This window comes from Chlamydotis macqueenii, chromosome 16 (genome assembly GCF_036417535.1).
Source record: "Chlamydotis macqueenii isolate bChlMac1 chromosome 16, bChlMac1.mat, whole genome shotgun sequence".
NCBI classification, from domain to species: domain Eukaryota; kingdom Metazoa; phylum Chordata; class Aves; order Otidiformes; family Otididae; genus Chlamydotis; species Chlamydotis macqueenii.
The window spans coordinates 1,552,229-1,677,689 of NC_141571.1; the positions used below are offsets into that span (position 1 = coordinate 1,552,229).

The 125,461-nt window shown below is 46.8% G+C and overlaps 4 protein-coding genes across 7 annotated transcripts; 3 read left to right on the forward strand and 1 right to left on the reverse strand.

The window, feature by feature from the left end:
• Window positions 1-15,292: 15,292 nt before the first annotated feature.
• Window positions 15,293-19,289, forward strand: LOC147598681 (centrosome-associated protein CEP250-like). Its single transcript, XM_086761066.1, has 5 exons — window positions 15,293-16,957; window positions 17,474-17,626; window positions 18,052-18,159; window positions 18,327-18,377; window positions 18,908-19,289. The coding sequence occupies exons 1-5, from the start codon at window positions 15,293-15,295 to the stop codon at window positions 19,088-19,090; spliced, it is 2,160 nt and encodes a 719-aa protein (XP_086617192.1). The 3' UTR covers window positions 19,091-19,289.
• Window positions 19,290-20,816: 1,527 nt separating this feature from the next.
• Window positions 20,817-47,655, reverse strand: LOC147598682 (centrosome-associated protein CEP250-like). Of its 3 annotated transcripts, XM_086761043.1 has the most exons (22): window positions 47,539-47,655; window positions 46,472-46,528; window positions 45,954-46,036; window positions 45,245-45,410; window positions 44,465-44,571; window positions 43,310-43,537; window positions 42,633-42,733; window positions 41,908-42,199; window positions 41,281-41,463; window positions 40,640-40,784; window positions 40,229-40,375; window positions 39,819-40,049; window positions 39,056-39,249; window positions 36,992-37,119; window positions 36,619-36,788; window positions 35,635-35,814; window positions 34,738-34,872; window positions 34,256-34,258; window positions 22,738-22,890; window positions 22,205-22,312; window positions 21,987-22,037; window positions 20,817-21,456 (listed from the first exon to the last, which is right to left on the reverse strand). In XM_086761043.1, the coding sequence occupies exons 1-22, from the start codon at window positions 47,653-47,655 to the stop codon at window positions 21,175-21,177; spliced, it is 3,261 nt and encodes a 1,086-aa protein (XP_086617169.1). In that variant the 3' UTR covers window positions 20,817-21,174. The 3 variants fall into 3 exon arrangements, with proteins under 3 accessions (XP_086617169.1, XP_086617168.1, XP_086617167.1); XM_086761042.1 differs by lacking the exons at window positions 34,256-34,258; window positions 34,738-34,872; window positions 35,635-35,814; ... (13 more) ...; window positions 46,472-46,528; window positions 47,539-47,655 and adding exons at window positions 23,407-25,911; window positions 27,637-27,791; window positions 30,153-30,273; window positions 30,525-30,652; XM_086761041.1 differs by lacking the exons at window positions 34,256-34,258; window positions 34,738-34,872; window positions 35,635-35,814; ... (13 more) ...; window positions 46,472-46,528; window positions 47,539-47,655 and adding exons at window positions 23,407-25,911; window positions 27,637-27,791; window positions 29,903-30,267.
• Window positions 47,656-50,780: 3,125 nt separating this feature from the next.
• GDF5 (growth differentiation factor 5) lies at window positions 50,781-53,925 on the forward strand. The gene is made up of 2 exons (XM_010116760.2): window positions 50,781-51,414; window positions 53,057-53,925. Exons 1-2 carry the CDS (start codon window positions 50,781-50,783, stop codon window positions 53,923-53,925), a joined length of 1,503 nt encoding a protein of 500 aa, XP_010115062.1.
• Window positions 53,926-70,250: 16,325 nt separating this feature from the next.
• Window positions 70,251-118,984, forward strand: UQCC1 (ubiquinol-cytochrome c reductase complex assembly factor 1). 2 transcript variants are annotated; one of them, XM_086760769.1, is made up of 11 exons: window positions 70,251-70,303; window positions 73,864-73,968; window positions 75,933-76,037; window positions 79,495-79,602; window positions 82,527-82,599; window positions 88,836-88,893; window positions 95,495-95,603; window positions 113,425-113,502; window positions 114,947-115,060; window positions 117,777-117,827; window positions 117,948-118,984. In XM_086760769.1, exons 1-11 carry the CDS (start codon window positions 70,280-70,282, stop codon window positions 118,038-118,040), a joined length of 918 nt encoding a protein of 305 aa, XP_086616895.1. In that variant the 5' UTR covers window positions 70,251-70,279; the 3' UTR covers window positions 118,041-118,984. The 2 variants fall into 2 exon arrangements, with proteins under 2 accessions (XP_086616895.1, XP_086616896.1); XM_086760770.1 differs by having other exon boundaries at window positions 117,777-118,984.
• The last annotated feature ends 6,477 nt before the right edge of the window (window positions 118,985-125,461 follow it).

Sequence of the window (125,461 nt, forward strand, 5' to 3'; positions counted from 1 at the left end):
AAGCTGTCCGGGGTTCTGAGGCACTAAAAGTGCGGATGTGTGGCGACTGTCCAAGACGAGAACCGGCTGCTCTGAAAGCCCTTCCTGCTCTTCACGTACGCTTTCTAGCAGCTCTACGGACACACACACGTCAGCCTCTTCACTGTCCTACACAGCTAGCACGCTGGCACTTACCGTCAACTTGGAAGCAGCCGCGGAGAAGGAAGTCAGACAATTACTCCAACACCGGAAGTGCCTGCTCTAAAAGTTCTTGCTGCTCCTCACCGACTCTTCCCACCACATCTACAGGCTCAGAAACATTGAGTCTCTGGGCTTTCCTCCACCACCAGGACTCTGACACTTACCATCTCCTAGAGCTGCTGCACAGTGAGAAATAAATCTTAAAAATCACGAACGTCAGACGATTGCTTTAACACCAAAAGTGCCACCTCTGAAAGTTTACTGGTGTACATGGTGGCAAAAGTCAAAGTCCTGATTGTCTAGGAAAGAACGGAGCCCCAGTGTTGCTGGTCTTGTAGATGCGGTGGCAAGAGCCACTGAGGGGTTTTCAGAGCTGGCACTTCTGGTGGGGGATCTATTGTCCGACGTTCATGATATATAAGAGTGTTTTCACTGGGCGGCCATAAGTGCATGGTGGTAAACGTTGGAGTGCTGGTGTTCTAGGAAATCTCACAGTCCCAATATCTGTGAGCCTGTAGATGCGGTGGCAAGAGCCGGGCAGGAGAAGCAAGAGCATTCAGAAATGTCACTTCTGGTGTGGGAGCAGTCTTCTGACGTTTGTGATTTTTAAGATTTTTTTCAAAAGGGACTGCTGAGTTGAGGTGATGGTAGACGTCGGAGTCCTGGTGTCCCAGGAAATGCCGGATCCCCAATGTTTGTGAGCCTGTAGATGTGGTGCCTAGAGCTGGTGAGAAGCAGCAAGAACTTCCAGAGCTGACACTTCTGGTGTGGGAGCAGCTGTCCGACATTCATCATTTTTAAGCTGTGGTTTAACACTAGGCGGACAGCTCGAGCTGGTGTTAAACATCGGAGTCCTGGTGGTCTAGGAAATCCCGGAGCCCCAATGTTTCCTGGCCTGTAGATTTTTTTTACGCCTGTAGATCTTTACCACCCTGTCCTGGTGGTCTAGGAAAGCCCGGAGCCCCAGAGTTTGGAGCCTGTATGTGTGGTAGCAAGAGCCGGTGAGGAGCAGCAAGGGTATTCAGAGCTGGTCACCATGTAACAAAAGGTTCAGGATTTTTAAGATTTTTTCCCACTGAGCAGTAGGGACTGTTTCTCACTCCTTACAAATGAGTCCGTCGTCAGGAAAAGAAAAAAAAACAGACTTCCTCTTCCATTAATTGTTTCTCTAAGTTATATGGGTACGTGACTATGTTTTATAACTGTATTCTTGTCCTGGTTCTGGCTAGGATAGAGTTAATATTTACCTGAGCTGGGTGGAGTACTGAAGCTGGTAGCCCCTATGGCTGGGATAGTTAACTAATTAGCTAACTGCTGGGGCTCAGTATATAAGTGAGGAGGGTGGTGAAGGAGCCTCCTGCTACGTGGAAGAAACTAGGTGTGGAGATTTGTTGTAAGCCATTATACTATATTTGTATTCCATCACTGTTTTGTTTTCTTCTGTCATTACTGTTAAATTTACTTTTTGTTCAATCTCAACCCACGGGTTTGGTTTTTTTCCTGGTTTTCTTTTGTTTACCAAATCTCCCCCTGTTCTCTTGGAGGGTGGGGGGGCAGTGAGAAAGAGACTGCGTAGTCTGGTCCCGATCGGGGCTGAACTACAACAATTCTTTAAGTGCATACATATATAGTTGTGATTAACTTATTGTCCCCTATATCAATCCCCCCTTTTTATCACACTAAGTAAATTCTTTACTTAAACAGTTTCCCTGAATGATATGAAGCATCATACATGGTTTTGTTTAGTGACGGGGGGGCCTAAGGTGGTAGCTTCTGTAGGAAACTGCTAGAAGTCGCTCCCCTTTGTTCAGTGGACTTGGCTGGGCCTAGGGTGGACCCGCTGCTGGCCAAGGCCGAGCCAATTGGTAGCAGAATGTCCCGTGATAACACCTCTGTGATAACGTATTTAAATAGGGGAAAACAGAAAAAAAAAAAGGGAGAGATGTGAAGCAGCTGAGCGGGGGCAGAGGCACAGAGGGGGAGGCGCAGGCCTTGTGGGCCTTGCAGGCCTCACCCTCTGGGCTCTCGCCAAGCGGCTGACTGGGCCCGAATTGGTCTGGCCCGGCTGCAGGAAGTGGAGAGGAGAGGAGAAGTGAATAAGATGTAAAAAGGATCCTGAGAGACATCTGCCAGCCTGTTGTGAGGAACGGCTGCAGATGCCAAGGTCAGTTCAGAAGGAGTGGGAGGAGTAATGTGGCTCCTGGCCAAGATTCCCCTGCAGCCTGTGGTGACGACCATGGTGGAGCAGGTTGTCCCCCTGCAGCCCATGGAGGTCCACGGAGGAGCAGAGATCCACTTGGAGCCCATGAAGGATCCCGTACTGGGGGAGGTGGATGCCTGAAGGCAGCTGTGGCCCATGGAGGGCCCGCTGGGACAGCTGTTCTGGAGAGACTGCACCCCGTGGAAGAGATGACCCATGCCGGAGCAGTTTCAGGAAGGACTGTGGCATACGGGTGGGACCCCACAACAGAGCAGGGGAGGAATGTGAGGAGTTCTTCCCCCAACCATGAAGCAGCAGCGTAAAACAACGCGTGATGAACTGACCGCAATCCCCATTCCCTCTTCCCCCTCCTGTGCCACTCGGGGGGGGGGAGGTAGTAGAGATAATGTTAAGCTTGGGAAGAGGGAGGGGTGGAGGGAGGTTATCTTGTTCTCTGTCTCATTATCTTGCTGTTTGTAGTAATAAATGAATAGTTTTCCCCAAGAGGAGTCTCTTTTGCCCGTGATGGTAACTTTAAGGATTTCTCCCTGTCCTTATCTCAAACCTCGAGCCGTTTTTCCTTACATTATCTCCCCCTGTTCTCTCGGAGGGTGGGAGGAGTGAGAGAGAGACTGCGTAGTCTGGTCCTGATCGGGGCTGAACTACGACAGTGTTACTTTCTTAAACATTCTCCAAACCCATAGGTACAGCACAATAGTTAATATTAATAAAATTCCTAAGCTAATCAATAAGATCACAACGGGGCGCACCATAGTATTAAGGATCCCTGTTGCCTCTGTCCCAGCCCCACTCATGCCCTGAGTACATTTCCATTTTGTGCATAACCACAGTGGCCAAGTTTAAGCCCGACCGTTTAAAAGGTGGTCCCATGCTTCCTGTAAACCCAAGGGAGGCGTGAGACCACGGCCATTTGGTGTCCTTTTGATTACAAGTGTTCTGGTTTTGTTAGTGAGGGGGGGCCTAAGGTGGTAGCTTCTGTAGGAAACTGCTAGAAGTCGCTCCCCTTTGTTCAGTGGACTCGGCCGGGCCTAGGGCGGACTCGCTGCTGGCCAAGGCCGAGCCAATTGGTAGCAGAATGTCCCGTGATAATGCCTCTGCGATAACGTATTTAAGTAGGGGAAAACAGGAAAAAGAGGAGGAGAAGATGTGACGCAGCTGAGCGGGGGGCAGAGAGGGGGAGGAGCGAGCCTCATGGGCCTTGCAGGCCTCACCCTCTGGCCTCCCGCCGGGCAGCCGACTGGGCCCAACTCGGCCCGGCCCGGCTGCAAGAAGTGGAGAGGAGATGAGAAGTGAATAAGATGTAAAAAGAATCCTGAGAGGCGTCTGCCAGCCTGTTGTGAGGAACGGCTGCAGACGCCAAGGTCAGTGAAGAAGGAGGGGGAGGAGTAATATGGCTCCTGGCCAAGATTCCTCTGCAACTCGTGGTGAAGACCATGGTGGAGCGGGTTGTCCCCCTGCAGCCCATGGAGGTCCACGGAGGGGCAGAGATCCACCTGCAGCTCGTGGAGGACCCCACGCCAGAGCAGGTGGAGGCCTGAAGGAGGCTGTGGCCCGTGGAGGGCCCGCTGGGACAGCTGTTCTAGAGGGACTGCACCCCGTGGAAGAGATGACCCACGCCGGAGCAGTTTCACGAAGGACTGTGGCCCGTGGGAGGGACCCCACGCTGGAGCAGAGGAGGAATGCGAGGAGTTCTTCCCCCGACAATGATACAGCGGCGTAAAAAACAACGCGTGATGAACTGACCGCGACCCCCATTCCCTTTTCCCCCGCCCCGTGCCGCTCGGGAGGGGAAGGTAGTAGAGATAATGTTAAGCCCGGGAAGAGGGAGGGGTGGGGGGAGGTTATCTTGTTCCCTGTCTCATTCTCCTGCTAATTTTAGAAATAAATGAATAGTTTTCCCCAAGTCGAGTCTGTTTTGCCCGTGACGGTAACTTTAAGGATTTCTCCCCGTCCTTATCTCAAACCTTGAGCCGTTTTTCTTATATCATCTCCCCCTATTCTCTCGGAGGGTGGGGGGAGCGAGAGAGAGACTGCGTAGTCTGGTCCCGATGGGGGCTGAACTACGACAACATGTTAGTGGTAAGATGCAGGAAAATATTGTAAGCCCAATCACAATTCCAATTAAACAATTGGTCATTTTAGGATTTAGTTGGTCTAGTGGATTAGTACAGCTACTTCTGTAGATAATGTACTGCCTTCGGTGACCTACTAAAATGGGTTTTATATTTCCTATAATAAAATGACAAATAAGATATAAACTGCACCGATGACAGATTTGGGCGAGATTAGTTACTGGCCGGTCCTGGTTTCTTTGTCCGGTATCGTTTGCTGTGGTGTCCCTCCGGTTCACTACTGCACTGTTCCCACCCTTATCCGTTCAAACGAGTTTAAGTCTCAAGTCTTCATTGTTGTCTGGAGTTACTTTCCACAAGGTTGCAGAGGCTCTCTTGATCCGAGTATGGTGTATCCAGGAGTTCTGTCCCTTTACCTTAATTGCCGTGTAGGTGGTGAGGAGGACTTGAAAAGGTCCAGCCCACTGTGGTTCCAGAGTTTTTTCTGTAAGAGACTTAACATATACATAGTCCCCTGGTTGTATATCGTGAACAGGCCCATCCAGACCCCTACGACGTGTTCCCATTGCATGTTTTTCAATTCTTTTTAATTGCTTGTTTAGTGCCACCATATAGGAGGTCACTATTTCTTCACCAATTTGTGAAGACGTTCCCTTTTGTACCCCATAGGGTCGTCCATATAGAATTTCGAATGGACTAAGCCCTTCTCTTGCTCTTGGTCTGGTTCGTATTCGTATAAGAGCTAATGGTAAAGTTAGATTAGTTTCCTGACCCAACTTGACAATCTGTTGTTTGATTAGGTGATTCATTTTCTCCACCTGGCCACTTGATTGTGGTCGGTAAGAGGTATGTAATTGCCACTCTATCCCTAGATGGTGGCTAATTTCTTGTACTATTCTGGACACAAAATGCGGTCCTCTATCCGAGGACATTACTGCTGGGACTCCAAACCTAGGTACTATTTCCTGGAGCAGTATTTTGGTTACTTCCCAGGCTTTAGCAGTTCCGCACGGGAAAGCTTCTGGCCAGCCTGAAAAGGTATCCGTAAGTACTAATAAGTACTGAGTTCTGAGAAATCAATCAGATTTTTCTAGGGAGTTCTGAGAAATCAATCTGCCAACGTTGTCCCGGACCATTCCCCTTTCCGATTTTTTCAAGTTTCGGCCCTTTTACAACTTTAGGATTAGTCTGGAGACAAAGATCACATTGTTGAGTTACTTGTCTAACGGTAGTGTCTAAGTTTCGCGCTATTATGTTCCTGATGAGATCTTTATATAGGGCTTCTGCCCCCCCCTCCCCCAGTGTCTTTTTCTATGTTCTTCTCGGACTACTGACCATATCATGTAGGAGGGAATTACTACCCTCCCGTGTGAGGGGTAGTAATTGGCCCACCCTTCCTCATTATATGATCCCTTTAGATCATTAATAAGTTTGCCGACTTCCTTTGTGTATTCTGGTTTACCTTCTAGAAATACCTGTCCATCAGGTATTAGCACACCCTCTACCTTGATTGTTTCTCTAGCTGCTTGTTTTGCTTCCCTATCTGCCAGCTCATTTCCTCTTTCCAATTCTGTGCTCACTTTCTGGTGTGCTTTAATATGCATAATTGCCACCTTTTTGGGAAGTTGGACTGCATTCAGGATTTTCAAAATCCCTTCTGCGTGTTTGATGGTTTTTTCCATGAGAATTTAACAGTCCTCTTGCCTTCCATATTGCTCCATGGGCATGTACCACCCCAAAGGCATATTTAGGGTCAGTCCAAATGTTTACAGTCCTTCCCTGGGCTCTCTCCAGGGCTCAGGTAAGGGCTATGATCTCGGCCTTTTGGGCTGAGACCTCGGCTGATAGTGGCCTGGACTCTATCACCTTTTCAAAAGTGGTAACAGCATATCCGGAATGTCGCCTTCCATTTAACATATAGCTGCTTCCATCGGTGAACCAATGTTCGGCTCCATCGACAGGGACATATTTAAGATCCGTTCGACTAGAATACATGGTTTCAATTGCTTCCAAGCAGTCGGCTCCCCGATGTTCCCATCAAGGAATGAGGCCAGATTGATGATGTTTGTGGTCACGATTTCAACATCATCCTGTTCAACCATTATAGCTTGATATTTCAGGAACCTTTGTGGGGAAAGCCAATGACCTCCTTTTGCTTCAAGGACCGCAGATACAGTCTGGGAAACTAGGACAGTCATTTTCTGGCCTAGAGTGAACTTTCAGGCTTCTTGAATGTTTAGAATGACAGCTGCTACTGCTCTCAGACAGCTGGGCCACTGTCGTAGTTCAGCCCCGATCGGGACCAGACTACACAGTCTCTCTCTCACTCCCCCCACCCTCCGAGAGAATAGGAGGAGATGATATAAGAAAAACGGCTCAAGGTTTGAGATAAGGACGGGGAGAAATTTGTAAAGTTACCGTTACAGGCAAAACAGACTCGACTTGGGGAAAAACACTCATTTATTTCTAAAACTAGCAGGAGAATGAGACAGGGAACAAGATAACCTCCCCCCACCCCTCCCTCTTCCCGGGCTTAACATTATCTCTACTACCTTCCCCTCCCGAGCGGCATGGAGGGGGGGGTCGGGGGCGGTGGGGGGGGAATGGAGGTCGCAGTCAGTTCATCACGCGTTGGTTTACGCCTCTGTGTCATCGTCGGGGGAAGAACTCCTCGCATTCCTCCTCTGCTCCAGCGTGGGGTCCCTCCCACGGGCCACAGTCCTCCGTGAAACTGCTCCGGCGTGGGTCATCTCTTCCACGGGGTGCAGTCCCTCTAGAACAGCTGTCCCAGCGGGCCCTCCACGGGCCACAGCCTCCTTCAGGCCTCTACCTGTTCCGGCGTGGGGTCCTCCACAGGCTGCAGGTGGATCTCTGCCCCTCCGTGGACCTCCATGGGCTGCAGAGGGACAACCTGCTCCACCATGGTCGTCACCACAGGCTGCAGGGGAATCTTGGCCAGGAGCCGCATTAGTCCTCCCCCTCCTCCTTCACTGACCTTGGCGTCTGCAGCCGTTCCTCACAACAGGCTGGCAGACGCCTCTCAGGATCCTTTTTACATCTTATTCACTTCAACTGCTCAACTCCTCTCCACTTCTTGCAGCCAGGCCGGGCCGAGTTGGGCCCAGTCGGCTGCCCGGCGGGAGGCCAGAGGGTGAGGCCTGCAAGGCCCACAAGGCTCGCGCTTCCCCCTCTCTGCCCCCCGCTCAGCTGCTTCACATCTCTCCCTTTTTTTTTTCTGTTTCCCCCTTCTTAAATATGTTATCGCAGAGGCATTATCACAGAACATTCTGCTACCAATTGGCTCGGCCTTGGCCAGCAGTGGGTCCGCCCTAGGCCCAGCCAAGTCCACTGAACAAAGGGGAGCAACTTCTAGCAGTTTCCTACAGAAGCTACCACCTTAGCCCCCCCCCCCCCAACAAAACCAGAACAGCCACCCTTTCGCAGCGGCATCCAGCTGTTTGGAGAAGTATGCTACCGCCCGTCTGTATGGTCCCAAATCTTGTGCCAATATTCCTAGTGCCATTCCTTGTTTTTCGTGGGAAAATAGAAAAAGTGGCTTACTCACATCAGGAAGTCCCAATGCTGATGCCGACATCAGGGCTTTCTTCAGCTGATGGAAGGCTCGATCTGACTCAGCATCCCACTGGAGATCCTTTTGGTTAGCTGCTATCAGGGAATAGAGTGGCTTAACAGGCAGATCATAATCACATATCCAAAGTTGGCACCACCCTGTCATTCCTAAGAATGTCCGTAGTTCCTTTATAGTTTGTGGTCGGGGGCTTTGGCATATGGCCTCTTTCCGGGCTTGTCCTAGGATCCGTTGTCCGGCACTCATCTCGTACCCCAGGTACGTGACCTGGGGTTGTAACAACACCTGTGCCTTTTTCTTAGAAACCCGATATCCCTGTAGTCCCAGGAAATTTAACAGACTCACGGTCCAAATGACACAGGATTCTTTGGTTCTGGTTGCAATAAGAAGGTCGTCTACATATTGTAACACCTTCCCTTCTTCTGATGGTGGTTCCCATGATTCCAAGTCCTTTGCTAGCTGATTCCCCAAAATTGTGGGGCTATTTTTAAACCCCTGCGGCAACACCTTCCATGTGAGCTGGGTCTTTCGACCACTTTTGGGATTTTCCCATTCGAAAGCAAAAATTTTCTGGCTGGCTTCATGGAGAGGGAGGCAAAAGAAAGCATCTTTTAAATCTAGGACCGTAAACCAAGCTAAATCAGGTTTTAGCATGGTTAATAGGGTATAGGGGTTAGCTACCACAGGTCCTCTGTTATTTTGTTGATGGCTCTTAAGTCTTGAACTATCCTATAGGACCCATCAGGTTTCCTAACTGGAAGTATAGGTGTATTGAATTCTGACTCACATTCTTTTAGTAGTCTTAGTTCTATGAACTGCTCTATGATAGGACAAATTCCTTCCCTATCTTCCCTTTTCAGTGGGTATTGTTTGATCCTTACTGCACTCTGTCCCTCCTTTAGTTTTACTATTATTGGTGGTGCGTTCTTTGCTCATGCCGGTGTATCGGTTGCCCAGACTCCGGGATATACTTGGTCAACAATTCTTGCACCAATTTCTCCTGTTGCAGGGGTACTGACCAAGGATAGACTCATAATTTGAACGTATTGGTGATCATTTACCTCCAGAGTAACTTCCCCTTGCTTAAACTTGATTGTTGCTTCTAGTTGTTCTAATAAATCCCTACCAAGAAGGGCCTTTGGAGAATTTGGCATATACAGAAATTTATGGATCCCCACTTGCTTCCCCAATTTGTATTTTAAGGGTCTGCAAAAGTAAGCCTCTTCAGTCTGGCCTGTTGCACCTTTCACTGTAATATAATCCTTTACCAGAGGCATCAAAGCTTGATTCAGAACAGAATAAGTCGCTCCCATGTCGACTAAAAATTTGATTTCTTTTTGTTCTTCCCCTAACTTTATTTTTCTAAGAGGGCGGCTAGTCAATTTTCTTCATCCACGTGAGCTACCGTTTTCCCTTGATTGTTGCGCCATCTAGCGTTCCTTTGGCGCTCAGGGCACTTGTTCTTCCAGTCTCCGGTCTTTTTCTATAGCGCACATTGATTCCTACCCCTGAGGTGGATGCCGCTGTAACATAGTTGATCATGGATAGTCGCCTAGTGACCCCTCAATCATAGCATGCACAAAACGTAACAGTAACAGAAACAAACAAAGCATTATCAAAGCAACTGCTAGGATTGTCAAACCTATAGCCACAATATTTCTTAGCCATCTAGGTAAACCGAACAGGTCTGGAAACTACCCCAGTCCTTTAGGGCTTTGACGTTGAATACTGACTGGGCAGCATGCGCATGCATCTTCTCCAAGGCCGAGGAGGTGTTCTTGCTGAAGTCCAAACAGCAGTAACCCTGGAGACCTAGGACTCCCTCTAGGTCGCTGCAACTGATGCCAGGCCTCACAAGGGCATAATCTAATGCCAACTTCATTTGTGTCAGTCCTTCGTCGTGTGCTGCTAAAGCAGTCGCCAGTTCAGATATGGCGAGGGCTGTGCGGTTGGCATTCCCAAGAGCCCAACAGGCCACGCACTATGCAAACCTGAGTAGAGTTGGTGTAATGCGTGAAATGCTCCCAAAAGTTAGTCGTTATCACTTGCATTGGAAGACTCACAATCAGGATCAATCCCACTAGGATGAGCTGAAGAGTGCCATGCCACTCGGTTACCCTGCTGATCCTCCAGCCACAGCTGTACCAACCAGGCTGGGATCCATCGGGTCCCCGCACCTGTGGAGATACAAGCATACCCTCGTCCCCATGTTAGCAAATCAGCGGGACCTTCCCAGCCTGGGTTTTCTGGCAGGCAGAACCAGACCTTTGGGAGTGCCTTGCCCCCAAACAGCGGCTGACGCGAGGAAAAATGGTTTTGGATAGGGGAAACGGATTGGGGGTTAGCGAAGGACATATGATTCAGTACCACAAGCGCTTCACCGACCAAGACCCCTGGAGAACCCCTCTTTCCCCCCTCTCTGAAGCAGATTAGCTGTGCTTTCAGGGTTTTGCGTGCGCGTTCTACAATCACTTGCTTGGTGCTGTTCAGAGGAATGCCAAACGTATGGCAGACTCCCCACGTCTGCAGGAAGTAGTGAGATACCCGTGACGGCCCACGGTCAGTCTTTATTTTCCGAGGTACCCTAGGCAAATAAAAGCCCAGCTCTGGTGCAGGATGGACTTTGTGTTATGGACGTCGTGAATGGACACACGAAGAGAGCTCGGGAGCAAGTGTTGATCGCAACATGAATGTATTTGAAACAGCCAAATAGCGCATAGTCTGTGATATCTAGTTATCGTACCTGGTTCGGAGCATACCTCCGGGGTTAACGCCTGGGTAGTGTAAGGCCTGGTTCGGGTTAGGTGCTTGACATGCTGGACAGGCTGGCACTACAGCCCAACCGTGTGAGATGGGCAGTTGGAACTGACGTCATATGGCGTGTGTGTTCTGATGTATTATTCTCTGTATCACTTTTATAGACAGGTGACCAAGCACGGAATGTTAATGATTATACCTAGTATGATGCCTAGTATCACAATTTTTTAGCTAAGGATAGCAACCACCTAGCTACGCCCTACACAAGCTAATAAGATTACTAATGACACCTTATATATATATATATAAAAACCCTAAATTTCACTATTTTCTACTAATTTTCTATTATGATATTCTCTATTACTACAAACATAATAACTTCAGTAACTTTCTTATCTACAAAGCCAGTGACTAATTTTTGCAGGCCTCTGTTGAAACAAGCCATAAATTCTGCTAACAATGTCTTGTATCTTAAAGTTCCCTTCTCATTCCATGGCTTTCTTCCAGCGAGCACGATTGTATCCCTCTCCCAAGGTCAGTTTGCTTTCACTGACACCATACTGGCTCAAGAAATACCCACACCTCTCTTCTCTTTGTTTATGAGAAGAGGCTTGTTTCAACGCTTTATCTATTAAAGTCTGCACATATTTCAACACACACATGGAATACAGATCAAAATACATATATAAAAAGAATGAATAAGCATCCTGCAGCTATTTGTAATAAGCTTATATCAATCCACCAAAAGATTTCTGAATATATCAAAATCATCACTTTGTTGCTGTTTTTGTACTCCTTTTTGCAAGTTTTGAATATTTTTATGAATAGATTCCGAATAATCAGACAGATTCATGCAGCAAAGCCCATCAAAATCCTGACAACCATGATTTTGTGCTAATAATAAAAAATCTACTACTGATCTATTCTGTTACCAACCCGACCACGCCAAAGACACCGCCGAGCAAGAGGATGTTTATCAGCAGGGTCAGAGCAGAGAAAGGAGGCAGGCACAGCACCTTCAGGGCATCCCCTGTTGTTAATAAAGTGTGCACTGGGTCCTCTCCCCCTCCCCGCCCCGAGTCACCCCCGTTTTATCCTCAGCAGATTCAGTGAAAGAGTAGCCACTAGACGTCGCTGCACGCGTGGCCAACGCATACAACACGGCCTGACCAGACGTTGCTGCATGTGCGGCCAGCACATGCAACAAGGTCTGTCAAATATGTGCTCTGCAGGCTAACAGCGGTTCTGTTTTGTAAAATAGTATAGCGTATAGAACCTATATCAATTAACAGTGTTAATAGTACTGATATAATTGCATGTGTTTACTTAGCAAGCCAAAAGCCCAATTTATTTAGCGTAGCTAATGCCTAGACACTTGCCACATCAAGTGCAAAGACTGAAGCAGCAATAATTTCACCTGGTTTCCAAAACTCTATATTATCTTGGCAATCAGATTTAAAGCTATGTGTACTTCGTTTAGGTCTTTTATGCTGTCTGGATTTTGATATGTGCTCGCGTGATTACACCATGCTGTATCGTTGCAATGTATAGGTCTTAAAGCATTTACAATCATTACCCCTCTAGTAACATTAGCTCCTGAATAGTTAAAGAAAATAGGCAGAAGTCCATCTTTAGGGATCCCAAAAGTTCCATCTTCTGTTATTTAGCACTCAGCACTCGCGGCTGCTGTTGTTTTACACAGAATTGTCATCCTACCGCTATCTGATCTGGCAGATTGACCAAGCATGTTCTGAAAGGCTTATTTGAAGATGATATACACAAACAAATGATGTCCTGTCCTGTGGCATTAACCATAATTACCCACACATTTGTTCTTTCCGTAACTGATGTCCATGGAGCTGCCACACAGGTTGTTAACAATCCGACAAACGCAAGGCAGCTTGCAGCGCTGGTCGTACCCATCGTGCAGGGATCCACTTGTTCACTGCTCCTGTAGAGACACAAGCATATCCTTTCCCCCACGTCATAAGAGGGAATGGTCCTTCCCAATTACCTGTTTCCAGATTCTTATTTTCACTTTTTTTTTTTTTTTTTGGCTCAGCTTCCTGCACCTGCTCATTAACGAGACTTGGAAAGCCAGACAGTGTCCTTGGTCTCATTAAGAACAACCCTTATCATCAGAGCATTTTTATCAACATTCTTCACATACAAAATCCAAAGCTTCTAAGAGGAAAATTAACTTCATCCCTGCTAAAACCAAGACAGTATTCATCCCTTATTTCACACCATTTACTTCATGCTTATACACACACACACACAAACACGCCACCTCTATAACAAGGAAGCTCCAAAGACCGAAGGCTCCTTTTCTGGATCTATGGGACCTGGATCAAAGGGATTTTTCCAGCTCGCTGTTAGTCTTTGTTTCCATGGACGAAGGAGCGGACGGGGTAATGGGTGCTGTTGAATCTCCTTTCTGCGTGTGATTCTTCAAGGCTTCAAACATTACACGCCACACCGGTAATAACTTTTGAACAGCAGGGTCACCCCATGTTACACAGTCCCACAGTCTAATACCTATGGTGTTCCAGGAGCCCACTGTATAGATATTACAGAGGTTTGCGTTTGATACGTGAGCGGACACCCAAGTCAACAAGCTCTTCAGGTCAGTGTCATTAATAGCACAGTTCTGTTCTTCTAACATTTTTGTTAGACTCGTTAAAACTGATTTATGTTCCTTTGAAGCAGTGCTTCTCATCGTTCTGATCTGGAGGACCGTGGCTCTATCACCTGCCGCTTTATCCTTGATCTCGGGGACTGCAGCTCTTTTCCCCACCGGGAAAGCACTAGGACCCCGCTCCGCACCCCGCGACTCCTCGGGCGCCACCTCGAAACTGGCTCCCGCCTCACTATCGCCCCTCCGCGAATTTACAAGCGGTGGAGCCGATGGGGCAGAAAGAGAGACAGAGGGCATTTCTGTGTCCTTGTATTTGGGGGGTTGTTCTTTCGGGTCAGGCTCCTCTGGCAAGGAAGGCGTGATACACGGGGGAGTACACCCAAATTCCATCGCCCCTCTACCACCATCAGAGGCTCCCGGCCAAACGAGGCAGACCACTGGAGCGCCACCCTCTGTCCCCTCCGCGCAGTCTCGACCCCCTTCGTCCCCCTCCCCTTCCGAGGGCCACCCTTCTTTGATTGCAATTAAAGCCGCAACCCACACTTGGCGCGCCTCTCGAGCCTTAGCCAGCAGTCTTTTCACCGAACCTAACGTTTCCAGCCACGTCACCACACCCTTCGTTCCGACCCCCCCTTCTTCCAGTATCTCTTTCCCCGCCGCCTGTAACCGCGCCACGTCCATCACCTCTCCTGGCTTGTTAATCAAGCCCCTTTTCTGCATCCATAGGATGAACTCCGTCAACGGTGCCCTATGCACCGGACAATTCACATCTTTACCCAACGCCTTTAATACCTTCACTGTATCAGAGATGGATGCCATCTTAACAGCAGGCAGCCACGACCGCCACGCGGCCCCTGCTCCAAACCATCCGGACCTGTATCACGTCGGGGTCACCACTTGCTGGCTCTCTTGCCAGCTAACCTACCCCGCACACACCGGAGCCCCGCTCCGGGGAAAGCAGGGCATCACACGGATACCGTCAAGCCAAGCCTTCAATTTAATGCTGCGCAACACAGGGTTAAACACCCGTACACCCGCTACGCACGCGAACGCACCTGCCCCCTGCACCCATGAATCTAACCATGCCCGCCACGCAACTGCCCCCTGCGCCCATGGACATATCCGCGCCTAGCGCGCGAATCACTGCAGAATGCCCCTCCTGCATACAAGCAGCCCTGCTAATGTTACCCCACAGTTTTTGAGGAGCTGGGCTGGGACTGCATCTCAAAGTCTTTTCCTGCCCTCATCAGGCAAGCGAGCGGGAAGGGCACCGTTCCAAGCTGCAGGAGATGCTGCAGCAATGGGCAAAGGAGAAGGCAGAGGCAGAAAGGGAGCACGAGAAGCAGCTGGTTGATATGGAGCAGAAAATTGCTACCCTGCAAGCTCAACAAGAAGAGGAAGTAAGCAGAGTTGAAAATGCCATGCAAGAGGTAAAGAGCGTGGAAGGAGAATTTGTGTGGGTTTTTGCGAGGCTGGAGCTGCGGGAGATGGCTGGATAGCGGGCTGTGTGGAGCCGCCCTTTGTGTTTTCTGCACTGAATTTGGTTAGGTTCAAGGTGAGGTGGAATCTTTGGCTCTAGGAACGAGAGACCTCTCATACGAAGCCAGGCAGAGATGTCACCTTTCATTTTGGACTTTTGTGCTGCTATTGGGTTTTGGTTTAAGAGGTACCTCAGAGTAGCTTCACTGTTCTCTTAACGGTCTTTTGATGTCTGCTGTACCCTCGAGCAGGTCATTATGGACATAACAGAGAAAAACCAGGAGACAGAATCCCAGCAAGAACAGATCCGAGACCTGGAGAAGCAGCAAGAAAAACTAAGGATTGTTGTGAGCAAAATGAGGAAAGAGCTGGAAGAGAGAGACCAGGAGATCAGATCGCAGCAAGAACAGATCCGGGAGCTGGAGAAGCAGCGAGAAGGGCAGAGGAGTGCTGTCAGCAGGATGAGCAAAGAGCTGGAGGAGAGAGTGCAGGAGATGAAGTTCCAGGAGGGGAAAATAATGACTGTCTGCGACCAACTGGAGCGGACCTTAGAAACCATAAAAGAAAAGGACAGGCTCCTAGACAGCCAAGAGCAACAAGCAAGGAGCTATGAGGAAAAGACAGAGGAAGAGCTGGCCGTCTTGCGCAGAGACTTAGAATACTCTTCGGCAGTGCTGAAACGGAAGGATTTAACAATTGAATCTCAGAAGGGACTGATTGAGACCTTGCTAAAAGAACAAGAAGACTCTGAACAGCAGAAGGAAATTGTGCATCATCTTGAAGCGGCACTAAAGGAAAAAGAGCAGGAAATGTTATCCCTTAGGAAGCAATGCGAGGCATGCAAGGCAAAGGAGGAAAAGCATGAAGCTGAGCAAGCAAATCTTCAAGCAGCAAGACGGATTGTGAAAGAAAGAGAAGTCCAGATCGGGGATCTGGAGGAGGCTATCTCTAAGCTTCGACAGCAGAAGGAGGAGGCAGCGATGCAGACTAAAGCCATACTGCAAAAACTAGAATGCGCTGAATCTTCCCTAGAAGCTCGAGATGAAGAGATAGTGTCTTTGCAGGAGCGTGTCCAGGACCTTCGAGAGCAGAAGGAGCTGGAAAGCAAGCAGGCCAAGAGTCTAGAGCAGGATCTAGCCAGAATGAGCCAGACCTTGAAGGAGAAGCATTTGGAGCTCCTCAAGCAGGCAGAGCAAATGAACATGTTGCAGCTTTGTGGCGAAAGCAGGGAAGCAGCCCTAACATCATGCCAGCAGCGAGTGAATGTGCTTGAGGAAGCGGTGAGGAAGAGAGATGAAGACAGGGAAAGCCTTCTGCAAAAACTGCAGCGCCAAGAAGAAGAACTGAAGACCTTGCAGAATCTCCAGCTTAGGCTAAGCGAGAAGAATGAAGAGCTTGGACATCCCAGAGAGCAGGAGAAGCTGCTGGAAGAAGCCTTGCATGAGAGGGGACGAGTGACGGAGGCTGAAGGGGAGCTGAAAGAGTTAGAAGAGGAAATGAGAGGTCTTTGGGAAGAGCTCCAGCATGTCCGGCAGACTGTGACAGAGAAGGATGAAGAGATCAAGCAGCAGAGAGACAGAGTCCGGTATTTGGAGAAGACTCTGAGAGGGAGAGAAGGAGAGCGTAGAAGGCAGAGTGAACTCCTGAAGCAATTGACATCAGGTTTGCGATGGAAAGATGGAGAGGACGCACTACGGAAACAAATCCAGAAGCTCCAAAACTGGCAGGAGGAGGAAGCAGAGAAGAGGAGAGTTCTCCAGGAGAGAGACAGTCTCTTGCAAAGGCAGAAGGAGCTAAGCCAACAACTGGCAGAGGAGCGGAGAGCAAAGGGGGAAGAACTGGAGCGTGTGATTGCTGTTTGGAAGCGGAGTGAAAGCGGAGAAATGGAATGGAAGGAGAAGGCACAAGCACTGACTCTTGCCCTTACCGAGAGCGAAGCGGCCAATGGGACTCTGAGGGAAGAGGTAGCCGTCCTGCAGCGCATGGTTTCGGAGAGGGACAAGGACCGGTTCCATCATCAGGTAGGCAGCGTGACTGCTCATCAGTCAACTCAGATGTCTAGAAAGGATTCTAAGGGCGTTGCCCATAAAGATACGGGAAGATCTATTCCCAGAAACAGCTGACCTGCTCGGCCAGCGAAAGCATGGCTGCCGGCAGCAGGCTTGCCTGTCTGTGCAGCTCCGCCCAGAGACCATTCACCTGCCGGCACGTTTTCTGTCAAGCCCAGAGCTCCTGAACGAACTACGGAGCTTGCTGTTAACATTAACTGCAGTCCACAAAGTTGGGGGTGGGTAATTGGTTCTCCTCTCTCTCGGCAAGCTGAGCCAACGTGTGGTGGTTAGGATTTGGCATGGAAAGGAAGGGGCACAGGTGACCAGACTCAGGTACTAAACTGAGCAGCACTCGATAGCGGTGGCTGAACAGCGGCTACACTGATGGTGCTTAGAGGAGGCTTTCAGAGACTGAGGTTTCTGAGGCAGAGCTTTTCCAGCGTATGTGGCAGCAGCTCCCATAATCTCCTCTCTGAATCCCCGCAGGCCATTGCAGAGGGGGAGCAGCTGTCGTGGCTCTCGGAGAAGAGACTCCTGTCGCAGCGGCTGGAAGGTCTGCAGCGAGCAGTTGCAAGGCTGGAAGTTGAGAAGACGGAGCTGCAGCAACTGAATGCTGAGCTGGGGAGGACTCTTGAGCAGGTAAAACAGGCTTTCCCTGCCTCTGCAAAGCCTCACGCGCCTCTGGAACACAACACGTTGCGACAGATGGCCCTTTGGAGTCTGCTGCTTGTTTCTTCCCTCTCCCACTTTGCCCTCTGGGTGCCCGCTTTTGTGTTTTCTCTCTCTTCTGGCACCCCACTGCCTTCTCAACTGCGCATTCACTCCGCTACCGCCCTTCCTGCCCCAGCGTCCCCATACCCACACGTTTGACGCTCTTGTCTCAGGAACCGTTTCCTCTGGCTCTTTCTCTGCCATAGTCCCCTTCGAGTGCTGTTTGCCCTTGCCGTTCTCTGGTGCAATTCACAGTCTCTGAGCAGAAATCTCCTTGCCACGATGAGCTGAGGTCCTTTTGCTCCTTGTGTGGGGGCAGGTTTCTGTGACCCTTTCTCCTGTCCAACGTGCAGGTGGAACGTGAACGGAGGAGACTGAGGAGACGTTGTAGGGGTCGGTCGCCACCAGATGCGTGCGGATCTTCTCTCTCTGACCAGCACAAGGTGCCTGCTGCTAGACAGGTGAGAACAGAATCTTACTTGGTGGGAGGAGGCTCTGGCCACACAGCGCAACGATGGCAAAACCCAGTGGCAGCAGCCCCCCGGTACAGACCTGATAGCAGCCCAGTCTCGACCGTGGCCCTGGCCAAGCTGGAGACCAAAGAGAAATGCTTGTGTTTTCTTCACAGGAGGAGTCTCCCGTGCGTGGCAGTGGTCAGTTAGCTGAGCTGCAGAACCAGGTGAGGAGGAGGAAAGCTCTTGTCACAAGCTGCTGGGGCTGTACTGAGGGGCCCAGCTCTGCACCATGCTACAGCCCGAGCTTTGTGTGGCTGTGGGGAAGGGAGCACAGCAGGCAGGGGAAATACCCAGCCAGACGCAGCTGTTGGCCACAGCCAAACAACTTCATTCACCTGGGTCCAGTCTCTGACTTGCCTGAAGGTCCAGCAGGGTGGGAGAGGGCTTGGAGGAAACTGAGGAAACTGGAACTTGCTGGGAGAGAGAGAGTCCTCTCAGGATGTTGAGTCTGGCTCATCTTGTTGACTCGTTCTGTTTGCCCTGGGCTCCCATAACGGTGGAGCTTGCACCAGTACGTCCCAGTAGGGGACTGAGTCAAAGATGCTGGGAACCTCTTACTTCCCCCACCAGCAGGACCAAGTCTTTGTCAGGGCTGGAGTTAGAGGGTGCGTCTGCCCCAACAGCCGGTACCGCGGGGCTACGGCTGGTCCTGACAGCGTGGGCTTGTCTGAGCTCAGCCTCTTGCCTCTTCCAGGTGTCCCTTCTGCAGACGCAGCTGGCACAAGAACAGAAACACAAGGAGGATTATATTGAGCGCTGTGCCAAGACCAACCAGGAGCTGTCACACCTTCACCAAGAGCTGTCTTGCTCCTTGGCAGCTGTGGTGAGGGAGCCCAAAGCTGCTGTCCTGGAAGCAGAGCCTCGCAGGCTGTGTTAGCGCCTGACCCTCCTCTTCCTGTAGAGAAAGAGCTGCAGCGTCACGGGGCTCCTGTCTTGTGCCCTTCCCCAAAACGTGTCCTGTTTTGCTGCAGGACATGCGGCTGCATGTGTTCTTTTTGCACGTGGAAGCATCTCCCACTGAGTGATTTTTAAATTTTTTTTTTTTTGTAATAAAAGCAATCTTGCAGGTCTGATTGAACCTCTTGAGTCCTGTGAGGAGGGAGGGAAATGGAGGTGTTCCCAAAGCAAAGGGGGGGCAAGCACCCAGCACGGAGTGAAGGTGGGGCAAGGGCGAGGGGCTTTTCCTTTCCTTCCCTGCTGGAGCCCCAAAGGATTTGCTTTGTGGCTGTGCCAGCCAGGCCCAGGGCCAGCTCAGCTGTCGTGCACAGGGCATTAGGAGCCATGGGCAGCCCTTCCAAGCTGTCCAAGCGGGTGCCCATGGCACCAAGCAGCAGCTTTGATAGAGTGTGAAGGGCGGTGCAGGCACCGTCTGTCGGGTGGCCTTCGCTGGGCGGGAGGCTGAGCAGAGGTCGAGGTGGCGGGCAGGAGGCTCCCGGCGTGGAGGAGCCCAGTGGGCGCAACCCCTCCCTGGCAGCCCCCCACATCGTGTCAGGCTCAGGCCTCTGGGTGAGTACCTGCCATGGGAGGCTGGGGGAGTTTTGCATGTGGAAGTGCAGGGCCCCACTGGGGATGGGACATGGCCAGCTGGCAGGAAGTGATGGCTGACAACCTTTCCCATTTCTGGGAATTCTGTCTCCAGTGCCTTCTCCAACCAGATCAGGTTGCGCAGAGCCCCGTCCAACCTGGCCTTGAATGTTTCTTCAGATTTAACTATGAGGCTTGGAGCACCCTGTTGTGGCACAGAGACATTGAGGGCACATCTGTTTTCCTATCTTCCCTACCTTGAGCAGTCACCAGGTGGCACCAAGTCTGAATGCACATTCAGTGGCCCCTCTGTAGTCAGTGAAAGGACACAGAATGATTTCTCACACCATTTTAGTGTCAACTGGTGGTAACAGAAGGCCTCTTCCCACGTTGATCTGTAGGAGCAGAACCCTCCTTGTGTACCTGCCTCTGCAAGACAGTAGTTGTAGCTTGGCACATGGCTGTACTGCATGAGATTAGGGACAGGAGCTTTCCTCTGGCTCTTCCTCTCTCTCACCTACTTCAGTACCTCCTGAAGGTACAGCCCTGAGAAGGGCCTGGGGGTGCTGGTGGACGAGAAGCTGAACATGAGCCAGCAACACACACTTGCAGCCCAGAAAGCCAACCACATCCTGGGCTGCATCCCCAGCAGCGTGGCCAGCAGGTCGAGGGAGGGGATTCTGCCCCTCTGCTCCGCTCTGGTGAGACCCCTTCTGTAGCACTGCATGCAGCTCCGGAGCCCCCAATATCAGAAGGACTTGGAGCTGTTGGAGAGGATCCAGAGGAGGCCACACAGATGATGAGAGGGCTGGAGCAGCTCTGCTGTGAGGCCAGGCTGAGAGAGCTGGGGCTGTTCAGCCTGGAGAAGAGAAGGCTCTGGGGACACCTTATAGTGGCCTTCTAATACCTATCAAGTAAAGTGGATGAAATGGAGAAAGCAACGATCTCTGACCAGGAGAAGCTGAACTTTTATAAAAGACACAAATGAAGAGCTCTGTCCAGAGAAAGCGCACCTAGAGCAGCTGCTGAAGCGAGTGGAGGAGCAACTGGCCATCATTGCAAGGAGATTTCTGCTCAGAGACTGCAGTGTTTTGAATAAGTAAGTGTATTAAAGAAAATAAAAGCAGAGAAAATCTTTTTATATAGTACAGAAACTGAGAGGAACACTCTAATGTGGAAGGCCGTGTGGAGACTGACAAGGTGTGCTATGATGGAGTGCTTCGGAAAAGCAAGAAGTTTTTACCTGGTCATCAGGTCCATCTGCTTTTCCAGGCCTGTGACAGACCCCATCCACAAAAGCCAGCACCAGTTTTGTCCCACCAGTGCTGAGGAGCTTGCAGGGAGCACTGTGCTCTGAACTTCTGTCTTACTTTGGGACTCATGCCTTGAACCAAGGCTACTACAGCAGGTCGCCACCTTTTGCTGAACACTGCTACCTCAGGTCCTCATTACTACTGGATCTGGCTCTTGAACCAACGGCTGTCTCTCAGGAGACTGATGGTCCAGAGATACTAATGCCAAGGTACGGCTCAGAGACCGATCCAGCTTCCAGGTCTCTGCTTCCAGGACAGCAGCTTTGGGCTCCCTCACTACAGCTGCCAAGGAGCAAGACAGCTCTTGGTGAAGGTGTGACAGCTCCTGGTTGGTCTTGGCACAGCGCTCAATATAATCCCGCTTGTATTTCCGTTCTTGTGCCAGCTGCGTCTGCAGAAGGGACACCTGGAAGAGGCAAGAGGCTGAGCTCAGACAAGCCCACGCTGTCAGGACCAGCCGTAGCCCCGCGGTACCAGCTGTCGGGGCAGACGCACCCTCTAACTCCAGCCCTGACAAAGACTTGGTCCTGCTGGTGGGGGAAGTAAGAGGTTCCCAGCATCTCTGACTCAGTCCCCTACTGGGACGTACTGGTGCAAGCTCCACCGTTACGGGAGCCCAGGGCAAACAGAACGAGTCAACAAGATGAGCCAGACTCAACATCCTGAGAGGACTCCCTCTCTCCCAGCAAGTTCCAGTTTCCTCAGTTTCCTCCAAGCCCTCTCCCACCCTGCTGGACCTTCAGGCAAGTCAGAGAGCAGACCCAGGTGAATGAAGTTGTTTGGCTGTGGCCAACAGCTGCGTCTGGCTGGATATTTCCCCTGCCTGCTGTGCTCCCTTCCCCACAGCCACACAAAGCTCGGGCTGTAGCATGGTGCAGAGCTGGGCCCCTCAGTACAGCCCCAGCAGCTTGTGACAAGAGCTTTCCTCCTCCTCACCTGGTTCTGCAGCTCAGCTAACCGACCACTGCCACGCACGGGAGACTCCTCCTGTGAAGAAAACACAAGCATTTCTCTTTGGTCTCCAGCTTGGCCAGGGCCACGGTCGAGACTGGGCTGCTATCAGGTCTGTACCGGGGGGCTGCTGCCACTGGGTTTTGCCATCGTTGCGCTGTGTGGCCAGAGCCTCCTCCCACCAAGTAAGATTCTGTTCTCACCTGTCTAGCAGCAGGCACCTTGTGCTGGTCAGAGAGAGAAGATCCGCACGCATCTGGTGGCGACCGACCCCTACAACGTCTCCTCAGTCTCCTCCGTTCACGTTCCACCTGCACGTTGGACAGGAGAAAGGGTCACAGAAACCTGCCCCCACACAAGGAGCAAAAGGACCTCAGCTCATCGTGGCAAGGAGATTTCTGCTCAGAGACTGTGAATTGCACCAGAGAACGGCAAGGGCAAACAGCACTCGAAGGGGACTATGGCAGAGAAAGAGCCAGAGGAAACGGTTCCTGAGACAAGAGCGTCAAACGTGTGGGTATGGGGACGCTGGGGCAGGAAGGGCGGTAGCGGAGTGAATGCGCAGTTGAGAAGGCAGTGGGGTGCCAGAAGAGAGAGAAAACACAAAAGCGGGCACCCAGAGGGCAAAGTGGGAGAGGGAGGAAACAAGCAGCGGACTCCAAAGGGCCGTCTGTGGCAACGTGTTGTGTTCCAGAGGCGCGTGAGGCTTTGCAGAGGCAGGGAAAGCCTGTTTTACCTGCTCAAGAGTCCTCCCCAGCTCAGCATTCAGTTGCTGCAGCTCCGTCTTCTCAACTTCCAGCCTTGCAACTGCTCGCTGCAGACCTTCCAGCCGCTGCGACAGGAGTCTCTTCTCCGAGAGCCACGACAGCTGCTCCCCCTCTGCAATGGCCTGCGGGGATTCAGAGAGGAGATTATGGGAGCTGCTGCCACATACGCTGGAAAAGCTCTGCCTCAGAAACCTCAGTCTCTGAAAGCCTCCTCTAAGCACCATCAGTGTAGCCGCTGTTCAGCCACCGCTATCGAGTGCTGCTCAGTTTAGTACCTGAGTCTGGTCACCTGTGCCCCTTCCTTTCCATGCCAAATCCTAACCACCACACGTTGGCTCAGCTTGCCGAGAGAGAGGAGAACCAATTACCCACCCCCAACTTTGTGGACTGCAGTTAATGTTAACAGCAAGCTCCGTAGTTCGTTCAGGAGCTCTGGGCTTGACAGAAAACGTGCCGGCAGGTGAATGGTCTCTGGGCGGAGCTGCACAGACAGGCAAGCCTGCTGCCGGCAGCCATGCTTTCGCTGGCCGAGCAGGTCAGCTGTTTCTGGGAATAGATCTTCCCGTATCTTTATGGGCAACGCCCTTAGAATCCTTTCTAGACATCTGAGTTGACTGATGAGCAGTCACGCTGCCTACCTGATGATGGAACCGGTCCTTGTCCCTCTCCGAAACCATGCGCTGCAGGACGGCTACCTCTTCCCTCAGAGTCCCATTGGCCGCTTCGCTCTCGGTAAGGGCAAGAGTCAGTGCTTGTGCCTTCTCCTTCCATTCCATTTCTCCGCTTTCACTCCGCTTCCAAACAGCAATCACACGCTCCAGTTCTTCCCCCTTTGCTCTCCGCTCCTCTGCCAGTTGTTGGCTTAGCTCCTTCTGCCTTTGCAAGAGACTGTCTCTCTCCTGGAGAACTCTCCTCTTCTCTGCTTCCTCCTCCTGCCAGTTTTGGAGCTTCTGGATTTGTTTCCGTAGTGCGTCCTCTCCATCTTTCCATCGCAAACCTGATGTCAATTGCTTCAGGAGTTCACTCTGCCTTCTACGCTCTCCTTCTCTCCCTCTCAGAGTCTTCTCCAAATACCGGACTCTGTCTCTCTGCTGCTTGATCTCTTCATCCTTCTCTGTCACAGTCTGCCGGACATGCTGGAGCTCTTCCCAAAGACCTCTCATTTCCTCTTCTAACTCTTTCAGCTCCCCTTCAGCCTCCGTCACTCGTCCCCTCTCATGCAAGGCTTCTTCCAGCAGCTTCTCCTGCTCTCTGGGATGTCCAAGCTCTTCATTCTTCTCGCTTAGCCTAAGCTGGAGATTCTGCAAGGTCTTCAGTTCTTCTTCTTGGCGCTGCAGTTTTTGCAGAAGGCTTTCCCTGTCTTCATCTCTCTTCCTCACCGCTTCCTCAAGCACATTCACTCGCTGCTGGCATGATGTTAGGGCTGCTTCCCTGCTTTCGCCACAAAGCTGCAACATGTTCATTTGCTCTGCCTGCTTGAGGAGCTCCAAATGCTTCTCCTTCAAGGTCTGGCTCATTCTGGCTAGATCCTGCTCTAGACTCTTGGCCTGCTTGCTTTCCAGCTCCTTCTGCTCTCGAAGGTCCTGGACACGCTCCTGCAAAGACACTATCTCTTCATCTCGAGCTTCTAGGGAAGATTCAGCGCATTCTAGTTTTTGCAGTATGGCTTTAGTCTGCATCGCTGCCTCCTCCTTCTGCTGTTGAAGCTTAGAGATGGCCTCCTCCAGATCCCCGATCTGGACTTCTCTTTCTTTCACAATCCGTCTTGCTGCTTGAAGATTTGCTTGCTCAGCTTCATGCTTTTCCTCCTTTGCCTTGCATGCCTCGCATTGCTTCCTAAGGGATAACATTTCCTGCTCTTTTTCCTTTAGTGCCGCTTCAAGATGATGCACAATTTCCTTCTGCTGTTCAGAGTCTTCTTGTTCTTTTAGCAAGGTCTCAATCAGTTCCTTCTGAGATTCAATTGTTAAATCCTTCCGTTTCAGCACTGCCGAAGAGTATTCTAAGTCTCTGCGCAAGACGGCCAGCTCTTCCTCTGTCTTTTCCTCATAGCTCCTTGCTTGTTGCTCTTGGCTGTCTAGGAGCCTGTCCTTTTCTTTTACGGTTTCTAAGGTCTGCTCCAGTTGGTCACGGACAGTCCTTAACTGCATTTCCATGACTTCTTCAGCTTCCTGGATTTCGTTTTGTTGTGACTCAAGCTCTTGTTCTTTCTCAGATAAACAAAGTGTCATCTTTTCTGCTTTATCACGAAGGTCTTGCAGATACCCCTCTTGCTGTCCCTTGTATTGCTCCAAGAGTCTTAACTGATCCCTTTGAGAATCACACTCCCTCTCTCTGTCCTTAAGAGCTGCTTGCAGGTGTTCAAGTCTTGCGTCTTCTCTCTCCATTTCCTGTTCTTGGATCTGCTGAGTCAGAGACGTAAGTTCTAAGTTTTTGTCCTTCAAGTTTCCTTTCATGTGATCAAGATCGACCTGCAGATTTCTTACTTCGGATGCACCGTGTTGCTCTAGAATCATTATTTCTTCCTCCTTGAGTTTGATCTCCTGGTCTCTCTCCTCCAGCTCTTTGCTCATCCTGCTGACAGCACTCCTCTGCATTTCTCTCTGCTTCTCCAGCTCCTGGATCTGTTCTTGCTGAGATCTGATCTGCTGGTCTCTCTCTTCCAGCTCTTTCCTCATGTTGCTTACAGCAATCCTTTGCTTTTCTTGCTGCTTCTCCAGCTCCTGGATCTGTTCTTGCTGGGCTGCCATCTCCTGCTTTTTCTCTCTCATGTCCTTAATAACCTGATCGAGGGTAGTTTGATGCATTTCTTTCTGCTCTTCCAGCACTCTCATCTGTTCCTTGCACAACTTCATTTCTGCCTCCCTCTCTGACAGGAGGGCAGTCACCTGAGTGAGAGACTCCTGCAAAGCTTTTCCCCCTACTGCCTCTTTCTGGAGCACTTGGATTTTCTCCCACTGCGTTTCCACTTCCTCATTTTTCATTTTTAAGACAAACAATGTACTTTGGAGTTCTTGTTCAAGGCAGTGATTCATCTCTGTTACCGTATTTGCTCGGGTTTCAGAGGCTGTGACTGATTCCTGAAGAAGTTTGAGCTCCCATACCAGTTTTTGCTTAAGTGCTTGCAGTCTGTCCCGTTCATGCTGCAAAACGTGGAGGAAAAAACATTCAGTAATTCCATCAATATATGTTTGCTTTTCCTACATGATTTGACCTCCTGCTCCAGTGGCAGTCAAGGGCTGAAGTCTGAGCTTTTTGTAGAAAATTCAAGCTATTCATTTGGTTTCCCTTTTCCATGGAAAATTTCTGCTTCACTCAAAAAAGATTTGAGAACTGTACTGTATTTATCACAGTCTGTCCATAACTCAGTTTTGGAGTCATTGTAAAGGAGCAGTGGGAAAATACTGATTGTGTAAAAACTGCTGCACTGGCTCATATGTCTAGGCTTGTATCCTGTAAGTAACGGTGCCTATAAGTGCACACCCAGGGAAGAAAGCCTGAGAGTGGGGTACACTTATGTGGTACCTCCCCGACCACCAGCACTGCTCCAGCTCGTGAGACCTTTCACGGTCTCCTCCTGACCCCATGTAGACCTGCTGTATTTACAACACCCTTTGTCAAGGAGTCCAAGAGGTCTGCTCTGCTCTAAGTGGACCACCTCCTGTCATTTTCTTGCAGCATGGGTCTCTCTTCATCAGACGGCTCTTGTTCATCTCTTGGAAAAGAGAGTGAACAAGCACTGCTCTCTCCTTCCCTGTCTCTCAGGATGTTGTAGACCTGTCCTGTGCCATCCTTTAGGCTGCGGACTTCTCAGCTTACTCTGCCACTCCCATCTTCCTTTTTGCCCTTCTCCTCTTCTATTTGGGGAGGAGCTGCCAGAACTGCAGCCAGGATTTAAAGTCCAGACTAAGCATGATTTAGGCAGTGGCATGATGATGTTCTTTCTATTAGGAGGGGAAAGAGAACAACATTTGAATTCCTTTTTTTTTTTTTTCTGAGGACCACCCCAACATTTCATTTTATCCTCTAGAACCCCACTGTCCCCTCTTAAAGGGGTTACGGTCAGATCACAGTCTGTAATTCTGTTTTTCAAGACAGGACTAGTTTTCTTTTCCCCTTGCAGACATACCTATTTCGTTAGATCAGTACTTTTTTTTTTTTTCCCCTCAAGTTTCTTTATTTCCTCCCCACTGTCTGCCCCTCAGATGGGCAATGTTGAACAGTTTTCTATTATTAGCAAACTTTGCCTTCTCACCCCTTTTTCCAGACCCAGATATTTAGAAATCTAAACATGGATTTGGACACAAATAATTGCCCAAAGTATGCAACGTAAATAGGGACATGTTTGAAAATTACTTTGACTTAAGCTTCAAGGGCAGAAATCTTTATAATTGAGGAAAATAAACACCCTGAATCATAACTGAGCTTTATGTAACTACAGCATCTTTTTCTAATTATTCAGAATAATGCAGTTGGAAAAGTTAAACCAAAAAACTACCACTGGCATAAATAATATTCTTTTGCTCTTGTAGTGGTCTGTGGTCTCTCCACATACTCTGTGATACCGGTCATGTTAACGATCCCTCCTTTCTGGACTGTCACCCAAGGTGATGGCCCTGCTAATTCAGCTACACGGCCTGGCAGGAAAGCAGAAGTCTGGGAAACAAGGAATGATGAGTGGAAGGAAGGAGAAAAATGAGGGCAACTTGGTCAGCATTTGCGTACTCTGTATCTTTTCAGATTTGTACAGGTCCTGTACACCACCACGCAAAATCAGCTCTCCACTGGAAAAAGTTGCTCCTTAGAATTATTAACCGATGGCCAAAAAATACATAAGAATGGCCCTTTAGGGCATCTGCCAGCCTCACCAGGACATCCGTTCTTTGCTTCTCAGTGCTCTGAAGTCTGCTTTCCAAAGATGTCACCTCCTGACGTAGAGTCATAGCCTCCTCCTTTAGAGCAGTGGTCTCTTCCTGCAAGGTGGCTTGTAGAGAGTTCTTCTGGTGTTCTGCCACCTGTGTCTCTGCAACAGTAATGGTGAAGGAGAAGGTGAAAAGCAAAGCAAAACCCAACTGATCTGCATCCTACAGAGAAAACACCATTTTCTCATCTGCCTGTCTCTCTGTTTTCCAGGCTCTGCAGAAAGGAGCAGAGTGGCACAGTGAGCATCGAGGCATACGAGCTTGGAACACTGACCACACGATTAATGCATGAAGAGTGGGTGGCTCTTCCAAGACTCATCTATCAAGGAACAAAGAAAGCTGTGGGTATAAGGATTCTCACGCAAATCTTTCCCCATCATAGGTAATTTGACTCCAGGCCAATCACTTTATTTCACAAATATGACAGCCTAAGTGAGTCGCCTTTAAGCACTCCCTGCTAGGCAGCATGGCAGCAATCTCCCTTTGAGCTGGGACACCTCTCAACGTTGCTCCTCAAGCAGAGAGACCTTTTACCAGTGGCACATCTTTGGTACGTGACCGACATCGCGCATAACCCTGTAGTATGAGAACTTTGATTTTGCCATGGCAACTCTGTCTGCATGCTGAATTGATGCTAATGAAACACTATATAAATGTTGCATATATAATCCTTTAGACATAAACCGCTGACTAAGTCTGGATCCAGCTGCACCTAGACTGCTCTCTGAGAAGGAGTTTAGAAAGCAAGGGGGTCCACTCTGAACTTTGTGACTCAACATGGGGAAGTCCTCCTTACCCTCTGCATCTCCGGTCTCTCTATGAATCATTCTAACTTGAGTGTAATGCAATTTTCCTTTGTATGTTTTCCCATGCAGTAATTAATAGAGTGAACCTTGCCACTGAACTTTGTTAAGTCACACTTGTATAACATCATATTAAAACCCCTTTTACTAACACTTTTGACAGCGGTTCTTCAAGCGATCTGAATCACCCACTCGCGGCAGTCACTCACAGAAGCGGGAAAAACTGACATCGGTGAAACAAGGACAGAGTCAGTAGGTAAGAGTCAGATCCAGTGCCCTAAAGGAAAAGGAAGAAGCAGCAAATGTGAAGACTGACTATGACACAGTTAAACTGACCAGGAAGGCTTAACAGACTGCAGAGAAAAGAGCAGACATCAATGTCACGCTTGAAGATGCACTTTGAGGTATTAGTCCAAAAGAATGCTGGGGAATGTGTTGTGCTCTGGCAGAAAAAAGAAGAAAGGAAATGTTCGGTGATACTAGGACAACAGCAAGGCAAGAACAATTGAGCATCACACTGGTACTGAGATTTGAAGCAAGAAGGACTACACATAGACAGGAATTAAAACTAAACCTATAGACTAAACTAATAAACAGGAACTGAAGAGGGAAAGAAGTGACCAGTGGGACAAACAGCATCCATTCAATGGCAGAACTTAAAGTATATAAGCTGTTATCATATGTAATGTATGTAGTAAAAACTACAATGTTCCAGAAAAAGCAATGATCTAAGGCCTGGAAAAAACTCTCCTGTAAAGAGTCTGAAAAGTGATCAACAGTTCCATCTCAGAGAGGGAACATGAAGAAATACTGAGCAGGTAAAGGCACTACAGGAGCAGGGGACAGCCTGAGGGGAGGCAATGAACAATGCCCACACCTCCCTGTTCCTGTAGTCTGAAACAAGGAAAACAAGACAATGAGATGAAAAAGCAATTCTGATGTGGAGAGTGGGAAAACAATGACAGAGAAAGGAGCAGGGATACTTGTCCAGCTATGATATAGAGAGGTCAATAGCCCTGGAGCCTCTGGGATGGCCTGGAGAGGAAGAGATGACTAGTTAGATGTGAAAACCAGTTATAGATAAACTTCATGTCAGTGTGTTGCCAAAGGCGTAAGAAAGAAGCGGCTAGGGAAGTAAGAAATTGTTTGCTATGGCTGTGAGCCTAGAAACCGAATCAATATCAGCAAGAAAACAGGTAAGAAGGATGCAAAAGCAGAAGGTACCAGAGAACTAGGAAAAGCAACAGAAGAAAGGATGCAATAACACAGCAGTTTAAACACGGAACTAATGCTCTGTGAATCTGCCATGTAAGAGAAAAAGGGAGTCGATAAAGAGAAGTCTTTCTCCAGGCTGGTTGATTTAAAGAGCACACAGAGAAGTACGCTGTGAGGCATCAAGCTATATCTACTTAGCAGTGACAAGTGACCCGAGAGGCACCACCTCTGCACACGTATCACCAGTCGCACAGCTAGATGCACTGCCAGCCACTGGATCTTTCTCTACAAAAAGCTTTCACTGGTAGTTCTATAAGTCAGTCTCATCCTTGTTTTTTTTTCCTCCTCCCATCTCCGGGCACTGCACTTTTCCTCTGTGTGGTATCAGAAATCCCCGCTGGTAAGACAGGATGGGGTCAGTGGGTTGGAAAGGAGAAGCTGTACCTTCCTGGCTATGAGCCAACTGTTTCTGCAGCTCTTGATTGTGGGCACTGAAATGGTCCCTCTCAGCTTGCCTCTCGCTCAGTTCCAGCTCCAAGTCCTGTATCTTCTTGCTTGCATCATTCTGGAAGAGGTAAGAAGAGAAGTTATCACCTCACAGAGTCACTGCTGGAGGAGGCACTAAGGCAGAAACAGCCAAGGTGGGAGGGGGCATTTGGACAGTAATGGGAGATGCGATCATGATTCTCCTTTCTCCCCGTGGAAGCAAGGCAACCTAGCCTACAGGAACTTACACCCATTCTGGCTTTGGCACTCTGCTTGTCAGTGCAGCCCTGCAGAGGGACAGGATTTCTGAGCGCACTAGAGGCACATTACCAGATCTTGCTGAGTCTGCTTCAGGTGCTGACGCAGGTCTTCTAGGGCTGCTGCCACTCTGTCCACTGTGAGCTCTGCAGGGAGGTCCCTGGCCTGAGAAACATTTAGGCCCCAGACATGATCCTGTTCTGAAGAGAGAAACCATTCTGTTTCAAGCTTTGATTGAAGGGTCTCCAACAAACAAGACCTCTTTATACACAGGAGAAGGTGGTAGTGCCTTTGACATCGTCCTAGAGCTCACATTACAGCAAGACATGTGTCACAGGTTAAACATTATTTTGTTGACCACTACAGTCAGTGCTGCCCCAAGGAAGAATGTGACTTGACATGACTTGAGCCCTATTTCATTTTGATACTGGTCCTTCCTCCACATACAAACACGGACTTGTCTCTCTGCTGGGATGTCAGGCTTTCAAGACTTCCCAAGGCTTGAGTCAGCCTAAACTGAAGGGATGAGTCTATCATATTGGGATTACAAAGAACCACCCCTCCTGCCATCTGCTCTCCTGTACGTGCTCTATAGATTTGTCAACCCAGCTTCCCACACTTGCCTGATCTCCAGGTGACTGAGTCTTTGCTGTCACAGATCATGCGGTGGAGAACCAAGTGCAGTTTGTCCAGCTGGGACTGGGCTTCACAGCGGGCACTGTTAGCCTGCTGACACTCCGTGGCCAATGCCTTTGCTCTGTTCTCTGTGCTGCAAAGCCTCAAACGCAGTTCGGACGTCTCGGCCTCCAGCACATGCAAAGAGTCCCTCAAGCACCGTTTGCCCGCTCGGGAGTCCTCCAGATCCTGTAGCAGCTGTTTCTCTCGAGTTGCCAGGCCAGCCTCCTTCTCCTGCAGTGACTGTACCTGTAACACAGATGCACAGAGCCTCAGGGACAGTGCTGCTACCAAGGCAGCAGAGCACGAAGCAGAGGAAGGAATGAAGGAGAAATTCCTTCAAGCAAAAAAAAGACTGGAAACAGAAGGCACAAAGTCAAGGATTCAAACTGAGCAAAAGAAGCTAGAAACAGGTATCTGGAGGCTGAGGGGCCAAAAGGAAGTTTCCCTGTCCCCAAAGGAATGGTCCAACTGTCAGGCTTTCATGCTTTCCAACCTCAGAAATGAAGCTCTGTGTGTGTGTGAGCATGTGTGAGAGAAAGGGTGAGAGGGGTGGCTGCAGATCAAGCATCCCTGCTTGAGAGAGTGGGGCTGCCAGGGACGCTTGGGAGTACAAGAGGAGACAATCAGCATCCTTTATGGTGCATCTCCAAAACGCCAGACGAATTGGCTGAGATGGAAGTACCTTGCACAGACTGCAGTAACCACTTCTGTTTCACCATATTGCTCAGTGCCCAAACTGAGGCAGAAACACCATCTGGGGACAACACTTGTAACAGAGATACTGAGAAGCTCCAAAGGAATCTTCTGTTTCTCCTCAGAGATTCAATGCCATGAATCATGATAAAACAGGGAAAAACATAGGCAGAACAGAGCAGATCCAGCCTTGACCTAAATGTGCAAAGTCTCTGGGCAGAATACAGGAGTGTATGTTGTCGGGAGGGGAAACAAGTTGGGGCCTACAAGCTGAAGGTGGTATTTATGTCCCTGGAGAAGAGGATGCTAGTGCATAGGTCACCTGGTTGTTGAGCTCTTGTATTTCTCTTCTGTGGTCTGAATGGAGCTGCTGGGCCTCATGAAAAGCAGAAAGAAGCTGAGACATCTCACTGTGCTGGGCAAGGTTCTTTTCTTCCAGGGTTCTGAGGCTCAGTTCCTTCTCTTCCAGAGACAGAGTCAGCCTGAAAGAGAGAGCGTGCAACTCATTACTACATGATATAACATTTAATAAACCCTTAGGACTTCCACCGCCAAGTGGAAAGTCGCTTTGTCTGCTGTTTGTCTAAACAACTAGGCTGCTTGTTCAGTCCTAAGCCAGGTAGGCAGTTACACCCAAGCACGTGCCCACTGTGCTTACTTCCTCAGAAGAAAGGTGAATTACTGGCTAAATACCACACCTTTTTCAAGAGGGGAATGTATATAGCAACATAACAAAGTCTTGAAATTAGGACATTAGGGAACAGGAAAGTTCTTTTGACTAACGAGACTCCAAGGGAAAAGTTTTGTCAGGAATGAAGAGACATTTTCTTCCTGTAGCTTGTACATCCTGGTAGGAACAGCAGCAACTGACAGCAAGGTGATCTTTGGGGGAGTTTTGTCCAGCACCCATATTGCTTTCAGCTAGAGAAAGGAAGGCCAATAGAAGTGGTAATGGAGGCTTGGAGGAAATACTCAGATCCTTATATAAAATGCAGGATTTCTCAGAGGGGAAGCAAGAGTGCACTGTCTTTTCTTTCTGTTCTTCAATGAAGATCTCTGTTGAAGACTGGCAGAACTTTACCAGGTGAAGTAGCCTACCTACCCTTTCTCTTCTTTCTTGAACTCCTTGGACAGTCAGTAACATCCGTAACTGTTGAGGCTAAGAGGGACCCTGCTCGAGCCTCTCCAGACACCTGTTGGGATGTTTTCGAGGAACGAAGAAACAGATAGCAATAAGAAACATTCTCTTTTCTTGGGTGCCTCAGAGGGGAATCTTACTTCAAAGACAAGATTTTAAGATGGCTTCTGCCAATCAAAGCTCCCAAATGTTTGAAGTTTACTGGCAGAGCTGACAGATTGATTTCACTCATTACACTGCAGCTCATACTGCCTCCTTTGGTGTGTTTCAGGTTTGCAACCCCTGAAAGTTTCAGTATTAACATGCTGACCTAACAGAACCCCTCCTTTTAAGGAAAGGACTACTCCAAAAGCCACTGTCTTCAGAAAAACTGTAATTGAAGGATTAGAAGAAAAGAAAATTAAACACAACATCAAGAGAATGAAACATATCTGCGTGAATAGTTCAGAACTCCACTTTTCAGGAAATGCTGCCAGAACCACTTGTATGTGCAAAGATCTGAAAGAGGGAATGCATTAAACAGTATGGAGGGTCTCACAGGCTTTCATTTACCTGGCTTTTTCACTCTCAAGGACCTTCAACGAAGCCTGAAGGTCTGTGTTACGACGCTCCACTTCTTCCCAACGACTCCTTTCCCCCTCCAAGGACTGCAGACACACTTGCAGCTCCTTGTTCTGATGTTCTACCTCCTCCCATTGACTCCTCTTCTCCTCCAGGATCTTCTGGAGGTGCACAACCTCCAGCACCTTCTGCCTTGACAGTTCCTGTGCCTCACTCAGATCTTGCTCAGCTTTGCGGCCAATAATTCGCTGGGAATCTTCAGAGGCTGCCAGCTGAGCTGTCAACTCTTCCACCTCAAGTAAAACGCAACAAAGCAGTCAAAGATGCAGTTTGTCCCTGTCAACCATATCATCTACTGTGACAAAAGGGAAAGAACAACTTGAAATGTCACCCTCTCACGAGAGCACCAGAGTCACAATAGATACAGCTGACTTGCTGAAAAATCTAGAGTGGATCACCGTGCTCATCTGAAAAACCACCTTAAACCACAAGACCAGCAGAAATCCATTCTGACGACTGCTGGCAAACAAGGAAAAGGACCAGCCCGTCTGTCCAGGGCAGCAGCTGAGATTCAGCTGACCAGTAAGTCTCCTTCAGAGCAGCTGAGATGGAGACCACAGTGCCATGGCCACCAGCGGGACTACCCCATCAGCCTGCTGCTCTGCAACGCAAAGGCAAGAAGGGCAGAGAGCCCCTGTCTGATGGATGGAGCTGCTCTTGCTGTTTCAGTCACCTGCTTTTGTAGAGCACCCCTCTGCTGAAGAAGGATATTCACTTCCTCTTTGACGGTTTTGATCTCTTCCTTGTGCCTGTTCTCCTCTGCCTTGATCGTTCTCCGAGTTTCCCGCAGCTCTGCCTGCAGCTTTTCTGTGATGTTCTGTAAACACAAACGGAGAGCAAGTTACTGGGACCTGCCATCAGCTCCAGCTTTTTCCTTTCTGTCTCAAAATCACATTCATTCAGCCACTTCTTTCTGCTTTTCTACCCAGCTCTGCTTCCATTGGAAGCCTTCCTTCCTGCTGCTGGTCTCTGGAGCTTACCAGGCTCTGTGCTTTCCACGCCTACAGCAGTCCTTGCATCCTCAGTCACAGCGCTTGGTTTTTTTTCTTGTTGCTGCCCTTCACTCTGTAACCTGGCTTCTCTCAGTCTCCCTCTCAGCTTATGCCCAGGTGCCAACTGCCTCTTCTTTCAATCTGCCCTACTAGTGGGACTTACCTGCCCCTGCTCTCGCTGCTCTTCCACCTCTTGCCTGAGCTGCTCTCGCTGCTGGCAGGCTTCTCTGAGCTCTCCCTCAGTCTGGAGTAGCGTCTCTAACAAAGCATCCTTCTCACGCTGCTTTTCTAGCAGCAGCTGCACAGAAATAAAGACAAAACAGGGTTAAATTTCCCCTACAAGATTGGTGCGGAAAGTTTCAAAGACTGACAGGCTTGCTGTCCTGTCATTTCAAGACCCGTAGACACAGGTAGGGGTCCTGCCGTCCCTAGCCCGTCTGCATAAAGAGGACTGCGGGTAGGACACAAGGAGGACTCTCGGTGTATGACAGGGTTGCTTTGGCACAGGAAATCTGGGCACAAAATACCTGACCAGCAACAGCCCAGAAGACACTTCTGTTTCACTACTTAGAAATATTTCGGAGGAGTGTTTAAAAAATGTTTTCTTTTCTCAACAATACTGACACCCCAACCCATACCATGAAATACAAAAAACTCATCCTTGTGGAGATTCAGACCTAAAACCTTTGGACTTAAATTCAGTTCAGGCTATATACACCTATCAGTAAACATATCTGTTACATCCTTAATAACCTGACTGAGGGTACAAAAAGCATCTGAAGAGGACCGTTAAGAAAACAGTGAACCTACTCTGAGGTCAATCTTAAAAATACCAACCCACAACAGCAGCACAAAAGTCCAAAATGAAAGGTGACATCTCTGCTTGGCTTCGTATGAGAGGTCTCTTGTTCCTAGAACCAAAGATTCCACCTCACCTTGAACCTAACCAAATTCAGTGCAGAAAACACAAAGGGCAGCTCCACACAGCCTGCTATCCAGCCATCTCCCGCAGCTCCAGCCTCGCAAAAACCCACACAAATTCTCCTTCCACGCTCTTTACCTCTTGCATGGCATTTTCAACTCTGCTTACTTCCTCTTCTTGTTGAGCTTGCAGGGTAGCAATTTTCTGCTCCATATCAACCAGCTGCTTCTCGTGCTCCCTTTCTGCCTCTGCCTTCTCCTTTGCCCATTGCTGCAGCATCTCCTGCAGCTTGGAACGGTGCCCTTCCCGCTCGCTTGCCTGATGAGGGCAGGAAAAGACTTTGAGATGCAGTCCCAGCCCAGCTCCTCAAAAACCATCTGAAGCTTCATCCCTCCCACACAGCCCCACCTCAACAGTGCACACTCCTGCCTTTGTGCCCTCCAGAACTCACGGCCTGTCAAGGAACTGCAAAGGAGGCTCAGCAGGTGGAAGAAAAGGAGCTGTTCCCTTCCCCTCTCTGATGCCTGCCTCTTTCCCTAGCACCTCTCGCCTCAGGAATTCTCTCTGCTCTCCCAGGCTCTGTTTTCAAAGCTCACCTCCCTTTTCATCGATGACAAGGCGCAGGTGGCCTGCAGGGTGAGAAAGCGCCCAGTACCCCCATGCCCTGCTCACAAGACAGGCCACCAGCTGAAGTCCCAGGAAGAACAAGGGACCTGTTCCGTATGCGTCAAGCCCAAAGAGAATCCCTCTGTCACCCGGGAAAGGACAGAAAGCAGGGAACAAAGCTCCTGTGACGGCAGTTGGCAGGCCTGCCCCTTCATGGCAGAGGGGAGTCTGCCAAGATCCTGCCCCTGTGCTGCCCTGCTTTGGCTGGGGACCACCCAGCCTTCTCCTGAACTCGTCTTAACGCCCAACACCGAATCTGTGGCTGCGTTTCCTGTCCCCGCACAGTCCTGGGGGTCTTCACGTGCCTTCAGGTAGGAGCCACTGGCTCTGCTGCCTGGCCTGGCGACGTGTGGCCTGTGGCAGATGACTGCTGCCATTTCCCATGCCCAGGCTGCTGTTCTCCTCCAGCCAGCCCACAAAGCTGCCTGGAAGAATGCAAAGCATCTTGTTCCCTACCAGGTCTTGCAGCAGCTTCTTTACTTCCACGTCATGGTCCGTTTGCCAAAGTTTGAGCGTACTGTTGTACTGCTGCTCTGCCTCCAAGAGCTGTTGGGCCATGGTGTCCCGTTCCTGCTTCATGCGAGACCTCTCTGCTTCCAGCTCACACTGAAGGCACTTCACTTCCCCTGCAAACACCACAAAAGGCAAGACTCAGTCTACATAAACACTGTTCGGACTTTACTGACGTTTAAGCCATTTCTATTTCAGTGTAGGAGGGATGTTTCTCCAGCTCCTTCACTCCTCAGAAGCACTGCGGACAGAGAGCTCTTCTCACAGCACCTTCCCTGGGCAGGGGGATCACCAGAAACAAAGCGCATGAAGCTGTCACCTTGGGTCACCTCCTTGGCCTGCGTGACTGCGTGAACTTGGGTTTCCAGCTGACTCCTGGCGATCTCCAGCTCAAATATGTGCTGCTGAGCCTCAAACAGGCTGCACTCCAGGGTCTCCTTCACTGAGCTGCAAGTTGTGAATACGCAGAGGAATGACTTTCTTGCTCCTGACGCCCACAGGCACTCATTCCAAGTCATTCAAGATCATAGATCCTTACATCTGAGTACAGAAACTGAGTTGCATGGAAACTTGTATACAGAAAGCATGTTTTTACGATTTAAAATAGCAATGCAGGCCCCTCCGAGGGAACGTCCAGGCTTTCTTTATGACCCAGCCTGGCACACAAAGCCCAGCCCCATTTGGTCTCAGCAGGCAAATCTTAAATTGCTGTTGTGTGATCTATGGCACGCGGGTAGCTGTGCCCACAAAGTCTGTGCCAGCAAGCAGAAGCCCAGGCTCTGCTCACAGCCCTTATCTCATCAGCACTTCCCAGTTGCTCTGCAGCGGGGCAGAAGAAGAGTATTTCCCTGCCTGACTCGTGACTTTTCAATGATGTTCGTAGTGTACGGACAGGTAGGTCGTTTTCCAGACTCCCTGTGTCCAAGAGGGACTAAAGAAATCCATCAGATGATACAGAAAAACGGCATGCTCGTAGCAGCATTTGTAAGAAACTGTAACTAGATTTTACCTGAACCACACCTATCCATTTCTAACGTGGTAGGCCGTAGCCCTAACGACTTCTCACTCTTGCAAAGGGAAGCTGTGGGACTGCAGATGCAACCTGGTACATCCACAGACCTCAACCATTTCAACATTTAATGTACTGCCAATCTCTGTTCTCATGACAGCTTCTAGATGGAATAGATATGATCAAATATTAAGAGTCCTCCACTTCCCCTGTGCTCTGATAAGACCTGGCCAGTCCCGTCAGTTTCAGAGGCGTTGGGAGGGAGTGAAGAGCTGTTTCCAGATAGCTCAAAATTCAAAATGCGTCGTCTTCCACCTTGCACCTTTGGCTGCACTCTCCCCTGGAAGCCGGAGCAGCAATAAAAGTTGTGGACAAGAACTACAACCCAACAATTGACAAAACAACTCAGCTGGATCAAATAAGAGAAGCAGCAGCAGCTCTCAAGAAACACAGAGTCACAATGGTGTTTATCAGCCTTGCTACCAACACGCTCTGGGGTGGTAAAGCGTACAAGTCAAGAAGCTTGACAAACAATCTCTACAACATCATTTGCAGAGCTCTGCAAGTGCAGGAGTCTTCCAAAACGAGGAGGACAAACATCTCAATACTTTTTTTCCCTTGTTTTAAAAGCAGATCTTGCCACATTTGACCTTAGAAACCCAACACAGGAGAAGCAAAGAATCCTTTTCCTTCCCTGTGTAACTATTCCATGACCTCTGCCTCACAAGAGCACAGGGTGAGGAGTACAGGCCCCACACATCAGTGATGGGCAAGAATTCCCAAAGACTGGCGAGAATTCCAAAGAGCTCTCCCTGCTGCTGGTGTAACCAGCTCTAGGTCCTGCCCCATACTTAACAAGAGTCACCTTTGAAACAGAAGGCCCTCAAGATGTTCAGCATGAGCCTCCAACTTCACCCCACACAGCAGTGTCCTGCTCACAACGTCCACACGGAACAGCCCTGAATTCTGAAGATGCCACGTCAAACTCCTCGATAAGGAAAGATCTCTGTTCCAGTGCACAGAACAAGACACCAGAACCAGGGAGAACCCTCAGGTTTCACTCAACGTCTGCACGGTGTAATTATTACTGAGTGCAGAGCCAGGCTGGCTTGCTTTGGACTTCACACAGGAATGTGAAAGAGGGCACAAACATGAGCCCAAGGCTCAGGAGAGCTCTGTTAGCTGTAGCTCTCAGGAAAAATAACTTTCAAATCATGGTATACTTTTTTTTTTCCCCCTCAAGATTTTCTGTCCATGGAAGGTGAAACCACCTGAAAAGCACAGAGGATGCAATAACTCCTCCTGTGATGATGACCACTTTGTAATGACAGACATCAAATAATGCCCTGCCTAGGGTCTCCTCCCTGCCCTTACCTGGCCTCTGCCAGCTGCTCTGAAAGGCCTTGTCTGTCCCGCTCCAGGGCTGCCAGTCGCACCTCTAGGGCAGCCTTCTCATGCACCAGCAACTCCTTCTCTTTGGTCACCGTGGCCAGCGCGTGCCCTTGGCGAGAGGACTCCTGGCGCAACTGCTCCAGATCACTGCTGGCCAACTCTTGCTGGCGGTAAACCTGAAAGCGCGACAAAATACCGTTCCAGTCCTTGCCGCAAAGTTGCGTGTATGTCATAAAACAGAAATCCAACAATTTCAAGCTGCCATTCCCATTCTTAGCAGCACAAGACCGCAGACATTGGCTTGCGGCTTCGTCCCGCTCTCGAGGCCCAAACAAGGGCAGTTTTGAAAGTTGCAGACTTCACAACAAAAAGCATAAATAGAAACATGCAGCTCCAGTTTTTGCCTCAGCAAAAGGATTCAGAGCTACACAGTTTGTTTCTTTTGCCACAAGTGAGAGCAGGAGGCCCACTCAGATTCATCAACACCACAGTCGTCTCTTTGCAGCTTATCCAAAGCCAAAAAAGAGGCCAACACAGGCGGATTAAAAGAATCTGTAGCAGTAGAGGCCAGCTCAGAGAACTGCAGAATATCTCCGCCAGCCATCAACGCGTTTCCAAAAAGAAGTAAACAAAGCCTGCTGACCTCCAGCACTACCAAGTGTCTCTGACAAAAACACTGCAGAATCCAACAGCTTCACTGAGCCAAGCAAATGCCCACCCAGAAGCACCAGGTTTTTGGTCTCACCTGGCTGAGTTTCTCCTGAGTTTCTGCCTTCTCCTCTGCCAGCATCCCCAGCTCTAGCTGCAGCCCCTCCTGCTGCTCCTCTGCTTCCTTCAGCAGCTGCTCCAGGTGGGCTTTTTCTGCACAGAGCTCTTCATCTCTTCTTTTACACAAGTTCAGCTGCTCCTGGTCAGAGATCTTTCCTCTCTCCATCTCCTCCACTTTGCCCAAGAGAACTTCATTCTCTTGCTCCAGCTACACTCACAGAAGCACAGAGGAAATAAAATACAGTCAGATTGACTGTGGAGAAGGTTTGGCTTGGACAGAAAAAGGAACATCTCCATATTCAGTCCTATTGTCTGAAGGCAAGAAGTCTGAGAACAAGCAGCAGCTGGAGACGAACACCTGGCAAGATCTTTGGCCACTCTGCTCACCTGCAGCACCAGTTTGTTCAGCTGCACTTTATCCAGTGCAAGAGCTTCGTTGACAGTGCTCATGTTCGCTGTTGCAACACGCAGATCGGCCATTTCAGCTCTCAGCTTATTCTGAGTGCCTGTCAACTCTGCTACTGCCTGCTCTGCCTGAAGAGACAAAAGAACAACACGAAAACAAATGCTCCAGACCCCCTTTTGTGTCTCTGACATGCTCCCAGTTCAGCGTTCCCCATAGGCTCGTGGAGTCTGACTCCTCCAAAGAGCCTGCGTGGTCTGATCACCATTTCCCAAGAACCACCGCAGCATTTTCCTCGTCTTCTGAGCCACAAACAGCATCTGCAGCATCTGTGGTGGTCTTGCTGTCACAACTCCCTCTCCCAGCAGTGCTGCCTAGGCAGGAGGTGACCATACCTTCTCCAGTGCCACGGTAAGCTCGTGCTTCTCTTGCTTCAGCAGATCCCTCTGAAGGTGCGATTCCTCCAGTGTCTCTCTCGCGACTACCAGCTCACTCTGTAATAAGGAATGCTTTCCCTCGAGTGCCACTAAGTCCTTCAGTCTATGAGAAGGGGAAAGACAAACAAGTTCTTAATGTAAAAACATTCTCATTTCCAAAACCAAGAGTACACACAATGTCCCAGAGACAGCAGTCTGAATGATTTCCAACAGCTTTCTATTTACACCCAAAGAATGCTGGAATTTCCTGACTAGAGCTGCATCACTCTTTGTCAGTGATGCAGGCGAAACACTCATCACCAAGAACGTAAACCTTCCCGAAATCGCAGGATGTTTCCGAACAGTTCCGGTACTCTCAACTTAACAGCTTCCTGCCTGTTAGTTCTCTCTGGTCGGGTTGGGAAGGATTTTTTTCAAGGCCCATAAAGAAAGCATAAGGAGGCAGCTATGCTGTACGTCTGCTGGCAGCCAGACCCGCCCACGCCCTCCCTTCACCCTTCTATGCTACAAATAACGAGCAGCCAAACTCATTTGTTTATGGTGGGCCTCCTAAAGCCCAGCAACGCCCACCCCAGCCCAGAGAAAGCTCTAACGCTCACAGGAGCTCCTGGTCGCGACGTGCCCTCTCCATCGCCTCTTGCTGCTCCACCTTTTCCCCCTGGGCTGAATCTTCCTTCAGCCGCAGTTCAGCGTTACTTTGACGCAGACGCGAGGCTTCTTGCTCCGCTACTTCAAGCTGTTGCTGGAGCTCTTCCCTGGTTTTCTCGAGGTTTGCACAGTCACTGCAGAGACAAGGCTCAGTTAGAAGAATGAAGAGGCCTGAGGAGTCACAGAGCCCATTTTCATCATTCCAGGAGGGAGTTGTGGGGAGCACGGTAAGGAAGAACTTGCTCTTCCCCTCACAAGGTAACTGAAGAGGGAAAGAGAAAGGAAGGCAGGCTTTTGCCTTCATTCAGTGAGAAGCAGTGGCTGGGAAAGGGCCCCAAAGAACAGAATGCAGAGAAGCAGCATGTGGTGAGGGAGGCATCTCTGGAAAATCGCTCTAAATCTCCAAGACAGCCTTAGGATTCACAGGAGAGCACGAAAAGCAGTGGCCGAAGGATGCTGAGGGGCCAAACAGAGGCACACGTGGTAGGGCAGGTGAATTCTTTGCTCCTAACACCTCTGAACTCCCCGAACTGGAAGCAGATTGCCTCTAGAACGCAGGAGGAGGGGGAAACACTCACCTGCTGAGCGCCTCTACCAGAGACTGCAGGTGCTGCTGGTGGCTGCTGGCCATCTTGCATTCCTCCTCCAGTTGCTCAAGCCTTTGCTGCAGCTTCCTGCACTTCTCCTCCTCCTCTCTGCGCTGCTGCTGCAGGAAATTGATGGAGTCCTGCCTGGCAGAAAGCTCTTCTTTTAGCGCCTGCAAGGAATGGGCAGGGAAAGAGCACAAACAAGCAATAAGGGGCAGGGAAGATCGCTCCACATCGCTGCGAGGAGAAGCAAGCAGAGAGACAGCTCCCCTGAAGGCAAAACCTGTGATGTGGAGGTGGAGATCAAGGAGAGAAAAGCAGTAGAGCCTCAGCCCTGCTGATTCCAGTACAGCCCTTCCCAGATCTACGCAATTGCTCTTTGCTAACACTGGGACCAGAAAGACCCACAGCTGGTTTTTGCACACTGCCAAGAAGCTGTCAGTTCCAAGGAACTTTGGTCCCTAGAGACTCACAGCCACAGGCACAGCATTGGTGCAGCCCCCTGAGGAAGACACCTGAGCTGTCTGCAGCTCCCCTGCCACTGCCTGCCCCTGGGCTGACTCCACAGGTGCCAAAGACACAGGGAATGGTTTGGCAATGTGCCTGGTGCTCCCAGACAGTTCGCATCATTACCATTCCTTCCTTGAGGAAGCCACACCTCTCTGTGCCAAGGCTGGAGAGCAAACACCAGGCTATCTCCCAGACAGAGGCAAAACATACTAGAATCTCCAGGGCGTCCGTCAGTGCTTTCATGGTCTTCTCCTTCTCCTCGTTCTGCTTCTGAGACTGTGCAAGCAAGGCTGAGAGCTCCATCACCCTGTGAAGAGAAGGTCCACGTGCTATTCCAAAAGCATTGCACACCATCACCTGTTAAAGAGCTAAGCATCTCCCAGAAGCACAGCAGAGAAAATACAGCAAATGCAGCGTTCATCTCTACAGGTTATTATGCTTCATGCTGCAGAACGGCACTTCTTGCCCCAAAGGCCTTCTGTGCTCTGTCTTGTGAGGAACTGTCAGTACAGCGGTGCTCCACTGCTCATGATGGTCCTGGGCACATTCCTCCCAACTCCCGTTAGCACAGTCCCAGGTATCAAAAGGGCTGTGTAAGAGACAGAGCTCTCTTGATGCTGGTCTCAGCTTCTCACCAAGAATCAGTTAACAGCAAAAGCACTGCAATACACAATCTCTTTTCCAGCCTTGTCTTACTTGGAAGAGCTTCTGGCAGTCAGAGGGGTTTTTCCAGCCCTTCTGTCGAAGGCAAGAGTTTGGCCGGGGACAGAAACAAGGCTGTGCCGAACGGGTGCGCTTTCAACGTGAACGCAGCCCATCTGTGAATCCAAGAAGCAGCCACAAAAGACCACGTTGGCAATAGCAAAGTGGAAAACACCTTTACCTGTCCTGAAGCTCCTTCTTCTCCAGGTCCTCCTCGACTTGCAAGCACGTCACCTCCCAAGTCTGCTGGCTTCTTTCCTGTCCCACTTGCTGCTGCGCCTGATCCTTCCGGACAGGTCTACCCAGAGTGACGGCCTCGCAGAGCTGTACGCCGGAGCTTATGCGGGAGCAGTTGACAAGTATAGACCCAGAAAGCCTCATTTGCTCTGCCTTCAGCTCTGACAAATCTCTGAAGAAGAAGAAAGCAAGAGCTGATGTGCACACCACCGTCTTTATCAGGTGACTCACTTCTGAAGCACAGAATTGCGCAACAGTAAAAGCTGTCAGGAAAGATGACATCTTGGTTGGGGAGGAATCGTTCATCTGACCCTTGGGGATCAGGACACATCTTGGCAGGTGAGCCATGGGTCTGTTTGATGGTTGAGGAATGACTCTATTTTCTCCTCAGAGAGAGGAACAAATGTATGGCACAGCCAGAAGGCTTCAAGGACTCTTATTAATCATTGCTCTTGCTGTATCTTATTCACGTACTCTAATTCTCACCAAGAGGTGTAAGGAACTTTACCAAGGTGCCCCGCTTTTATACGTAGGGCATCAGCCTTCCGCGACCTCTTGTTATCAGCACGTGGACTGCTAAGAGGCTCGTGACAATACCTACACAATGAACAGCTCAGGCCTAGAATGTTGTAACAAAAAAGCCCAGATCACACAAGAGTGAACGGGGAGGTGGGACATACATATCTCTAGATATATTCACGAACGACCTTTCCAACAGGAGCAGTGGGAAAAGAAAGCCAGTAAGGCAGATTTTAATGACTTTAGAAGAGGGACCACTACATACTGCACGCACAGCTTTGGTGAGTCTCTCCCGATGGGTGCACACATGCCTGTGCCTGTGTCACTGTGCCCAACCATCACCATGGTCAAGTTCACCTGGTCAGGGCCCCTGCACCACTCCCAGCCCGAGCCCCTCAGTTTTGTCTGAAAACCAGCATCTGAAAATAGCCTGACGCACGCTTAACGGCATTGCTCCAGACTGCCAAAGAGCCATCCCATCTTTAGCTGCAACTAAAGGAACATCAAGGCTGCTCCAAAATCAGGTGTGAAGGGAAGCTGCGTGCTTTCCACAAGAGATCCACCCATAACTTCTACTCACCGGTCAGTGGCAGTCTTCATTGCCAGGAAGTGACGGCGGAAGGTCACCACCTGGCCCCACAGGCTGAGTAGACGGTTCTGTTCACCTCTTAAGTAGCTGTCATAAAGCTAAACGTGCAAAGACAAAAAGAAACGCCAATTCAGCGTGGGCTGTCAGTGTCCAAGTCTTTCAGCTAGGAGGGAGTACGACCATCGTCACCAGGTCTCCTTTCATAACAATTCCCACAGGGGCATCAAGGACTGGAGAGGCACCACAGCAGCATCCTCGGTAAAGCTGCCACCTTGCTGCCTGGAAGGCAACATCCACGCTTCTCCTGCAGGACTGGCTAGCAGCAAAGCACACTGATGAGATTTCATCTCATCTTGCAGAGCTGTCTAACAGTCTTGGTGGAGGAAGACGAAGACAAGCCCGTCCAAGCCCAGTGTCAGATTTGCTTCTAGCAGGGCGCTGGTAAGTGAGGCCTGTCTTGTTCTTCTGCTGGCTACTGTGAATCTGAAAACACACAGATCTCTCTGGTCTCCAGTGCTGTAGATGGAGATTCAGGAAATATTAAAAAGACAAGCATTCCTGTGTGACTGCCCTACAGCATGCAACAACAGCAAGCATTTGTCTTTAAGACCGGGCAGTACGGTCACAGCTGGTAGGCTGTGACTCCACTGGCTGACACTCTTCCCTCCCACACTCCTGTATTCTGCTCCTCAACACCAAGACATCCTCAACAGGGCCATGACTTTCACAGAGCAAGATCTCTGTGCCAGAAACCAAATGCATTCTCCTTACCTCACGTTCATTGCGCCATTCCCTCGCCTTCATTTCCAGCTCCTCCCGGGCCCTCATCCAATCCGCCGTCAGTTTTCCAACATCTTCTTTGAGGGCTGAATTAACCTCACTGGCTTTATCGAGGTCCTCCCGCAGCAGAGCGTTCACTTCTGCCAGCTTCTCACACCTTGGAAAGGGAGAACCAGCAAGGAGTCACTGAACAAGTTCTACGCACAAGCAGCAGCCCCGGGATTTTCCAACTCCTTCAACCCTGACTTTGGTGTCAAACTGAGAGGTGGTGAAAGTGCTTTCTAGGATCTCTCTGTGACAGCAAACTCTTTTGCTTCTCCTTGCTTTGAGCCTACAATTTCCATCTACAATTTCAGTTTCCCTTTCCCCTTCAACTTTGATGATGCCCACGGTTAACGTCTTGCATCCTCTACATGCTGATCATTGGATGCATCACCTTTCTCTAGCACTGTCCAGATTTGCTCACCTCCTGAATCATTGAGTAATTTAGGCTGGAAAGGGACCTTTGGAGGGCACCTGGAACAACCTCCTGCTCAAACCAGAGCAGCACACAGCACCAGAACACACTGTGGACCTTTCTCCTTTCAAAGGCGCTTGCCCATCCACCTCCCTTGGGCCGACCAGGTTGCACGGACAGGTTTTCCCTCACTGCCAGGAGCATCCAGGATACCCAGTAGGAGGGAACACTTCTTCCTTGTACCTTTGCTGCTCCTCTTCCAACTGAAGCAGCGCTTTCTCCAGGCCGTGGTCTTCTCTGGCTTCCCACCTGCCTGCAAGGGATCCCTGAAGAAGAAAGGAAAAGTGCAGTCAAATTCCTGCGTTTCCTAGGTTTCCTTTAGCCGCGAAGCAGAAAGAAAAGCACCGAGCCAGCTCTGTATGTTGAACGGCAGCGTTCCTGCCTTCCAAAATGCTGTGTTTCAAGTGATTCATTTTCAGAGACAGCCAGGCAACGTAGCAGGCAGTACAGCCCTCTCCCGACACCTCGGACTGATGTCACTGATGGAGAGGAAACTGCAGATCAAACATTACTCCATTCTGGCTGCTGTCAGAAGGGCTCTGGCTGGGCAAAAGCCTGAGGGGCAAACTTAGAGCAGGGCCTCCTGCAAGCCTCAGGCGGCCAAATCTTGTTTTCCTCGGTCCCTGCTTTGGGGAGCTGCTTTTTGGGGGCCTTAGCCAGCACCAGAGGGACTCTCTGCAGTTTGCAAGCTGCACACTCACCCCTGCTGCTTCCAGCTGCTGCTCCAACTCTTGACACCGAGTCCGGTACTTCAGTACCTAGATAGATACACAGAAAGAAGATGAGTGAAGGTAGCTTGTAAGAGACTGGGCTCTTCCTGCATGAGCCTTTCTCTAAGTGTTTAGGGACCAAGCACAGTACATTTCACAATGCTGCTGATAAAGACAACAAGAAGTCGTTTCTCTACAGGGGTGCTTCCCTTTACCTCCTAGTAAGAAAACTGAGAAAGGGTTTATTTTCCAGGTAGTGCTATCTGTTTATCCTAAGACAGTGATGGCCAGGCAAATGACGAGGCTGTGCCCGGCCTATGGCCACTATGTGCCCCAAAGCAGTACTTTGGATGGGCTAAAAGTGCTGCGGGTCCCTGGAGTCTGAGAAACGAGTTTTCAAAATTTCTTTTCAGTATGGAGCAAGTGAAGGCCCAGAGTCCTGCTGAGCCGCGGCAGAAGGCAGATTTCTGTTCAGCCGCAGCAGACAAGTGCGGGCAGGAGGAGCAGGACGGTCTCCCAGCAGCACCCTGAGCACCCTCGGGCCCTGGACCGGGCAGGGAAGGGCCTGCCCCGAGCCTCCGCCCAGGCCTGGTCCCCCCCCGCGGCTGCCAGCGCTCCTGCGCCCCGGGGCGAAGCAGGCCAGAGCCGGGGGCCTCCGCCAGAAAGCGCCTCTAGACGGGACAGCCCCTGCTGAGGCGGGCAGGGGAAGGCGCTGGCGAGGCGGGCGTGTGGAGCGCAGGGCGGAAGAGCCCCGGCCAGAGGCTCGGGGCGGGTGGGGTGAAAGTGGCAGCGGGAGGCGGACAGCAGGCCTGGGCGGGCCGGGCGGAGCAGGGCGGGTCCCGGGGCCTCCCCCGAGCTGCGGGCTCGGCGCCGTCCTGCCCGCGGCAGAGGCGGAGGCAGCGACGGGGAGGGCTCGGGTGGGGGTCCCCGCGCGTTCGCCTCCCGCGTTCGCCCCCCGCGTTCGCCCCCCGAGCTCTCCGGCGCCGAGTCCCCTCTGAGCGCGGCGCGGAGAAGGGCGGCCCCGGCAGCGCAGCCCCGGCAGCTCCCCCGCTACTCACCTTCGCCTGCAGCTTCCGCAGCAGCACCGCTTGCCGGTGCCGCGCCTCCTGCGAGCTCTGCTGCCGGCGCTGCAGAAAGGCCTGGCTCCACGCCGCCTCCTCGGCCCCCGCCGCCATGACCTGCTCCGCAGCCGGGCCCGCCGCCTGACAGGCTCCGCCCCGCGGCGGGGGGCTGCTCCGCGGGCTGCCCCGGCGGACCGCGCTCGGGCGGGCCAGGGCCGCGGCCTGGCGCCTGCTGGGGCGCCCGGAGCGTCTGCCCCTTGTACATCAAGCGTTAGTGCGGGCCTGTGCCCACGCGTGAAAGAAGAGTAGAGACAGAACCCTGTAGCCTGGAATGCTCCACTGTGGCTCCAGGGTGGCTCTTCATTGTTGCATGGAACAGGCTAATATGTTCCCCTGGCTAGGGCCTTTGATCCTCCGGGAATGGCAACTTTTTCAACACTGTGAAATGTGTCTTGGGCTCCCCAGAGTGATCCCTTCCTGTAGCCCACTCTGTGTGTCCAGAGTGACTCACTGGAATTGTCTGTTTGAGAAGGTGGCACAGCTCACATCGATGTAATCTTAGGATCTGCAGAACAGAAGGCAATGCACTTCCAAGGAGCAGGGACTCAGGTAGTCTTCCCTTTTGAAATCCCTACACACACTGTGACAAGCTGCCGTTACAGAATGGGCCAGGAATGACAACTGCGCTGTATGAACCCTGCCACGTCAGTGGTACATGTAAACTTGGCCAGTGGCAAGAAGTAATAGGCCTTGAACATCTCTTCCACAGTGTCCTATATCTGACCTAAAGCCTGCACTGCAGTGAGGGTTTCCATTTACATATTGAAGATAGTAGTTGAGTTTGAGCTGAGTTTGAGCTTAGCCAGCTGCAATAACTCCCCATTAGCGTAGGGCCACAATACGGGCTTAGAAGAAAGTCGGGGAGAAACTTAGCTGGGCCTGTTGTGGAAGGAGAAGGGGTAATGGTTTAAAACTAGAAGAGGGTAGATTTAGATTAGGCATAAGGAAGAAATTTTTTACGCTGAGGCTGGTGGAACACTGGCCCAGGTTGCCCAGAGAGGTGGTGGGGTCCCACCCCTGGAAACATTCAAGGCCGGGTTGGATGGGGCTCCATCCAAAAAAGCCAAAGGCTTTTTATGAGGAATATCAAACATACAACTGACATCAGAGGAAGGGCCATTATGTCAAAATCAGGAGGGTGGGTTTTTGAATCTACCGTATTTGTGACATTTGTGAAATCCCTGGACTTTTCTACCCTTCAGTTCCTCCATCAAACAAGGTAGGGCATTCAGAGCTCCTCATGTAGGAAGGGCTGGAGCTTGTTACTTACGAAAGTAGTTTGTTCCTGAAACTACTTAGGGTGGGAAACGCTACAGCACACACAAGTCAAAGTTAAAAGTCTTGTATCTTTTCCCTTTCTTCTCATCTCAGGAATAAAAACAACTGAGGGAGGAGGACTGGGCTTAGAATCAGTGCAAGATAAGAGAAGGGTCCCATTAATCCCTGTTCAATCCAGCCTAGTGCCTCATTTCCCAAAGGCTCATTTAGAACCACAGAACAGTTTGGGTGGGAAGGGACCATTAAAGCTCATCCAGCCCAACCCCCCTGCAAGGAGCAAGGACATCTCCAACCAGATCAGGTTGCTCAGAGCCCCGGCCAACCTGGCCTTGACTATTTCCAAGGACATCCACCACCTCCTTGAGCAACCTGGGCCAGTGTTCCACCACCCTCAGGGTGAAAAGTTTCTTCCTTATATCCAGTCTGAATCTGCCTCCCTCTATTTTAAAACCGTTACCCCTCATCCTGTCACACCAGGCCCTGCTGAAGAGTCTCTCCCCATCTTTCCTGCAGCCCCCTTTAGGCACTGGGAGCCGCTCTCAGGTCTCCTCAGAGCCTCCTCTTCTCCAGGCTGAACAGCCCCAGCTCTCTCAGCCTGGCCTCACAGCAGAGCTGCTCCAGCCCTCTGACCATGTGCATGGCCTCCTCTGGACTTGCACCAACAGGTCCACATCCTTCAGAGCCCACAAGAAATAACAACAACAGTTCCTTTTTTGCAGCATATGAAGGACATGCTTGCTCCATGCTCTCTCTCGTTCGGCTGAAAGCAGCAGGATGCCCTTGACACGAAGTGACGCCTGGCTGTGGGGTGGGCGTCTCTCGGAAATTTCACCTCGAGTTTTAAAACACAAGGCTGGCGCTCAGCAGCCCCCGAGCAGAGGCCGGGGTGCGGGGCCGTGCGGGTCGGCTCGGGCCGGCGCCGGCTGCAGGGAGCGCTGCTGCCCCGCACTGCGCCCCGCCGCCCCCCACGCGCGGCCCTTCACCGGGGAGGAGGGGGGCAAACCCTGGCCGCAACCACGCCAAAACACACGGGCACGGCCGTGGGGTGTTCGCGACAAACGAAGCGTTGCCCTTGTTAAACGCCTCCGTCTGCGGGGGAGAAAGCGAAGCCGCTACTTGGGGAAAAGGGGCGCCCCCCCCCCCGCACCTCGCCCATTAATGCGGTGCGGGACCGGTCTCCGCTGGTGATCCGCGGTTCTCTCCCCTTTAAACGTGAAGTTCACCGAAAGCTGAGGTAGAGGTCGCGGTGCCACTGGAAAAGGCATCCTCGGGAGTTTTGAGCCTGCGGAGCTGTTTCGCATGAGGCAGAGTATGACTCATGCTAATGAAAAGGGTAAAGAAGATTTTTTTTTAAAGAAATATATCGCAGTTAAATTAGTTTAGACAGCATGACATCAGAGAGTAATTAAATAGGTTTGTTGGAATTCCGTTTCCAATTCCTGAGCTCAGGTTTGTAAAAGATTTCTGAGCACCTGCAGGTCTCTGTGTGTGAAATATTTTCACTGGAAAGGATTCAAAACTTTAAAAAAACCTTTTAACACAGAGGCAGCATTACGCCATTCTTCCTTCTTGGAAAAAAAAAAACCCTCGGATTTAAACAGGACTCCTTCAAGTTTTCAGTCAGTTCTACAGAAGAAAACGAGGTGGTAAACTTTCTCTTTTCAAGAACACGTTCTTTATAGCTGCTGACTGAAGTCAGGGGAGATCGTATCTGAGTACATGAGCATTTCCACTATGGGACTGGATACAAGCATTGAACAACGAAATTCAAAATGTTTTAATCTCAAACAAAAACCATTTTTGCTGACTTTGGTTTTTAATTTCTTTCATGTTTTCTTCTGCCAAACTGGAGGAACCTTTTCTGATTTTTTCTTTAGTGGCATTCAGAGGAAGACCAGAGGATGAAAATCCTGTATTTTCTCACTTTACTGCTTTGGCACTTGACTTGGCTGTCTCTGGATCTAGTTCCTGGAGCACTGAGTAATTCTGAAGCAGGCCAGAGTAATCCAGGATCTAAACTAGGTTTTGTAAAAGCAGAAGGAAAAGAGAGGAATCCCTCAGCGCAGGCAGGTACACTGAGGACTGCAAGCCATGGATACGGTCCTGGGACCTCAAAGGCTAGGACTAAAAGCAGCACTGTTCAGGCTGGAGCTCTGCTGGCCAAGAACGATGAATCAAAGAAGGTTCTCTCAAGAACAGCAGCCATGGAGGGCAAGGTAGGACACCTTTCCAGCAGACCTTCCCGAGTAAGGACAGTGACTCCAAAGGTTCAACACCTTAGCAGCAAGGTGGCTTTGAAAAAAACTGGCACAAGCGGTACTGACACGGATTCTTTCAAAACCAAAAAGCCTAAAGAGCCTGTAACCCAGAGGGAAACTAAGGAAACATTCAGACATCCTCCTATAACGCCACATGAATACATGCTCTCTCTGTACAGGACTCTCTCCGATGCAGAAAGAAAAGGTGTTAACGGAAGTGTAAAACTGGAGGCTGGACTTGCCAATACAATAACCAGCTTTATAGACAAAGGACAAGGTAAGGGAGGAGCTCGTGTGTGTGTGTGGACAGAGAGGGATGTCTGAGTGTGTTTATACATGTAGAGAGTATTAGAAAATAATCGTACCCTGTTAAAGTCAAATAAATCTTTTTAATGTACATGAAATTGTACAACTTTGCTGCAGATTTTGTTCCCCTGACTTATCTCGGAAAACTCATTTAGAAGCAGAACTAGATGGTTGTGTGGCAGCCAAACAAAACATTTAGAAAATATTTTAGATGCATATTGTTGAAAATCAATCAGTCTTTGCATGTTTAGGTGTTTAAAAACCTTTTAAATTTTTGTGTAATTTTCTTTCCATAACTAGCTCCTGGAAACTGGAAGCATTAGATTTTATTGTAAAGTATGTCTAAAAACACGTGATATGCTAAGAACAGGGCTATTCTGTGAAAAAAACCCCACAGGTTTTGGTATCAGAGGGCCGGCCTGATTTGTTCAAGGTAGAATTGTGTGTATCTACGCTGTAGACCCAGGAGTTGTTACAGTGCAGGGTGGGTGTATCTGTACTAGCTCGAAGCTCGTGCCTTCAGGTGCCACCAACCTTCTCTCCACAGAAGCCCACAGCTAAGCACAGGCTAACGAGAGTAAATAACTTCTGGGACTCCAGAACTTGTGGTTCAACATTCTGGTGCCAAACTGTTTCGGAAGTTTGGACTGCTTTCACACAAGAAATAACCAGGCTCCCAAAGAATGATGTTCACCATAGAACCATAGATGTTCACCATAGAACATCATCCCAAAGAATGACGTTCACCATTCCGCTCTGGTTGGAGAGCCCCATGTTGCTTCCAGTGATGTTAGTAAGAATTTTGCCATGTACCTAAGGAAGCAACACAGGCTAAGCTGATAAGGGAATGGTAATGGAAGACTCAGCCAGGACTGGGTTTTTTTTGCCGTTTTAATTATGAATAGTTCAGCTTTGGGGAAGAAATGATAGGCTGCTCACAAGTGCTGCATTCAGGTTCTCAGCTCGCCACTGGAAGGCATTGTTAACGTCACGTCACTAAAACTTTGGCTCTGCCGTGTTCCTCGTTAGGGCTCCTCATGAGCTTGACCAAGCACATGTAACATCAGGTTAAAGGGAGGTATGTTTTTCTGCCCAGTTTGAAAAAGTTGTGAATCATGTGGAGTGAAGTTAATAAGGCAATTATCCTTGTGTCTGGCAGTTCCTTCGGGATGTTGATTTTAAAGGACTAATTAACTATTGTATCGTCTAAGGGTAAATTTGCTCATGTTTGGAGCCAGCATGAGGCCTGGGCACCACTGAAGCTCTGTTTCGGTAATTTAAGTAGGATACAAGTGCTGAATGGGCCCTGTGAGTGCTCAGCCCTGAAAAAGGACTGTTTTTCAATTGGCTAATTCCTACTTTGAAGCTAGAAAATGCCCAGTGGTGGAAGAAATGAGATTTCTACAAGGCAAACTCAGAAACTCATTTCCTTGTTGAGTCACTGAGATCTTCTGGGTCCTTGCACAGAGCTGATCCCTTAGACAAAAATTGCTCTTTCTGTTTGGTGGGCTAATTAAGGAAACTTCTAGGCTTATGAGCAAACTTCAGGAAAACCATTAAGAATCGAATAACTGATATTGATAGACATTTTAAAATGTGTATGTTTTTTTCAGATGAGCGAGCACCAACTATAAGAAAACAGAAATATATTTTTGACATCGGTGCATTAGAAAAAGATGGTTTGCTGGGAGCAGAGCTTCGAATATTGAGGAAGAAGCCTTCTGATACGTGGAAGTCTCATTCTTCTGGAAAAACTTCCCAAGTGAAATTATTTAGTTGCTCTACAAACAGACAAGCAGCCACGCTCCTGGATTCTCGTACTGTCAGTATCACAGATACACCAAAGTGGGAAGTGTTTGACATCTGGAAACTTTTCAGGAACTTTAAAAACTTGGTTAACTTGTGTTTTGAACTGGAAACTTTTGACAGGGGGAGAGCTGTTGATCTCAGGAGTGTCGGATTTAACAGAACAGGAAGACAGGTCAATGAAAAGGCTCTCTTCTTGGTATTTGGGAGGACAAAAAAAAAAGACTTATTCTTCAATGAAATCAAAGCTAGATCTGGCCAAGATGACAAAACTGTTTATGAGTACTTATTCAATCAGAGGCGGAAGAGAAGAGCTCCTCTAGCAACACGGCAAGGGAAGAGGCCCACTAAGAATCTGAAGGCAAGGTGTAGCAGAAAAGCCCTCCATGTGAATTTTAAGGATATGGGCTGGGATGACTGGATAATAGCCCCTCTAGAATATGAAGCATATCACTGTGAAGGGCTTTGTGAATTTCCCCTTCGATCCCATCTGGAGCCCACCAATCATGCAGTTATCCAGACTTTAATGAACTCAATGGACCCAGAATCAACACCCCCCACTTGCTGTGTCCCAACCAGACTAAGTCCTATTAGCATTCTTTTCATTGACTCTGCAAACAACGTGGTCTACAAGCAGTACGAGGACATGGTGGTGGAGTCGTGTGGTTGTAGGTAGCAGAACGGTTGCTCACGTGAATACGTTCTGAAAGGTAATATGACACATTGAACATAACCTCTCCTCAAACAAGGTAAACTGGAGTTCTTACCTATAGAGTAAGTATGTTTACAAGGATGTAGCAGTAAATCCAGTGCTCCTATATGTCTGCTCACCGTGAGCATATTTCAGTAGCATTTGGATGCTGTCACGCAGCCTAATATAAGGCCTTGTGCCGGCGACACGAGACTGGCTCTAACTGAAGTCCGTGAGAAAGAAGATTATACCTCCACACCTCTGGATCACCTGCTTTTAGCCTCAAGGCAGTGGGTAAAGATGGTACCAGTGAGCTGTGGGTATGACCTGTCTGATCCTTTGAACAATGTTACTGAGACTGAATTTCTGTCCGAGTCCCAGGGGCTTTGTCCATTTAGAAATGTAAGAAAAGAGTCCTGGTGTCTAGAAGAGAAGGTTGTGTTCCACTGTGCTCCCATCTTGGTGTAAATAGTTACACTGTAATATGATTATTTTCTGATTAGCTCTTGAAACTACGCATATATAAAAAAAAAAGAGTCATAAAATATAATATGTTGATTTAGTTTTAAGTTTTTTGTGGAGATAGGTGATGCAGGAGGTATTTGCTTCCATGTATGTTTTCCTCCAAGCTACATATCTTTCTTAAGTATCCACCTTTCCATTATTATGTAGCAAGATATATTACTCTCTATAAGGTCCAAGTTGTTCTCAAATGCTCATAGTAAAAATGTTCAATTATGGCATAAGATGTAATAAATTATTGACACAGTGCTACATTGTGTCTAGCTGTCCAATGCTACGTAATTGTGATGCTATTAAGAAATTGTTTTTCGTGTTTTTGTACAATAAATACAAGTGAAAGGGACTTTCCAGTGCAGCAGAATACCAGTGGTGTGCAAAATGTGTCTGTGTATTTTCCTTGCCTGTAACGCTGCTGCCACAGAGAGACACTGTGGAAACACTGGAAGGAAGTTCTGAAAGTATGGCGTGGTTTGATCTAGAGGGGAATGACACTGTCACTTGATGTATCTGGGGCAAAAATGAGTTATGCAGATGATTGCAAAAGATCTCTGGCCCCTCCAAGGGCTGTGTGTTTGCTTATCCCCTCTATCTATTCCAGACATGGACTATACATTTATTGTGGCATTACTCTGTGTATGTTTCCACCTACAAAGCTAGGTACCAGATGTTCAACTGTAGATGGATCAGAAAGGCCATAAGAACCATCAGAAATTGTTGAAGTAGCTTATCAGTATTACAAAACCTAAATGGTAAGGTTTGATATTGTTTCATCACCATTTAAACCATCAAGTCTCATGATTTCCTGGATCTGAACTCTCCTCTGCGCAGCATCACTGTGGGTAGTGACAGGGAGCTGAACATGGCCCCCGGGGTCCTCCTGGTCAGTACCCCAGACTGGACATGCTCCAGCTCACACCAGTGGCAAACTGTTCTACATTCCTGGTCAACAGCCATAGAGGAGCAGTGACAAAAAGCTCTGTCCTTCCTCCTGCACTCTCTGGGAGGCTGAGCCTTCAACTAGCTTCAAACACCTGGTTAAGCGGCCTTGCTGCCAGCCCCATGGGGTTCCCTGTCACATACCAGAACCTACAGCCCGGCGATACAGAAAAAGCACTGCAGGGAGCTTCCTTATGTGTGATCTCTTTGCAAGAGCTCAGCGCTGTGATTTCTACCTGCAGGCGCTGATACTGCTTGATGCAGGCCATGCGGTAACACAGAGTGAGGTGGGTTAGGAGGCTGTACCTGACAGGAGGGCGAATCTCCAGCTAGCAGGTTAACAGGCATGGAGGATGACAAGCACTTGAGGCTACTCGTAATGTGCGCAAGAGAAATTCTGGCGTCTTATGTATATTTGGTGGGTCAGGGCTGTCCCCAGGGCTCTTCTGTCTGGGTGCTTCCCAGGTTCCTGCTCCTCCTTGTGCTGATGGAGTCTTAGGCCAGGACCAATGGATCCTGTCCCCTGCACTAACTGCTTATCACCGGCCAGTCTCATAAGACTTTCAAAACAACAAGGAGCCCTTAATTCTAAGCTTTACTACAAGCTTATTTAGATATGATTTACCATTGCTACACTAGGAGAGAAAACATTCTCCTGCCAAGTCCACAGCCAAGAGAGCATCTCAGACTTTTTTTTTCCCATTCTGTTCAAGCAGTTCTTTTCTTGCTTCTGGCTGTGTTCTAGGAGACCGGCTTGCAGCTCTGAAGGATCCTTTTACTAGCACTGACCACAGCTACCTTCTGGGAAGCTTGGCTGGATGACCATGAGAAAGGGTTGTCTCCTTTCCTCCTTGCATGACAGGGTGCTGTACCCCAGCCCTACGCCTGTTTGCACTGTCCCAGTGAAACCTCTGTTATCACGTATGACAGACATGGCTGTGCCACGCCGTTTATTAACCACAGAGGCACATTCCTCCATGGCTCAGGGTGATCAGTTTGAAATAGCAAACGCTGCCTATTTAACTTCACTTGAAGCAAATCTAAGTTGTCGTAACAGACAAGTTAACTCCCGGGATTATAACCGCCTGCAAAGGCAGTCTGCTTCAGTTCCAGCAGGATTGGTGAGATGCTGCAAAAGCTTTGGAGGAAGGTAGCACTGGTGTTACCCGCAACGCGTGATAGTTTGGAAATCTGAGGAGGAAAATTGCTCTGCACGGCACACTGCAGAGCTGTTGATCAGCCCGAGGATCCTGGTGAGGCTGGCCACAAGAAAAAGTTTTTAAACGTTCTTGTTTCCTATCTTTGCATGAATTTCTCAATACATGAATAAAGCAAGATAAAGATGCATGTAAATGGTAATTAAATTGATTGTGTATCAGCATCTAAATGGAAAAAAAAAAAGTTAAGATTTTGCAATTATCCCAAATCAGTGTGAACTGAGGAAAAATTAAAAGAAATACCGACATACGAAAGTCTTAAGAAACACCCTTTGGTAATGGTTCAAAAACCAAAATTTTGCTAGGTAGTAGTTATACCTTGAAGGGAGAAGAAAAAAAAACAACAACAAACCAAACCACTAATAGGCCTTTAATGTCAGTTTATACAAATTTTTGAAACTACAGACACTAAAATGCTGGAATAATGATGGATTGTTACCACATCAAAATAGCCAGATATCTGGTTTGGCCTAAACAGAAGGAATTTAAGCCCAAGTGTCCAGGTCAGGAGGTAACATGACGTTCACTTTGCTTAACTGATAGCTCAAATATGGTGACATCCAGAAGGGATGGTCCTGGCACTACTCAGGTTTGGTCCAGCTCGAAGTGAGGAGTTTGTAATGGTGGACATAGTAGATGGCAGGATTAGGGTAGTTTTTTTCACTTTTAACTCTCAAATTAATAGAATTACAGAATAGTTTGGGTGGGTGGGGACCTTAAAGATCATGTAGTTCCAAACCCCCTGCCCTGGGGAGGGACACCTTCCACCAGACCAGGTTGTTCAAAGCCCCATCCAACCTGGCCTTGAATGTTTCCAGGGATGGGGCACCCACAGCTTCTCTGGGCAACCTGGGCCAGTGCCTCACCACCCTCAGCGTAAAGAATGTCTCATCTAAACCTAACCTCTTTCAGTTTAAAGCCATTAACCCTTGTCCTATCACTTGATGCCCCTGTTAAAAGTCCCTCTCCAGTTTTCTACCCCCTTTAGGCACTGGGAGGCTGCTCTAAGATCTCCCCGGAGCCTCCTCTTCTCCAGGCTGAACAGCCCCAGCTCTCTCAGCCTGGCCTCACAGCAGAGGTGCTCCAGCCCTCTCATCATCTGCGTGGCCTCCTCTGGACCCTCTCCAACAGCTCCACATCCTTCTGGCGTTGGGGGCTCCAGAGCTGGACGCAGTGCTGCATTGTCCTGAGTACCCTTTTGGATTTACATTACTGACATTGTTTGATAGCTCTGGGGATTGCAGTTCAACGCTATTTTATTCTGGAGTGTTCCACTGTCTTTCTTCATGGTGTGAATGTATACTAGCCTATAGGTGCTTTATTGATGCATTGTTTGAGCCATTGGGATCATCTGGCACTGACTTCTGCCTCTGTAATTAATTGTAAGATCCTTACTGAATGGTTATGGTCCGTTAAATCTACAGTGTTGAAGGCAGTGACCTCTGTCCCTGCTCTCAAAGCAGTTTCCGTTATTCTTAATTCGCCTAAAATTTCAATAGCAACAAAAAGATGCTGCTACAGTGAGCTGTCATTTTTTTCTGAATTCCATGTATCCTTTCAACTTCTGCTCACAAACCATTGTGAATCTTGTCAGGACTTTACACGGAAATCTGCTGTTTCTGTTATCCGGCGTGAGAACAGAAACGTGTTGAAGCTTCCCAAGATACGTGAATGGTGGCCGTGGCAAACGTTCATTATCACTGAGAAGCACAAAAGTGCAACACAAGTGAACTTCACTCACCCCTCTTTCCTCTCTGAAAACAGTCTGGGGCTGCCCCACAGCAAAGAAACTGGGAAGAAGCAGAGGACTTAGAAATGGCAGGAGTTTGGCACTACTTTCTTTAGCCTGGTCATTATAGAATGTGCCAAGACAGACACCCTGAATTATTGTTACATCTTTCTTCCCAGGGGTGAACTGGTGTTAGCAACTGGATGGTAGAAAGGCACAGAAACCTGAGCCGTAACGCAACACGGGTTAAAAGTTCAGCTTTCTACCTTTATGGTGGCAGGTTTCACTCTCTCACCCAGAATGCCTCATTTGTGTTTACTTTTTGGGGTCATTATCTGTCCCACGAGAGTCTTCGTGAAGGTCCAAATTTCAAATAAACAGCACACTGTAAGACAGGTATGTGTGGATAATTTTTGTTGTGTTTGGCTAAAATAGGGGTACTCAGCTCGATGGGTAAACACTGAAGTACGCCATGGAAAACAATGCGTCCCCATTAGCGTCCGAGTGTGCGCCGGAGCACCGGGCGCGCTCTTACCCGCTTATGTCATTTCCTGTGTAAAATGCGCTTGTTTATACAGCAGCGTATGAGAGACGCAGGAACCCGCTATGTGGGCTATTTGAAGCTTTCTTTAAGAAACATAAAAACCCCCTGACCCCTGTATAATAAAAGGTGTTAAAAGACACTGCTTTTATAACATCTTAGCCAAGACTAATAAGAATGTACAAAGCAAACAGGTTTTTTTTCACTCCATAGTGCTGTTCAATCACATGTTATTTTATGAATTTACTGTTGCTGTTGGGTAGTAAAATGATATTTAAAAATAAAATTGCATGAGATTTCATTGCTTCTCAACAAATTTAATAAACAAGGAAATCTTACCGTTTTTTGAAAAATAGTAAATACGGTGCAGTAAAGACGCTTCGCAGAGCGCTCGGAAGAGCCCAATTATTCCGTCATTCTGAGTTCACCAATGTCCCTATTTTGCTGGAGTTTTTTTTTCAGAATTGGTTTCAGCTTTTGGTGATGATTTACCTAGCTGAAGTAACGCAAATGGATTCCGCTTTCCCTGATGTCATTTTGAAGGGCACAGCTGTCAAGGAAAAATGATTCTTAATAATAACAGTGATTAATTGGCTGACCCTCTGCTAGGGGACAGAAAATGCTCTTCGTACTGGTTTATCACTTAGAGCCTCTTTGCTACAATATCTTGCGCCAGGCTTTGCCGTCCAGGAATCCAGGCTGAGCAGACTCTGCCCATTGTCCTGCGAGGAAACTGCCCTTAAAACGAGGGCATTGCCTCTGCACCTTCCGTAACTGCCTGCCTGGTTTTCACAAGATGCCATTTATCATGGCATAATGTCAGAAATAAGCCTTTTTTAATTGATAAATCTAGACACATTTCATTTTGCTCCTGCAAATGCCTTTGAAACATTACTCTTTCTCTAGAAATGTTGAAGGAGAAATACAACTCGGGTCCTCCACAGGCTGTACATCTTCATGGGAGCTCTCTCTGCTGCAAAGGTGCGATAGGACTCATAAACGTTAGACGGCAAAGCAGTCGTTAACTCGTACGGCTCGTGATCAGATTACAGGAACCCAGCTCGAGAGGATGAAAGGCTAATGGTAGCGTGGGGAGAAGCACATGCCACAGGAGGAGGTGCTCTAAAGAAACACTTGGGGGAATGTGGCTCGGGAGAAAGGACGCAGGGAGAAGCGGTGTTCAAGGGGGGGCAGACAGGCATTCCCACAGCAGGGGCTGAGGACTGGGTGAAAGACTGAATAAGATGGGCTGAATGCAGGAGCAACTGTGGAGTGAACCTTTTGTACACCCAAATGGAACAAGAGATGGGTTGGGTCGCAGTGCTGCTGGTGGGAATAGATGTGTCTACATGTCTGAGGTCCTGGTGTGAGTAATTCTTTCTCTCCACTTGCCTATCCTCATGGCTTTCAGGGCTTTACTCAGACCTCTGGCTGGGAAGCTGCTGAAGGCTTAGAGCAAGAGCATGCTGCTCCACTCTGGTGAGACCCCACCTGCAGCACTGCGTCCAGCTCTGGAGCCCCCAACATCAGAAGGACGTGGAGCTGTTGGAGCAAGTCCAGAGGTGATGATCACAAAGGCACAAAGATGATCAGAGGGCTGGAGCAGCTCTGCTGTGAGGCCAGGCTGAGAGAGCTGGGGCTGTTCAGCCTGGAGAAGAGGAGGCTCTGAGTAGAGATTACAGCAGCCTCCCAGTGCCTAAAGGGGGCTGCAGGAAAGATGGGGAGAGACTGTTCAGTAGGGCCTTTTGTGACAGGATGAGGGGTAACAGTTTTAAAATAGAGGGAGGCAAATTCAGACTGGATATAAGGAAGAAACTTTTCACCCTGAGGGTGGTGGAACACTGGCCCAGGTTGCCCAGAGAGGTGGTGGATGCCCCATCCCTGGAAACATTCCAGGCCAGGTTGGCCGGGGCTCTGAGCAACCTGATCTGGTTGGAGATGTCCCTGCTCCTTGCAGGGGGGTTGGGCTGGATGGGCTTGAAATGTCTCTTCCAACCCAAACCATTCTGTGATTCTGTGAAAGGCAAATAGACTCTGACACCAGCACTGACACAGAAGCAGTGGTAGCTCTAGCACAACACTGGCTGTAGTCATGCTTGCTGTTGTGGGAGGTCCAAAGAAACAGAGATGAGAAACCGGAGTCTGAATGATGAGACACTTTCATTTATGAAAATTCCAGATGGATCACAATTTTCACTGCTGGGCAGACAAGCAGTCTGTCTTCAAGCCATGTGCAGCCTGGGGTTAAAACGACTGGTCATGCAGCTCTGGACAGTGCCTTTGAGTGCCCAACTTTGGCATTTTGGTGATTTTCACAACAGCCCTTGGTTCCAGCAGGCTGATGAGAGCACTGAAGTAGGTGGCTTCCCAGGCAGTCAGAGGGAAGAGCCAGGCCCTGGGAGAGCGAACAGAAGCGTCCATGTGCTGAGCAGGGAGCAGATGCGCCACAGCAGGCACAGTGCCCCAAATGGGTCTCCTCTCTGGGGACAGGTCCCTGCAGATTGTGTCCCTCTGTCCTTCTGGGACTCAGCTGCAATTATGAGAGGGTCTTAACTGTCTGGGGGGAAAAAATCCAGTGCAGAGGCTCCTGTTCAACATAATAGACCCTGGTTTTGTGTGGGTTTTTACTTGCCCAGGGTGTGCACATCTTGGGCCCAGTTCCTTCTCCCTGCTGCACTTCTGCCTGGCTGGAGGCTCCAGGAGTCCCCCCTGACTCTTCACGTGCCCCCCGCGCAGCTGCATTTGGACCGCTACGTGGGGAAGTGACCTTCCTCCCTGCACCCTCAAAGGGTCGCTGGACAGCTTGCAGAGGAGGGCTGAGATCGACATCGCCCCCAGCACACCTTGCAGGGAGCAACAGCTAGGAACAGGTGATCGGGCCTAGATTTCTGATATCCCTCACATGGAGGAAGGACTTCTAGTAAATACTTCCACATTAAACTGATTCCTTTCACTGCGTGGTCCTTAAACAGCTGCGTTACAGCCTGGTATTTCAGGTGCATTGTGAGACCAGCTGCTGGCTGAGTCCTACAGGCAAGAAATACCGAGCATGAGGAGGGAGAGAGGAGAGAAAGAAAGGACTCGAGCGCCTGGCAGCAGCACAGACGATCCTCAGGCTCTGGGCTCATGTCCAAACAGCTACTCCAGCACGTGAACGTTTGCGAGAAGGCAGCACTGACACCAGTGATGGTACCTGTCACAGTGTTTTTACAGATCCCTGAGCTCTCGCCTGGTGCCCAGGCTGGGTCAAGGCTGAGATGTTTGAACACCCAGTGCCTACAGTCCACACATCTCCATTTCATAGCATTGATGCTGGAATTCAACCCCACTTGGTGTGGGTCCGTGATGGAAGACAAATCTCAGATGTACGCAGAAATACTACAGAAATGGGACAAGTTTATTGATTACTTCACATTTTTTCCTATGGAATAATGTTGTGTGAATAGTACTTGATCAATAAGTTCCAGAAAAAATAAGCTGGAATGTTTCTGAGGCACAGAAACTTTAAAAACAGACTGATTCTTTGGAGCTCTGAGAAAAATGACCTGCTATTTATCTGTCTCCCAAAACATTATAATGGTGTTGGTAAGAGAAAAAGCCATAAGAAATAATTCACTTCTTGCAAGAGTAATGAAATATTCCCCATGCCAGTAAGACAGGAAAGTGATGAGGAGCATGTGCTGGCATTGCCAGAGTTCCAAAACATTTAACCTGCTCTTATAAGCCTACTGATTTTTAATAAATCTTGGAATTCTGGGGAAATTCCAGAGGTTTGGGAGACTCAGGAGAAAAGGCATTTAATTCGGTGCTATAAACAGTCAGTGTGCTGACCTGGCAATTATAAGCAAATTATGGGACTGTTAATACTGCCTGACTCCTGTAACGTGGTTGAAGGGCAGCAGTTCAATCCACAGGCGATAAGGGAGGAAGAACAATTAAGATCATCTAGCCTGATGAGCCCTGCTTACCCTAGGTAAAAAATTTCCTCTCTGAGTCCCTGCAATGTCAGCTCAGTTTTTGCAGGAATCAAGGCAGCAGCGCAACTTTGGGAATGACTGGGAGAGAAATGGAGGACAAATGAGAAAACAATATGCAGGCACTCCAGGGATTTACAGGACTCCTGAGCGCTCTGTGGTACAGCGGAGCTGGAGAAGGGCAGAAAGAGTGACTGGAAGTATGAAACAGCTTCTGTGAGAGGAATCATTATGTAGACTGGAGACCTTCGGTGAGAGGTGACTGGGGCAAGAAGGAAAAGTGATGAGGGCTAAAAATGTGAACTGGTAGCAAGTTTTTTCCCAGACAAAAACCACAATGCACCAAATGAAACCGGCTCAGGGCAGGTTTGAAACAAGCAGAAAGATACTGATTCCTACAGTGCAGTCCAGGTGCAAAACTCCTGGACACACACTGGTTTGGATGCTGAAGTCTACATATGTTTGAAAAAAATTGAGTAAGTTAATGGAGGAAAAATCCATGAAAAGCTGTGGAATGTGAATCCACGGGACTGTCTGAGACACTGGTAGCTGGAAGCTGAGAAGCTGTGCCCGGAAAACCTCATTGCACATTTGTCCTGTCCTTATTTTCTTTTTAGTGATCTGCTGTTGCCTACAGGAGACAGGCTAGAGACCCATGGTCTGACTTGGCAAAACCGTTCTTATGTTCTGTACAAAGCCCAGAGCTTGCAGTGAACCGGTACAGAGGGACCTCCTGGCATAATTTGTTGAGTAGGACTTCACAGAGCTTTGGCTACTGTCCTGTTAGAGAAGCATGGCTTTCTGATGTGGTCTCTCTTTTCCCACCATTTTTTTTTTTAAATGAAGCCTATTTTTAAAGTTCCTTGGAATTAAATGACGCTACATAATAGCTGAGTATTATGTATTTGGAGAGATCCAGGATTGATTTAAAGACTGAAAGTTTTTAAAAGCTCACCACATTCAGCTCGGAGCTAATTCTGGGGATATTAGCACTTCATTTTTTAATAAGCAGCTATTTCTACCTACTGTCTAGTTTCCACTTTGAATCAGTGAATTGGCTTCTTTGTCTGCTACATGAAAAAACTTACTCCCATGGGCATTGTTCTACCCATGCAGACTCTGATGAATTTTTTTCTTTTATTTTCTGTGGAAGAGGTGGATCCAGTTGGTTAAGCTTTTGCTGTACACCTTCCTTACCAGATTTTTTTTTCTTCTTGTGTTTTTTTTCCTTAGACTCACTTTTGCAAATACTTTTTGCAGTGTGAACACCAGAACTCATTTGATGTTGCAGTAAGAGTCTCAGCAATCCTACAGACACATTACTAATGTTGTACTTTTACTGGATGTTGGCCTTCATTATGGTCCAGGGCTCAGCTTTCCCCCTCAGCTACAGCATAACATTAGGAGTTCGAACTCAGCCTTCTGTTATGACCAGCACTGCTTTTCCATAATCCATAAATGACGTCCATAATCACCGCTTTCTAATGAAAAACTTTCCATTTTATAAGTTCTTGCCTCATAGTTGAAAATTCTTGTTTACAGCTGAGTTAAAAAGCAGCTTGGTTCCACTAAAAAGTTCCAGCTTGACAAGATTTCAGTAATTCCTGTTACGCATTATGAAGTTAAAGTTACTTTGCTTTTTCGCATGAGGCATTGAGACAAGCAAAGGTGCAACCTCACGAGCCCTGGCAGTGCCAGACTCAGGAACGGAGACCTGGGTCCCAGCCTGGAGAGCTCACTGCCGTCCCGTGCCTCCAAGAGGAGGGAGCTCTTCCAGGAGTAACGGAGGAAGGATGCTGACAGCAATCTGTGCTTCCTGAATGTTGAAGTGCTGGACTTCAAGAGCTGGGCAGAGGACTGACAGACCCTCTGCTGCTCACGCATATTCACTAAAACTCTCTCTCAGGACATTCTCCAGATATCCTGAGGAGGTGAAGATCAAGATGTGCTCTCTTTGGCATGGATTTAAAGGTTGCTTGAAAGCTGCTCTGCAGCAGATGCCTGATTCCTACAGATTTTGTTCTGCTGTCAGCCCTGAGAAGCACGTGCTTTCCGATCGCTGAAGGAGGTTTGCACCTCTTGCCATGAGTCCATAGGGCACCTCTGTGACCTGCTGGTAACTGATTATTCTACGTGGCATGCAAAAGTTCTCACCAGTGCCTTGTTCTCCCTGCACAGCGCCAGCTGTCTTGAGGAGGTTTTAATTCTGGCCTCCTGCTCCCCAGCCTCTGAGAGGGATACGGACAGTACACGGACACTGCATGAGCCAGCCTGTTTCTCGGTCCCTCGAGGATTCTCCAGAGCAGCAGAAGGAAGCGCTGCCACAGGAGAGGGTCACTGTTCCGCCCTGTTCACAGCACGTGGCCAACTCCTGTTGGGAGCTACGTGAAGGGAGGGAAGAGGGAATGAGTGCTGGAAGGTGGTACGTGAGGGATGATGGGGACATTTCACAGTGAAAATTACTCGGTCTTTGCTAGGAGGGACCGACAGCATGCCTCTGATAGATTAGCCTGACAGCCAAACCTTGCCCCGTATTATATGGTTTTGATCACAAACATAAATGTACTTGGTATAAAACAGAAGGTCAGGAAGGTTTAAGGCATGGTATATGAGAACACATTTTCCAGATTTCAGCTTCCTCCAAGGTAACATGCAAGTGTAATTAAAACAGAACCTGGAAATACAGAGTACAGTACCCTATTGAAAGTGTGTTGTATGAGCTGAACTCCCGTCATTGATAGTTTTCCAAAACACACAGCTGCAATAATCTTTATCCAGGAGAAGGGAATAAATTAAGTCTGAACACCTCTGTATATAGTACAGTACAGTGTGCAGCCCTGCACCCCAGCTAACCTCTCAGCGGTAATGGAAAGCTGAAGGAGGCGCAAGTGGAAAACCTCTCTGACCAGCAAACACTTTCTTCTTCAGAAAGCATACAGATGGGAAGAAAAGCCCATGAAGCAGAGGCGGCTTAAGTACTGGGATGTCTTGTTTCTGAAGCGGTCTGCTGGAGTTGTTGAGACTCCGCAGTGGCAGGGTGCCAAAGCACACTCCAAGCTTGACAGGTGGGGAGGGAAACGTCCTGGCCTCGCCCCAGCAAACAGTGAGTACTGATGGCAAGCACAGTGAACAAACAGGAGTTTATCATATTGAACAGTAGCAGCAGCCACGAGGATATAGAAGCTCGGAAAAAGTAACCAGGTCCTATTTCTACTTCCCGTGAATGGTTCACTCACGGAGTTCAGCTTTTGCTTGCTAGGCTTCACCAGACTCTGTGAGGTGCCGCACTGAGGAGCCTGTTCTGCTTCACATCTGCTTTTCCTCCTGCTGCACTGATGCAGGAGAGGGGTAACTCCCCCCAGAGACGAGAGCAGGGTCCGCTTTGCACCCCTAGCCAGATCAGACCCAGATCCAGATCAATTCCAGATTAGGGAACTGATCTCCATACTTGCCAAACCTGTCAAGGTCCATAGTGCATTGTAAGGATTGTACTTTTATTGAAAAATTCTCATTTTAATATTTTTCCTGGGAAACAGCAGTAGCAAACGTATACACACTGACTGAGTAGTCAGTCTTATGGAGAGGACTAAGCATCTTTGTTAAAAGTATAACTAACTTCCATTAAAAGCCCTATTTCAGCTTGTAATGTCACCTAAGGGTGGACTTGGTCTCAAAGTGTCCAGATTTACTTTGTATGCAAAGGAGAAAAATTTTGTGAAAGCAAAGTATGACAGATGTGTTATAAACTACCAGTTCAACCTTAGAAATGCTGTTTTCCTTCAGCACACAGAGCTAGAAATCCAGCAGAACCTGGTTTTCCCTGTGGGGTCAGATGGCCCCTCACAGCATTTCTGGGACTCAAAGTTCTGCTCAGAGCACTGCAGACACATCCAAGTAAGCTCTGGAAGAAGTCAACCCATGTCTTCCAGGCCTCCAAGGGCCTGTTATTGCTGCTCTGCCCTTCAAGTCCTAAAAGGATGCGTTGGGCAGGAGGCAGTGCCAGACCTGCACTGGCTCCGTTGGTTCATACAAGGCCCTTTCAGAACTGGAGCACCAGGAAGGTATGCTGCAAAGACACCTGAATAGTGGCAGGGGCCAGCTGGCAGTCTGGCAGGATTGGCACGGAACCAGAGGCAATAAGACCTGCTGGACCTCGAATGAGTTTTTGCAGTTGGGTTTCCCTTTATCACGATATCCAGAGCCTCCTGGAATACCCATATGGACTATTTTCCCTCTTGTTATCTGGAGTGCCCCAGCCCTGCTTTTCCCAGGTAATGCAGAGAGAGCTTGTTTCCCCAGATGATCATCAGATTTCCTTTGACTTTTCTTCTGTGGAAGCAGGAGCAGGTGGCTAAGAAGGATTTTAAATCTGCACTTAGACAGGTGTTGTGGTTTTGTTTAGTGAGGGGGGGCCTAAGGTGGCAGCTTCTGTAGGAAACTGCTAGAAGCCGCTCCCCTTTGTTCAGTGGACTTGGCCGGGCCTAGGGTGGACCCGCTGCTGGCCAAGGCCGAGCCGATTGGTAGCAGAATGTTTCATGATAATGCCTCTGCAATAAGGTATTTAAGAAGGGGAAAACAGGAAAAAAAAAAAAAAAAGAGAGAAGAGAAGATGTGAAGAAGCTGAGCAGGGGCAGAGGCACAGAGGTGGAGGCGCAAGCCTTGTGGGCCTTGCAGGCCTCACCCTCTGGCCGCCCGCCAGGCGGCCGACTGGGCCCAACTTGGCCCAGCCCGGCTGCAAGGAGTGGAGAGGAGATGAAATGGATGATTTGAAGAGATTCTGAGAGGCATCTTCCAGCCTGTTGTGAAGAACTTTTCTTGTGAGAGGAACGGCTGCAGATGCCACAGGCAGTGCAGAAGGAGGGGGAGCAGTAATGCGGCTCCTGGCCAAGATTCCCCTGCAGCCTGTGGTGATGACCATGGTGGAGCAGGTTGTCCCCCTGCAGCCCATGGAGGTCCACGGAGGAGCAGAGATCCCCCTGCAGCCCATGGAGGCCCACAGAGCAGCAGAGAGCCCCCTGCAGCCCGTGGAGGACCCCACACTGGGGCAGGGGGATGCCTGAAGGAGGCTGTGGCCCGTGGAAGGCCCGCTGGGGCAGCCGTTCTGGAGGGACTGGATGTGAAACTTATTTTATAATTAATTGTCTAAATTAGTCATAATGGGGATGAACTTTTTAGCATGGCCTGTTGTGATAGGACAAGGGGTAATGATTTTAAACTACAAGGAGGCAGATTCAGACTTGATACAAGGCAAAAATTTTTTACACTGAGGGTGGTAGAGCACTGGCCCAGGTTGCCCAGAGAGGCGGTGGATGCCCCATCCCTGGAAACATTCCAGGCCAGGTTGGCCGAGGCTGTGAGCAACCTGATCTGGTTGGAGATCTCCCTGCTCCTTGCAGGGGAGTTGGACTGGGTGGGCTTTAATGGTCCCTTCCCACCCAAACCCTTCTGTGGTTCTATGATTCTATATCCTTCTTGACTCTTCTTTCCTGTTCTGTCACCTGGTTGCCAACACACCCAAGGCCTGTTCGAGCACATGCATGAAAGCAAGTTTCTCTACCATTGTTAATGGTCTTGGATCAAAGAACACCAGCAGTTACACAGGAACTTTGCTGCCCTGTCTCTGGCACTTGTTGCTGATGAAAATGCTCTCCCAGGAGCAGTGCCACACGGAAGATTAATTATGACTGAGATAAGAGTCATGCAGTCGTGGAGCTGCCCACTGAGCAGAGCTGAAGGGTAGGAACTTGAGGACAGAAAGGATCATGTACATAAAGAGCAGTAAATTGCCAGTGCTCTGACTGAGAAAATCTCCTTAGAGCTGAAACTGAAATTGAAATTCAGATGCACCTCCAACCCCATTCGGAGGCAGGGTGATGGGCTGTTCTGTGCATGTGAGGTAGCTATGTTCAGGCAGACTGACATGAGAAGGGCTTAGTGCTACACGGGGAACGACATATCAGCAACAAACAGAGGAATCTTAGGTAAGACAGTCATTTCCTCCAACTGAAATGTGTCAGAATCCTCCTGTGCATCATTAGGTAAGACTAACAGAAACCGAGGTGAGTGTTAGGACTGGCATACTCAGCGTATTTATCAAACACGCAGCTCTGAGTTAGAAAGTGTCTGCTCTGGTGGACAGACTACTGCACACCACTGTGAGACTCGTCTGCTACTGATGAAGTCTTTTCTCTGTACGGCTCTACACTGTAGGGGTTCTTGAGCTGCATCACTTTAATGACTCTAACTCATTAATGGCAAGGAGAAGGCTTCAGAAAAGTGTAAGCATTCTCCTCAATCATCTTCTCATTAAAAATCTGCTGTTAAGAATGGTATTTAATATTGCTTTGAGTCTAACACACGGAGGACAACTAAGCAAATAGAAAGCCGCAGAGCTGGCTTTAACCTTCCTCCCTAGAATTACCCACAGGCATGAGAAGGAAACGAAATATAGCGTATTCCTGACAGAGATCTACAGTTCCCTGTGTTGTTCAACATCCAGCCCTGCGTCAGAACAACTTGTTCACTAAACACGTTGTCGGATGCAGTCAAACCTACTTCAGCAGATAGCTGTGGTGAGTCAGAACGTCTCGGAAAAGACAGACTGCAGGCACGGGGATCTGGGATGCCTGTGGAAAGAAGTCCAAGCAGGTGATTCCATTGGCCCCCTGAGGCCTGACATTTAAGAACATATGAAAGATTTCTAAGGACTACTGTGGAGTTTCAGGGCCGTTAAAGCAGCTGCTACTGCCCCCTCGGGAAGCTGACATCCCAGTAAATACGCTGGGAAAGAGAGGAGTAGAATATTATAGTTCCCCAAGCCCTTTAAGCCAGCACTGCTGCCGAGCAGAGCAGCCTTCCTCTCTTCCCCAGCTGCTCTTGCTCACATCTGCGCCAGGCTCCCGCGTTCCAGGGCTAACGTTTGTGAGGTGATGTGGATGTGATCCAGGCGAAGGCCAACCTGGCAAAACAAGCCAGCTCGTTTCAGCCCGTCAGGCTGCTGCTCAGGTTGGCTACGCGGCCTCATGAAAGCTGGCGCCAGCAGAAGCAAGAAGGGGATACGCTCCAGGGACAGGTGGGATCGCTCCTGGCAGCACGGGGCAGCTCCAGGGCCTGTGGGGACACTGGCGTGGGGGGCTCGGCCGTGTTCTGCCGGTACCGCCGCTGTGCAATCCCGCTGCTGCAGCACGCTCGTACAGGTGCCGTCTGCTGCTCGGGGCAGCCAGAACGTCCGGATCAACCTCCGCCGGAGGAAACCAGCGCTGCTTTCACGCTGCCAAGCAGCGGAGCGACAGCCCCGACACCACCGCAACCCCGGCACGGCGCCCACCCCCCGGCGGCTCCCGCCGCGCAGCCCGCCCACCGCCCGCGCATGCGCAGTCGGCGGGGCGGAAGGGGCCGCCGGAAGCGGCGCCGAGGATCCATGGCGGCGCTGGTGCGGGCCGCGGTGAGTGGCGGCGGCCGGGCTGGCCCGCTCCGCCCCGGGAGCGAGCGGCGCGTGCGGCCGGGCGCGTCCCCGCGGGCTCGTCCCGGTGCCACTCCTGTGGTGCCCGCGCGGCCGCAGTGCGCTCGACGTGGCCTTTCCCACGCAGGAGGCTGTTCGCGCGGGGGCCGCGCGCCCAGCGGCCGCTCCCGCCGCCCCGTTCCCCGTTCCCCGTTCCCCGCGGGTGTCTCCGGGGGCCGAGTGGGTCGTGCCGTTCCTTCAGCGCCTGTGTCGGCCGCAGAGTGACACCAGGCGTTAGTACCGCTGGCTGGGGCTTGGGAGTCACTGGTTTTTCCGTCTGGTCCTTCTCTTGTCGCTTTGGGCGCAGTGGATGCGCTGTGTGGGTGGGGGTTGCCATTCCTAGAGGTGCCCTTCTCACTTTAGAGGTGTTTGATGGCAAAGATAATATAATTATTCCAATTTCTATGTTAAGTGGAAGAGATTGAGCTCCTGTGAATGAGTGAGAGTGGATTGCTGATCACACAACTCCTTTCTTCTTTCTCATACATCTGTGTGCTTTTTTTTACCCTTTTTATGAGCCTTTTAATTAACACTTTGCAACAGCGTACCACTTTTTAGCATCTAGTCTGGAACAGAGGAGTTTGTGCCTGGGTCTGGTGCTCTGTCACACCACGGAGACAGGGGTGATGGCCGGCACTGCCAGGTGCAGACGGGTCCGTTGCTGGGGGGGAAGGCCGTTACTCGGAGGGCAGGGTCCACTTAGGAAACTGATGCGCTGAGTTCTTGGAACTGGTGCCTCAGGGTGTGGATTTGGCCAGCCTGGTGATCCCTGTCCTTTCAGCTGTCAGGCTGAGGGCAACTGCAAGCACACCTGCCGCAGAGCGACCGAAACGCAGTGAGCCTGTGTTCCTGCTTCCTCCTCCCGTTCCTGCTCTTCCTGCCGGCCCGTGTCTTTGCACCGTTGCCTGCAGTTGCCTCCTCCAGCATTTTTCTTGGACCCTATGCTCCAAATGCTGGAGTAGCAGAACCGTGGCGACATAAAAATAGCTTCCTGCAGTTTTATCGCGTTAAAGAGGCAATCACTGGCAAAAAGGGAGAAGGAAGCCAGGCAGGAGGAGGGTAGCCTGGCAGAGAAGCCGTGAGTCACCAGATGGGTTCAGATGTCTCTGCAGCTGTACGCCCAGGGTGGGGTGTGCAACGAAAACCTGCTTGCAGAAGGTGAAGGGCTTGTCTCCTAGGCTTACCTGTACCTGGGCAAATCCTCCTCTCCCAGCTGCTTCTCGCATTCATAAGCAAAGAAAGCTGATTCAACTTTGCAGCCTGGCCAGTAAAAATTTCTGTCTGCAGGGGAGGAGATGTAGTTGTTTGCCATTTTTTTTTTGTGATCTGAAGTGCCTTTGTAGTCGGAGAAGCACCTGAGCTGTAGGAGGTGGTGGGAATACACAGTTAGGAGGCAGAGGACTTCTGACAGCAGCAACGTGCTTCAGCTCAGGCTTTGCTGACCCTGGCATTTCCCAGCATCTGCTTTTGTGTTAGGTTTTAATAATTGTCTAATTGTATGAAAATAAGTCTTCAGACTTTTAGTGTCTCTCCTTCATACTGGAAATAAGAAAGGAGGTTTTTTTTTCCTTCTGTCTTCAAGCCTTCTTAGGAGCTCACAGCGTATCATACAGTCCTGGTTGTTGTCCAAACATTTCACCTCTCCTAGTTAATGCTGCCGTTACGATAAAGCTGTTTCTTACCTAAGAAGAGGTGTTGATTAATAGTTTGTCTGCTAACTGAGGCTTTTCTAATGCTTGTCGGGAGGATTTAGAAGACTGTAGTGATATTCTTTCATCTATATCCTGACAAGGCAGCTAGTCACAGGAGGTGCTTGTGCTGTTTGCAGACTATTCCTGAGTAATCCTGTTCCGTTTATGCTTGGTATATTTTCTTTCAGCCAAATGGAGAAGTAAAAGTAGCACTTGTAATTTGCAAATAAGGTTATGTTCTGCTGGCTTAGGAAAGATTCCTTAGCTCATCGCATTCCCTTTCTGTTGCTCTGCCGCTTTCTGCTGTTGTCTGTTTCTTTATTACTTGATTGACTATCACACCTCACCTTTTAAGTCTGCATGTGCTTGGTTTATGGTTTCATGTGTCTCTGTCTCATTTTGTTGCAGTAGTGCTTTTCAACAGCTGTAAACTCCAGTATGTTCAAGCTCTAAGGCATACTGCAACCTATGCGTGTTTTCCTTCTTATTACAAAGAAAAAGCCTCAGAAAAATTATATTGTATGCCTTGGAATTTTGAGTAATTATTTATAAAAAAATGATGAATTTTCTCTCTCACTTAAGTATTTGTTAAACTGTTTATGTCAGAGTACTGGGTCACCTCAAGAAATACTTTGTAATACTCACCTGAAATGTCTCTTTGGGTAGAAATGTGTCGTTTTCATAATTGTACTTGCGGAGTAGTGATGTTATGGAGACTGAGCAGAGACTGAGTAGTCTCATTACAGTGGAAGTGGGGATGTGTAGTAGAAGTGAACACTGATCACATCTGTTATGATAGTGCAGCTCTCCCCTTGCAGTTTTTAAAAACCGAAATCGATTCCGTAGTGGATCAAAACTGCAGCTCCGTGAGGAGTTGGTGAGGGACAGCCTGAGGCAGTACAGTGTACCTGAGGGACAGCAGTGACACTGCAGGAACGGGGAACAGGAACGCAAGCTGGTTTTGTGTCTGTTCCTCCTAATCTTTGGGCAGATCTGCGAGTCTCTTAGTTTTCCTTTCACTGAGCACCACTAGGAAGAGTTTGACTGCTCACCCTGTCAGATATTTATACAAATTGGTAAGATTTCCCTGGAGTTCTGTTTTCTCAAAAGCCCTCATATGTTGGAGGCTTCAGTCTCTTAATCATCTTTGTGAACAATTGAAAATAAAGCCATTTTTATTAGAAAAAAAAGCATATCTGTTCTAATAATATATACATTATTTCCAGTATTAATGTAGAACGTGTCAGGAGGAGGCAAATATTTACTAACTTAAATATTGCAAAAAATGGTAGGTGCAAAGAAAGTGCAGGAAAGAAAACCCCACCTCTTTTCCATATAACCTGATGTTTTCATTACAGGAAATAATTATTTTCATTGAAATTTATTGGGACAATATATACTTTTGAAACACTAAAATTCTTGGCTGTGCCTAAGTAAAGTAAGACAAAGATGCATAAATGCTGAGAGTAGGATGAGGGCTTTTTAGAGATCACGCAGTCAATTGAAGAATGCTTCTTCAGCATTTGAATTTATTGTATAGATACCAAATCTGTGCTGTAGTTTTATGATGTAGACAGCCCAGCATTTCCTCTGACTGATCTTTCTGCCATCCAACTTGGGTTGCAGGCTTGTACTGGAAGGCGAGATTTATTTTTTTTTTTAAATCAAAACTTACACTTCTGTCAAGCGTAAGTTGGGAGTTTAATCTGTGGGTTGTTGTATAAATGAATAAAATTGGTGAAAGCAGGAGGACAGTTAAACTGTTTCTGAGTATGAGAGTCCTTTTCTTCATTGCTAGTCTCTCTGTTCCAGAGCTGCCAGACTGGAGTAACACAATGGCTAGCAGCACGCAGTGGATTATTACAGACAGCTGCAGTCCAAGGCCAGTGTAGACGGATGCTCTATGGTGTTTTCCAGGTAGGATATCAGAGTATGTTAAAGTGTGTAAAACATGGGGTTTAAATTAGTAAGGAAAAGTCATGGTTTTTAAATAAAGAGGCTTCTGAAAGTGATGTCTTCACTGTCTGTGTATTGCTGAAATATCAAGGTAACTTAAAAGCTTTCGGCTGCTGAAAAGGTGAGGTGCCACTCTTTATTAAACAGTTGTCATAGAATCACAGATGGTTTGGGTGGGAAGGGACCATTAAAGCCCACCCACTCCGACCCCCCTGCAAGGAGCAGGGACATCTCCAACCAGATCAGGTTGCTCACAGCCCCGGCCAACCAGGCCTGGAATGGTTCCAGGGATGGGGCATCCACCACCTCTCTGGGCAACCTGGGACAGTGCTCCACAACTCTCGTTGTAAAACATTTTTTTCCTAATATCTAATGTAAATCTACCTCCCTCTGTTTTTTAAACCATTACCCCTTGTCCTGTCACCACGGGCCCTGCTGAAGAGTTTCTCCTCTTCTTTCTTATCAGCCCCCTGTAAGTGCTGAAAGGCACTGACTTAATTCCAGCTATGTAGTCTTTTAATGGATCCAAATGATCTATCTGGAGTAGATTAAATGCAGAAGCCCAATGTAGGTGTCATTTTTCCAAAGCAACTGTTACAAGCCAGTCATGACTGCATGTAATTTCCAGCACTTTATGTCCAGCGATTTATATCTCTTCTTTACAGTAGCCTTGGACTTTCTAGTACTGATGGTGTGTTTACCTGCCGCTGCACAGCATTAAGCGGTGTTGTTTCAGTGGAATGCACTGCCTTGCAGTTTTGCTTCCAGTTCTGTAACGGCATTCATAGTGTCAGATTGTATCTGTCCGTAGTAAATTAACTAGAACATCATGTAATAGCAGTTGATAGTAAAGAGGTGAAAGTGTGCGGAAAGTGGGAATAGATGCCGGCTCTCTGAACAGAACTGGAGTCGTATCTCTTGCCGTCTCCTTCTTGCATACAACGAAATGAGAGGAGATGAAGCCTCTTCTTTGTCCTCCTCTGTATTACAACTTGTATCATAGAGCCGTGACTTACAGAATTGGAAACTTACCTGTAAGCTCTTTGACTTGGATGTCTTTTCTCAGATAAGACCTTCCAGTCCTGGGAAAATTGCCTGTGCTTTTGTGACACAACCATACTGTTACCCCACCAGTCCATATCGAGTAGCCTACGATATTGGGACTAGAGAGGGAAATGTGCAGTTATGAAGTTGATTTATAAAACTGGGCTTACTCTGAGCCACCGGTAGATTCAGTAGGCTTCTGGGGATGACTGCTCTGAACAAACCAACTATTTACTTGGAATTTATTCATAAACAAGTTACTACTAATCTGGGTGTGCTGGGAGGCTGGGATAGGTGCTCTGTTCAGCATGCAGCTTCTTACCTGGAGATCACGCTCCTACTTAATAGTTTTCTTTATTGCTCAGTAGCTCCGTAACACAAATCATGTGCTGTGAAGTTATAGTGGTTGTAGCTTTTACCCTGTGACTTGTTTTGCTCAAGTCCTAGCCACAAAGACAGTTGAATGGACTATAAAGTTGTGGATAAAAGTAGCATAAACGCTGTTTCTCTGCAAGGTCAGGAAAAAGAATTAGTTTTTGTTGAGAGACAAACCCCATAATTAGAAGTAGAGCGCGAGAAAAGTGAAGCAGATAGCCTGTGGTTTTTGAGAGTGGAGTGTTCTGCCAGTCTATTCCATCAGCACATTTACTGAACATTAGAAGGTATGTGGTGTGGAGCATTAAGCATAAGCAACTATTTTGTTTGTAACAGTTATGACAATAAATTTGTGCTTTTTGTGATATAAAGTTTTTCAGGATTAGATTGAACTGTAATTGACTTGGAAGCAAGCTAAGGGTAGTTGATGTAAAGTTAAGTGTTTGCTAGTCAATGGTTTTGTAATTTATTTCTTACTTTTCTTTTTTTTTAATCATTTTTACTAGAGACGAAAGGCTGGCCAGTTCCGACTGTCTAAATCCTGTGGAGGATTGATTCAAGCCAATGGAGCCATTACGCAGCAAAACAGATCGTTTTACAATACAAATAAGGTTAGAAGAGTTTGGTGTTTCTGTTGTCAGAGGGCACATTGTGCTAGGGGTTACAGAGATACAGTAACAAAACACTTCTCAAAACGTGGGAGATGATTCAACTTTTATATAAATGTTTTAGTACAGTGTGAACAATGGGTCCAATAATTTGAGAAGTGCTCTCTGTTCCTCTCCAGATAATGAAGTGCTGGCACGGGAAGGTGCCGTTACAGTTGGGTTGTCTGGGGTGAAGGTTCCACTGGTAAACCTGAGGGCTTCTTTCCAGTGAGGAAAGAAACTCAGTTAAGGAGAGGCATAATTGGGGTGAGGGGCAGGTGTTCCTTTCTTAGTTTTAAAAGGGAAAGACAGAAGTGGCTTATACATATTAGGAGTTACAAGATGTTTCTTGATTTTTTAGCTTGGGAATAATGTGTAGGGACAGTTTTGCTATCTGCTGAACTCTGAAAAATATAATGCAATCTAATAGCAACTAATTATTGTGTAACAATTTATTTACTGTTCATCTGTACTATTTTGTTAATTTGTGGTCTCTGCATCTCTTACATTTATTGTCTTTTGTCTTGCGATAGAAGTTTTCTGGAGCATGGGTCGGAAAGTGGTTTAAAATTAATGGTGAGCTCTGATTGTTTCATTTTTGTATTTGGTGTCAAAATTAAGAGCACTGCTTCACTTTAAGCACTGAATTTCAGATGTTGAGCAGGAAAGTCAGCCTGAGGTGGGTTTATGTCCCTTTCAGTGTCTTGATGAGTTTGTTTTGAGTGAGTTACAAAACATATTATTGAAGTTTTCTGTATATGTTTTCTAGATCCGATTTTGTGTGCGCTTATAGGACTGTTTAATGGCATTTGGCTGCAGTTTAATTGCGTTTGGCTAGCACTGGCAGGATGAACTGCATACCTCTGTCTGTAGGTTGAACCAAACACTCACTGCTTAAATCCCCTCTGTGTCTCCTGAGATAGTCCAGACAGACTTGCAGAAGAGTGAAGCAAGAATCATGGCATTTCATGGAAAAAGACTGTTTTCCAGTCAGTTGTTTTTTTTGGTGAGGAGCTAACAACAGTTGAATTGAGATAATTTTGGTTTTTAACTTAAACTCCTTTGCATAATGAAAACTCCGTACTGAGGGGACTTTGAAATGCGTTTGTAGGTAAGAGGCATGTAGTAAAATTAATCTGCCTAGATTCACTGGGGGTTTAGTATGATTATTAACTCCTGTGGAGGCAATGACAGCTATTTAGTGAGTTTGGTACGGCAGTGGTTATTGGGACACAAGTTCTGCATTGAGCATATTCTGTCATTGCCTGGCTGGAGGGGAGTTATCTTACGATGTACAGTTAGGTGTCATTTTTAGTGTAGAGGAGAAGAGTGTTTCGTGGGGTAATCTTGAAGAGAAAGTACTAAGAATTGGTTTAAATGTTTGCATATGTGTGTGTAGATTCCCTGGGGCTGTCACGTGCGCAGAGGCTGGGAACGTGCCTTTGCGGACACTTTTGTTCTGGGCGATGATAGGGGCCCTGCTGAACAGGTTTGAGGCCAGCATTCAAAGCAAGGATCTGGCCAGTGTTATGCTGTCCTGTGAGGTGACTGGCGGGTACTAAAACGGCGTTGAGCCTGTGTCTTCCTCGGTACCAGACATGATGAGGTTCGAGGCATTAGTAGCCATCTGTGGATAGCAACAAGGGCAAAGCGTTTTGTCTCAGATGCTAAAGCCTGTGTGCATAGGGATTGGTTATGTCTCAAAGCGACCTTTACAGTTAGTTTTTAATTAAGCACAGTAACTTGTGCAGGATATGTGTCTATATTTTAAGACATATTTATTTATCATTCATGCCATTTCAAAAATGACTACCACCTTAGGCCCCCCCTTACTAAACAAAACCATGACAACTAACACTAGGCAAGCTATAGAGAATACAGCCAGGATGATCAGAAATGTGAAGAGCCTTCAGTGTGAGAAGAGGCTGTTTTAGGACCCTTCTAAACTAAGGAGAGATAACTGATGTGCATTTATGATACTGGCCTATAAAAGTAATTACAGATACTGAAAAAGGGGATAGGAAGCCGTTGTTTGCAGCTTCTTACAGGACAATTGGGAGCATTCAATGAAATTGCAAAGATTAATTTAAAACAGGCACAAAGTAATTTTTTTCACGTAACTAAACCGTGAAACTCTTGTACCACAGCTCTGTGTGTTGTGGAGGTAAGATAGTTTCAAAGCACTGGGATGCAGAGAATGCATCCGATTGTAGCTGCCAAAAATGACTGCGTGGATGTGTTTTTCTCGTGCAGGAATGACTGTCCAAAGCTGGGCAGGTACAGCCAAGGGGGCTGTGGTGCGTGGGCCGTGTTTCTCTGCTTTTCTAACTCCTCCAAGTATCTCTTGCTGGTTGGAGATGGCGTCCCCTTCTAGGTGTTTGCTCTGGCCCTGTATGGCAGTCCTGATGCTGCTAAATTGCTTCCCTACTAAGAAAATTCTCTTCTTGGTATATTCATGTCTTAAGTGTTTAGGGTGAAATTCCAGCAACTTAAAGCAATTTAACATTTTTTTTTCCTCGGGGAACTTTCTTGGATTATAGTGGCTCTTAGCTGTATTCCTCAAGTATACGTAGGAGATCCACATGCATCAGATTTTAGTTAGATAGGTTAAAAGTAGAGTAATTTGTTGATGACAAAAAGTTTATACTGCATACTTAATTCGTTAGAAATTATTTGGTGGAGTACAAGTGGCTGATTGCTACTGCCAGGATGCTCAGAGGCAGAATGCCACCGAGCTTTCTTATCATTCCAGTGGTGCGGAAGGTGTGTCGTTGATCTGGAAAAGAACATTTATCTTCATGTTTGCAGACGCTGCAAATTATTGAGGACTAAATACTTTCCTGATCTAGATTTTCTGCAGGTACCATTTAGATTTACTGTAAGGGGAATAACAATCTGGGGGAGCTTTTCCTTAAGGGCAGTGGGTTCATGTAGCTCCGTTAGTTTTAAGATGGAGCTGATTGGTTTATATAAGATATCGTTCTCTAGAGTGTGGTATGCCTGTCAGAGTAAGAGAGGGAATGTGAAAGGTCAGCTTTATTTACTCTTGTTTCTGTGATTTGCTTTCTCGTTTTATCTGCAAAAGATTTAAGCCCTAGTGAAGAGACATCTAGAAAGAACATGGGAACCTAGAATGGGAGCCGTAATTTGGAAGGCAGGTTTCTGCACAAACTATTTGTGTCTGAAGTTCCAAGAGGATGTTTTTATCAAAATGGTTGTGCAATGTTTGCATTCATAAACAGAAGAATGTCACCTAGGGAGAACAATGTAATATTTTGCAGAGGCATGCATTTGTTTTGTTGGACAAAGAAAGTAAACAAAAAACCTTACAGTTCTCTATTAAACTTGCAGCTTTTCTAACTAAAATGGTTTGTCAGATTTAATTGCTAAAACTGAAATACGTGATATTTCAATTTTGCAGCATCTTTCTGCAAAAGATTCCTTGCAGCCATCTGAAGAGAAAGTGGGTACTTTCACAAGGATAATAGAAGCAATGGGCTTCACGGGACCACTGAAGTACAGCAGATGGGTAAAGCAGTCATTTAATAATTCTTTTGGTTGGTTGATACTGTCAGAGTTCTAAAAATCAAACAACCCCCCCCCCACTTCTTTTGTTATGATAGGAGCAGTGCTTAATAGAAAAATTCCAATTATTACCCATGTAAATTGCCATTCTGTGATGTGAGGAATAATAATCCTTAGCTCGAACCTCCCTCAGCCTATGCATTGCATCACTGTCATAAGTAGGAATATTGTATTTGGTTTGTAGAGTCTTAAGCCTTCTTGAATTTCTTCAGGTATCTTATTTTTAACTTCATTTGTGTATCAAAGGACACAGTAACAATCTAATTATATAAGTTAAACACCCACATAAATCATAATCTTCTCTCTATAATGACCAAATGCAGTTGTTCAGAAATAATTTAATTACAGGAAAAGCATATTATGGTACTTGTCTCCTGTGCTTCTGCAGCCTACAACAGTTGTGTGTTTCAGGACTTCCTGCGTAAAACTAAGCTTTTTTCTCTAGTATCTGTTGATGGATTTTTGTTCTATACATTTGCACTTGGAACTCTTACAAGTTTATAGCGTCCCCAGCATTCAATATCAGGGAGTTCCATAGCTTGAGTACCCACTGGGGAAGAAGTACTGTTGTTTTCAGTTGGTGTCTTTTTATTTTATATTTTTTTAAAAATTGTGATTGTTCTTTCCTTGGGGTCTATGTTCACATTTTCCCTTCCACTGATGATTTTATACTCTCATGTATTCCGTAATGTCCGAGTCTTTCTCTGGACTGAGGAGACTTAGTCTAACTTGGTTCTGTTACTGGGGTTCTTCCATGTTTTGATTTTTGTTGTCCTTCTCTGAACCTCTTCCAGTGTTCTGTACTCCTGTGACGGGAGGGTCTCCCAGATGGACAGCAGTAAGATACCTTACGATTGCTGTTGGAGTCGCTGTTCAGTAGTAGCTGACTAGGGCAGAGTCACAAATAGGTCCTCCTCTTTCCTGTTTTTTAAATGGCCCTTTCACAAAGCAGTTGTTAACATTGGCTGAATGAGAGCAGTTATGTAGGAGACACCTTCAGTTCCTTATGCAGCAGGAAGAAGACAGATTAAATTATTAATTTCTTTGCTCTGAACTAGAACAAAGTATAAAAGAAGGAAAAGGCAGCTTGAAGGAAGAGCTGAGCCTAACTGTGCTGGAATTAAAATCTGTAAGGTGCTTTGAATATCTGCAAGGCAGAGTGGATGTCCTCCAAGACTGATCTGGAACTGTTGCTGATTGCATCTTGCTCCTCAGAAGGAAAATAAAAGAAAAGATAACTGACACTTAAGGGAGTTGGGTATTTTGATTAAAATCAGTTGCTTTTAATCAGGTGACCCTACAGCTCATGAGAGAGTAGTTTCTCTCCCATGTGCTTGTGTACATATTGTTGTAATAAAGATTCTTGTTAGCGCTAAGTGTTGATTCAGAGCTCCCCTTAATTGCTACTCTTTACTGCCTGCTTTTGGCTGGGGAGCTTGGGTTTGGAGAGAGTTATTTTGTGGTTAGGGCCCGAGAGACCTGAGTTCATTTTTGACCTAGCCAGTGCTCTCTATGAGATCTTAGGGAAGTTTCTTAGTATTTCTCTGCTTTTTTCCTTTTTCTTCTGCCTTCCCCTACACCTCTGCTACACCCTGAAACTTCTGTGCTTAAATGTCACCAATTTCTCCTGTCTTACCTGCCTTATTTAAGGGCTGGGCTGCAGGGACTGTTCTTTATGATACTTTTTTAAAGTCTAGTAACGCCTGCTCTGGGGCATTGGCTGTCACCAGGGAGATCTCTACTTCCAGGTGAGGCAGCATTTCCTTTTAAAAAGAAACCCTCAGAACTCCAGTAAGCAGTGTAAATTATTTTACTGCAGCAAGCTGAGATATATGCTTGATTTTTGACGGAAGCCTGAGGTTACTGAATGAGAAAAATAATGGCTCTTGTGTTTCCACAACAGGAGATCAGTTGCAACTTCCTTATTTTTCTTGTGGTTGGAGGGGACCGAAGTAATTACTTTGGTAATTTGGAGTGCCGTTTGACAGGCACAGTGCTCATCTCTGTAGTACAGTGAGCGCTGAGATGATCCACAGTATATGTCACTAAAAAAAACAACCAAAAAAACCCAAAACAATCAAAAAGGAAAAAACCTAAACAAAAGAACCCAAACCCAGTGCTCCTTCCTCACTTAGGCAGGGGAGTGGGCTCTGGAATTTTCAGTTTTTTTTTTTTTTTTTCTTCCCTTGATGTTAGTAAACAGGATGGCTTTTCCCTTTGAGATCTTTGCTGTCAATTAGTTTGTCAATGTGCTGTTTGAAGCTTCAGCACATAAATCTTTGTAATAGGTGCTGCACTGAAGGTGTTCCTGGGGCAATGGCAGGCCAGGAACAAAATTGAAGTGCCAGAGCACCTGAGTGTACCTCATATCATTCATCATTTGAGATTCCTTTCTCACTTGTGAAGCTCAGTTGGTCAATTTTCATTTTTGTAGGGAAAAAAAGGTATTTTTAGGACATGTCTGGTATGTCACTTCTTTAATATTTAAAACCTCAATTATACAAACCTCTTTTGAGTGGTACGCATCAATTAAAGTTATTGGAGGGAACCAGGAATTGTGAATTGTGATCTTTGGAGTTTCTGTAGGGAAAGCCATTTCATTTATTTTTCTGTAATGACAGGATTATATCAAGCTAGATTTGGAATGGTATTCAGGAAGCCATTTAATCTTTTTTTTTTGCCTCAAGGCAAATACTTGTGTCATTCCTGGGAGACAGAATAGTTTAATGTGCTCCTGAAAAACTCAAGTGATGGTGATTCTCAAAAGAATTCTTTTCAGAAAATGGTAATGTATGTATTTAAGAAAACAGAAGTGTTCACTAGCTCTCATGATGAATACTTTAAGTATTGTCTTTTCTTTTTCTTTAGAAAATTAAGGTAGCGGCTTTGCGCATGTACACATGCTGCGTGGAGAAAACTGACTACGAGGAGTTTTTTAACAGTAAGTGATGGACTTGAGGCTATTTGAGCTACTGCCCTGGTGAGATAACTTCTGATGAAAGTTCATTAGATACATTTATACCAGTACATATGACAGCAAAAAGACTTGTTAGACCCTAACAGTGCTTGGTTAAGTAGCAGCTGAATGTACCACAGCATTATGTTTTGCACAGCTTTTTATATGATGCAGGGTCAGTTAGATCACAGCGTCCTACCTGTCTGTCTTCCTCGTGGTCTAGGCAGGTTCGGCTAGAACTTGGAGACTTTCTCCGTTTCGCTGACCGTGACAGCATTAGCCCGGGACACATCTCTTGACCGGGTAGGACGGAGATGCAAGTCCCTCCTTTAAGTATATGGGAGTAATATCAGCTCGAATTGGGATGCCTTTTCCATGTTCCACAGTTTTTTAGCTATTAGCTAAAAAATCTGTTGCTACTTTTATCAGTATCAAATCTGGCTGGAGAATGGGGAAGACGTGTTTTTGAGACTTACATAAACTTCAGTAATATTATTTCCTTACGTGCGTTATTTCCCGTGGCAGTGTGATGTAGGTGGTAGTAAGCCCGGTGCCTGGCTCTGGTCTGTCACCTGGATTCGTGCGATTCCAAATGCTTTCTTAGGCCTTTACAATGCACCAGCACAGGCTGGGGCAGCTGCTGCTGCTGGAGAGATCAGCTGAAGGGACAGTTTTGTGTGTTCATCTAGTGCAGAGCTTATTCAGGGTGGTTTGGTACACAGTGTTGCTGCTGCAAGATTTTCCAGTGGTTTTCAGAAGGTTTTCCAAAACTGTGATGTGGTTTCAGCGGTTGCAGGAGTGAGAGAACTCTGTGAGCAGTAGGATTCATCATTAATGGTTCTAAAAAATTAGAACCTCATTTTTCCTGTGCGCACACCTCTCCCCGGCTGCATGCCCTCTCAGGCTTTCTCTGATAAGTTCTCTTCTGTTTGTCATGTTTGCCTCTCAGCTAGAGGCTGTGCTATTTTTACCTGGTGTTTCACTATCTCTGCTTAACAGGTTAATTATACAAAGAAGTATAGACGTTGCCCTAGATGAAAATTTTGAGGAATTTCAAAACACATCTGTGAAAAAACATGCTGGCACAGATTTTAAGGCTCAATACTGATTAAAATGACTTCAGTTGTGTTCTTGATATTGTCTCACTGTTTTAAAGAGCAAATTCCCAGAGCTGCCCCTCGCTTTAAAGGGGCAAGCAGCAGGCAGCCTTTCTTTCAAGTTTCACCATTTTCTCTTTGTAGTGCAAGTTGTAGCCGGTCCATATCTGAATTTACACTCAGAAACACCTATGTTTGCATTGACATGAGAACATTGTTACGTAAGGACAGAGTGTGTGATGCACCCACTGGTGTTACAGGAGTGCCTGTGGTGTTGGGGTCTATGGCTGTGGTCCCAAAAAAATCATTGCTTTCATGTAAGAACAGATGTGAGAAGCTTTTGGCTTCTGTCTACTTACAGCTGCAGCTGTTTGGGGGATTAGCTCTAAAATTTAACAAGCATGTGATCCGTGTTTAAAAATTAGTTCCCCTGAAACATACATCGTTTGGGGTGGGCAGGAACCTTTTAAATTGGATTTGCCAAGGAAGAAACTTTAGGCTGTGATTCCATGGGTGGCTCAGTTGAAGCAGTGGTCAAAGGGAAGAGGCTCACTTCTCCATCTTCCACTGCCTGTGTTCTGGACTGGACAATTCTCATGTCCTCTGGTGACCTGTTTAGGTCCCTGAAAAAAAACAGCCCAGTTTTTTACTGACTTACTGTTCTGCTGTGCTGGTGAATTGAAGTGGCACATGGAAGGGTCTGATGGGCAGCAGCTGTGGCATAAAGTAGGTGGTGAGAAGGGAACATGGCATGAAGCGAGATATGCAAATTGCGGTTCAATTCACCATGTCTTCGTCAAACTAGATTAGTCAGGAGCTGTTTTTTTCTGTCCTGAATTGCTCGTTTTTCAAATAAAGATGGGCATCGCTTAAGCCAGGGCTGCAGCTCACTCCCAGAAGAGCAGGCTGCAGGACTGGTAGGAACAGGAAGCAGCTAACTCTTGGCTCTTTCCCTTGGTGGTGCAGCAAGCGCAGGTGTCTCTGAGACCATGCTGATGTGGGTGCTGCACACCCACGTGATGGATTGGATTTAGAGAGTGCACCCTCAGCAAATTCACTGATGACACCAAGTTGTGTGGTGCCGTCGACACGCTGGAAGGGAGGGATGCCATCCAGAGGGACCTGGACAGGCTGGAGAGGTGGGCCCGTGCCAACCTCATGAAGTTCAACCAGGCCAAGTGCAAGGTCCTGCACCTGGGTCATGGCAATCCCAGGCATAAATCCAGGCTGGGCAGAGAATGGATCGAGAGCAGCCCTGAGGAGAAGGACTTGGGAGTGCTGGTGGACGAGAAGCTTAACAGGAGCCGGCAATGTGCGCTTGCAGCCCAGAAGGCCAACCGCATCCTGGGCTGCATCAAGAGGAGCGTAGCCAGCAGGTCGAGGGAGGTGATTCTCCCCCTCTACTCTGCCCTGGTGAGACCCCACCTGGAGTACTGTGTCCAGTTCTGGAGCCCCCAACACAAGAAGGACATGGACCAGTTGGAGAAGGTCCAGAGGAGGCCACAAAGATGATAAAAGGGCTGGAGCACCTCTCTTATGAGGCCAGGCTGAGAGAGCTGGGGCTGTTCAGCCTGGAGAACAGGAGGCTCTGGGGAGACCTTAGAGCGGTCTCCCAGTGCCTAAAGGGGGCTGCAGGAAAGATGGGGAGAGACCGTTCAGCAGGGCCTGGTGTGACAGGATGAGGGGTAATGGTTTTAAAATAGAGGGAGGCAGATTCAGACTGGATATTAGGAAAAAATTTTTTACCGTGAGAGTTGTAGAACACTGGCCCAGGTTGCTCAGAGAGGTGGTGGATGCCCCATTCCTGGACATGTTCAAGGCCAGGTTGGCCAGGGCTCTGAGCAACTTGATCTGGTTGAAGATGTCCCTGCTCCTGGCAGGGGAGTTGGACTGGATGGGCTTTAAAGGTCCTGTCCAACCCAAACTGTTCTGTGATTCTATGATTGCACAGCCTAGGAGCTCTAAGAGTCACGTTGGTGCTGCACGAGACCCAGCTCAGGTCTGTCTGCGCCAGAGCTGGCTGTGTAGACCTTTATGCTTTGATGCCCCCAGCACTTCTGGCTCTAGATGGATGGTGTTGGGATATCCAGGTGGAGTGCACAGAGTCAGCTCTGGTCTCTGGATAGCTTAGGAGCTTTGTGGCTGCCATTTATGAGTGTTGTTAACCTACTGAGCTGGCCTTGGAAACTGTACATCTGTGCACGTGTAAAACCATTTTTGGGCTCCTTAACCCCGGGTGATCAGGACCAGTTCTTCGTAGAGCCTTCTTCAGTGTTTCTGGACATGCTTTTGTGGTGTGGTTATCTTGTGACATGAATAACGACTGCAGTGTGACCTTACGGAACTTGGAATGCTGTGTGGATTTTGTCGGGTAGTTCCCTGACAGAGGTGACATAGAGTGTAAAGACAGGATAGTGCGGCATTGAGGACTAGGCCAGCGGTAGCATTTCATGTCTTACAGGCTGTCTTGCTATCTCAGTGTGTTTCTGCTGATACCGAGTGAAATTTCTGAGGCTTTCTGGAGCGTAGTAACCCTGTGAACTGCCGCCTTATGCCTTAGAACAGTAGTTCCCAAAATATGGCCTATGGATTTGCAAGTTATGAGATGGCTGTAGGATACAAAGGAGGTGTTTTAATTGAGACTGCAGTTAATTTTTTAATTAACTGCAGTTAATTTTCTTACGCCTGCCATTCTGTTGTCTCTTTGTTTTGTGATCATCCGTGGACAAAACTTTAGGAGCTCTGCTTTATACATCCCAAATGTCTGTACTGTGCTGCTTATGTGGAAGGTGGAGGGGTTTTAGAACTTCAGCTGTTTCTTGTTTAAAGAGAACAGAGAAGTAGTAGAGGCAATACCAAGATTACTGGTGCCAGGCTTTCTGTGCACAGAGCTTGCAGAGCTGGGGTAGTTCTGACAAAATGAAGGAGGTGGCCATCTGTGAGGAGAGCGTTTCATGCCTAACCTTACACTTGAGAGATCAGAAGAGTTTTTAGGAGCTTTTAGGATCAGGTAGGCAGTACTGAGAGCAGAGCTGAAGTTTGTCTGATGAACGTGGAGTGCAGGGTTACCTTGAATTCATCCTTAACTGTTAGTACTGTGAATTGCTCCCTGCAGCTGCAGCAGCGAAGAGCTGGCCCTGTCAGCACGGCCTTTCCGGTGGCTCCTGGTGGGCCTACCAAGGAGCTCGAAAGGGCGGGAGTTTATGTGCAGGACTCTGGATTCTTCTGGCTCCCTTAGCCCATCAGGTGCCTTATAGGCACGTGCTGCTGTCGTGCTCAGGGGAATGCTGATGTAGTGCATCTGGTTTTTTTGCAGGATGTGGGGATATTGTCCCATTGCGTCCTTCCTAAAATTGTGGTAGTGGCAAAGATGATCCCTTACCTGATGAATTTTAAGGAAGAGGTACGTCCTCATGATCCCGAGCATTCCTGTCTCTTACCGTACACAGACATGCAAACACAATGTGCTCTGTGGGCAGAATAGATTTTTTTTTTTTTTTTTCCCCTCCAGCTGATAATAATCACAGTAACTTCACAGGTAGCTTTACCATCAGACATTTTTTCTGTATCTAACTGTATTCTGAAAGGAATAATTTTCTGTTTAATTGTAGGATGGACCTCTCTCCTGTTAGTTTCCCAGAATAAGGTGTTCCAACACCCCAGATTTTAGAATTGCGCTCTTTTTAAAAAGCTGATACCTGAGGGTAAGCTTGTTGCTTTAAAGGAGCCATTCCTCCTTTAAATTTACGATTTAGACAGTCCTAATATAGAGGTTAAAAATGAATTATAAAAATAGAAGTGCAATACTTGGAAAGTTAGAGAAAAAATTCTTCCCTCCTGGGGAAGATCTGAATAGGTCTTTAAATACTTTCCGTATTTCCAGTGGTAGAGGTGTGAGCTTTGCTTTCCACTGAAGAATGATTTCTGTGGTGGGAGACTGGTAACTTCTACTTCAGAAACCTCTGTCTGTTGAAATAAGTGTTTTACTCTGAATCTTGCCTGTGAAACTTTCCTTTAATGAGATGGTTTGGTTAATGCCAGCATTGTGTACTCTTGCCCTGGTTAGAGGTGCCTTGGCGTGCCTTTAGGTCAGAGTGTTCATTTCTAGGCACATGAACTATTTCTAATAGGCATGAGAGAGCCAAAAGGGGAGAAGGGTGAGGGAAACTTGTATTTAATCTCCAAACATAGACTGTTAGTGTCTTTATGCTGTCTTAGAGGTGATGCATGGGCGCTGGTGCTGGAGCTTGGCACCGCCTAGGCGGATGGAGTCATGTCTCTGAGAAGGGAGGAACAGTGATATTTTGCTTGGTTCTTCTGGTGGTTGCCTGACCACGGTTGGCGTATAAGAGACTGTGAAAAGTTCTTCATGATCGAGGTGGATCTCCTTGGTAATACTTGAGAGCCAAGCAGTGTAGGAGTCAGGAAGGAATATACTCAACATAAAAAAGAGAGTTGACTTCCTTGGGGCACATCTGACTAGAGACTCCGTTTCCAAATACTTTCTGGCCTTCTTATAGCTCGATTTGAACAGTCCAGAAGACAAGAGCCGGTGCTGGGTAGGCCAAGGTGACTGTGTCAGACCCTTCTCATTAGATACTCCTCTTAAAAACTTCTCCAGGAGACAGATAGAGAGGTGACTTCCTAGGAGGAAGCTTTAAGATTGACAGGTCCTGAAGGACTTAATGTGCGCATAACCCATAGGTCCATGTTTTTCAAGCATGAGGAAGAGAAGTACGGTTTCTGTGCTGCATAGCCTAAATCTCCAGCCTCATGTCCTAACGTACAGATCCATAGTGTGAACATGCGTATGGACAAAGCATCTCTGGGAAACCCAGCGGCTATCGGAGTAGAGCTAAATCTGGGAACAGAAATTGCTTCTGTGGTTGGTTGGTGGTTTTAATCTACAGCGTCCTGTGGCTGCGTGTTCTGGAGTTTAAGCACAAGTGTGATGGTAAATGATGTTGGCTTCTGATATGTATGTATTATTTAGGGCCAGAAATTAAACTACTAAAATGTATTTAGATTTTGGTGTAGTGAATTTCTGTTAGGTGCACAACATTGTGGAATTCATATTAATATTTAGTTTTGGTTTTGTGTTTTTTTTCCCCCCCTCCCATCCAGGGTGCCAAATGCCTGATACTTTGAATTCCTGGTTTCTAGTAGCCCAGCTTCACGTCTGGTAAGTGAAAAGTAAAACAGTAATGTAACTATTTTCAAGAAATAGGTGATATGTACCTTAGTGTGAGAAAAAGTATGCTCCGTGGTTATTGATAATAGTAGTTATATTCACTTTACTAATTACTGAATTTTAGCAGTTTTCTACTAGAGAACAAAATGTCCCATAGAGAAGCTAACGTCTTTTACATTTCTAAATTCCTCAGTAGTGGAATGGTCTTTGCCGTGAGTTTTCTAAAAGCCTTGCTCAGCCTATGTGGAAAAATCTTACTTGGGTGTTTTAGGAAAAGTTTAAATTTATGTGAAAGTGGTTTAAATTGGGAGAATTTGTGGTGATTGAAGTTGCTACTTGTCAGAAGCATTTAACAAATTACAGCATTAGCATTTATTCTTGCACCTCTGAAACGTACATGCAGGTTGGTGAATGCCAGCTTGGCTACATGTTAAAGTATTTAACATCTTAAACATTGAGCCTTTTCCTTTTTTCATTTGTGATTTTCACATAGTAGCCAAAAAAAAATCAGATTTTCATCTAGCATTACGTACTTGTGAAGGTCAGAGGGGTGCACAAGGGAGTACAGGAATTTTTAGGTGCCACATCTTTCAGGAAACTGAGGTCCATGGACGGACATTCAGCTATCCAACGGCTGGAAGGAAGTTTGTGCTGAAATAGCTCCGCTTCGGCACAGACCCCTTATTTCCTTGCCTCCTTTTTTCTCCTTCCCTCCTTTTAATTTCCTGCCTCCTCAATATATTGAAAGACAGGGCAGCTGATTTCACTAAAGAATGAATAAATTAGCACAACCATTGAAATTATAACCAGTTAATGAAATCAGTGGAATCAAGTAAGGAATACTCTTCAGATTTGCAATTTATTTATTTCTTAAAGCTCCCTGTGGAAGAAAGGCTATTAAAAATTAATTTATAAGGTAATCATTCATATCAATATTTGGAAAATGGCTACAATAAATATTCAAAACCAAACTGTAAGTGTCTGGGGAAAAGCAGAGAGGTAACACGAATCTGCAGAGAACACACCTTTTTTCTTCACATCATCCTGATTTCGCTTTGACAGGAAAATGTACCCTGTGATGCACAGCGTCAAATTCAAGATGTGTAATATTCTTTCATGACAGGCATAAAAATAAACAAAAGGACTATGACAGATATGAAACTAGTATGTGATAGACACAAAAGTTCTAAGATCAAAGCTACATTGGAGAAGGCCAAGAGCTGCCACACTACGAGCCAGTGAGACATTTAATGAGGCAGATTGCAGTATGGCAGAGAGGTTGGTGGTGTCCTACAAAAGCAGGAAGGAACCAAATTCCTCTACTTCACATGACAGTGATGAAAATTCAAGGGTGGAGGTTAGCACCACGTGTGAATTTTTCCAGGGTTTATGTGCCAGGCTCCTCCGTGTTCCTGGCAGCTTGACCGAAGGAGCGCTGTCATTCTGGACCACAAACGAGAGATCCAGTTTGATATTCCCGGATACAGAGAGGCCCGTGATAGGCCTGCTTACTGCCTGGGTCATTGGGAAATGCTGCAGACTTGGCTTGTGATTAGCTCAGTGACCAGGATCCTGCCGTGCCGTCATTTTGCTTTCACTGTCAGGTATATTGCTGTGTTCTCTGTGATTCTCTTTCTTCAATCAGTTTGACCTCAGGACGTGATTGATTCTCCTAGCTCCCGCAAGATCAAGGACATCCTACCCCTGTCTGAAGGCTCCAATACTCCAGTCTTTCCTGCTGGACCTTTTGCTTCAGAGGCTAGAAACCTTCCTGATCTGGTGGCCAATGACTTGACCATGTAGATTCTGGTCACCATCTGTTGAAGGGTTCCTGTTCCCCCTTGCAGTGCAGTCTAGATCACTTTCTGGTGTACTTCTTCCCTCTTCTTCAGAGTTCTAGTTTCAGCTGATTTAGAATATCTCCTGGTGGTGGAGAAGGTGAGAGTTTTTCCTGGTTTGGTAAATCCCAGCTCCTTTTTTGCTGTTGTCATTGCCGATCATGTTCTAGTCAACTGTGCTTCTGTGCTTTTTGCATCCCACCTTTTATAGACTTAAGGTGCTTCTCAGAGCATACATTCTTGTGTTATGGGTTCTGGTGGGTCCTCTGTTTGAATCTCTGGCTCTTATTTCTGCTTGTCTGTGAACAGAGTTTTCCTGCTTACCTCCAGTCTGAAAGGGGGGAAATTCAGGCTCTTGTGTTTAGCCTCCGCTTTTGCTAACTTCTTTTAAGATGATGTTCCTTTAGATCTGCTCCAGTGCCTTCCAGTGCAGTGCTCAAATGATACTTAGAAAATCAGTCTATCGATATTCTTTCTTGAATGTCATGTTTTTGTAGGCTGTTTCTGTTACTTCACACCTTTCATGTCAGGAGGACTGGTTCTCTCGCGTTTCTCTCGCGTTTCTCTCGCGTTTCTCTCGCGTTTCTCTCGCGTTTCTCTCGCGTTTCTCTCGCGTTTCTCTCGCGTTTCTCTCGCGTTTCTCTCGCGTTTCTCTCGCGTTTCTCTCGCGTTTCTCTTGCGTTTCTTTCTTTCAGAAGTCCAGACCTTTTAGAAAATCTCAAGTGATTAATCTCCACTGCTGGGTTTGCCTTTTCCCACTGCTGGGTTTGCCTTTTCCCATACAGTGGCAGTCTCAATGGAGTATTGGCTGTGTCCAGAGCTGGTATGAAGCTGCCCAAGAGGTGACTTTGGTGACTGTACTAAAACATGTCTCGATGCAGGATGTATCATGCAGGTACCTAGAGCTCCCTTCGTATTTTCACCACACCAAGTATGGTAACATCTCTGAAGTATTTAGAATCAAAATAGAGCAGTGCTACAATTCCTATTCTGAAAGGCTCAAAGATCTATTGCAAGAATTCATCTGAGCATTGTTTTTCATAAGGAAATCTGCGCTTGAGAAAGTGTTGATCAGTCTGAGAGAGTCCAGAGGAGAACAAGAGCCACCAAGTATGTAGAAAACATTTCCTTCAGGAAAAGATTTCTTAGATTTACAAAGAAAAGACTGAGGATACCATAGCATTTTAAAATGTGCTGCTTCAGAAGAAAGGGAATCAACACTCTGTATTTTGTGGTAGAGAGGGCAGGGAGAAAGGAGTTTAAATTAAATCAGAGGAGTCTTGCTTGAGAGAGGTTTTAAGAACAAGTTTATCTGAAATGTCTTAGGCATTTAGTTGATCCTGCCTTAACATCAGGGAGTGGGCTGCATGGCCTGAGCAAAGGCAGCAGGGGAGCGGGAGGCTGCACAGCCAGGCTTGGTTCTGTTAGCGCGTGTCCCAGCAAAGACCTGCACATGGGGAACTCACTAGGCTGGGGCACAGGATATCATGCAAACCTGTCTAGGAAGAGTTCAGAATTCTGCTCGTAACCATTATTCATAGAAGTGTACGTCACAACATATAGCTGATGACAAAGTCCATTCAGGAACTTCCTTCTCCTGTCCTCCAAGTTGCCAGCCATTTGTGAATGGGTTGAACAGAACAAAGCCTTCCAAAATCGCTGTTGATACTTGTGTTGTTAAGCCAGAGTAATTTCTCTGAACAAGTATACCAAAGCCCCAGAAATAGCTGCTCTGGAGCAACTGAGGAAGCAGGAATGAGTGGCCAAGTGCAGAGGACAGGAGGAAGCTCTGAGCAGGCTTTGCCGTTAGAAGTATAACGCATCATCACACCGTGATTGCATGGCACCGAGCCACCTCACAGCGGTCGTCAGAGTGGTGTCGACTCGTGCTTCTGGTGTTGAAGCCCGCCTGTTGGCACCATGGCAATGCTGACAGAAGCAGTGGCGGCTGTGACTGTTGTGGGAAACTGCTACATCGCATCTTAGATGGATCGAGTTACAGGTGCTCCTGTTCCTTTTCAGGCATCCTTTCATATCATTTCCTTCACGCATCATCTCTCTGCGTAACTTAAATACAGCATAAATTATCCAACCCAGCCAATATCAGGTAGGCAGCTTTCTAAAGATAGTTTGGAATAATTTTGCTTTCATGGTTTGATGAAGATGTGTCAGTATTTGACTAAACTGCAGAACAGATTCTGTGGTGAAATGATAAAATGTTTCACGCTGTGTTGATCTAGTTAGAAGGCTTATAGAATCATAGAATCATAGAATCATAGAATGGTTAGGGTTGGAAGGGACCTTCAAAGGTCATCTAGTCCAACCCCCCTGCCTGTGTCTTTTAAACCTCAGACGGCAGGTGTAGTAACAAACTACCAAATTTTCAAATAAACTGCAAAATTCCATGATCTCACTCGTGGTGCTGCAGAACAGCTCTGTGACAGCACTATGCATCCAAACACAGAGCTGCCTTTTAGGCTTTGTGGGCAGCAGGTTTTACTCTGAACGCCACTCCAGTCCTGCTCATCAGTGACTAATTGTTAGCTGTTGGTTCGTGCTCTGCTCTCTCCTCCTGCTTCACCACTACTGAATGCAGACTGGATAGGAACCAGTATTTATGCTCAGGAGGAGCTTTTCTTGCCAAGCCACTCTTTTTTTTTTTTTTCCTTCTTTTTTTTCCCCCCTTCAGCTTGTATGTTCAGCAAGAGAAATATAAAAATGCTTTTCTTAGCCCAAATCTAGTCTTTTAAACTGAGTCTTTTTCTCTTTGACTTGTTAAGAGGGGGTAAAAATTTGAGATGCAGTAACTCTTACTCATTAAATTTTTCATACAGTACAATTATATAAATGCACAAGAGGAACAAAGGTTTTGAAACTGGTGGAAGTAAGACACAACTTTAAGCTCTTTGTGCATTTGTCTTGAGGCAGGACTGGTAACTGGATGGCTGTTCTCTGAGTTCTGGACCACATTTTCGCAGACGTCTGTAAGCAAGACAAGGATTCATTTCTTGGTACGGTTTTAATTGCGTTTGCTGGGACAGTGGTGCTGTTGACAGATACCAAGTTGTCACTGTCACAGTATAAACCTTGGGAATTCTTACACAGCTCTGTTTCCTGGGACAGAAGTTGCCCCAGTCTGTCCAGTGTTCCCATTGCTGACGGCTGCTCTTCCCCTTCTCTACCCGCCCTCTAGCCAGATTCTCTCAGTCACTCCACCCTTTGATCCTTGGTCTAGTTGTCGTGCCTCAGTCCCTCTCTCCAGTCTTCTGACCTCATTCCACCTGGCTTGTGTTGGAGCCTGATCCATCTCTTGTATGGCCAGTGTCATCTTTGGAAGCTCTCCATCTAGAAATCAAATTCTGGTCCATGGGCTTTTCTTCTTTCAATTTTGGTGTCTCAGTTAAATGGCCCTTGGATGGGACAATGTATGGTTGTAATCAGAAAAAAAGAATATAGGACTAACGCAGTTTTTGTTACCTTTGGTTTGTTTTGTCTCTTTGACTCATCACTGCCAGTAAGTTTGGTTCCTTTGCAGGTTAAAAAATATCTTTCCTTTACTAATCAGTAGACAAGATAGAATTCATCATGAAGACTGGTATCTGTCTCTCACAGGTCAGCTCAACAGGCAAGCTTCAAGGGTTTGTGATTCTCCCTGTTGAGCTGGCGTTCACAGATCAACAGATACTTTCCATGCCTGTATGTCCACTGAAGAGGTGAAGAGATGAAAAAATAATTGTTTTTACCCCTTAACTCTTGTGGCACATTCAGTATTGTTGGTACGCGACTGCTTCAAAGCAGCTTCCAGCAGCTCTGCCCTGTTCCTTTTACGTAAGCTGTGAGAAGAATTTCCTGTGAGCAGTTTCCCACCTGGAGCATGTCTCTGTGCAAAGCAGTGACTTCTTTCAGCTCTGGTGTTTGAGCATCAAGATAGAGTAACGCAGTCAATCCTGGACAGGTATTTCTGACTCGTAGCGCAGGAGCAGAGCTGATTAGAGGGGTAGAGAAGGTGGGACTGGGGATAGGACTGGTCTCATAGCTTAGTGAGGGATTAGCCAGTTCATGCTGTTTACAGATTTTGTAAAAGAGGCAAAGTAAAATTTTTGTTCTGATGATTTATTTTTTTAGACAGACCAGCAGCAGTGAAGTTGAAGTAGCTTTAAAGCTTAAAAAAAAGTAAAACAAATCAACCTGGTATTCTCATTAGGATCCCACAAAGCACTTACAAACTTGTGAGTTCTTCGAGCATGTGCGGCGTGTAGGGGTTTTGCCAAGCGGGTGGGTGTGTATCCAAAGGCCCTTGTAGCTGAAATAATTTAGGACATTGCTAATGTGAATTTGGGAGAAGTCTGTAGCTTGCTTAAGCTTTCACAGCTTGGCTAGTTCGGACTCTTAGAGCGCTTTAGTATACCAGGCTGAACGACAGCTGGCTTGTAGCCGAGCATGAGCCAAGGCATTTGTTCCTGCTCCAAAGGCTGGGGAATTCAGGTTGCAGTACTGTTTGACTAGATTACAGTACTGTCAGCCAGAACAGAGTCCACTGTCACTCTTCCGGAGCCGGATTGGCCAAAATCCAGCAGAACAGAAAAGTTTGTGATAGTTCATTAAAAAAAAAAAAATCTTTCTATGTGTGTTTTTCCTGATCACAAAAACACATACTGTAAGAAGAATCTTAAATGAGCTGAAATGTATTTAATTTACTCTTTACATTTGAAGAAACACTGGAAGCTGTGAACATGGTGTTTATGTTCTTGCAGGATGTGTCTGGTACGCATGAAGCAGGAAGGTCGCACAGGCAAGTACATGTGCCGCTATATCGTTCACTGCATGTGGGAGGATGTTGAGCAGCGTGGTAAGGTGATGGGGGTAAGTTGTCGTTGGTGTTGATTCCCATCTTTCAATGCTTTTGTTACTCTGTGTGTCTTAGAAGAATGCCTAAGATCATCCTGTAGCTGCTTGTTTATTTCTTCAGCAGCTGAAGCTGGTGCATGTAGCCTGTACTGACTATTCGTTCCCACAGCCGTACTGCCTGCTGTATTGAGCCACTGGCCTTGTTTCTGAAACTGCCATGGCCTAGATGAAGATATTGATTTATCTGAAAGTAATTAATTTTCCACGTGGTTTGCCATGTGATTGCAGAAACAGATGCTGCTGTAACAGACCAGGCATTTGTGGATGGGAATAAGCAGCTGAGGTAGGGAGAAACCTGCCTGGTGCCAAATGTAAAACTGCAACTTAAGTAATTCCAGCAGAGCTCTGAGTTTCCCCTGTGTCTAGGATGGTGAGTGAAAGGAAAGTTAAGGGACAAGGTTTTTATGTTAAGTTCCTGTACGTGACTATAACCAGTCATTAGTTAATTTTTCAGTTTGGATTCTTAATATACCTAGTCTTGATCACAAAAGAAGTGTTGTAAGGAGAGAGTAACTCCAAGGACGGTTCGTTTGCAAGTTTGAAGGAAGAACACGGTTGGATCTTTTTGTCCTGTCCTGAGGACACTAACCTGTGCGGGTTAGTTGTAATTATCATTTGTGGCCTTGAAGTCTGTAAGAGAATTTCTCCAGCCTTGTGTGGGTCATAATCTTCAGTGAAGGCAGTGCAGAAGCAGTGGCAGTAGGAGGCTGTTTTCATAACCCCAGTATCACACAGGCGACAGGAGGGATGTCTATGTTCAGGGCACTCGTAGTGGGAGAATAAGGTTGGGAAAGATCTCCTGTGTTGTGGAAAAGGACAAGAATTGTTCAGTGATTAAATAGAGGTTTGCCTGTGATTAAATTAAACTGTTGGAGAAGTGACATTTTTCATCTAGCAATAATGGCACGTTGTCAAGTCTTAGTTGTCAGCCAGATAACCAAGGGAGAGGCTGCTCGGGTATTCCTGTTGGTGACAAACGGCAAATTAGAATTTAGTATGTGATCACATTAGTAATTTAAGAAGTTTCTCTCTGATCTTTTATTTTGTATGTCGTTTTAGAAAGTGTTGATTCTGGTGTAACTTCAGTTATTCCATCAATAAAGGCTTTTTTCCCTAGTTATTGGGAATTTTTGTAGCTTTACTATGTTACAGCTTGCCTTTAAAGACAAATCATCTTCTTAATCTTAGAATTATAGAATCACAGAATGGTTTGGGTTGGAAGGGACCTTTAACGGCCACTCAGTCCAAGTGCCCTGCAAGGAGCAGGGACATCTCCAACCAGATCAGGTTGCTCAGAGCCCCGGCCAACCTGGCCTGGAATGTTTCCAGGGATGGGGCATCCACCACCTCTCTGGGCAACCTGGGCCAGTGTCCCACCACGCTCAGCGTAAAAAATTTTTTCCTAATATCTGATCTAAATCTACCTCTCTTGATTTTGAAAGCAAACCTTCTTTTGGATTAAATCTAAATTCATGCATCTTAGAAATTTTTGGTACATTAATGAGCTTACACGAATTCTAATCTGGGAATCCCTGCTTTCCTGGTCAGAGGCCGTAAGGCAGTGTGAGTGAGCCTAGACAAACACCCCACCACCCTTTTGACCCTAATTTTGCCTTATATTAGCTAACCTCAAATGCCATCTTATAGTTTTCCTTGCAGGATTTGAAGCAGCAGCAGACACCAAAGAGAAGCAAAGCTAGCTTTGCTGCCCTTACAAGCATGCAGAACTCAAAAGTGAAGCATGGTGTAAGTTAGACTTGAATTCAGATTTTTTTTCCAGTAAACTTTAAGGGAAAAACAGATAGTGCTTACAGTCAGCCCTTTGTAAAGGGAAGCACAGGGTTTCCATTTCTGCAAACTAAACTTTTCCATTGCTCCCCAAAATCCCCCAAAGTGTAAAAGAAACGACCAGTATCCTTATATTTTCGTCCAGTCTGGAGCCTCCAATGTTAATACATGCGTATTATAACGGTATGGTTGCTGTATGATGCAGCTGTAGGAGATCTTAAGTTATTTGAATGCCATTCATTCTCTACCTTGGCTGGGTAGGCATCTTTTCAGTTTATCCTTGAATTTAAGTTTCACAGTCTTTGTTTGTAATAATGGTCATGCAGTGTAATAATGAGCATGCTTAGTTTGCAATGATATGATGCCTGTAACACACTTTTGACTGTAACCGAGTGTTAACATAGCTTTTATGTGGCGATAGCTGATGCTTAAGCGAGGTATGTACACGTTTAAAGGCTTGATCTCAAAAACAGTTACATCTGTGTGTATATTTAATATCGTTTAGCTGCACAGAGGCCCACTGATTTTAATGGCTCCTTGTGAGAGAACGTGAATTCCTGAGGTAATGGCTAACTAGACCAGGGTGTGTAAGAGAGTGTGGTGAACTCTCCTCGATTGTAAACTTGGAAATTAGCACTGCTCTCTTCCCCGTAGTGTTTGCAAAGGTGTAGGGCTTTCATAATCTTTTAGTGATTTTTTTTTCCTTTCTTCTTTTAATTATTCGTAATCTTTCAGTCATTATTTTGTCAAGGTGAATGAACTTTTTAGTCTCTTCTGGCAGTATTTACTGTATGTTAGATGGTAATAATTTATGCATTGATGATTGAAGAGGTTAGCTGTTCCCTTGCTTCTTAACTAAGATGACAGTTAAATATATCAAGATAAGAACAGTAAATAAAAAGAAGACATTAATGTTCCTCTGATGCTTTCAGATTTCAAAATCTGAGCCTTTCTCAAAAGTAAGTTAAATGAAAAGAAACTTTACTGAATACTTCTAGGGCACTAAGTTATCATCTGCATAGCTCCTGGGAGGTTAGGAAATTCCATTCCCTGCTTTTTCTCTCGTGGGGTATCAAAGGTCAGCATTTAACTCCGATTTGTACGTTCCTGTATCGTGGTATAAGTGACGGAGCACCTGTATGAAATTTCTGGTTGGATGCAATTAGTTCAACTTGTTGACAAAGCTTCAGTTCTTCAACTCGTTTCCATATCTAGCAACAAGTCCGACACTTGATGCAGAGAATGGATACGATATTCCTGAATTGATATTGACAGTGGATTAAAATATGCTGTCTGCTCTTAAATATACACGTTCATTGGAGCCAAAAGTGGTAGAAGGTAAGGCACTTTAACTGCTAATTTACATCAACTCCAGCTTCAAATGGAGTTTGTATTATTTCAAAACCTGGTTGTTAAAATTGCTGAAATCTAAATCTCAGCTACAAAGTTTGGGGACCTGTTAGCCTGAGCTCCTTCAGCACTCCTGAATGTCGGCAAGAGTCAGAAAGCAAAACTTGACACAGCTGTAAAAACACACGGAGAGCCTGTGGCCTCAGCAAATTCTACTGGTGCAGGCATATTTCAGATATAAATTTTACTCTGCTGTCCCTCGTACTAATGAAGTCAGTTTCTTTTGGTGGGTTTGCAGCCAGGTGTGTCCAGTTTTGTGGCTAACCAGTGCTCTTTACTTAATTTTTCCACTAGTGACATTTCTATCAAACTTTAAAAACAAACAGAAAAATTGGCTTGATGCAATGGCTCCAAGTGTTAATAGTAACATTAGGCTGAGTAAGAGACTTCCTTACGAGCCTGCTTTGCCAGAGATCCCCACCTCGTGGTTCGCAGGGAATAAATTTACACCGTGCAAACTGGCAGCGGCCTGGTCGGTTTGTAAGGAGAATTCAGTCAGTCCCAGAAATTGTTGGTGTTTGTCTTCCTGCAGAGTTCTTCAGCAGCCTGAACATGAACCTTCCTGACCCGAGGTTGTGTTTTACTGACTGTGTGTACGTAAAAGCAGTTGTTGTAAGTTGAAGTGTGTTTTAATACCCTTAGATGAAGCTGCAGGGTTGATCAGAAGGACTTGTAGATGCTGGAGTTCCCTGGAAGGGGATTTCAGCTGATAATCAGACAATAGATATGAGGTTGAAAAAAAAAAAAAGAGCCACTGCCCCCCAAAAAACCCCAAACCCAAAAAAACAATCATAAAAACTATCTGACACCCCTTCCCTGCCCCCTTCCCCTCCTCCAAGAACCCCACACTAATCCTTCTGGGTGCAAATTGCACGTTTTCTTAGAAAGATCCGTCAGCCTTTATTCAAATACCTGTAAATTGCTGTAGGCTCATTTTACCAGCGTTACTCTTGTGTCTTGTGGTGACATTCTGCTTCTGAAATTAATACATTTCTGAATTACTACATTATACCTATTTTTCAGTGCAAAATAACGATTCATTTTATAACCATACCTGTTCTGAAAGCTGCCAAAGACATAAGAAAAGGAGGGGCTGTCAAGCTCAGCACACCAAACTTGTTTTAATTTATCTTAATCTCGCTTTCCTGGTTTTCCACCAGAGCACTCAGACCCCTGCCCCCTTGTTTCCAGGAACACATCGAGGTGTCTCTTGCATCTGTTTACTGGCTCTGCTGTGCGCAGCACAATACAGGCTTTGTTAGCTTTTCGCTGGAGCTGTTTGTATCCAGTGACCCGTAGTTTGCTCTCAGTTGCATTGCTGTACATCTGAAGTAGCTCCGTCAGTCAGTAACGTGGTTCACACCGCAATAACTGAGAGCAGGATTTAGCTCTGTGCCCTTGAGCGCCATTTTCTGCCTTGATGCTCTTTCCGCAATGAGAAGACTTCAGGTGATTCAAAATGCCGTTTTACCTAGCTACAGAACTCCCTAAACTTGATACAACTCAGTTATTCTTACTGTGGAGAGTGAAAAGTGACACTTCTAACTAAAGACTCGGGAATGATGGTCGGAGTGAGACAGGTAAGGTTCTAGAACAGCTTTAGAGGCTGAGAGGACGAGGTGTTAAATTGGTAGAATTTTAACATGGAGCTTGATCTTCGTGTGAATTGAACTGCTGCAGTTCAACTCCAGCGGGAAGCTCTGGTGCTTGAGTGCTCAGGAGGCCTTTTCAGGCCTGCCTCTGAAATCTGATGGGAGTCATGGAGTCGGTCTGGGATGCACGGAACAGAAGCTGCGTTGTCATGGCAGAACGGGGGCAGAGCTGGGGCTGGCGTACAGTGCTGGCGGGAGCCGAGGTGGAGGAAGCGCACTGAATCGAAGCGTTACAGAGAGGGCTGTGACCTGTGTGAGGAAGTGGATTGGGATACAAGATAGAGGACAGTGTTCAGTTGAAAAAGGTTTTTATAGACCTGTAAAACTAAAGAGGAAAAATCTTAGTTTCAAATGGTCTGTATTTTCAAATGCATAACTTTACTAGGACATTTTAAGGAGAAAAATTTTATGAGTTTTTAAATTATTATTTCGAAAACATAATATATAAAATCTTACCAGTTTTTAGTGTTCCCTTTTTTTTTAAAAAAAAAAAACTTACCATAGTAGTGAGATACAAAATTGCTATGTGGGGTTTTTGTACATATTTGTTTAATAGGATGCCAGGCATTGTATATGTTTTAACTGGACTCCTGTTTTAAGAACATCACAAAAGAAAAAGTTCATCAACCCTTAACCCTTTCTCAAAGAGCTCAAAAGTTCACAGCAAGTTTCTGGTATGGTGTTATTTTGTAAATGAGTAAGTGTCAGGAACTGTTTCAGAGTAAATTCTGTAAATTTGATTCTGGAAATCTTAATAACTTAAACGTGCAGGAAAATGTGTCTCTGTGGAATGTGACCTTGAAAATATCTCAACCATGATGAGGTGTGGACCAAACAGTGTCTATGGTGATGCAAATTCAGCTTTACCAGGTCATGAAGGTTTAAAATAGAGGCGTCTCTCTCATGCTGTTTTTAATGTAGTTGTTCCAGAACCAGTGCCCATGGAAGTAACACACTTGGCTGTCTGAAATGCAGGCATGCTTGGGGCATGCCAAGGATACCTGGTGTTGAAATCAAGGTATAATATATGCTTGGGTTCTGTTCAGCTGGCCTGCCCCAGTTTTCTGTAGAGTCTGGCATAAAAAAAAATCAATTTAAATTTCCCAGATGTGTTGGATGCTGTTTCTGTGAGGTGGTATCCTTGGTCTACTTTGTGCCTCCCTCTGGTGCCTGCAAGAAGCACACTGGAAGCTGCCTTGTAGCACCATTTCTAGAAATTCCTGTCTCATTATTCCTCACATTCCGCACCAGTGGGACTCGCATGCCAAAATGGATTTTGCCATGCAGTGCTTGGAGGTGTTAAGTGCTGCCCCGTATTCCTCAGGCTCTCCAGAACATAGTGTAGTTGCCAAAATTCAAATATTGAGCAGTGAACTCACCGCTCACCACAACTGCATGATTTTTATTTTGACAGCGTAGAGATGATGGTGGAAACAGGAAAGTGATCCTTGCAGAACCAGACGCGGTCTCCAGGCTCAGCAGAACGGATGGCAGCTTTGCTGCCGCTGTTGCCTGGCCCCTGCCAGCGCTTTGTGTATCACTTGCAGTCCAGTTTGGGACTTGCCTGCGGTCGGTGCAGGATTAAGTACCATGTTGTTATGCTGCATATTTTGGACGTTTACATTATCAGCTTCCTATGCTTTTGGAGTTTGCCCCAGAATTCCTCAGCTGCGATCAGCTGGTTGCTTGGCTGAGCCTTTGAGACTGTTGGGAGCGAGGTATCTCATGTTGTGGTTGTAATTCTTTTTTAACAACTCGAAGCTGCTGCAGTGAAAACACAAATGCACAAATTTCATCTTCTTTGTAAATACAGAAAACTACCAAGACCGATGTCTCTGCTCAGTCAGAGTAATCAAACAAACCATTGAGAGGTTCTGTGGTGTTCCCAATCAATTTTAATGGTATCGTTGCTTGTGCTTTTCGCTGCTTGTAGAATATTGCTAATATCTTCTGCTTCCTCTTCAGGAATGAATAACTTAATTTTTCCTTATGTTATTGGTGCCTGCCTGCCTTGAAAGACAATAACATGAGCATCAGTTAAGGTTCTGATACGGCGCAGGGAAGCTGCAGGGATCTGAGAAGCTGCTCATTCCCTTCCCCCCGCGCAGCTTCTCTCCATGTCTCAGCAGTACCCGTGTGTGGCAGCTTGGATTACAGCAGTGTGGAGCTGCTGTTGGCTCTCCAGCTCACCGGTTGCCGCTGCTGCCTTCTGTGTGACCTCTGGCCGTTCCCTTCCTCCTCCATCAGGAGGCTCCAGTCCCAGGTACCAGCTGGTGTTGGGTAGCTGCTGCCCACGAGGAGAGGTTGCTTGGTTTTCTGTACACATCCAGCTTCTGCTGAATGTTTCTGCATGCTGGTTCTGGGTAAACTAAGGAGTGGTTGCAGTGCTGTATTTTGCCCATATTCTGGACTTGTCTTCCCAGGGCACAGACGGCACAAGTGAGGTCTGTTTGGTACTTGGGGTCTCTTCTCTAACCTTTGTTTTGGGGAAGGATTAGTAACTTTGTTTTATTGCTTTGTTTCCAAGAGGAAAACATGAGTGCAGCTTTAAAGACTACAGTGATTGTTTCCAGGAGAGAAAGAGGCACGGCATGCAAGAGAAATTCTTTTCTCTGTTTCCTCTGTGACAGCCAGTGCATTCAGGCTAATGGGATCTTCGTTAAGCAACTGCAGTAATTAGTCATGTTTTCTCTCAGTCCTGCTATCCTGTTAGAAGAGCATGGTCCTGTTCTCTGGGTTGCCTTCCTTGCTTGACACTTTTGTTTTGTCAGGTGCAGTGAAAGTTTGCCTCCCATGGGTTGCTTTGCTCTGTGGTACACTGCGTTATGGTTTTCAGGTATGCCTGATTTTGGCATTTACTTGCAGTGCATAAGCAATTACTGAAGGTCTCAATTCATCGCACCCATTCTGAATGTTTTTTTCCCCCTCCTTGTCCTTGGTCATTTCTGTGTTACCCTAATGCCTGAATTCACTGGAGTACCTGATGCCCTGATCAGGGTATGGACTTGGTTTCCCATTTCCCATCTGTCAGTATGCCACATACTTGTCCCTTCCTACTTCTTATCTTGTAGAGACGCTAGCTTGTCTCTCTAACTTTTCTTCTCTCTCATGTAAATTCTCTTTGTTTCCTTGCAGAACCCCTTTCTGTGTCAGACTGGCACCAATCTTTCCCTTCCCCTGTTCCTTAATGCTCAGCTAATCCTTTCACAACCACTGGTGCCAGTTGTGCCTGCTCTCCATCCCTGGCAGGTCACTTCACTGATTCCATGGTCACGTGCTGCCTTTATTCACATCCATCATCCAGCAACCTCCTGGTGCAAGGGTCCTCAGTGGAAGCTCAGGATCTGTCCTCTTGTCTGCTTGCTTCAAACCCACCCTTGCATGTTGAAGCATCTTCTTGACTTTGTTTCTTTCAGCTCCAGATCTTTTCTTCTTCAGTTCCTTTATTTCTTTATCTGAACACTTGCTTTCCCATCCTAAGTCCTAATTGCGTATTTGCTGTCATCAGAGCTTCCTCCACTGGTATCCTTGTGCCTCATCTTTTTCTCTCTCTGACGTAACTCGTGTGTCTTCAGAAAACTGCTGCAGGGATCACCACTCTGGCTTGTTGCTCACTGTGGCATTACATCTCCTGACTATATCCAGTAGTGGTTTGTTTTGGTTTTTTTTTTGCTTCAATGCAAAAGGTTAAAAGCTTTGACCGAAATACCAGCGTATCTGATCTTGGAGATCTCTCTTTGCTGCTAGCAGAGCATACATCGTGGCCACAAGAATGACCGCACGTAAAAAGGAGATGCAGCTGGTGGTATGGCTGTTATGGGTGGACAATGGGGTCGATACAGTCCTGATATGTGTGAAATGAGCAACACTGATCTGAACTCGTTTTCAGATGGCGTGGGCGTGATTCCATAACTCCAGCTGAATTTGGTAGGGAACAGAAGGTTGGCAGGCTGTGAATGACCAGTGGTTTTACGGGGTGTCACCTGAGCTGTACAGTCATTTGTCTCGTTTGTGCTAGAAGTGCTAGCCATTCCTTCTGTTTGTAGATGCTGTTTGGAGACTTCATTTATTAAAAGTGAGGAAATGGCAGAGACCCTGTCTCAGTGGAAGTCCACAGCTGAGGTCCATGAGTTCGTGACTCCCAGAGGACAGAGCTATGTACTGAGGTGCTTGCAAAGAACGTGTCTCGTTGTGGCATCCCAATTTTGCCCTATTGTATTTCCCAGTTCACGTCCTTGCAAGAAGGAAGATGGCCTATATGTAGATTTAATCTGTGTTAGTCAGGAAACTATGTAAGGAAATTTTTCACTTCTTAAAATCCTTGCCCATGCTTTTAGAATCTTCTGGAAGTTTATTTCTTCAGAGCAGCATCAAGTCTGAAAGAAATACAGAAGTAAGATGGAAAACGCACAGTATCTTACCATGCAGCTTTTTCAGGGTTCGCTTTCCTCCTTTGCCTTTTACTTGAGGGCAGAACTAGGGTAGAGAAATAATTTCTGTTCGCTTCTGAAAGGTTACAGTAATAAAGAAACTCTTGTTAACATCAGAGTATATGGCAGGCAGGAGTTTTCACAGTCTGGCATTGTTTATTTTACCAGCAATTTGGAACCTTCTGCACTCTTAAAATATTGGCAAGAAAATATTGAACTGTTAACTGTTCTGTGGCATGCGTGTGTTTGAAGCCCTGGGGAGGACGAGTGCTTGGGGAAATCGGGTTTTTCTCAGCTTATGATTGAAACCAGAAGGTGCAGAATATTGGTAGAAGGTGAAGGCAATGTGACTTCAAATTAGGATTTTACCCGAATGGGGAACTGATGGGAGAATGTCAAGCAGGTCATGGGTGAGCAGGGCTGTGCTGGGAAATAGTGGGAAGTCTGGTGGAGCAAACACAACCAGGACAGTCTGCTAGGCATGACAAAAATGGGTTTGAGAGAGAGATAGGAAGAGAGAGTGTTTGCACTTGTCCTGGCCTCAGTCACTGGATAAAGGCAGCAGCAGTACTAGGTGTTAGCATCAAGGATTAGCTTGTTAATTGTTTACTGATTATATGGTCTCTAGCAATTGTCACTCCATTTTGAAACGAAATAAACTTTATTTTTTTTTGTGGAGAGTTTTTTAGGAGAGGAGATGTGGCTTGCTTTTTTGGAGAGGAGATGGGTGCCTTGCTGTTCCTATCCAAAAGAAACTTGTTCTAGTCCCAAATTCGTGGAGAAAGAAGTGGTTTTTTATTTTTTTTTCCCTTAGGGGAGGATAATTGTTTGGTATGAGCAGGATCATTCTTGTTCTTATTTCTACATAAAACACAGTCTTTTCTCTTGAGGTTACTCAAAGCTATGGTAGAGGTAGACCCTTTTTTTTTTTTTTTTTTTTTAAATTGCGTTAGGATATTTCGGGTGAAATTCCTATCAAGTCAGCAAAATGACCTGATGTTTGGAATCCAGGGTCATCTACTGAGCTGTGGCTGTCTTATGGCAAGTGAGGGCAGGAGGCGACACCCAGACGGAAGAGACACCAGTCAGTATCTGCAAAGGTCGGCAAAAACCGGTCAAAACTGAAGCCATTCTTCTAGTGTCAGATGAAGATCCAGTGTACTGTTTCTAGCGATAACCAGAGATATTTGGGAAGAAGTTTAAGAAGGAGAACTGTGTATAAGTATTTCTTCTGGTATATTCTCTCAGCGTTCACTAAAGAGTAATGGGACATCATCTTTAACATCTGCCAACAGAAATCCTCTGTGAATGTACAGTCCCTTTTTTACCCTTTGCATAGTTTTTGCTCTTTAATGTCCTGTGACAACGACTTCTGCCACTTAATTGTGTTGCATGAGAAAGTACTTTTATTTTTAAGATATTATTTGGTCATTTCATCAGCTTCTTTTCTACATGTTTTTTTTGAGAAACAGTGAACAGTAATTCCTTGTTTACCTGCTTGATACCACTCATGATTTTACCTCTCCATCACCTTCTTTCTCATTTCTTCCTGAGTATAACTAGAGTTTCCTCATATGTCTAATCACCTTGGTCTTTTCTGTGTGTTTTCTATTTCTTTTAGATCTGTTCTGAGATGAAAAGGTAATAAACGCGTGCAGCACACTATGGGTTTAGGGCAGAATAGAGTTCCTCTTTTGTTCTATATTCCTTTCATAATAATTCCGGAAAGTTATTTGTGTGTCTTCACTATTGAATTGTTGAGATGAAATGTTTTGGAGGCTTCTTTACAGAATCTCTTTAAGATCCATTTCTGGAACTGGAGCTGCTAAAGATGTGGACATTGTTATATAAATTTTTATGATTGGGGTTTTTTCACACCTACTACTATTACCTTTAGCAGCAGTGAATATTACTCATAATTATCTGTGATTGTTATTTTCGTTTATTATTTTGTTTTCTATTAATTTGTACTTACCTGGTTCTGCTGAAATACTTTTCAAAACGCATGCACCTTGCAGGGCTCTGCAGCCCTGTTAAATGTTATCTAATACACTTTGTTTAGTCCAGTGCTTCATGATCCCAGGGATTTTGCTGCTCTTGACTTTTAGTAAGTTATCTTAAGTCTTTTTCTATGGGCAGATCATATAACATGGAATATGATGGACTCTCGGAATCCTGAGTGCTGTGAGAAGGTAATGGAGCGATGTGTGGTCACTGTCTCATCCAGTGAAACCAGCAAGAGGTGGTTTCAGAAGGAACAAAGAGGAAGCGATGGTTCTCAGCATGGGTAGTAAGCCAGGGAACTTGTTCCTGAGGCAGGTTGTGGATGCAGAAAGTTTACTGAACAAGTTGTTTGATGTATAACCTTTTGAAGGTTACTATATAAACAGTTCTCAAGTGTTGAGAATTGTCCTGAACTGAAATTGGTTACTTGGAGGAAGCATGTAGCAGCTTGTAGTCTGACTTTTCTCAGCATATCTGGCAGTGGAAGGCAAGACACCATGTTAGGTGGGCCCCTGGCCTGACCCAGTGCAGCGTTTCTTGTGTGTGGCTCTGACGGTTGCTGAGGTTTGTCTCTAAAGAGATCGAGTTTTACAGGATCTCTGTAAATGCTTATGGTGAATATCTGCTTTAGTTTATTTACCTTTGCTACTGTCTTCTCCAAATGCCACTCTCAGCCTTGGTTATGTAACTTCCTTTCAGTTTGTCAGACTGAATTCTTGATTCCGGTGTGCTCAGAAACGTGTTCGTGATCAGTTTTAGGTTTCTAGCAAGTCTTTTTTTTTTTTTTAAAGTGCCATTACAGGAAAAACCCTCACAACTGCTCGCCCGTACAGGGAATCAGCACAACTGGACGGAGGGCACAGCAATTTCTCCTCTTTTCCCTCATCTTTCTCTTGAGAGGTTGCCAGTGAGCTCTGCCAGCCGGTACTGCAGAGAACAAGGAGTTTCGGATAAGCCCCTGCGTATTTCATACAGCTAGGATCGCACTGTGGCCTGCTCTGCATCTTTAACTGTTACCGTGGCAGTTTCCAAATTAATAGACTGCAAGTCAGAAACATTCCTCATTTTCTTGATGCTAGGCAGCTAGGAGTGACCAGCTGCTTTTGCTAAAATATGTAGATAATGTTGTATAATTTGCTTTTCTATGTCGACTTGAAATAAACACACTCCGAGGAGTCTTCTCGATGGTTATGCAACTGCTACGAAGGTAGCAGAGCGCGCAGAAGTCTGTTTCCATCACCGTTTTTATGGGTTGAGGATTTTGGCAGGAACTGGTTCTGATACAGTCTGACATTTAGCTTTTTGTCTGGGTTAGTACGGTACTGAAGTATGTTGTCGTTGTACGTTGAAGAAGGCTTCAAAGACTGTTCTCTGAAGTTAATTGTCTACTGAGATGCATTACAAAATTATTTAATTTTAATTAGAAAATAGAGAGTTTATCAGAAAAGTTAACAATTTAAAGTGTATGGGGACTCACAGCTGTAGCTAATTACAAGCCTGTAAGCATGGTTGCAGACAAAATAACAGAGTGGTTAATAAAAGACCCAAAAATGAATATTGGAAAAATAATTTCTTCAATATCTTTGTCATTTCACAACTATGTGAGATTGCCTGAAGGAACTGGCCTTTTTGGCCCCTTGCTATAGAGAGATTTTAGATCTGTTTCATTAATTTAATCTTTTTGATCCTAGCTGCAGTCTCAGTCATTTTCAGAATTACTGTCCTACAAGTAAAAGTTATGTTATTGGTGGAAATGGAAGGCCTGTGTGCAGGTTTTCCTGTTTAATATCATCTGTGTTTATTAAAAAAGCAGCAAAAACTTAAAAAGCCCATCTATACCTGTATGCGGTTATATAGTATTTATAACTAATGTAAACTGTGTATTATAAGTAGCTCTTTCCAAATGAACTTGAGAGAAGGTGCATAAAAAAGCCTAAATGTTTAAGGAGTGACATTTTTTTTATCATAGAATCACAGAATGGTTTGGGCTGAAGGGACCTTTAAAGCCCACCCAGTCCAACCCCCTGCCAGGAGCAGAGACATCTCCAACCAGATCAGGTTGCTCAGAGCCCCGGCCAACCTGGCCTGGAATGTTTCCAGGGATGGGGCACCCACCGCCTCTCTGGGCAACCTGGGCCAGTGCTTCACCACCCTCAGCGTAAAAAATTTCTCCCCTAGGTCCAGTCTGAATCTGCCTCCCTCTATTTTAAAGCCATCACCCTTTGTCCTGTCACACCAGGCCCTGCTGAAGAGTCTCTCCCCATCTTTCCTGCAGCCCCCTTTAGGCACTGGGAGGCCGCTCTAAGGTCTCCCCGGAGCCTCCTCTTCTCCAGGCTCAACAGCCCCAGCTCTCTCAGCCTGTCATGAAAGGTTTGTCCTGTATCTCCTTCAGGAACTTCTGCTGATAGTGAATGTTCCAGTGGTGGGAAGCATCAGGAGGAGTCAGTGGATGTTCATGGCAGCGTGGCTAGCAGAAGCCCCCAGAGCAGACTCACTCAGAACAGAAGTGTATGCACACCTGGGTAACCTGTTTTGCACAAAAGATGGATTAATTTTTACTGTATCTGCATCAAACACTACTTTGCTGTTACAACTCTGACCACTCCAGGGGTCAGCTGAGGATGTAGTGCATCAGTGCACCTAGGCTAAAATGGCCTTAGAGAGTCTGATTTTAGTTTGACAAGATGACTGTGCTGACACATCTGCGGTGTACAGGTACAGGAGCAAATAGATTGTACAGACGAGGCTTTTTAGTCTAGCGGGAATGGTATAATGAGAACGAGGGGGTGGAAACTTAAGCCAGAAAATCCAAATATGAAATGAGATACACATGTTCAGCAGTGAGGGTGATATGCTTTAGCCAAACACAACTTCGTGAGCTTAGTACAGAGGGAACTCAGTGAAATGTAATGGTCTGTGATATGCAGAGGGTCAGGTTCTATGATCTAATCATTTCTTCTGGCTGAAATCTCTCCATAAAAAAATCTAGTTCAACCATAACTTATGACCTAAAGAGAGGAACTGCTGCATGAAACTCAATGACCAGCGCGTGTATGAGGTGCAGTTAGAAGTGTGTCCCTTCTGACGTTATAGCCTGTGCTTGGATTCATGTGTTAAAGTAGATTAAGGGTGCAACACATGCTAGCAAAAGCCATAACAGAAAGAAGCTCCTGGTAAAGGGCTTTCCAGTAGTGTAGCCTTGGACATTACGGCCATGGCTACGTGAGCGTTTCGTGTGGCCTGACAGGAACGCGTTTGCTGAGTGAAGCAGCTGGTGACCCAAGGTCCCTGCTCCGCAGAGATGGTCTTTGCATTGCGCTGGTTCTGGGCTGATCCCGTGGGCTGAGTGCCACGCTAGAGCACCGTTTCCCATTTGCGTACGCTGAGGCTTCTCTGCAGAGCAAACCAAAGCATGGTAAGCAGGAGTTGGAGGGAGGTTCATTACGCAAGAATGCTCTTGATCCAACAAAAGACATTAAGAGGGACTAATCTTATAGCAGCTTTCACTTCAAAACCTGTGCCTGTACATAAGCTATTTTGGTACCTGTCCGGCATATCGTAAAGCACTGCGCTCTTCCTTCCCTAGAAATTTTGTTAGAATACAAAACCTTAACTGAGACTTGATATGGTCTTAACTTAACTGAGACAAGTGGTCTGATGCAGCAGCAGGCCTCACCAGCTGGCTGTTGGATGGTGCCTGGTGAACTCCCGAGGCTGAAGATGAGGTTTCTTACTGCACTATAGTAATGAAGACACAGTTCTTGTGTGCTGCAGCCATCTTGCAGGCAGGATGGGGGATCATGGAGTCTTTCAGTGAGAAGTTGTGACGTAGTAGGAAGCTACGTTAGCTGCTCATTGCGGTTTTTTTAAAGGTCTTGTAAACATGAGAGATGTACTAAAAATGTAGTCCTTGTTTTGAACTAAGGTAGCTCGGTCTGTCAATTCAGGCAGTGGTTTATAAGTTTATTCCGGTGACAGCTCTGCAATGGGTTGTTCTGAAGATGACAAAGAGGCTAAGTCCCTAGAAGAGTTCCAGATGTTACTGATTTTTTTTTTCTTGTTATTAGCAATTGCTCATTTGGAATTATCTAGCAGGTTTTCTTCTTAATAGCAAACCGTGGAAGAGTCAGCAGAATCATGACCAACTAGATCATGAAACTTGCCAGTGGTAGGAACATGTACAAGCTTAAGAAGAGGAAGCATTTCCAACAAATTCCTATTTGGATTTACTAATTTCTCTTTTATTATAAAGGAGGATTTTATCCTACAATGCGTGTACTTAACCAGTTGCATTCTTTGGAAACGCAATATTCCTTTAAATGTCATTTTATTGCCTAAGATACTGCTCCATCCTCAACGTCCTATTTTATATTTTAAACTTTTTGTCTTTTAAGATATATTTATTGCCATGTTTTTTAAACTTGGCTATCTCCTTCATCAGTCTATTTCTTGCTAAGTTAAAGCTGCTGCTCTTTGTTTTTAGTGTAGAAAGCTGCTTCCCTAGGGATGTATAGTCCAGGACTTGTCTCTGTAATGGGACTGTTTGTTTTCTTTGCCCCTTGCAGTTGCCTGCTGTAACATTTGTAGTATGTGTTAAGTAATCCTTGAGGTAACATTTTTATTATGTCATAAAAAGTGCGTGGCAAATATATAATAACTCATGGAATTTGTTTGTTTAAAATGGAAGGATAATTTATTGAGTGTGTTACATGAGACCTGCTCCCCCTTATTAGAGCTGTAGAAGTGCAGCTTATTTAGAAGTACGTTCTATTGAGAAAAACCACGATCTCTGACATGCACAGAAAGCCTGAGCATGGTTGGGTAGAAATGACATCATAGTTTATGTACTCAATAAAAATTTAATTAAGTCATTACAGAAGTTGCAGTCATCTTTTAACCCTCTGATTTCTTATGTTTGGTTCTTTTTTTAAACATTCGGTAATAACCAGTCTCCAAATCTTGATAGCCTATAAAATATCTCCATGAATTTTAATAGTTTATATTAATGGAAAAATATTAGTAACTGACATGAAAGGAATTTTCCTTGTGTTTGCACTATACGCATTTCTATAAAAATCAGCAGATGAAAAAAGACAGTGGTTTAGTGGAAGAATATTTGAACTGGAAATTTGCTAGCGTGGCAAAAAGTAATTCATATTTTGATAGAAAAGCTGCTGCATAGTTACCACGGTGAGTGCTCTTCAGGATAGTAAGAGAGGATTTAGGACTTGTGGTTCGCACTGTTGTAAGTATTAATATTTTAGATATGTGAGTTTTCACAGCTTTTCTATAGCGTTGTGGTCAGCTGCACATCAAAGACAGCAGTGCTTATTCCACAGTAGATTTGATGGCTTATCCTCCATTCCTGTTCGCAGTTTCTGTTCTGTAAAACCTGTCTCCAGGATGCAGCCTGACGCAGAAGCGTTCTGCTAGGATGCGGGTATAAAGATAATTATCCGTGTCGTTTGTATGGACCTTGTGTGCGAGATCTGTAGGAAAGAAAGGCTGAGTGTCTCTTAGATCTCTCCTGAGAGTCAACGCAAAGAAGCAACTTTACCAATTGAAGTGTAGCTTAACCCTCCAAAGAGGAACTGTTTATTTAATAATTTTATGATAGAAGTGAAAGGTACAGGCGAAAGGAGTAGACAGCTTGTGTGAGCGTGAGGCCTGCGAGGTGTTTCAGCCATCGTGCTGGGCCTAGCAGTTGATCTCTTTTGGTTCTCACGAGGAGTCAGTTCTGCAAGCCAGTGGTGGCTCGGGCCAAACCAGCCACCGTTTGAGGAACTGTTAAATGGGGTTAAACGTCAGTGCGGGACCTGGACTGGGCACACAGCGTGGGGGGAAGCGGCTGGGTGATCACAAGCTCTGAAAGAAATTTGGTCCTAGTCAAAAACTAGTGAGTCTGAGCTTCTAGAGAGGTGCTCTAGAAACAGAATTCATGTGACTCCTGAATGAGAAAGTCAGTATTGCCAGGTAAGGAGGGGGCAGTGGTGGGGATGGTGCCTCTGTCGCTAGCATTGCAGTACTTCTGCTGTAACAGCACATCCAGCTCTGCAGCCCGTGCTTTAGAGAAGAAGTTGAAAAACCTCAGAGTTTCTGAAAGATGTGTGTGAATGAATCAAGGTCTGGAAAACTGGCTGAATTATCTTGGCTTCGTTATCTTGGTCTGTGCTGCCACTGAAAGGACAGCCTTGCCCTCACTCTTTCCCCCGCTGTGGTTTTTTCTCCGCTCGTGTAGCTGTGTGTCAGCGCTGCTGGCTGAGGATTTTTCTGCCATTCATCTATTCTGAGGAATACGAACTTTCCTTTGTGTACAGAATTAATGGCGCTGTGTTGCATGTTGTTCCAAAATGTTTGCTGCTCTGACGTCGTTCCAGCCAAAGCCTGGCCAGCTGTGGGAGAAGGCACTGTTGCTGCTTTGCCCGCTCAGGGCAAAACTGGTATTTTCTCATAGCTCCACCTGTACAGATGGTTTTCTGGTTTGTTTTTCAGATTAATTCTGTTGTTCTAAAAGAAGATTTGAGAACTATGGTGGAAAATTTCTATGCAGCTCTGTTTGGATATGACGAGGTAAGAAGGATGTTTTCACAGAACATACAAATAGGCTGGCTGCTTCCTGAACACAGAACACTGCAGATGGTAAAACATTTGCTGTACGTGTCTTTGGAGGAATGTTACATTATGAAAGCAGATTTCTTAGTTACTGTGATCATCTTGTGCCCTGGTGTAAAGTGCTTTCAAGGAAGAAGAAAGCACACAGCACATTGATTTAAAGCATGGGACATGGGAGGAGGGATGTACGGAAGGAAGGGTGTTCTTTGCTCTGCTTCACTGTCACTGCTTGACCATCAATAAATCATTTCCTCCCTCTGCATGCCATTGTACCCAGTAAACTTTGAAAGCAAAGGGAGTATTTATAGGGACTCTGTATGAGAGCATATTTATAGTAAATATCTAATAATATGGGAAGGCAGAAGCACCACTCTGCACAAGGGTCTGCAGGACTGTCAAGAAGAAAATACAATTACATAATCTCTTTGAGTAATTTTTTTTTGCTCTAGTGGATGTTGCTCTTCAGATGCTGCTCTTATTCACATGGTGGTACTGTTTTTGGCACAGTGATTTGCATTATTAAGATCCTGTAAATGGAAACTTATTAGAGTTATGGACAGTGTTATGCGTGTAGGTCTTGAATCTAGTTTTAAGTATAGCCAGGATGTGTCTGCCTGTATTTTTTTTTCTCTTTTTATTGACGGACTTTTTGGAAACAAAATGTTTAGTTACATTAAAGGCAAATTTTGACCTTTTTTATTTTAACTGAATATTTGAAGGTCCTCTCTTGCCTTTGGCAAATGTGTCAGCAGAAGACATGAGATATGAGACTATGGTGATAACTCCAGAATCTGAAAAGACAATAAAAATGAGAGGGAATTCAGACGAAAAGCCCTCATGAATGTGATTCTTGTATAAGCCAAATTTAATATTAGATTTAACTGGAAAAATCTAGATAGTTCTTGATGGTGGGGAGTTCTTCTCATTTAGAATGAGAAATAGAAAAGCAAAGCAAAATAGCAATCTCCTGGCTATGTTTCTGCAACTTTGTGTTACATATCCTTTAATTTTTCTTTTCCAAGTGTCATGGGCTTCACACAGTTCTGTGAGACTTGTGAGGTGGTGCTGCCTTCTCTGTAAGGCCAACATTTTTATGGTAAAGTTTCAGAACACAGAAATGCAGTTATTGACTGCTACATTAGGAATACCCTGACCCAGTTTTTTGCCATATTAACTTGCCAGAATATTGATTACGGGCTGCTCCATAAATTAATTAACGGCCAGGGTTGTGTTTCCATTCTAGGAAAGAGCGATGTTGGTGCCTTTTCATACGTAGAGTCCATAGCAGGTGTGGACTTTGAGACAGCGAATATTGTCAGTTGCCAGGGAGAGTAAAGTGATTGTCCTGTGCTCAAACCCTCTTCACGTGCAGTTCTTAATCCCCCCTCTCTGCTTCCTTTAGGGAATTTTGTCTGATGATCATGTTCTCGCAGCAGCTCTTTGGAGAAACCTTTTTAACAAGAACTGCGAGGACCCTCGGCATCTGGAGTTACTCGTGGAATACGTGCGCAAGCAGGTATGCTGTGTGACTTCTCTTCATTCCCTCGTTTAGAATATTAAATATTTATTTTTATTGCCTGCAAACTATGTCCTCATTTCTCCTCATAAATATAACTGATTTTTATATTCAGTGATTAAAGAGAAAAAGGTAAAAATATAAAACCTGGCAGATATTTATTGCAGTTTTATGAAGAATGGCTGTAGAGAAATTCATGGAATATTGAAAGCAATCCTGCTTATCTTTTTCTGGACCTGTGCTATGGAGGGACTTGAGAAAATGTGTCAGAAATGGGCTGCAGCTTGTTGTAGAATTATTATTGATGTTGCGGAGTTGGGATCCTCTTCATAATGAAATAGCACACAGAGCTTTAAAGTCTCCTGATGATCTTTGTGGGAAAGAAGTAAAAGATTTTATTTTCCAGAATTATTTCTGTTTCTTTCAGTTATTACCTGGAGGAGACAACATTAAGTGGTGTTTGTCCTCTCAACCCTTAGTAGGTTTGTGATGCAAGTTTCTAGGAAATATTGTTAGGAAGTAGTCCAGGTGGGTGCCTGATGCGAGAGGTTCTAGAGGAAAGGTGTAGGCTGTTGGACAGGGAATTGAAGACCAGAACCTCCACATCAGCATTCTCTGTAATGTCTCCAGTACTGTAGTCAGGAGCAGATAGAGATTTGGAGAGAGAATACTTCAGTGTGTGTCTGGAGAAAATAGTGTGGGAAGTAAAGGGCTGAACTTTGTCAGGATTGAGGGCACTTTGGGAATGCTAGAGGGCTTCTCAGGAGGGACAGACAATTTAATGCTTAAGGATGCTGATGCTTAACATCAGTGAGGCTGTAGGAAAGTTTAAAACTGAAGATTGGCAGGGAACAAACACCTATAAAAAGTTTGTAACTTGTGACGATTTGCTGCTGGGTGGGGAATTCGTTGCACGTCCATATATTGAAGCAAAGGATAGGACAGAATCTGTCAGCAGTTGAATAGGAAAGAGAGATCACACAGATAAATGGGGTACGTTGGGGAAGAATCAGCACAGCTTCTGTGAAGACAGGTCACTGCTACAGACAGCTCTGAAGTGGTGCACTTGAGAAAACCAGTCCCAGCTTTACACACGTACATTGATGAGCTCCAGTCTGTTGCCACTCAGGAACCAGTCCAGGAAATTGTAATTATATCATCAAAATGTCAACTCAGTACTCTGTAGCATTTTAAAAAAGCAAACCAAATGCTGAGAACTACTAAGGAAGGAATAGAGAAGGAGATGGTGTTGTCATGGCACTTTTAAAATCCGTGGTACCTTTGTGATCTTGAACAATGTGTATGGTTTGGGTTCTGGCCATCAAGAACGATAAAAACCAAACTGAAGAAGCTCAGAGGAGAGCGGTAAGAATGACATGGAAGAGCTCCTTGATTAGCAATGTGTAGGATCCTCTAGCTGAAAAACAACTGAGAAAGAATATCAGACAGCTCTGTGAAATTTTGAAGGCATACGAAGTGTGCAAGGAAAGGCTGTTCACTGATACAAGAATGCGTGGATGTAACGTCGCCAGCGGGTGTTGGTGATGCTGCAGTCACACATGTGTTCCGAAGCCACTGGCAAGGTTTATGGAAGACAAGGCTGTCCAGGGCCATTAAATCCACAACAGCCACTTCAGGCTCAAAATCCTTGAACTAACAAATTTTGAGAGGAGGGTGGAAATAAACAAGGAAAATCACATTGTATGCATGCGTTGTACTTAACTCCTCCTGGGGAGTCTGCGGCTGCTGGCTGTCAGAAACAGGATGTTGTGCTTTGGTGGCTCTTCAGTCTGACCCTCTGTGGCCATCGGTGTTTTCTTTCCTCCATTGAGAAACACCTTGGCAAATTATCTTCTGTTTCCAGTAGGCATTGTGCATGAGGTCTTTCCCACAATTTCTTGCTGATCCTGTCTTTAACAGTGACTATTAGTGGATGCCAGAGAGGAATATAGTAACAGGGCAAGCATGTGCAGTATTTCCCTGTAAACTCTCCTAGCAACCTGCGTTCATGGACTTCCTGAGCCAGAGGTGGTGGTTTTGTCTTTTACTGACCCTTGATGGACTTTTTCCTTTCCCGCCCCCGCCACCCTGTCGTCCCCCCCCATGTTCACAGTGTCCTGCAGCCACAAGTTATGTTGTGTGACGAGGTTTTTTATTTTGCTTACATTACACCTTAAAATTTCATTTGATCCCAAGCATTTCCTGTATTGCAACAATGTGTGGTCATTCCATGTTCATCTCCGCCAGCTCACGTGCTTTTACGTTTTAAATCTCGGGTGATTCCTGCTGTCGGGCTTTTTTTTCTATAATGAAAACTGCACACTTATGAAAGTGTGAAAGCACTTTTATGAAAGTACTCCCTGTAGATGATGGTACTAGCAGTGTGTCATCTGGATTAACTGCCGGGAAGATAAAATGACTTGTGTTAGCTTTGCCTGGCTCTTTGTCCTGTTGCCAAACTTTCAGAGGAAGCATTAGCTAAGGTGTTAGTAGAAGTCCTTACACATTTAACTCCGGTGGATCTGCAGATACTTATCTCTGAGTCTTTCCATGACTCTTAAGCCATCCTAAATTATCTTTTAAGGTAAACAGACAAATGGCAAAGCATGCTAAAATCTCCTTGTTCTGCTTTCTCTCTGGAAAGCAGCATTTTTGTACCTCCTGAGGAACTTGAGTGGGTGATGGAACAGCTTGCACTAACGTCCTGTCCTTGCAGGTGCAGCACCTGGACGCGCTGAGCGGGGACGACCTGCTGCTGACGGGCGAGGTGAGCTGGCGGCCGCTCGTGGAGAGCAACGCCCGCAGCATCCTCAAGCCCCTTTCCCCTGTTTACAATGACGAAGGACTCTGAGAGCGCTGATGCCTGACATTTCTATCAATTTGTCAGATCAGCTTGAGAAGCACGCCTGAAATTCAACTTTGGCTGAGGCTGGGAGGTCAGGAAGGAAAATCTGCTGTTGAAAGGAAGATATTTAATTAGATACCCTATCCATGGCGACTCAGTAGCAAATTGGACAGCCATACTCTTCTGAATATTCACCCATAAATAAATGCTAGTTGGTTTGAGAATCTCTGTCCTTCCATGGCACTGAGTGGTCCTTGCTGACAAACGGGAAGACCTGTCTTCTGTCTTTAGGAAACCAGGTATTTTATTGTGACTTACGAGTTCTCTCAAGAGGACATTTCTGTCCTTTGCCTTGTTTGGAGAGCTGCTACACAGAGACAAACAGTGTTCCTCTGCTCACTGAACGGTTGTGAATGCAAATCTGAGCTTTGCGTATTAGACATTAATGTACTGTAAAAGCGTGATACCAAGAACGGTCCATTTTTGCTTTAGTGGAGTTAAGGATTGCTTTAACAGATTCTGAAGGGTTTTCTGTGAAAATCCTTTTTAGGAACTCTCTGCTCTGTTGCACAAGGATAGGAGGATGGAAAGAATAATGCTCAGTCCCCAGTACTCCCCTGTGACTCAGGCCATCTTAATGAGAACAAAGCCCAAAACATGGCGAGGCTGGCACTAAAAGCTGCCTCAGAGTATTGGTATTTCAGTCTGCGTCGCTGATATTTCCATATTCTTTTTAGAGTTGTAGTCTAAGAAGTTTTTTATGAAAAGAACATCTCTGTTTCTGTCTGTGGCTCTTAATGGGCAGGACTATGCTATCCTCCATCCCCCAAAGCAGTGGTCCAGGGCTTTTTAACAAGACCTGTCAACTCCAGTGAAAACTTCAGGTGGCTGTGCAGGGAAATTATGCCAGCATAGGAATTACGGAGCAAGAGCTCCAGTGATTAAATCAGCAGAGGCTGAGATGTGCTGCGTCAGTGCATGGCTCACCAGACTGTTTCCAGGTCAGCGACAAAAACGGTTTTCATTTCTCTCCTGTCTAAAATCCTAGTCGATAATAAATGTCAGTCTGGTAAAACTGATGTGTACGTGTTTTCTGTGCCATGTGCGCTTTTGATTAGAATAAGCCCTATAATATCAGGATTTATTCCTAATAAAACTATTAAACAAAAGTCAAAGGTGATAATCCCTAATTTGTGAATCCTTGATCTGGTGAAAGTGTGACTGTGCCTGGCTGTGACTGTTCTTCCTTCTGAAGTTAAGCAACTCATATGGTGTGTTTTGGGGAATATTTGACATCCCTTCTCTGCATAAAGAGCAGTGGGGTGCAGAATATAGGCTTCCAAACACCGGCTTGCTTTTTTTTTTTAAATCTTCTCTTAGGGAGCCTTCTGTGTATAAAAAAGGCATTTTATTTTTTTTCCAATGCGAACTTCCTCAGTTTAACTTGTTATAAAATGAGTCATGTAGAGAAACCCTCTCTGTGTGAGGTGTATCCCTTCTCTGTGAAAACATTACAGACCAAACAACTTGCTTGCAGTTTATTTAAGATGCTTTTGTTGAAAGCTGAGCTAAGCAGAGAAACCTCTTATGTGTGAAGTATTATACAGTGTGTGTGAGATAATAACACCTTGTAATTCATTACAGCTGGGTTGTATTTACATAAAAGAAGGCTGAGCTGTGTAGGAATTTGCTGATTAATTTATTTTTAATGAGAGTGAAGTATACCAAGTACCAAAATAAACTTTACTTTGTGTATCTTACTGCTCCTGAAATAGGTGGAAAAATTAATGGTAGATATTTTGGCTCAAAGCTACATACATTAATTCATATACAAAACAGTCATTTAAACTTTAACCCCTTTCCTGCTCTGTAATTTAAACCTGGACTAGTGTTATCCATGCCATGGGAACCCAGGACTGGGAGTGCGCCATCCAAGCTGTGCACCATCCAAGCTGGTGCTGTGCGCAGGTCAGAGATTGTGCAGTGTCTGTGGTGCTGAGGCTGTGAAGCCAGCAAGCTTGCGGAATTCATGGGACCACTAACCTGGAGATGACAATGCCTTTTGTACTCGGAATGCGGGACAGCCGTGTGGTCAAAATGGAGCCCTTTCCTGTCTTCATGGGCAGGAGGCTCCAGAAATCACGGTGCCAGACTGTGGTCATTGGCATCTACTTGTGCACCTTTTATTGACATGAGAATGAAGACGAATAATCATGGCGCTCTGCTTGTTCCATAAAATCCTTCAACCACCCCCTGTTACAGAGCTGGGCCAGCGCTCAGGGCGTGTTTTGGACAGAATTGTGTGGAGCCTGTTAAGAGAATAAGGCGGAAGCTGTCTGTGAATTGGAAGGTAATCTGTTAGGGAGGAAAAACACACTGGAGGCTATGTACGACAAGAGAAGACTTTGCTTCCCAGCCATCAGGTACCTGGAGCCAGGATCCGGCTGTGGAGTGTGACCCGTCTTACCCTTGAGAGGTGCATGTCAATAGGCTGGAAACACGCCGTTGCCAATATCTGAAATGTAAGACATCTTTACAACCAGAATTTAGAGTCCTCGAGAGAGAACACATTTCCAGTAGCAAAATCTGCATCTGGCAAGCGTTACAGCGGCAATGATTAGCAGTCAGAAGTGATTCCGATGGACAGAACCGCTTCAAGTGGGGCAGAACACAGGGTTTTGAACCAAGCAGTGTAAAGTCCATCTTTTCCCATTTTTGAGGCTTTGCAGAGGGAATGATTGACGGTACTTTGCTTATGCACAGTTCTTTGTTTATGCTGCTGGGTTTTAAGTGGTCTCAGAGCATCGCCTTGGGGACACGTACTGTATTTTACGTGAATATATGCATGCGCATTCTTTCTGGAAGAAGCCATGTTGAGCACTTTAACATTCAACGTGATCATCTGTGCTGTATCTGGAATTTGGACATCACTTATTATTCCAGGGTACTTGTTCCCCCAACTTCCCCAGGTGTCTTAAAGTCAAGAGACATGAGCCTCTAGGAAGTGCTCATTATTTCAGCTAGATCTTGGCTTTCTTGTTTGTGTGAGCAGAAACGAAGGGCCAGCGCTCGGAGTCTTCCCTTCCTCCTCTGCTGTTTTGCACCAGTGGCAGTGTAGGTGCGTGCTTTGCCCCCAGGATCAGGCGTGGGAAGTCTCTTGCTTCAGGCTGATATTCTGAGAGATTTTGGAGTTGTGGGGGGAGTCATCTGCTACCCTTCGGTGCCTACTCTCTATTTTAGGTGGTTCAGTGTTTTTCTGTGTCATCTCAGTTTCTGTGTTCACACCGCCTTTTTGTATTTGTATCTAACGATTTTCTCCTGCTTCTTTAAACAGCTGAAGTGTGAAGAGCATAGGCGTCCTTGATGATCACCACTTTTCCTGTACTGTCCCAGTGCCTAAGCCCTCTTAAAGTGCAGTTACCCCTTCCCAGATTTCTGACTCCTCACCTTCCATAACGTGAAGTTTTCAGTCACTCTTGTGCCACACCGAGCCCTCAGGTCAGAATCGCTGCTCCTGACGTAGCGGTGGGACTGACCTATCTCACGTACCCTGCCTTTGGCTTGGCAAATAAGGCAAGCAGAAACTGGAGACTGAATAAGAGCCATTTTTTTCCACCAGAGCTTTAAATGAGATGAATGTGGAGTAGATGAAGAACAGCGGAGCCATGGCAGGGTAAGCATCAGCTGGGAGGTGATGGTGACTGATTCTGCCAGCATGGTCGCTGGGAGGTCTGCTGCTGCATGACACCACTCTGAGGAGTAGTGGGAGCTGCACCGTACCCTGTGACCCACTCTCATATTTTTCCACGCTCTCCTATTTCCAAAACCCTACAGAAGAGGTCATCATCCTTCAGAAACTCAAATCTGCAAAGACGTGGTGCAGTCTACTCGTAGCATTTCTGTGGGACCAGTTTAATCCTGAGCACGTAGCAAAGGTCTGCATTGGAGAGATGTGCTGATACTGCTCGAGCATTTGGACGGGTTTGCTGTTCCCTTCTACAGGTATGATGAACAATTCGTGGCCCATCTTGAGCTCCAAAACTCAACTGTGTGCGCTGTCTTCCAGGAAGATGGAAGTACCAGTACTGGGAGTTGTAAATGTTTGTTAATACCTAGAAATAACAGAGTGTCTTTCTAACTCTTCTGCTAATAGAGTTGTGCCACGAATACAGCAGTCATCTGTTGTGACATTTCAGCTTGTTTTCCAGCTTCTCAGACCCCAGTGCAGATGTTTGGTGTGTACCCCTGTTACATGGGGTTTTATTAGGTGATGCTGGTGGCAGCTAATTTCTTAGTAGACACCCCCCTGTTTAAGCTCCCACCCTCCCCACCTGCCTCTTCACGTTTGCCCCACTTTGTAAGATCTCTTTTTTTCTTGTATAATAAACTCTAATCAAGACTTTTTTGTTCTTTTCTCTACAAGAGACTGCGATAAACCTGTGCCTCTTTTTTTTTTTTTAATGCTGAGCAGTACTGCATGACTGGGCCTTTGGTGTCCTAAGGCTAGATGAACACCTCTTCCAGCGGTCTGAGTGATGGCACTTCAGCCACTCTGCAGAAGTGGGACCTCGCTCGTAGGGAGTGATATCTCCATCTTTTGGACATATTGTGTCTGCACAGTCTGGCCCTCAGCGCTGGCTGTCTTTTACTGAAGATCTGAGAAGGCAAGGAGAGGAAAAAAGCTTCCACAGGAACCTGGGAAAGTTGGCAAGGACGTAGGAAGAACCCTGAGGCTCAACATGCGTGAGTGGTAGGCTCTGCTGCTTAGACAACTGTGCTGTGCTTGTGGAGTATCCTCTTCCCGTCTCTGCCTGCAAAGGAAGTACCACTGCTGGTGCTGTGGGCTGCCTGGCCTCCTGCTCTGTGATGGCGCAGCTGCATATGAACAATCTCACCATCCCTCGCAGACTCTGGTGAGCATTTTTTTACCACTGCCCCTTCTTCAGGTGTTCAGGGCTGTCCTTTGCATTCTGCTTGTGTTTTTCCTGAAGCTGCTGAGCATGTTGAGGGAGTACTTGTTTTGCTTACAGTCATTCAACCTGCTTAACAGCTTGCTCTGCTCATTTGTGGGACAGAAGAGATGTTTGCGCCTGATCCTTCTGCTGGGAATGCAGAGCAGGAGCTCACACGAGCGTGATTCCTCCTGCTGTTACATTTCAGTGGTTGCTCCAGATGTGATGTGCTGCCAGGGAGTTTAGGACAAGTGGCAATAAATAGATCTACTTGAGGGACCTAGGGCAGAGCAGTGTAAACGAAAAACCAGAAATACCTACTGTCCTGTTCTTCTTGTCTTGTGCAGGGGTGTCCACGTAGGAGGACCCTGCACCATGTTGCTGAGGCTGGATCCTGGTGGTGCTGGTGTGCTACTGCAGCTCTCCCGGGAGGTAAGGGCTCCTTCATGCTTATTTAGGAATCCAGGAGCCTTGCATATGCAAAGCCTTCATTAACAATTACGTCACTGACTAAAAGAGTGTGCTGGGCTCACTCATTCCTCATCCCACCTGCCAGCCTCCTGGGCTGCTCCACATCCTGTCAAAGCCCGGCATCTTAGGGGGATTTGCTCATTGTCCCACATCCTTCCCTTTGTACCTGCTTCCTGCTGGTTACTAGACCGTGTGGTCTAGCTGATGTTACAATGCCCAGTTCTGTTTCTCTGTATTTCCTTTGGAAGGAGAGGAGGAGGAGGAGGTGTCTGAAAGTGCTTTTACACGGCAGCAGTCTAGGGAATCGTAGAATCATAGAATGGTTAGGGTTGGAAGGGACCTTCAAAGGTCATCTAGTCCAACCCCCCTGCAAGGAGCAGGGACATCCCTGACTAGGTCAGGTTGCTCAGAGCCTCATCCAGCCTGGCCTTGAACGTTTCCAGAGATGGGGCCTCCACCACCTTTCTGGGCAACCTGTTCCAGTGTTCTATAACTCGCATCGTAAAAAATTTTTTCCTAATTTCCAATCTAAATCTACCCCCCTCTGTTTTAAAACCATTACCCCTCGTCCTATTGCAACAGGCCCTACTAAACAGCCTCTCCCCATCTTTCTTGTAGGCCCCCTTGAGGTACTGGAAGACCGCTATCAGGTCTCCCCGGAGCCTCCTCTTCTCCAGGCTGAACAGCCCCAACTCTTTCAGCCTGTCCTCATAAGAAAGGTGCTCCAGCCCTCTCATCATCTTCATGGCCCTCCTCTGGACCTTCTCCAACTGGTCCATGTCCTTCTTGTGTTGGGGGCTCCAGAACTGGACGCAGTACTCCAGGTGGGGTCTCACCAGGGAAGGGTAGAGGGGGAGAATCACCTCCCTCGACCTGCTGGCCACGCTCCTCTTGATGCAGCCCAGGATGCGGTTGGCCTTCTGGGCCGCAAGGGCGCATTGCCTGCTCATGTTAAGCTTCTCATCCACCAGCACTCCCAAGTCCTTCTCCTCAGGGCTTCTCTCAATGCATTCCCCGCCCAGCCTGTATTTGTGCCTGGGATTGCCATGACCCAGGTGCAGGACCTTGCACTTGGCCTGGTTGAACTTCATGAGGTTGGCACGGGCCCACCTCTCCAGCCTGTCAAGGTCCCTCTGGATGGCATCCCTCTCTTCCAGCGTGTCGACAGCACCACACAACTTGGTGTCATCGGCGAACTTGCTGAGGGTGCACTCTATCCCACTGTCCATGTCGCCGACAAAGATGTTGAACAGGGCCGGGCCCAGCACGGACCCCTGAGGGACACCACTCAGGCACACTGTGGTCCTTCTCATGACAGCTGTGAATTGACACCCTGAGCAGCTCAGGGCTGGACCTCAGAGGGCCACCAGAGCAACTCTATGGCCATGTGTTGGCTTCCCTACATGGTGCATGGGTGGTAGGGAACTCAGGGCGGCAACTGGAAGGACCCTATATCCTGAGCACACCACTGAGCAGGGAGCCAGCGGAGGAGGCAGGGTTGTCTGCCTTCCCTGTCATCACCAGTGGTTAGATCATTCGGCCTATAGCTGGCAACTGGTGTCCAGTGCCCTCCTTCGACTGAGTGGGTGCAAAGCTGTCTCTCCCCTGTTTTGGAAAAGTACAAATGGAAAAAAATGAAACAAGGAATTTGTGTGCAGCCACTGTGTTTAGAGGAATGATTCTGTAGTGCCATGGTCAGGAACCTCAGACAAAGACCAGAGACGTTGCTCTGTGTGTCCGTTCAGTGTGCACACAGGTCTTGGTGCAGTGACTAAGATTTGCACTTTTCTCATCTAGCTGCGCTTGCTGTTTACATCTGGCCAGTGACTTCTGCGCAGTGGAACATTGCTATGCAGATGCCTTCCAGGAATGCGTATAGGTGAGTGTGTTTGAGCACCGTGATGTTTTGTGATGGAAGATGTGGATTTCAGCCTGAAATAGAGAGGGGGAAAAAACAAATCTGTCCTCTCGTGTTCCTGGTGAGTGCTCTCCAAGAACTGTACTATCATGAAACAGGTTGGCAGGCTCCCTTCCAGTTGTGCTTGAAGAGGAAGCAGCAAGTACATTTTGTGGAAAGCCCAGGCGAGGTGTTTGGTGAGCTCCAAGAATATCTGTAGTGGGACACAAGGATGA

Coding starts and splice junctions, on each gene's coding strand:
- LOC147598681 (XM_086761066.1), top strand. CDS start 15,293: ATGAGGAAAGAGCTGGAAGAGAGAGACCAGGAGATCAGATCGCAGCAA. Junction 18,160..18,326: donor AGGTGCCTGCTGCTAGACAG/GTGAGAACAGAA, acceptor TTTTCTTCACAG/GAGGAGTCTCCCGTGCGTGG. Junction 18,378..18,907: donor TAGCTGAGCTGCAGAACCAG/GTGAGGAGGAGG, acceptor TGCCTCTTCCAG/GTGTCCCTTCTGCAGACGCA.
- LOC147598682 (XM_086761043.1), bottom strand. CDS start 47,655: ATGGCGGCGGGGGCCGAGGAGGCGGCGTGGAGCCAGGCCTTTCTGCAG. Junction 41,464..41,907: donor CTGGTAGAGGCGCTCAGCAG/GTGAGTGTTTCC, acceptor TTGTCTCTGCAG/TGACTGTGCAAACCTCGAGA. Junction 35,815..36,618: donor AGAAGCTGCTGCAAGACCTG/GTAGGGAACAAG, acceptor TGCCCTCATCAG/GCAAGCGAGCGGGAAGGGCA.
- GDF5 (XM_010116760.2), top strand. CDS start 50,781: ATGAAAATCCTGTATTTTCTCACTTTACTGCTTTGGCACTTGACTTGG. Junction 51,415..53,056: donor CTTTATAGACAAAGGACAAG/GTAAGGGAGGAG, acceptor TGTTTTTTTCAG/ATGAGCGAGCACCAACTATA.
- UQCC1 (XM_086760769.1), top strand. CDS start 70,280: ATGGCGGCGCTGGTGCGGGCCGCG. Junction 113,503..114,946: donor CTCTGTTTGGATATGACGAG/GTAAGAAGGATG, acceptor TGCTTCCTTTAG/GGAATTTTGTCTGATGATCA. Junction 117,828..117,947: donor ACCTGCTGCTGACGGGCGAG/GTGAGCTGGCGG, acceptor TCAATTTGTCAG/ATCAGCTTGAGAAGCACGCC.